At 53.1% G+C, this 141,263-nt stretch overlaps 1 protein-coding gene and 1 long non-coding RNA gene across 6 annotated transcripts; both read right to left on the reverse strand.

The window, feature by feature from the left end:
- Positions 1–7,510: 7,510 nt before the first annotated feature.
- RXRA (retinoid X receptor alpha) lies at positions 7,511–120,602 on the reverse strand. 4 transcript variants are annotated; one of them, XM_088147232.1, is made up of 11 exons: positions 120,548–120,602; positions 43,899–44,164; positions 35,537–35,687; positions 34,839–35,018; positions 25,261–25,317; positions 20,703–20,872; positions 17,796–17,925; positions 16,206–16,338; positions 15,877–15,968; positions 13,667–13,772; positions 7,511–11,771 (listed from the first exon to the last, which is right to left on the reverse strand). In XM_088147232.1, the coding sequence occupies exons 2-11, from the start codon at positions 44,106–44,108 to the stop codon at positions 11,624–11,626; spliced, it is 1,377 nt and encodes a 458-aa protein (XP_088003358.1). In that variant the 5' UTR covers positions 44,109–44,164; positions 120,548–120,602; the 3' UTR covers positions 7,511–11,623. The 4 variants fall into 4 exon arrangements, with proteins under 4 accessions (XP_088003358.1, XP_088003359.1, XP_088003361.1 ...); XM_088147233.1 differs by lacking the exon at positions 120,548–120,602 and adding an exon at positions 120,129–120,537; XM_088147235.1 differs by lacking the exon at positions 120,548–120,602 and adding an exon at positions 119,843–120,056.
- Positions 120,603–125,862: 5,260 nt separating this feature from the next.
- Positions 125,863–137,430, reverse strand: LOC112540669 (uncharacterized). Of its 2 annotated transcripts, none has more exons than XR_015797316.1 (5): positions 137,276–137,430; positions 133,735–133,907; positions 132,259–132,322; positions 128,801–129,005; positions 125,863–127,779 (listed from the first exon to the last, which is right to left on the reverse strand). It is a non-coding gene; the product is annotated as an uncharacterized LOC112540669 (long non-coding RNA). The 2 variants fall into 2 exon arrangements; XR_015797315.1 differs by having other exon boundaries at positions 137,205–137,430.
- Between the last annotated feature and the right edge of the window lie 3,833 nt (positions 137,431–141,263).

Below are 141,263 nucleotides of genomic sequence, written 5' to 3' on the forward strand. Positions count from 1 at the left end.
AGCTGAACCAAGACATTCAGAACTTGCCCTTTATTCTAAGGTCGGCCAGTGCCTTCCCCGTCCGGGAAGTCCCGAACGGAACGAACGCACAGGGGGTGGCCGTCACCAGTTACGTAACGGTTCCCATCAAACCCGGTGAGTTGAGGGAATTAAAAAAGACCCTCCCTCGTATGCAAGAGAACGCCCATACCGCCGCCGAACATTTGGAACTTTTTCTCGGCCCGGTGGAATACTCCTGGGGGAACTGAATTACATTTTAGCCCACCTCTATACGCCAGAAGAGAGGGGCCAGATTTGGCGAGCTGCGCTCGGGGCTTGGGAGCAAAGGAATGCAAATGTCCCAAATGCCCCGGACGCAGATACTAAATTCCCTCTGGCAGACCCAAATTGGGATCCCAATAATGCTGAACATCGGGAGAACATGAGAGGAGTTTCCCCCTGTACGACTAGGGGGGTCATGGTTCCCCAACCGGGACCCACGGGGAACCCTTGGTAAACATCACGGTGGGTCCCACCGGCGAGGAACGGCAGTTCCTCGTGGACACCAGAGCCTCTCGAACATCCCAGGGATTGCGAAATCCCGGGGCGCATCGGTATCGGTGATGGGGGTGGGAGGCTCTCTGGTCAAGGCAGACGTACTGGAGGAAGTGAGACTGGAGTGGAATGGGAAGGAGGTAACTGCAGATGTGTTACTGATCCCACAGGCGAGAGTGAACTTGCTGGGAAGGGATCTCATGGGTAGTCTAGGAGTGGAGTTGTGGAATGTGGAACAGGCAGAAAGGATGTGTTTGTTGCGGGAGGCGGACGTGGAGGTTGTGAACCCTGAGGTATGGGCAGGAGAAGTTGGGGCGGGGCGGTTTCGCATAGCCCCAATTAGCATCCCCTTGAAACCAGGGGTGACGGGTTTGCGGCAAGCCCAATACCCGCTGTCCCGGGATGGGAGGCGCGGGCTGAAGCAACAACTGAGATGGACGGTGCTGCCCCAGAGGTACACCGAGAGCCCCTCTTGTTTGGACAGGCATTGGAAGAGAAACTCCAGGGGTTCCGGGCCCCTGGGGGTTCTCGGGTGCTGCAGTATGTGGATGATTTGTTGGTGTCTGGAGAGAAGGAAGTAAAGGTGAGAGAAGACTCAGTGGCTTTATTGAACTGGTTGGCTGAAGAAGGATTGAAGGTGTCAAAAGGGAAGGTCCAATTTGTGGAAAGGGAGGTCAAGTATTTAGGACATGTACTCCGGAAGGGCGAGAAGTTGATTGATCCTTCTCCCATACAGGGGATAATGCAGTTGAAGCCCCCTCATACTAAAACAGAGGTGCGGCGGTTTCTGGGTCTAGTAGGATATTGCAGGCTATGGATAGATGAGTACATGAGCAAGGCTCAGTTTCTGTATGAGAAGTTGAAAGGATCATCTGACAGGGTAGAATGGACAGACAGGGACACAGAGAAGTGGGGGGGAATTACGAAGGAGCCTGGTGACGGCCCCGGCTCTACCGAACTTGCCCCCCCCCCTTTCACCTATACGTTACAGCCCATGGGGGAACTGCCATTGGAGTGCTGACTCAGAGACGGGCTGGGAAATATCAACCAGTGGCCTTCCTGAGCAAAGCCCTAGAACCGGTGGTGAGGGGATGGCCGACTTGTGTGCAGGCAGTGGCTGCCGCTGCTGTACTAGTGACAGAAGGGAAAAAACTCACTTTTGGGAGCCCCGTGATTGTCCATTCACCCCATCAGATCTTAAGTGTGCTTAGTCAGCAGGCGGCTGCTTGGATGACAGAAGGGAGGATGTTGAAATATGAGACAGTTCTCCGGATAAGTCCTGATGTGGTGGTAGGAACAGACAGGAATTTGAACCCAGCGGAGTTTCTTGCGGGGGAGTGGAAAGAATGGGAGCCGGCAGAGCACGAGTGCTCCACCCTGTTGCAGCTGCAAACAAAGACCCGGGAGGACCTGCAGGAGGTCCCGCTGGAGGAGGGTGAGGTCTGGTTTGTGGATGGGTCTAGCCGAGTAGAGCAGGGACAAAGGAAGTCAGGATATGCGATAGTGACGGCGGAGGGAGAGACAATAGAGAAGGGGGCACTACCAGGGGATTGGTCGGCTCAGCTGTGTGAAGTGCACGCTTTGAAACGGGCACTAGAGTTGGGAAAGGGAGTGTCCCTCACCGTCTACACAGACTCGCGATATGCCTGGGGAGTAGTGCACATTTTCGGGAAAATTTGGCTGGAACGGGGTTTACTCACAGCTGCTGGAAAGGGAAGGTTGCAGGGAGGAAGCAGGTCATTGGGTTACAATTGAGGGGACCCCAGTAGTGAGCCGTGCTGACATGAGGGGGATGGTGGAGAAACTGCACGAAGGGTCTCACGGGGGTGCAGGCTTTGGTAGACACTGTAAAGCTGTGGGAAGGGCCAACGGGGTGTTGAAGCAACATCTCACCAAACTGGGATTGGAAACAGGGCTACCTTGGACAAAGACACTTCCGGTTGCCCTGCTTCGAATGCGGACAGCCCCTCGCAAGGATGTGGGGGTCTCCCCATTCAAGCTGATGATGGGAAGACCTTTCCTGGCTCCAATGGGAGAGCCTATCCCCGAGCTAAAGGATGCCTTCCTGAGAAAGTATCTCTTGGTACTGTCACAATCTCTCTTGTCTCTAAGAAAACAGGGACTCCTCGCTCAACGGCCCCCCTTGCTGAAAGACCAACACCCCCACAAGCCAGAGGATTGGGTCCTGATAAAGACGTGGAAGGATGAGAAGCTGAAATCATCTTGGGAGGGACCATACCAAGTTCTCCTGACAACTGAATCAGCGGTTCGGACCTGACAGGGGGGTTGGACCCACTACCATCGGGTTAAGCAAGCTCCCGACCCCCGACCATGGACTGCCCAACCGGGAGACAGACTCAAAGTAAAACTTAAAAGGAACTGAACTAAGGCAGGGAGGAGATGACCAACATAAAGGCGTAGAATTGGCACAGACAGCTTTGATCACTGGGGATGATCCCCGTGGGAGGGGGGGGATGTTCTATCATTTTGGGTCTTCTCCCATACCAAGACCCTGGACTAATCAAAGGCAAATGGCTCTAAATCTCTTGGGGATAACCAATGCAACTCAATGTGTATATTTCAACAATACCCAGAACCGTACCACCTATTGCCCTCAAAAGGTCCTGCTTTCACTTGTGGAGGGGTCTATAATATCCCTTACGCCTCAACCCCTCTATACCTACCTAAAGGTTTCTTTTTGTTATGTGGACATGAAGCTTACACCTATGTTCCAGCCTATAGTTCAGGGGGCCCTTGTGCCATAGGGCGCCTGACCTCTCTATATGCCCTGCCTCCAATACAAGCGCACCCATCAAAAGAAAAAGAAAAAGGGAGCTGCCATCTGATTGTGAGAGTGATGTGACACTCTTGTCCGAAACAGAAGCCATGGCTCTGGCCCTCTCCTTAGTAGGGGTTCCTGCACTAAGCGGAAGAACTTACCTGGACCTAAGGAAGGTGGCCTGCCTCCTGGCTAAAAGTGTCAACCTTACATCCTCTCTCATTGCAGCCCTCACTGAAGAAGTCACTGAGATCAGGAGGGCGGTCATTCAAAATCGGATAGCTATAGACTATCTCCTATTAAGGGCAGGACAAGGCTGTGAATCTTTTCAAGGTCTTTGTTGCTTTAACCTAACCAACAATAAGAATTATGTTGAAGCAAAACTAGCCAAGTTGAAGACCTTAGCCTCTCGCATATCCGAGGATCCAGAGGGATGGAATTGGTCGTGGCTCACTAGTTGGTTACCTAACTTTGCTTGGTTAAAACAACTTTTTGTACTAGCCATTGGTTTCATTGCCTTACTGGTCCTAGTATGTTGCTTAATGCAATGTCTCCCTGCTTGTGGGAATTACCTGTCCCAGTGTGTGAAGCCCCGGGTCCGGGACGAGGGAGCAATCCTGTTAGCCAGGTTTGAGGCCCAACAGAGGCGTGAAAAGAAAAAGGGGGGATTGTGAGAAGGCAGGGAGAAGTGAGGGCCTCAAACGAACCATGTTTGCTAGGGGAGAGCGCTGTGCACCATGGGGCAGCCTTGGGGGGGTGGCAGGAGGGAGGATGGGCAGAAGGCACACTCGCACCAGAGTGGAGAGGGACGGCAGGAGGGAGGAAAGACTGCAGGCAAAAGGCACGTTCGCACCAGAGTGGAGAGGGACGGCAGGAGGGAGGAAAGACTGCAGGCAAGAGGCACGTTCGCACCAGAGTGAAGAGAAACGGCAGGGGGCGGCTGTCGGGTCAAGTGGGGATTGGAATGTGTATTGCGCTGATTGGATTCGGAAAGTGGAATGTCTGCGGTTTTGCGGTTAATTAGCGGCGCTCCGGGGCGGTAAAAAAGGTGAGATTGTGAGCCAAGCCCTCGTAGGAGGGGGAGGACAGATAGGGGGTATAAAAACCTGTCAGACCTTGCTTCGGGGTTCCTCCATTGCTGCGGGAGGGACCCACCTTTGCAAACGTGCCCAATAAAAACTTCTGTCTACTGGATAACCGAACCCGTGTCTGTCGTTTTCTGACAGTGGTGAGGAGATGTTCTGGTCTTTTCTTTTCCTTTCTTTTGTCTCTCTTGAATAGTGTGTAGATGTTGTTTGTCTCTACGTGCCTGTTGATGGCTGCCTTGTCTGAATACCAGGCTTCCAAGAGCTCCCTTGCATTTTTGGATTTAGCTTGGTCTAAGATGCTGAGGGGGGATGCAGTGGCGCAGCGGCTTAATGACGCTGAAAGTTGCTGGCCAGAAATGGTCGATGCTTCAGCAGTTCGAGTCCCGCCTTCGCGTTAGCAGGGTGAGCTCCTGTTTCCTCCCCAGTTCCTGTAAACCCAACAGTTCGAAAACTCATGTGAGTAGATAAATGGGGACTCTCACTCTGGTGGGAGGAAAAATGCTGGCGGCGCCTTGCAAAAAGGAGTCGGGAGCAGTTGCCGGTAAGCGCGAAAAACCGTGCGCGCCCGAAAAGGGCGCAAAGCAACGGAAACCCCGCCTCCTGCGCTCGCCAGCTGGGCTCTGCCCTAGGAAGGAGGCTCTGGCAAACCACTTCCGAAACACCTTGCCCTGAAAACTGCAAGGACTCGTCCAGGCAGTCACTGCAGAGTCGGTAACGACAGCGCAGATTAAAAAAAAAAAAGATGCTGAGAGTTTCCCAGCTGAAACTATGGTTAAGTCTGTCCACGTGTTGTGAGATTAAGGAGTTTTCATCATGTCTTCTGACTGCTAGTTGGTGTTCATGGATGCGCTCTGCAAGCCTTCTGCTTGTCTGTCTGTCCTACATAGTGGGTGTTACAGTCCATACACTGCATGTTGTAGATGACTCCTGTTTTTCTTCTTTGGAGGGCTTTAGCTGGTTTGTGTGCTATGGAGATGCCATGTGGTTGTAATAGTCTGTTGGTAGTTTCTGAGATGTTTCTGATGTATGGCAGTGTGATCCTTTTCATAGCTTGTGTTGGTTGTGTTGCAGTAGGTTGAGTGGTCAGCTCAATAAAGTTGCGTGGATATCCGTTTTGTTGGAAAAAGTTGTATAGGTGGTCTTTTTCCTTTTTCTGCTGTTCTGGATTGCTGCAGTGCATTTGTGCTCACTTGAATGATGTTCTTACACAGCTCCTCTTGTGGGAGGCTGGGTTGTTACTTTGGTAATGGAGTACTTGGTTAGTGTGGGTTGTCTTCCAATAAACTTGGGTTTCTAATTTGCTGTTGTTTCCTTTGCTGATGAGGATCTCCAGGAAGGGGAGCGTGTTGTTGTTTTCTTCCTCTCTGGTGAATTTTATTCCTTTGAAGATGTTGTTGATGGTTTCATGTGTCTTCTCTAGTTGTTCCTTTTTAATTATGACAAACATACCGGATCCATACTTTGGGTTGTTCTGTGTGGCAGTGGTCAGCTTCTTAGGCCAAGCTAAATCCAAAAACACTAGGGAATTCCTGGAAGCCTGGTATTCAGACAAGGCAGCCATCAACAGGCACGTAGAGATAAACAACATCTACACACTATTCAAGAGAGACAAAAGAAAGGAAAAGAAAAGACCAGAACATCTCCTCACCACCAATCATCACCCAGATAAGCAGAGATTACCACCAGACATACAATCAAGCAGTAAACAATACCCTAATCAAGGAACTACCAGAGGGAAAAAATAAAACAAAACCCTCACCCCCACCAACACTGGCAGGGCATGCCACTATATAAAAACAGAGAGCAAACCCCATTCCATTCTAGCACTGAAGATGTTACCTAGCCAGGTAACGAAACGTTTTCAAGAAAACAGCGAAGCTCAGAGAACCCCAAGGACTCCACAGCTCAACCCTGAGCTACCCATATTCGCTTCTATTGGTGCCATGCTATGAAATAGTATTAAAAGTATTAGGTGTTCTTACTCGTATGGGGAGGGCCTGGGGTTTCTCTGCCCCATGGCGGAAGCAAAAATAATCCTTGCTTAGCATATTCTTGCTTGAGAAGCATGAACTCTTGATGTCCAGCAGCACGGTGCCCAGGTGGTTCTCCTTCCTGACTGGCAGGAGGGAACCTTTTCCTCTGCTCTTCAGAAATGCCTGAGGCCCACTGGTTGCCCACCCAAGGGAGCATTGGGCTCAACCAGCAGTGATCTTGAGCCAGGTGGTCTGGAAAGCTCCCCAGCCTACTGCAAGATGGCCAGGTTCTAAGAGGTCCGAAGAGCAGGAGGGGACCCTGAATGGAGAAGCTCAGAAGAGGAACATGGGGTCTGCCCTCTCAGTCTAAATGCCATCAAGAAATATGTAATCCGTTGGTCAAGGATTTCAGGGAGGGGAAACACAGTAGCACCCGGTTCTCTGCCTTCCCAGATTCACCCTCCTTGGGCAGGGGCCTCTGAGATCAGAGTGATATGCTGAGCCCCTTGTAAGCCCCCCAAATACCCCATCAGTCTAATCCAAATGTCTGTTTGGGGTGTAAGCAAAACCCCTCTTGGTCTTCCCAGGGGCCCCCTGCAACACCGGTGTTCCTGGTCCTCTCCTTTCTCCAAAGGTCTTCAAGCAGAGGCTTTAATGGCAATTCCTGGTGGCCCCTTCCAACCCTTTGATTCTGTGGACATGGGTTGCCACCCGCAGCCGTGTTTCTGTAGAATAATCCATGTGCACAACTGAGTATTATGAAGAGCTGCCTGAGGTCCCGTGAAAGAAAAATCTGTGGGGAGGCCAGTATTCTACTGGGCTCCCTCCTTCTCCATCAGTCGAAACAAGGGTCCAACAGTCATCCCTTGACTGGAGAACAGCAGAGCCATCCGCTCTCTTTTGCCCAGGCAACTTCCACAAAAAGCAAAATGACAGCAGGGACTTGAATCATCATCATCGTCCACACCGTTTTCAGATAAACATTCCTTTTTCCTGCTATAAAAACATTCTTGGACTTCACGTCTAATGAGCAAAAAGTAACCGAAACATGGCTGCAGTTGCAATGAAGCCGAGGGGCAAATTAAAGCGAGTGCAGAACATACAAAATATCCTTGCAAAACAAAAGAGAAATAGAATTCTATTGAATTTTTAAATGTTCATATATTTTCTTTTACTTTTTTTTTTTAAACAATCCCAATACATTTCTTCAAAATACTGGCATTTCCAGCAGATTTTTTTTATTTACTTTATTTTTTAGTGAACAATAATATACGGTAGTGATTTCACAGTAGAGTAGATCTGCAAGATAATGCTGCAAAAGGAGAGGCTTGGAGGGGTCGCAACCAGAGGTTGTATTCTGTGTTTCCGGGTGGGGAGGGACATAAATCCATTCATTGAAAAGAAAGATTTCTGAGATTTGGGATAAAGTTATTTCAACACCATACAAAGCTTGTCCTTTTCTTCATACAGGTGTGCTTAAGGCTGAACATATTCATGAGAGATTTAGAACAAATCCTATAAAAGCGGTCTCCCCCCCCCAACAAAAATTATCTAAGCATATGTAAGGGATAAAATTACATTTGTACAAAAATAGATATTTTATTGACACTTAGATATTTTGCTCACCTTCTCTCTCCTTAAATTTTCTTTCACCATTTCTGTAACCCTTTTTCATGGTTTAAGCTACATGCTCCAGAGCGAAGGCAACTGTTTCCCTAAATGTCGGGAATTGCTAAAGCTATTGTTCAGTCCACCTGCTTCTCCCCCGCTCCAAGCATCTTAAAATAGATGCAACGTTTCCCTCTTCTTGGGTTACAAAGATCCAGTTTTGTTTACCACCAATTCAGGGGGAAGGTAAAGTACTTGCTTTCATAAAGCAAATAAAACACGAAGAGAAATGAGAGATTGAGAAAAGAAAAGCACAAGGTAACCCTAAAGGTGGGCGTAATATTATGTATATGTGAATGAGGATATTTATACAGTGTATATATCTACACTACATACATGTATACACACACATATGTATCAACGGAGACGCATCGCGCCGCCTCGGCTACCAGCCGCTCTGCTGAAGGACCTGCTGTGCCCGGGGGGCGGCGACGGCCCCACTGAGCTGCCCGCCCCCCCCCCATCAGAAACTCCGGAAGGGAAAGGTGGCAGTCTCCAGGGACGCCCCACACGGGCCTCCTAAGGGGAGATCCGCATCTTGGACTCCGCTTTCGCCCGCATCCCCACCGGAGCCCCCCCTCAGTAGGTCTAGCCCTTTGACGGCCGGCTCCACGACGCAGGAGGCTTTTCCCGCTTCCGAAAATTGCACCCGCTTCCTCGTCGATCAGGTCTCTCTGCCCGGCTTGCGCGCGCGGATGGCGCAGGCGGCTGCGTTCTGCGCCACGAATGAAATGAAATCCTCCCCCACTTGGCAGGGTGGCAAATGGCGGGTGGGGGGGAGGTGGAGGAGGGAGAAGAAAATCGGCAAAATCGGAACGTGGCGCGGGGGGGCGCCCGCGTCACTCGCCGCGAGGCTGCTGGGGCCTGGCCTGGGGGCGAATCCAGCGCTCTTGGGGCGCTGCGAGCTGCCCTTCATCCACTTCGCCGCTCCCCTCGCTGGGAGAGGGCCCTCCTCGGACGCTCCCGCTGCAGCTCCCGGGTCAGAAGGCAGCCTCGCGGGGCGTCGTGGCAGCAGCCCAGGGCCGGGCAGCGACGCCGAGCGGTCGCTGGTCTCAAGCGCTCCACCCGTCGAGGTGGCGAGTGTTCCAGAAAGGCGAGAAAAGCCCTCCTTTCTCCAGCCCCGTCCTTAAGTGGGTTTAGTTGGGAGAGAAGGCTGCAGAGAAAGAAACGGGCGTCGCGCGCGGGAACCTTCCTTTGCCCTCCCGAGCAACCCCCACCCGGCGCCTCAGACCACGATTCTCGCGCGAAAGCAGCATCGGTCGCCCAACGGAACGGGGCAGGTGGAACAACGCAGCAGACCGTGGAACGCGCGCAGTCGGGAACCAGCCTCAACTGGCGGATCGGGAGGGGGATCTCCTGCCCCCCCCGACCGCCCTCTAAGGCACTGGGAGTCCCGGAGACGCGCGCTCTGCCCCTCGGTTCCCCCGCGGCAGCAGCCTCGGGGCGCAGGCCGAGCTCCGCTGCTGGTCTCGGGAAGAAGCGGGCGCGCTGCCGGGCGAGCGGGGCAGGGCGCTTGGGCGAGGCGTTCTGCAGCCCCCGCCGCCCCCTCGCTTCGCGCCCCATGCCGCTTCCGGAAATCCCCGCGAGGGCACGAGCCCCGGCGCTTCCCTCCCGCCAAGGGGCCAGGAAGGGCGCCCGGGCACCGACGGGACGCGGCGCCCGCTCTCAAGCGCTTGCACCGCCGAGGCGGGTTAAGCCCAGAGGCCGGGGGCTCGCGGCGCTCACCCGCGCGGCCCCAGACGCCCCCGAGGGAGCCGCCCGGGCTCAACCGACCGAGGGGAGTCGCTCTCCTGCGCAGTCAACCAACTCCTTCGCGGGCCTCTCTCGAGAGAAGGAAGCGGGCAGGGGAGCTGCGGGCGCCGGAGCAGAGCCGCGCTGGGAGCGAGGCGCCCGCGGGATTCGGCTCCGGTGGCCTCCAAGGGGCCGGGAGGACCCCAAGCGCAAATGAAACGTGTCTTCAACGATGCTGAGCCGCAGGGAATAAAGACCTTCTTCCCCCGCTTTGTCCAGCCCAGCCTTTGGGACCCCCCCAGGCTGTAGCCTCCCCCCTTTTCTTTGAAGGACGCTGCAGGGGCCGGGCTGGGCTCGAGTTTCCCTTCTGCTTCTTAGTTAGGAATTGCAAAAAAGCCCTGGGGGCCAAGGAGCCTGCCCCATCTGCTCCTAGGGCTAGGCAGTCTCTGAGGGAGCCCCCCCCCCTGCAGAAGAGGTCCTGCTGTTGCCATCCACATCCAAGCCAAACCGCGCCCCCTCTGCATCTGGAAGGAGCAACCGGGCTAGGTTGTGCCTGTGCAGGGAAGCTCCACCGAACCAGCACTAAAGCGACAGCCATGGGCCACGTCTGACCCGAACCCCAAGGGCCCACAGAAGTGTTTGGCATGGCAAACACGGGCGTTACAAGAGGGAAGAGCAGTGCAAAGGAAGCGACAATGTCTCAGGCATTTAAACTGGAAAGTGCCTAACCCTGTCCCAGATGAAGCAGCTTTTGGTGCCTTCTTTTGGGGGGGGGGGGGTGAACTGAAAAGGCATGCTTTTATTCCCAAAAGGGTTCTTTTTCAGAGTGGGGAGCCTGCCTTTCTATGCGTGTCCCTCTTCTAAGCACAGCAGGATTCATGCAGAGGCGACGGGCATCTCCTCCGTCATGGGACCGCCAGTTGTAGCCAGTCCCTCCCCTCTGCAGAAGAAGGGGGCTCCAGCGAGGGCAGGCTCTGCCTTGATGCCCAGCCCTGGAGGCCCTGCACCAGGGCATTCCAGCCCCAGAGACAGCCCATCTCTCTGTACCCTGCCATTGGAGCTCGCAAAGCATCCTGCTGGGGAAGCCGCTGCCCGCCAAGATCCAGAAAACCAGCATCACAACTCCCGTGAGCCCAAAATCACTTTTCCCCGGCCCGACTCACCCAGCCAAGCCCAAGGCCTCTCTCCCTCCGGATAAAAATGGAGCAGCTCCCAGAAGCCCCAATTCCTGAGCTGCTCTGTGCAAGGAGCTGGCGGGGGGACACTTTATCCAGCAGCTGGGGTCGGCCAAAGGGAGGCGAAGGCTGGCTCGCAGCCCTGCCTGCCTGACTTGAAGAGGCAGCCTTGGGGCCGGCTCGTGCCCAGGAAATGCCATCTCTGGAGGCAAACTGGTGGAGCTGACCCCCTCCCTGCTTCTATAGGTCACCTGTCAGCGACACATGGCTTCATTTCCCACAATCCCTTGTTCTAATTAAAGGTGGCTTTACAGAATCCTGAAACTCTTCAGGGGAGTTGGCATAAATTCACCCTCCTGCACCCCAGACAGACCCTGGGGGAAAACCAAAGCCTCAACGGCGGGGGGGAGGTCCCCAGGGCAAGCAGGCAGTGACTGCTGTTTGAGCAATTCTCCATCTGCAAAAGCTGGTCGTCCTCAGACGCAAGCTGGTTGCGGAAGCAGCAAAGGGCCAAGTCAGCCGTGCCACCATACCCCAGGCAGGGCGGAGGGGTGGGGGGACAGGCAGCGTCTCTTGCACCAAAGGGGAGGTGGCCGCAGGATGGGTCAGGGCAGAGGTCCAGGTGGCAGGCAGCCTGCTGGGCCGAGGAAAGCGGCTGGCACGGCCAAGCCTCCTTTAAGTCATCTGGTGTGGCGCTTCCAGCATCTCCATCAAGAAGGTGTCGATCGGTGTGTCCCCTATTAGTTTGAAGAAAAAGAGGTGCTCCAAGCATTTCAAGCCAATGGACCGGAGGGCAGGAAGGCGAAGCAGCAGCTTGGCGAACCTAGAAAAGGAAGAGGGCACATCAAAACGGCTCCGATCCGTTCAGAAAGCAACTTTTCATCTCCACACCAGCTGAGGATCTGCTGAAGGGCCTCCCACGAAGTAAGTCTCCTTTCACACACACCAGAAGAAGGCCAAGTGACCTTCTTCTTCTCTGGGAATTAATGGGTTGTTTTCTTAATTTTACTGCTGGCTTTTTAATGTTAAGATCAGCTGTACTGGCATCTCAGTTACCTCTTTCCGAATGGGTTGCCTATCCGGCTAGAGGAGGGCTGAAAGGGGGCTGTGTTCTTGTGGTTGAGAGCCTGGTGGAACCCCAGCCCTGGTTTTAGCGTGTAGAATGAACCAGGCTGCCTGGTAAGTCGTGATGTGGTTGACTGGTCTGGGCACAGCATTGTGTGTGTACACGGACCTTTGATTTGTGAACCTGGGTGCAGGGCTTAGCGTGTGGGGCAAGTCCAGACCACGCATTTGGTTTCATGTATATCATCTGAGGTCAATATTAGCAGAAGGTCTTTTAATGGTAATGGATAGCTGGCTGTGCAAGCTATTGATTCCAGTGTGCATGAGAGGCAGCGTGCCCTTCACTGAAAACCCTTGCAAAAAAGTTGGCCTCCAGCTTCCAGTCCTCACTGCTGCTTCCTTCGATTCAGGAAATGCTGCCCCCCCACACACACACACAGACCCTCGCCTCGGGGAGGCTGCATCCGCTTTCAAACAGCCCCTCTTGTACTCTCGGTCTCACCCTGCCCCTTTGGTCTTCCCTTCAAGCCCCTCCATGAAGGGTCTCGAGGCCTCCCCAGGGAAGGCTGAGGGCTGCTGTACCCTCCCATGGGGGGGCGGCTGTGTCCCAACTTGCAGTTCCTTCAGATGCTGAGCTGGCAAGTACGGTGGGAGCTGGCCAGGAAAATACGAATCAAGCAGTGCCACTCTCTCCCTCCTCCCCTATAATCCAAATGCTTTACGTTTAAACTAAAACAGATGACAGATGTACAGAAACATTTTAACTATGAAATAACCAGCTTGAAGGATAACAGGAAGCCGGGTGGCGGGGGAACATTCAGGAGCGGGCCGGGGCGGGGGCACCAATGGTCACGTCGCCATGGTGCTGCCAGGGGGGAGCAGGGGGGAGCGGGCTGCTTCAGCTTGGACGCTTTCCTGTGGCCTCGTCACCGGCGGGATGAACAGCCATCGACAGCCATCACTCCACAGCAAGCCACGCTGGGTCCATTCTGGTTAAAAGTAACTGGCACTGGGAGACCGTCTTCTTCCCAGGTTCTGGCACCCTCGTGGGGAAAGCTCCAAGAGTTCCCAGAGCAAAGCCGTTCCCAAATAGGAAATTTAACTCTCTGCTGCGGGGGGTTGGGGAGATTTTTTCCTTCTCTGGCTGTGCACAGTTTTCCCTCCCCAACCACAAGGTTCATATAGAAATCGGGACCACCAGTAACGCTCATGTTATTGGGAGGAGTAACATCTCGGCCAGTGGAGTCAACTGTGCTCTCTACGGCAGGTCTACCTTGGGAAGCAGCCAGCCCCGAGAGCTGCGATGGGATCCTGGCCCCAGTCCAGCCTGCAACTGTTAATTACCATTATGTTACTCCAATTTCAGCATGCAGAGGGAATTTGGGGGGAATTCTGGTAAAGTAAGACCACCCACGAAAGCCAAACGCCTTGCAGGACTCAGGAAATTCCCGCGCCCCTGCCTAGGTTGATCCTGGAGGCGGGCCAGAGCGCATCCTGAGAGGAATTCAGGGAGCTGCTGCCGCCTCAGCAAAGCTCCAGCCATCTTCCAGCTCAAAAGGATATTTTGCACCTGGGTCTCTGTTTACAAGAAGGCAGTTTAAAGGCCACCCGAAGCGAGAAACAGGGAAGCCCCAGCCTTCAGCAGAGACTCACCTCCCTGGCTGCTCAGGGTATTTCTGTTTGCAGTAGGCCTCAAGTGACGCATAGACCTTTTCACGCAGAGCCTCAACTTCAGCAGGGTTAGAAAGCCCCTTTGAATCTGCAAGAGAAGGAAGGCCCTTTAAGCTGAAAATCTTTCAAAACCTCCCAAGGATGTCAGGAACATTTGAAGGGAACAGTAGGCTTTCTAGCAACAGGAACTGAAGGCTATAAGGAGCAACTCGTATTGTGCGTTGAGATGACAGCAGCCCCAGCGGGCACAGAGTACCAATTTTATGCTGTCCAAGAGAGTTCAGTAATTTGGAACTTGACATGAAAGCCAACCCGGGATTGCACAAAGGAACATCAAAATGACCTTGATGGAATTTGGTTCTACATCAGCCCTTTCCTCAGCACATTTCTTCGTGATTTGTCAAGATTTCATAACCTGACAAATCCAATTACTCTAAATAAATTCTGATGTTTTATTTACCCTCTTTGATTTATCTAATGTGACTCTCTCACCTTATAAAAAACTTTCCTCCAGTAAGATTTTTCCTTACAAAACACTCTCATCTTACAAAAAGTTTACCATCTAGTAAGATTTTTCCCAAAAGCTTATGAAGATCCAAGGAGCTGAACATTCAGGACTCTCTGCCAAAGTAGTTCTTCTGCAGTAATGACCTATGTTTTGGTAAGTCACCTGGTCTTAACGTGCTGTGATGGCAACTCTTTGTGGGTTGCCACAATCCAGAGGGTTTCTACTGTCTGAAGCTGAACCCAGAACAAAAAGAGCAGGCATGGCGTTCAAGTGATAAATGCATCTAGCCTTGAAGCAGAGGAAAGCACTACATCACTTCCCTCAGCATGGGATTCTGGCACTATCAGCCACAGTGATGCAGAACACCCCTCTTTGATAGATGTTCCATAAGCCCCTTTAGACTACCAAAGCTTAACTGCAGAGCCAAAAAGAAGCCGCAGCCAAAGGAATCCAAATTAGAGCACCCCCAGCAGATGGCTGTCCAGACTCCACTTGAAACTATCTCATGATGGGAAGTCCATCACTTCTCCAGGTTACTGGTCCCACTGCCTAACTGCCCTTACTCTTAGGAAACTTTCCAGCTGGAGTTTGCCTCCCTGTAATCTAAATCTAGGGTTCTGGGTCCTGCCCTTGAGAACAACAGAGAAATCTGGACCTCCTTCCATGTGACATCCTTTTAGATATTGGAAGAATGCTATCTTCCCCCCTCTGTCTTCACTCTGCAAAGCTACAGCTGTTCAGCTCCTTCAGTTGTTCCTTGATAAGACCTAGTTTCCAGCTCTACTACAATTGCTAGTAACAGCACACATAACTTGCTGACATTAATCTCTTTAGGGCCAAGGTAAGCTTCTGCAAGATTGAGGAGTATTTCCAACAGGAAAGTTTTTCACATCTCTTAAAAATGTTGATGTTTTGAAAGACTTCTAGGCTGCAATCCTGGGAAGAATTGTTCCTCCTCCTCTAACTCCACCTCTACGCTTTGGAGAGAGTCGTATTCGTAGGCTTCCTCTGAAGTTGGAGAAGAGTTTGGACTTTCCACAAGGTTGGAAATCTGAAGTCAGAAAGCCCCAAAGGCTTTCTGCATACCTTCAGAAGGTTGTTGATTTCTATTGTTTCCACTTTAATGAGTCAAGAGACAATGATGGCTCAGCCTGCCTTTGGCCAACTTAAGTAGAGCCACCAGTCTTTCAAAGGAGAGACACCTTACCATTTAAACCTTTTGAAAAAATCATGAACTTTAGCCTTTATCCCTGCTTGGGTGATTTAGGGAATGACAAGGGGCAACCTGAAACACTCCCACCTTGCCTTTATCCATCTTGAAGATGTGGGGCCAACCAGGCTGCCTTTGAAAAGAATCACTTATCGTGCATTAAGCCTTTATCCATCTTGAAGATGTGGGGCCAACCAGGCTGCCTTTGAAAAGAATCACTTATCGTGCATTAATTCTCATTTTCTTTCAGCCACCTCCCTCCAGGTAGAAAGGCTGGATGCAAGCATTTTAAACAAGGAAAGCCATTCCTGGCTGATGTTCAGCTACAATTTCAAGGGCTTGGGAAGTTCTCCATGCTCTGGGATCAGCTTCATGTAGAGGTGAGGGAGCTGACTGCCAAAGGGAAGGTCTTCCCTCTGTTTGGCCTCCACCCAACCTCCCTTTCCTTCCTAAAGGAGGAGAGAGCAGAGTTACCCGGGTTGAAAAGGACGATAGCTCGCAGGCACCCCAACTCGGTCTTGTCCATCTGCATGTCTCGCATCTTCGACACAAGTTCTGTCAGTACTCTGCACATACACAAGAACAAAGGAATCTTGAGTAAGCCGGCTTTATTTTTAACCCAAAGTAAGCTTCCCTAATCTAAAACCTTTCGCTTGGTGGCTGTTAGCAGCTTCAGTATTTAATGGAATCTCTGGAACCGCCAGGGTAGGAAATCGTGTCGTTCTTTACAGTGATGACCCAGCTTGGGACTTCCGGGTGCAGGAGAGAAATGGGCAAGGCACACGTGTGCCGCTGCTCCTCACCTGTCGAAGATGGCCCCGACACCTGCGCTGTGAGCACTGTTCCTATGGACGTGGAGGCCTGTTGCAAGGAGGATCCCATCCTTCACTGCAATGGATCGGTGGGAGAAGGAGGCGATCAGCAATTCATTCCAGCCTGGGGAGAGCCAAGTGGCAGAGAAGTTGGACAAAGCCTTGCAAGAGGATGACCATGGCACCCCAGAGCTTCATTTCAGGGTTAGATGCCTTGAAAATTAATTAACTTGCCACTATGCACAGTGAAATTAAATAACAAATGAATTCCTCCATGAGATCAAGTAAGTGGGAGAAAGCACTAAGAGTGAATACTTAAATAGTTAAATGCTCAGAAAGTCTGGGAGACTGGAAGAGCCAGGTCAAGACCCCACGGATGCCACCCTTGTCTTTTCCACAGTGGGAAGCAGGGCTCCCAGCTGAAAGGGGCTCAGTAAATCAGAGTTTCTTCAGGCTAAACTATCCTGCATTCAAGCAGAGTTGTTTTCAAAGGGATGCCGGGGTGGGCTTCATGGGAATGGAGGCTTTGGGTGCAGCGACCAAACAGTGGGAAGCTTGGGGGAGGGCTCTCCCTGCTGCTCCTGCAAACTCTTCAAAAGGCTCCCCAACTGTGGATTTGCCCGTCTGAGGTCCCTCGCCCGAGTCCCCAGCCTGCCTGAGTTTTCCACGCCAGTGATTCTGGCTGTGTGAATGCAGCAACTGCAGGCTGTTTCCCAGCCCAGTCAGCAGCCAGAACGGTGATAAACAAGCAAGCAGGCAGAAGCCAGTGACCTGGGCAAAGGCGCTCTCTGCCTTCCAGGGAGAGGCCGGCTGTGGGCACCAAGGTGGCTGGGCTCGGGCCTGCTTTCCAGATCACCCCAGCCTTGACCTGGGGGCTTCCCCATCCACACACAGCTCTCTCGCGCAACCAGGCTCTTTGCTCCTGTCTCCCGCAGCCACCCCCATTCCAGCTCTTCTCGCTTGCCGCAGCCAGTTTCTCCTTACAATCCGAGTCTAAAGAAAGTCTCTGGATGTGTCCTTCAGCATCAGCACCAATTAAGTGTGCAGAGGAAATAAACAGCCCTTCAAGAGTAATAAACATATTTTGGGACAAGCTTCCATGGTTGTAGTCCACAAGCACTTTGAACTCTCAGAATGATCTCCAGAGGTGTGAGCCGGGATCTCCTTGCCAGGATACACCAGGGACCAACTGAGAAGTGTTTGGGAAGCTCAGCTGGCAGTTCCTTCTAGCCCCACGCGGTGGGAGGACAGGCTGTCTCCTACTCAGCCACCCCATGAGAGATTGGGCCAGGCTGCCTCGGAAGGCTTGCCCCACCTCCCTCAGTCCAGATTCCAGTCTTTGACTCCATCATAGAAATGAAAGGGGCTCAGGGGGCCCGGCCTCAATTCCCCTTCCCTCCTCCTGCTTCTCCTTCCGAGTGTGGCAGGACCCGGAAACGCCTCTGGATGCAGAACCCAAGGGGTTCCCCGCTTGCCACATCCCCCTTTCGCGCACAGCACCTGCCGTCCAGATGTGACTGTTGGGCCACCTGGCTGTGCTCCCATGTTTTGATGGAGCCCTGGGTCCAGCTCCCTACTCACCGGCTCGGAGCAGGATAACCTGGTCGTCCAGTGGGAGCTCCGAAAAATGGGGAATCCTCTTGGCCCACTCCACCAGCGTGAACAGCTGCTTGTCTGCTGCTTGGCAAATGTTGGTGACCGGGTCATTGGGCTGCCAAGAGAAGAGACCCCAGCACGTTAGAGGAGCCAAGGTCCCACTGCCCTCACCATCCCCTGTAGGTCCCCCTCCTTAGCCGAAAGCAAGGCTAGCCCCCTGCAACCTCTCCCACCCTACTCGCACCAAAGGGGGCAGGCAGCAATCTCCTCTGCCCCCTGCAATACAAGTGGGGAAGTCTGGCAGCCTAGACTCTTGGCAGGCACTGACATTCTCCTAGTCTTCCTCTTTGCAGGCTGTGACAGGAGCGCCAAACTCAGCTGCTGCTTTCGGGGTGGGGTGCCTATCACGGTCTCTTGGGAACAGGGGTCTGCGGGAGGTGAGATTCCAGGAAGATGGTTCTTCCCAGCCTTTCTTCTGCCACTTCTCGCCACCGTAATCCTTTCACCTCTGGCAAGAACATTAAGGACCTCCCCACATCCCAACCTGGCCTCCCTCAAGAGGAAGCAACAGAGGCCTTCTGAGCAGGGAGGCGGGAGCCCAGAGCTGAAGCAGCCTCCTCTGTCCCACCTGCCTCCAGGGGTGCCGCCATCATTCCCAGGCAAGGGGTTTCCTTCCAGCCAAGCAGCCCAGAGCTGCTGCTCTGAAGCCAGACAACTGCCCAAAGGGAATCGTTCTGTGTCCGAGGTGCTGCACCAAACTCATGGGGGCCACAGACTGGAGAAGGCAGGAAAAGTCAGACGAAGAGGAGGAGGAGAAGGACGCGCAGCCTCTTACGGAGAAAGGTTCCTGCCCCAAAGAACGCCCTTTGGCCAAGTTGTTAACCTTCTTAACTAAATGAATTTGCAGGCTCAGAGGACCCCCGAGTTCCCAGGCGCTGGGATCGAAGGCTGTGGTGCCCGGGCCCCGATGGAAGATCTCCCAACAGCGCAAATACCACAAATGGGGAACTAGGCTCACGGCTCCACTCCTACCCAGAGCCCCCTCGATCTCTCGCCCTCCCATTGGTGCTGCAAGCGTTGGACGGTCCTGGAGCAGAGACAGGCATCGAGCTCTCGTGCCTCTCGTTCTTAAGGGAACTGCTGCAGAGAGTCATGGCAGCTGCCCAGATCCCCAAGGCTGCAGTCCCCCCATCCCTGCCCCCCCCCCGCTCCTTCCACCAGCTGGACTGTCTGCCATCAAGGGGAGCCAAGCAGAAATTCCCCAGCTGAGAGGCTCCCGATGCCCCTGGTCAAGGGTCTCTTCCTGAAGGCAGCCCCCCTCCTTAGCTAACTGGTGGGGCCGAGAGGTTGAAGGCCAGACTCTCCAGCTAGGGAGGCGGGTGGCTAATCTTCCAGAAAAACTAGGTAATACCATCAGGGGTGGCCAAGGGAGGTCCTGCCCAGCCTATGTGCCTCTTCCCAACCTGGGATCTCCAGGCAGGTGGACTTCAGGGCCACTGTTCTCAGCTCCCCCATCCTCTAGCCTGAACCCGGCACCCAGTGCCTCTCGCTCCAGCCAGCCCCACTAGGCCAGTGACCCACAGCTCTGGAGCGCCAGGTCAGGAGGTGCTCCCAGCAAGCCTCAGCACCAGGCGACCGCTCAGCAGGGACTGAGTCTTTTTTCTGGGTCTATGGAATCAGAGGCAGCCGCTGGCCCGGAAGGCTTCCTGCAGTGCGAAGGGGCTCCCAGATTCCCTTCTCAGCGACCCACCCTTCTTCACGTTTCCCTCCATGAGTGTGCACTGAGAGAGGCGCACCCCAGGCCCATCCCCTTGCCCAGCTGCCAACTGACTGTGGGTGCCACATTGTGCCTTTCCTCCCAGCCAGGCAGATGCCCTGAACCTGGCAAGATGCCGCCTTCAGCATGCTAGAAGGAGAGGCCAGGCCACAGGCTGATTTCAGCGCTGCTTCCTCCCCTTCCCTCAAGAGTCTGACGCAGCTCTTGCTCGTCTCCCAAGGTATTTTTAAACTGGGCGGCTGTTGCGTCCCAGGCGCCGGGAGAAGCAGCCGGCTTTCTGTTGCCTTGCCAAGCAAACCTGCTGGCCCGGGGCTGCCGCCTGGGCTGCGAGAGGCCTCTGGAAAGGCACGGGCAGGCTGGAGGTGGGCCAAGGCTCCTGTTGGCAGGACTGGCTGAGAATCTGTAGATGGCAGAAAAAGCTTCATGTCTTCCTCCCCTACAACGCCTGCTTCTCACCCAAGAGAGACTATTTAGAAACGTCCTCAATAAAGAGGAGAAATTGGGAGAATGATCCCAATTCTGGGGGAAGGGCTTGCTGGGGGAGGAGGTGTCCACGGCTTCTGGGTGAACAGCCCTCACGGCATGTGTTGTGCGGCCCCATCCTTCCTCTGGCCGCCCACACTCTACCTGCCTTCCTGCACTTTAGTTCCACTCCGACATTCAGGGGGAACCGCCCCAGTTGCAGCGCTACCACCGCTCCTGGGGTGGGGTCCTTCTCCAGAGACTCTGCAGGGTAACTCCGGCCCTGGAGAAACCTGGAGAAACCACCTACCAGGTTCTTTGCCCATGACTTTGAGGAGGATTTGGAAAGGCTGTTTTGCCTCCTGAAGAACCGCGATGCTCCTCCTCAAACATTCCTATTCTCTGATGGGAACTGGATGAGAATAGCTGAACTCTTCCTGGCCATTCCTTCACTCCACGCCCTACCCCAAAAAGGGAAAGGAAGGCTCTGCTTGGAGGAAGAAGAGAGCTACAGCCAACAAAGGGGATGCTGAATTGTGGGTCCTGAGCCCAGATTTCAAGAGTTGCCTACCACCTCATAATCTGGCCAATCCTGGTTTTAGGAAATCACCTCTGTACACGTTGGCAGAGAAGAGGCGGGGCTCCTTCCTTACCGAATTTGGAGTCAGGCCCATGTTGGCTTCAATGTAGGTCTCTGTCTTGGGTTCCACAGCCAGTTCAGCTTCAAGGATCTTCTCCACCGGCATATCCTCGTTAGCACTGCTGGTAGACTCAACCTCGTTCTCGTTGCGATCTTTGCCTCGTTGCCGCTCCTCCTGGACAGCTGGAAGTGCCAAGGGGGGGGGTCAATCTGTGACCTTTGGATGCCGAAAGCTTTCGTAGCAGGGGGGCTTGGGAATGAGGTAAGCACCCTGTGGTCTATCTGCAGCACCCCCAGCACCCCATCTGCAACTTTCAGAGGCAATTCTGGCAGAGTTAATTTACTGTAAAGGTAGTCCTCGTTTAGTGACCACAACTGGGACTGGCAACTCAGCTGTTAAGCAAAGCAGTTGGTAAGTGAAACCGCGACTGGGCTTATGATCTTACTTCAGCTTTCCTTTGCAGTTGCTAAATGAAGACTACCCGTACGCTTCTTTATGTCGGGGTGGGGAATGGAAAGGGATAAATAATGGTTGTCTTGAGGCTTATGGGGGCTTAAGGCACACTACAGCCTTAAAAACCTTCTGCCAGCCCAAACTGGGCTGACTTTCCTCGCTATTTTGTGATTTTAAGGGGCAAAATGGGCAAGGCTTAACATGCCCGTTTTACCCAGAAGCTTCCTCCGTGCACAATTAAGCTGGGCTGGAAAATGCATCCTGGCCAAACCCTCATGCCCCCCAGGCAGGACCTAAAGGCAAAGCGCGGCCCCCAAGCCCCAGAGGCTGCCCTCCCATTTTGTAGAATAGCATGAACACCCAGCACGGTAGGTCTGTGGTTTTGTGCTTCGGGGAACTCTGACTTTCTCCAGCACGTTTGGGAAATCAGGCCACTGCATTAAACTGAGGTGGGCCCAGCAGGCTGTGAGAACACCAGGACTGTCCTTTTTGACCCTGCATGTGCTGAGCCCCCAAAACCACAGGTTGACAGCTGTTCAAAACATTGTGAGGCTGTGGTATGTTTCCATTTGGAATTAATGCGTTTGCTTCTGATGGTGGAGGAAACGCCCACCTGTGCGATTTTTGCCCTGGATTTGCTCCTGCCCTCTGACCCATCAATTTGGTTCATTAAAATATACATAGGCCAAACACACCGAAGTTAAACAATACGTTACACAGCAGCCAATAAAACCTATTCATCCCTGCACTAGACACACTGGGGAAACAATCAACTCCCAAAACTTCTCATTGTCACAGCAATGGTACAAAATTTGACTAGAATTCCAGAGACTTGCTGATCTTGGTTGTTTAGTAGGTAGCTCACAATTGCCCTAGAAAAGCGGTCTGAATAATTAGTACGTAATTAGAGGGGAGATTAACTAACCCATCAAGCACATTCCTTTCAAGGAAATCAAGTCCCTTCCAGATCTGGTCAAGGGCTCCCCCAGGAGATCAGAGGAGGGCTAATTCCTGAGTCACGCGGAGTCTAGTCACACACACCCCCATGCAACAGAAACGCAGCTTACTTTCAGATTGCCCCCCTCCTCTCTGCTAACCAGGCGGAACAGGAAACCACCGTTCTTTGCTTTATCCTCTTCCACCCTGACTCTGCCCCCACCCCAAATTATGATAAGGTCGGAGTTGTTTCCCTTGCACCAAGTCACTTAATGAAGGCTGTTTCTATATCTTTCTTCGGGCATGTTTTCTGTCATGACCAGGACATGGTGGCAGATTTACATCCTGATGAGAAACGGGACAGAATTTTGCCTTCCCAGAATTTTCAGAAGGTTGAAGAGTTACTTCTTTTCTTTAAAAGGCAAGTGCGGGGGGGGGGGGCAATGTCTGCAAAATCTTGCTGACCAGGCTCCTGCACCCGGTCCAAGCAGCTCCTGGGGAGAGGAGAAGATGCGCCACGGGGACGTCCAGGGGCACTTGGGCAGCTCTGGAGTCCCCCAGGGCAAAAAGAGGCCAAATGCCCTCTGGGGCAGAAGCCCAGGGTCCTCCATGCATGCCCCACGGGGGGAGCACTCCCGTACCCACTTCCCTCCCTCGGAGGTCTGGGATTGAGGGGGGGGGGAGGCAGAATGTCCCCAAGCTGCAAGGACCCCCAGACAACTATTCCGCTGCTTGCAGGCACAGCGCTCCCCAGCCCAAACAGCTGTGGCATCGAGAGTATTTTTCCTGGTGAGACACAGTAGCATCTTTTCTTTTGTTTTTCACTTGCTGTATTTGTAAGAAATGTTTTTTCTAAAGCAGACTACAAAACAACAGTGGCCAGTGTCAGGGTGTACAGACAGCACTCTCCTTTCTCATGTCTTTGGCCACCATGCGACAAAGAAAACGAACGCACACCTGTTCTCCGCCTGCCGCAGGTGCCCGGCATCCAATCCCCCCCAGCCAAGCCCTGCAGCACCCGAGTTTCCATGCTGGGGAAACCCTCACCCTCACCCTGGGGAAAGTTGCCCACGTCACGAGACACGCGGCCAAGGACAGCAGCTTCCTGTCCGACAAAGGACATCTCACCGGCAAGGAGGGGAACAGGATGGCTGGTGGGGGGCTGGAGGGCTGGAAGTCAGGCCCCTCCTTGCTTGAAACCACAAAGGAAGATGCAGAGGAGCAACCACCCGCCTGCCCCCCCCTTACGTTAGCCATTCATTCACTTTGACGGCAGTGACCCCACGGGTTTTGCCAAACCTGCCTGACTTTCTTGGTGCCACCCATTCCTCGTTCGCCCTTCTGCCCACCCTCCTGAGTGGCACATGGTTGGTTTCCTTTGGGGGACCCGATTCTCTCTGTATGACGCTCACTGCTGAGGCGCAAAGAAGAGCCAAAGCCCAGTCCAGAACTTCATATCCATCAACGTTTTTGGGAAACTGCTGCCTCGGGACGCTGCTGCCGACCCCTTCAGTGTGGGTCAGCCAGTGGCCCGCCTGCCCTCTGCCCGAGAGCAGCCTTCCTTGCAACACGCAGCGGGAGCCCACGTCAGCGGACCTGGCCGGGCTGCTCTTGCAGCTGAAGGCGGCCTGTCTAGCGTGGCCCGCGAAGGCCCTCCCTGCTCCCTCTCACTTCCAGGATGGACGGTCCCCCTGCACTGCCACCTTTCGTCATCGCAGCCTCCCCAGGAGCTGGAAATGGGGCCCTCCCCAAGGGCTCTGAAGGCTGTGGCAGCGAGACCAGCTTCTCATCTCCTTTTCCCTCATGAGTCCTAGCTTGAAGGGGTCTTAGAGGTCGGGTAGCCCACCCCCCTGCTCAGCATCTCCAGCAGATGACCAGTCAGCTCTTCTAGTGAGGGACAGCCAACCACGTCACGCTGCGCCTGTTGCTCCCCGGGAGCAGGGAGCCCTGGCTGGTCCTTGCAAGGAAGAAGATGGTTGTGCTCGCCTGGCTAGAGAGCCCTGGTTTACAGACAACGCCTCACACAGATCTGTAGGTGGGCCAGGCAGAACCTCAGCCCAACACACAGGGTCCCCAGCAGACCACCACTCATGAGGCCTCAGCCCAGTCCAAGACTTTGGCCCTGAAAGGGAGTAGCTTCCGTCAAATTGGGCTCGACCCCGAGTGCACCTCAGCCCACCCCGGACACCAGGTAGGAAGGCCTTAAGCAGAAATGAAGATGAGTGGACATTGCCCACCACCTGTTCCCAGCCCTGCTGTAATTCTGAGCTACGCTGCCTTTGCACATGGAGGCTCTAGTTAGCGCATGGCCAACAGAACAACCTGCCAGCTTGTTCTCAGGAACTGCAGAGCCATACCTATTGGGTTAAAGAATTTAATTCAACTGTCCCCAATTCCACAGTTCCCAAACCCTCAGGGGTGCCATGGAATATTTTACTACTTAATAAATGGGACTGTTACTGAGCTTGTGGCGGCACTCAGGGCACCGCAGCACAGAGTTCGGAAACGGCCGGGGGCACCGTGAACCAAGGACTTCTACCCGAATCCTTCCGCTCCAGCAGCATGTTGCATTAGCAATGCAAGCACCAGCTTAAAGGGTCTCCTGTCCAGAACGCTGCACTGGGAAACATGGGCCGTGCGGTTCCATAATGCAGACTCTGAGCCACAGAAACCACCCTCTGCAGCCTGCCTGAATTACGCCTTTAACCCTAGGAGGCTGCCTGGAGTTGCTTGGATGATCCTGAGTGCACTGGAGTTTGCACGATGCTGTGTGGAACTGGCCCCACAGAGACGCACGAGCCACAGAAGCCCTCGGGGTGACTGTGGGCCGGTCCCGCTCTCCCTTTGGGCACCGGCTGTTTCTCGCTCTGCTTATTTCTCTGCCTCTTCAGTTTCCCCTGGGGCAGACAAAGGCGCCTCCAAACCTGGACGAAGGGGCGCCTCTTCCTGACCCTTTGGTCCCTCCACGAGGGGCCCTCGGCCGGGGAGGCTCTGCAGCGCTTACTTCCTCCTCTCTTTGGAGAAGAGAACCTGCTTCCGCAAAGGCCTGGGTGGAGCCGGCGAGAAGGACGCCGGATTCTGGGAGGCCCTGGCCTCTCCATTCCGCCTTCACAACCCTTCGGGGGACACCAACACATCTTGCTGCTTAGCAGCCGGTCCAAGAACATTGAAATGGGAGTACCTGGTTGCTCCTGCCTTCCAGGGAGTCTTGTGGGCCGGGATGGATGGTGCTCCATCCCTGTAATAGAGTAGAAATTTTGAAATGAAACACGGTTAGAGGAAACGCTGCTGCTGCTGCTCCTCCGCGCTCCGATTCTTAAGTCGCTGCCCTCGGCTCTGGCAGCACCACCGAAAGACACGGCGCTTGGACATTTCACTGAGCTGGCCAGAAAGGCGCCCTTCTCTCTTGCTCACCTCACATCAAGGCTTTGTGACCACGTGGCGCCGGGCCATTTCGAGCCCCTTTTCCTCTCCCTCTCTCTTCACCCCTGCTACACTCAAGCCTTTGCGGAGGGGGGGATGAGAAGAGGCAGGAAGAGGCCATTTCTCTCACGAGCCGCTGGAGGAGAGCCCACGGAGCCTGGGGGGGCATTATTTGCAGTACATTCCCATCAAGCAAACCAGGAACACTAACAGCCAGGACCTGAACCCGCTCCCTTCCCCACCCCGCTCTCTCCGTCCGTGCGGTGTCGCGTCTTCCTTTAAACTAAAATTCGGATTGCAGAGAATAAGCGTGTGCCACCTTGATTTTATTACCTTGCAAACATTTTGGGGAGCCTGCCGGGCTGAGTGGATAAAAACACTTTCAATAAATACTGGATATTTCTGGGGTCTGCATCTTCTTAGGATGGGATGGGGAGGGGCTGGCTGAGATGACCAGACCTAAACGCCTCCTAGCCAGGACCCTCTCTCTGCCCACCCCACCCCGCCCCACCCCGGATACCACAACCCCAGACCGAAATGAGAAGTTATTTGGGAAATGTGGGGGGCAGGCACAATGCCCCTTGCATCCCTAATCTGGCGCAGTAGGGTTGGAGGGTTGGAGCAGGAAAATTCACAGGGGAAACATCACGCAGCTCAGGGTTCTCCATCATGCTGCCTTTGCTTCAGATTAAATAAAACTCGTTTTTTCAGAATAAGGGCCAGTTTTGGCACAGCCAAAGAAATGCTCACGGCAGGTGGATTGTGTCCAGAGCTGGCAGGAGACTTCTGCCACCCAAGATGGCAGTGCATGATACAAAGAGCACCCCACCAGAATTTCTTCTCGTGGTGCAAAAGAGGCTGGGGATCATGTCAAACACATTACTAGAACAAGAGTGCAATCTTATTCTTGTGCGTGAAAGGCGTCGTAGGTGCATCTCAGCAGCCTGCTTGCTTCTAAAATCAGACCATTTCTAGTCCTTCCCGACTTTTCAGATTGAGAAACAGTCTCTCTGTGGATTCTCTGTTTCACAGATGTCTACCACATGCAAGCCACAACCATTTCCTGGACTCAGAATGCGCATGACTGTCGTCTGCAGAGCGGAGTCTACTGTCACCGTTCACACACATTTCGGATGAGAAGGACCTGAGTTCTCATCTCAGCTTCAGGACCCTTCTGCTGCTCCGGACGGCAGTCTTCCTCAATCAGGGACATTTCATGCTTCTGGGTTGTTTGCTCTGAGAAAGGCTCTGGTAGTTTATAAAGATCAGAAACTGTACCCTAGGACGAATCAGAACTTTTTTGCCCAGCTAAAAATCTATACTCAAGTCAACAGATGGGACGGGTTTTTTCTATTATTTTCTCACGGCTGTTCAGCCTTTGCTGAACCCACTATGGCACATTCAGTCTTGTCTTAGCAGGAATGGCAAGAAAGAAGAAAGCTGGATTTTCAACAGTGGAGAGGGTTGAAATATTGCCCAGAAGGGCAATGGTGATCCAAAGCGATGCCAGGGCTCTACAAATGAGAAGAAAGCCCGTGTGCAGCCTTGGAGCTGCCAGAGAACAGTGACGAAAGAAAGCACACACACACCCCGCCCTTCTTGCGAGCAGAAGCGAAGTCAGCACGTTTGGGCAAAGTGAGTTGAAAGGGGCAGCTGTTACACCTGATTAACTACAGCACAGGAAAAGGGGGGGGCTGGGATGGAAGATGAGAGAAGGAGTATCCGTGGAGTTTGTGGTGCTCCCTGAACTTGGTGTTTGCTTGCAGACGTTTCATTACCCAGTTAGGCAACATGATCGGTGCGCTGATCACTCGTCCACAAGCAAACAACTAAGCACCAAGGACTCCACAATTCAACCCTGAGTTACACACACTCCCTTCCATTGAAGAATATCTGGCAGAGGCCTGGGGGTTCAGAACCCCCCATCATTCTTAGATGCCTAAGCCTCGTTCGAAATCTATAGAGTCCTTGAGAGTTGGGTGGCATACAAGTTTAAATTATTATTATTATTATTATTATTATTATTATTATTATTATTCACAACTTGATCATTCTTATGAGTTAATCCATTTTTGCAGTAGGCAGACAGAGAAAAGAAGTTACATTAATGGTTTACTTTAATGGTTTTTGAAGGAAGTACGGAGGAAAACTCCAGGGGCATCAATCACTCTTACGGGCCTTTACAGAGGGGACAGCAGCCTGTAGTCCTCCAGGCACTCTTGTGTCATTCCTGGGGCCTCCTTTCCACAAGTCACTTAGCCCAATTAAAGGCGAGCTGCTGCATTTCTACAATTGGTTAAACCTGGTTACTTTCAACCTGAGTCGGTTCTTTTGTAGCTTAGTGTGCTGCATGAATCCAGCCCACTTGATTCAGGTTGTTGTGCAAATGCAGCAAATGATTAACTAAGTAACCAGGATAAATGTGTTAATTTCAGTTTCTCCCAGGTATCTGGGCAAGAAAATTCTACTGAAGCAAATAATGCTCCGACTGCAAATCGGGAGGCAGCTGGGGGAGGGCAGGAGATGACCTCTGCCTTGAGAGGCACCCTTCTCGCTGAGGTTCCCAGGTGGGCGTCTTTCCCAGGACCCCCAAGCTCTTCCCCCTTTCAGCTTTCTAACTGTTGGTGGCACATCAGGAGCAAGGACTCTCCAGCTGTCTTGGAGAGCTGGAATGTTATGCAAGTAAGACAAACATATTTCTACCAAGATAGGTGGAGTTTCCAAGATGGGCGGGAGGGAGGAAGGAAGGAATCTGGAGAAGTTAAATCTGTGGGCACAAGTAGGCAGATTGAAAAGAAATCTCCAGAAAGACAGACAACTGCTATTTCTCTGGTCACACATTAACCACCAAGTTGTTTGCTCTGACCCACCCTGCTGACGACATTTTCCTTCACAGAGGAAGGAGGAAGAAAGCGCAAGGGGGGATCAGCAATCCTTGAGGACAGGGGAAATTTAATGCCCCCCCCCATAATTTTTTTTCTGTTAGGTACCTTCACCTCATCTCCCAGCCTGCAGCAAAGACAGCTTCAAGTCACCCTTCCAGTTCTAACGCAGTTTCCTTTCCTATCCTTACACCATTTTTGCCACAGACACAGCCTAGGATGCTCCGTCAATGCCACGGCCAGGACCGGCCTTTTGCCCAGCTGCCCCAAGCTGCTGCGGATGGGACCCCTCCCCTCCGGTCATCGACCGGGCTGCAGGGGAGACTGGACCCCTGGCCTCCACGGAGGCTTCTGCCCACACAGTGCCTCAGCAGCATTTCTCAAAGCCCTTGCCAGGTCTTCTTAGATCCATGGGATCCTTGTTAACGCAGATTCAGCACTCTCTAGAAACAGCACTAGGCCCTTCTGGAAACGCGGGAGCAGGGTGCCCCCTGGAAGGGTGACTCAAACCAGGAAAGACGCCAGGTTTGGCCAGCAGCGTGTTGCGTGGCTGTCTCCCTCCCGCTCTTCTAGCGCCCCTCCGAAGCCCTCCTCTGACGGCCTGTCGCCAGGCTCCGTCTCCCGGCCACCCCTTGGAGCTGAGAGGAGGGCAGAAAGCAGGAAGAGGCAAATAAAGGAGGGCTGCCAAGGTGGGGCAGAAACAACAGTGGCCACTGTTAGAAAAGCTGATGCCCAGAAGAAACGGCGGTTATCAGACAAAGTGAAGGAGGGCAAGAGGAAGTATGTTCAGCCTAGATGGAAAAGGAATCGGTACGTCAGATGCTCAGGGAAGGTAGCCAAGGAACGATAGAAAACAAAGCAGAAAGCCTCTGCTCCAGGGTGGGGAGGGGCGGGCTTCTCTGAGGACAGGATAAGTGTTCCCGAGGGAAATTAAGAAGGACTGGTGAAGGAATAGAATGCAAGCCTGGGCATCTTAGGGATCTGATCAGGGAGTGTCTATTGACCTTGAATGAGTTCAGATCTCCAGGGCTCCACGCAGGGTACGGAACAGCCTGGGCCAAATCTCTGGGAAGCCCCACAGAACATAAGCATCGGACACTGGAAGGGACCCCCGCCCCTGCCCAACCACCAAATCCAGGGAACAGCAGACCAGTCGGCCTGGCCTCAACGCTTGGGGTTTGGAAAGCGGCAGTGAGGATGATGATGGGGAACTAGAAGATAAGTCTTCTGAGAAGGGAACTGGGTAACCTTGAGAAAAGATGACTTAAGGGGGAGATAGGACAGTGCTTTCAGTTATGGCAGTGGTGGATATGAGCAGGCATAATGGTGGCATCGCCACATCTTCTGTGTAGCAGCGTGGCTTCCATGGAGAACTGTCCAAGGGAGATCTTTCAAGTTGTTGAGCAGATGGCCGTGTCTTCTGCGGCTCTGGCTGGCTCTCAGATTGCATCGGAGCCAAACTGTGAGCAATTTGGGTGCTGCTGCACGAACCGCTTGGGCCGGGACCCATTCCTACGATGCCTCCCACATGGTCCAATAAGATTCATCTGAGACAGTTCTGGAACTGGTTTTCCTGAGGAGGTGGAGAAGCATCTTGAATCTGTGTGCTGGATCCCTCCCTGGCTTAGCTGGCACGGCCCTCTAAAAACTTTGCCCCCAAGAAAAGTATTAAAATGCTCTTACCAACCCTCGGCAGGGCAGAGTTTCCTGCCCCCTTAAAAAGGCAACAGAGCTGCTCTTGCTCACGAAACTATCTTTGGACCCAGCTGAATTCACAACAGTGTCCAGTAACCCATATTTAGCCAGGTTGGTGGAAAAGGCAACAGCATAGCAACTCCAGGAGCTCTTGGATGAAACACACTGTCTTCACCCTTTTCAACCTGGATTTAGACCTGGATATGGCCAAGTGGCCCCCTCAACAGGTGCTCAGTACCAGGAGAGAGACAGGTTAGGGACATGCAGTTCTACTTCCTTCTGGCCGCCGCAGGTGGGGGGCCTCCGAATGACTCCAGGCCGAAAGGAAGAACAATGTGGGAATATGACTGATTCTGAACTGGGAAGAAAGGCCTGTTCTGGGGGGGCGGGTCACACCACCCTTACAGAGCAGGTGGCAGCCTGGGGCACCTCTTGGACCTGCAGGATCCGGGCCCTGTGGCAAGGAGGGCCTTTAGCGGCTTTGGCCGAGAAGCCACTGGTTCCCGCCTGGAGGAGAAAGACCCAGTTTGGGCGACGTGGGCACCAGTGACTGCAGGGTGGGAAGACTGGATGGAGTGTAGGATCACCCCTCCTGCCCTACCTGCCTGGCACGTTTTGCAGGTCCTGCTGTGAACAGAGTCATCCTCTATGGCTGCTTCTGCTTTCCCTGGGCAGGTCCAGTTCTGGAACAAGCTGTCCCTTTGCTAGAACTGGGAGGACACTCCGAGCCCAGCTACTTATCCAAGCCTTTTAACTGCATAGCATTTAACTGATTTAAAATCCAGTGCTTTATTCTTTTAAACTTTGCTGCAATTGTACCTCTGGCGTTCTAATTAGATAGCTATAAGCACCCTGATCCGTTAAAAGAGGTTCGTGGCTTACAGCCACTTAAATAATTCATCAAAATGAACACCAGAAGGAGCGTCAAGCAAGGGAAGGTGAAGACCTGTTCTCTGCGCCACCCCCCACCCCCCATGCCAAGTGGCAAGAAAAGCTTCAGAGGGCAAGAGCTGTTTGTGAGAGCGAGAGGAGACCCCGGGAGGGCGGGCTCCAGAGGAGGCTGGCAGCCATCTGCCAGGGGCGCCCAAGGTTGGATTCCTGCCCGGAGGAGGCAGGGGCACTGCATGGCGCCAGGGCTAAAGCCGAGCCCAAGGCAGGAAGCGCCAACGTGGAAGCCAAGGGCTGCCTCCTGCGCCAGATCCCACACGTTGTTGAAAAGAAGGCCACCAAGCAGAGAGCGGTGCCATTCCCCTGCACTCCCCTTCCAAACAAAGGGGGAGGAAGGCAAGTGCCCCCCCCCCCCCAAAATTCAGTCCATCCTTCCATGGGGCCATCATGATCAACTGCCCTGTGAATTTTGTTTTTGAACGGCTGGCTGCATTTTCATTTATGGTTATTTCTACTTCTTGTGAGCCACAATTGTTAACCTGAAAAGAGGGACACAAAAAATTGCCATCAATGAATGAAGAGCATCTTGGCCACGGGATGGTACTATTTTCCTAAGTCTGATGCCTGGAAAGGCTGGTAAGGAGGGTCCTATCCAGAAGATGGAACCTCCACTTCCTGAGGCAGACTATCTTGAAGAGGGGTTGCCAGAGAACAGCAGAAGGGGGAGGCATTTCTCTCCCACCCTGCTCGGGAGCTGCCAAGAGGTTTCTCGCTTCCTCCTCCTGAAACCAGGAACCTGCCTGGGTCTTTGGTCCAGAAGCGAACCCAGTCTACACCCCAAGTCCACCTGCAGATGGCCGGCCTACCTGCCCACACCTTCAAGGAAGGGACTGCCGGGCTCACCGCCCACCTCCTTACCTGCAGAAGCTGCTTGCCAGCCTGTGCCCCCATGCGGCCTGAGGGAATGCCATCCCCACGAGCAGCCCAAGCAGCTGCCTCAGAGGCGGGCAGAAGTTCCAGAGAAGCTGGCTCCCTCGCCCCTATTCCGGCCCTCTCCCTGGGTTCAGGAGCTTGGCAGAGCGCCCAGAAGCATCAGTTCTGTGGGCCTGGCAGCCTGGGCGAGCGCCTTCTGCAGAGCCAGCCACAGAGCAGACCTCGCTGGGGCCACGCTGAGTGTCCCGATCAAAGCCGGGGGCAGGCAACGCTCTTCCCGAGGAGGCCAGAGGGAAAGCTGGCGCCCCTCCCTTCCACACCTCAGCAGCTGCGGCTTGCAAGCTAAGGAGAGGCGTACTTAGATGGGAGACCACCATGGAATCCCAGAGCACAGGCTGGAAGTCAACCTCCTCCTGGAGGAAGCAAGAGGAAGCTGTTTGCCTTCCAAAGCCAAATTGCCCTCAGTGATGCCCATGTGGTGCCAGGCGTCAGGCTGGACTGAAGAAGCCTCACTTGTCCTGTGGATTTTCCTGGCTTCTTCCCAATGCCCCAACTGGGCATCCCTTCTGCCCTCACGGGGGCTGCTCCTCATCAACCTGCCGGGCATTTTCTGCCCTCTGGAAGATGCTGCTTTATTAGAGGAAGGTGAGGGGAGACCCTTAAACTATGATTTGAAGCACTGGACAAGCCAAGGAAGGACACTCCCAGGTGACACTTGAGAGCCTGCGGAACGCACTGCCACAGGAAGCCCACTAACTTAGACAGGCGGAGAAGTCACAGAAGACCAGCGGGCAAAAACCGCACAGCTGCTGGGCGGGGAGGCTACTGAGGTCGGGTTCCTCCTACCACCTGCCTTACAGCTGCCCCCTTCTGACCTGCCCCCTCCAAGCCCCCTTCTTCCCTGCCCTTCCTCCAGCTCCTGCAGGAAGAGCGGGCCTGAGCTTTCCATTCATGGCCCAAAGCCCAGGGCCCAATGAGGGTTCCGCTGCCACCCTCCCCTCTGGCCTTTCTGCAGAGGCCAAGATGTCTGTGGCCGTAGCCAGGTCACCCTGACAGCCATGAAGGTGGCTGGGCTGGGAGAGAGGGAGACAGGGCTTGGGTCCCCCGGTGGAGGGAGAGAGGGGACAGGGCCTCCCCAACCCCACAGAAGCCCTCCTCCTCTGCCTTGTCTATCGCACATGGAGATGATTAACTGGTGCCCTTGGTCAGTAATTATTCCCAGCAGCTCCTCTGAGCTTGTATCCCAGCTTTCTACCAAGGCAACAGAACAGCACGCATTTTGTCTTCACTACAACCCTGCAAGGAGGTACACGGGGGGGGGACACACCCACTAAACACACTCCCTGAGTTTCATAGCCAACCAACTTGGATTTGAATGATGCAAAACGTCTCCACTGAAGAGCAATCCTTTTTCCACCACTGAACTCTTTGGGGAGGATAAAGAAGATGACAGTATTTTAAAAGACAAGTTAAAAATTACTCAGTCAATTGGCAAAAAGCCTGTAGGACCTGCAAACATCACTGCCTTGCCTTAATGGGCCAAAAGAATAACCTTGAGGAACAGGAGGAAGAGCCACAATGAAGACAACGGTCAGATGAAAGAAATCTGAGTCCGGGACAGAAATGTAATCCAGGAAAGCAAGGGAGGGAAAGGGAAAGCACATTCAGACTTGCAAGATTCTGTTACTCTAACCTTATAATAAAGGAAGTATTAGCACACATGACTTTGGTTTCCTACTCTGGTCTACCATGAAGGGCTGACATGTCCAACACCCGGCACCCATCTGAATGTTCTCCTGGAGATTTCCCACCCCTGCGTCCCAGCCAGCCATTCTGGAGAAGGCCACAACTGGAGAAAGAGGAGGACCTTCTCATGGAGGGGGAGCAGGCACGCCTGTGCAGGGAACCAGACCACCCCAAGCCCACCCAGAAGATCCACAGGGCTGGTGATGAGAACTGGCGTGCTGAAATTACTGCTACGTGCACTTTCCTGGAAGAGAACGCAACCAAGGCCCAGCCTTCTTCTAAACCCACCTAAGAGAGCTCCTTCCTTGGTGGCTTTCAAGGACACGAGGAGGAGAAAGGACACACAGCAGCGGTGTCGGCGCCAAAGTTACTTCCTAAGAACACCAAGGGTGTGAAATCCACTCCGTAATGTTCCCTGAGCAGACTATACAAAACAGTCCTAAATGGACTTTTTTTTAACCATAAGCCTCTAGTCCTTATGATCATATCCAAGTCTTGGAAAGAGAGCGTTGCCATCTCATGCCCGAGGGACACCAAAATACAATGTCCAGTGGTCACGGCATGGATGCTGATGCAAAATGGACAGCGTGGAATCATGGAAAAATGCAAAGTTGTGAGGATTAAAAAAAAAAGGAATGCGAACTGCTATGCTCTAAACCGGCAACGCCTCTGTTTGGCAAAACGTTGGTTTACTACTTGAGCAGTTTCCTCTTCTTTCCTGAGAGGGCAGCGGTTCCTCACTGACCTGGGTCAACCACTGCAGTTCTCAGACCTGACCTGCATGTTACCGAGAACGAAGCGGCAGGCCTGGGACTCGCCTCCATCAAGCTAGACCCCGACATCGAAGGAATGAGGCGTGCGTGTAAGCGAGGAGCAAGGCCGTGCGCTCGGCCCAAGGAAGGGAGCTTCAGCTGATTCCGCAGGGCCAACAGATAAATTCTGAATGCTCAAGTGCATTCGAAATATCGCTGTTGTCCAGTGGAGAGGAGGTTGGTCTAGGCCAGTGTTTCTCAACCTTACCAACTTTAAGATGGGTGGACTTCAACTCCAGAATTCCCCAGCCAGCCCTCTGGGTCTAGACCCTTCCAGCCCTGCCATCCTGTGATTCCATCTTATTTGACCACCAGAAGGACACTGACTATGCAGGACAGCATTCAGAGCGATGACCGGCCTGAACTCTTTCCGGCCTTACCTTCCCTCTTCATGCCCATTGCCAGGCATTTCTGGTACCGGCAGTACTGGCACCGGTTCCGCTGGCGCTTGTCGATAAGACAGTCTTTATTGTCCCGGCAAGTGTAAGTCAGGTCCTTCCGCACCGTCCGCTTGAAGAACCCCTTGCAGCCCTCGCAGCTGTACACCCCATAATGTTTACCTGGGCAGGGAGAGAAGATGGGGGGCCGGTAGGAAGGAGGTGGGCACGGGGACGCCCAGGCCCTGCTTGGCACCACAAACCCAACGGGGTGGGACCGGAGTGGCAACGCAATCTGGATTGTGGGTCTGAGCCTAAACTCCGGCCTTCAAAGAGATCGGTTCTATTTCACTTCAGCATCTTGATGCCCTCGACGCAGGGGCAGGAAGGGTCACCATATTCCTTTTTGAGACCAAGTCCTCTTGCCACCCAGGGGAGGCACTCGGCCAAAGGTTAATGGGGCATGAGCTACCTCAGCTCAGAATGATGGTGCCAGAATCCGGACAGAGAGATTCAGCTGCCAGATCCTGAAGGCCCACAGAACGCTGTGAGCGTGGGGCGTTTCATGCGAGAGGGAGGAGAGCCCTTAGTTAGCAAGCACGAAGACGTCTCGTGCCCACTCGTGAGAAGTTCCAGAACTGCAATCAGAAACTAACTGGGAGCAGAGACTTTGCCACAGCGGCAATTCCAGCTGGCGTTACCTGAGGATCTGTCTCCACAGATGGCACAGATGTGCTTGGTGAAGGAGGCCATGGCGGATGACGGGTGCACGGGCACCTTGAGAACCCCGTTGAGGCCCAGGGGAGGCTTGACGTCTTCGGTGCTGCTCACCGGGTTCAGGGGGGAATTGAGCTGGGAGGAAACAGAGACAAGAAAGGGAGGTCTGCAGTTAGAAACCCTGCCCAGCACCCGCCATGGAGGGCAGTGCCATGGGCGGTCAGGGCAAACGTGCACAGCTTGATCCAGTAACAAGGCAGGACCACAGAGTGCAGCCAGCAAACAAAGGCTTCTGGGGTGGGCAAGGACCTGCACCATGGCTGAGCAATCACCCCAAGCAACCCCACCCGAGGCCCCCAGGTCTCCCTGCTGCCCAACAGTCCTCGTTCTCTCTTAGCACCCCCAAGGGCTGGGGGGGTCGATTCAAGCCTTCCCTTGTTCGTGGTGAACAAGCTTTGCTAATGCAAGTGAGACGGGCAGAGATGCTGCGTGCCAATTCTGGGTTTACTCTGTTTCCCATTTTTTACCTACTTCCACACCAGTTTGCAACATACACATTTTCAACTGCATTCTTTTAATACATGTTTGCATCTCCTCTTTCAAAAATAGTTTGAGAGAGGTTTCCCCAATCTAATGTGGCTCTGTGAGCTTTTTTCATTTGCAAACCACCCTGTTTCCTCTAGAAAAATGCCGCCATCAGCACAATCCTATCTCCTGGCTTGCATGCATGTTTGGGAAGTGAGAATCGGGTCTTCCCGCCACAAAAGAAGAACGGAATGCCTCCGTCTCCCAGACTGCGCCAGCCCCACGTGCCAGGCCCGTGACCTGCCCAGGCTGAGGGGGAGACCTTCTGATTGGGCCTCCTGGATGCTGAAAGACCAGGACCACCCCCCATCACACGAAACCAACACAGCAGGCAAATTCAAATAAAGCTGCTTATAGATTTCCCTGTTTTGAATAGACTTGCATTACAAAATTCTTTATTTCTTTTAGCCACGTATTACACTTCTTAGTGAAAAAACCAGTTTATGGATGTTTTATTGTGTTTTATCCATTTCTCTATACAATCCGGCCTTCGGTCAAAATTCCCAAGGCGGCTTATCTTGTCCTTCCTCCACTGGCCTCTGTCGCCCCATTTGTGCAGAGCTCTGGCGAGGTGGGTCCGACTCAGAGATGGTATCTGCCTGAAGAGCCCCACCATTGAGCTCTGGAGCCCGCTGGGGTTCTAGGCCTGGGTTTCCACCCCTCCCAAGCTGCTCATGAGGCCCAATCCCCCAGCTGGCAATGCAGGCCAGTGAGACTCTGGATGCTAGCCCAGTTGGATTTGGGCCTGAAACCCAAAATCTTTTTGGGGCTCCTGGCCAGGGATTTCTGGTGTGGGCCCAGGAGCAGCCGCACGGCACGAGGGTGGGTGTGCACGGCGTGTCAGCTACAGACCCAGCCGCTGCATTCACGCAGCAGCCAGGCTTGGTTGGCTGCACTGCCACTGCACGTTGGGGGAAGGTACCCTGGACGCAAGGAGGGCAGGCCGTTCCTCTCTTGGCGGACCCTCCCAAACCACAGAGCCCAAACTCCCTTACGAACTGTCAGATATGGGGGGATCCGGCATAAAAGCTCGCAAACAAGAAACAGTAAGAGAGGAGCAGGCGGCCCTCGGGCGGCTCGGCCAGGCTAACTGGAGATGGAGAAGCCGCATCAGGCAGCGGCGGACTTCCTGCAGGGCTTGGGACTGAACCTGCAGCCCAGCGCAGCCTGCCCGGGAGCCCGCAGCCCAACACGCGGCTGCCCTCGGGACGGGCAAGCAGATAGTGGGAAGGTTGCCCCCCGGCCACCTCCGCTGCTCCCGGCCCACGCGCGGGAGGCGCCGGCGAACACAGCCGGAGGCGGAGGAGCGCGGCCCGAGACCCCCGCTCCGCAGGAAGCCGCTCAGCCCCAAACGCTCCTCGCGCAGCTCGCGTCCCGGGGAGCGCAAGCGGAGGGCGCAGGGCAGGGCAGCGGGGCTCGTCTGCTGGGGCGCTGCCACCGCAGGGGCCACGCAGGGGCCTGGCCCCTCACGGGAGGCCCGAGGGCTGGGCGGGCCTGGGACCGCGGGCTCCGGAGGGGCGCCGCCTTCCCCTGGGCGGCTCAAACACGCGGGGACCGAGCGCGCCCCCCCGGCTGCTGGGCGGCCTCCTTGGGCAGAGCCGGGAATCCCCGGCGGAGGCGTCGCTGTTCTTCCTACGCCCGCTTCCTCCCGGGAGCCGAAGCCGCCGGGCGCAAAATTCCCCGCTCGGCTCGGCTGCCGATTCCTTCTCCTCGCTCGGGGGCGAAACGGGGGCATCCCTCTCCCCCTTCCCATTCGCTGGAGATCAGGCGGGAAGTGGGGGCAAGCAGCAGCGGCTATTCGGGTTTCCAAAGAACATTATTCAACCTTTTCGCAACCTTAACATCGATCTAGATGTAATGCGGCGGGCGGGCGGGCAGAGAACCAGCCTCATTCCCTTCAAGTGTCACGAAACACCCAATATATTACATTTTAACAGCAATATTCTAAGATATTACATTGCCACCAAAGCCAAAAAACAATTGTCTCATTCACCCCAGCGTGCATTTGTTAAACCTGCAACACAGGACCCCCCCCCCATTAAAACCAGGGTGGGCTCCCTGCCCTTTGCATGCCAACCCCAGGGAGCCTCTGGGGTGAAGAGCTTCTGGCCTGGGGGGCACCTGGCCAGTGATTGGAGCCCAGCTCTTACCCTCCCCGCATCTTTCACCCTGGGCAACCTCCACTCTGCTTTTCTGGGGAAGGGGCGAAGGGGGCTTGGAAGACATCCTCCCCTGGAAGAGAAAGAGTCAAGAAGGGGATTAGGGGCTGCCCCCCCCGAGTTGCTGAAACCTCCAGCAGCTGCTGACTCAGAGCCTCCGGAGGGGATGCCCCCCATCCCATCCCCCAGGGGTTCCCCTTTTGGCCGGGCCTGGAAGCCTCGGCGCCGTGTGGGCTTCCTTCCTCCCCATCAGGCGCCGGCAGCCTTCCTCTTCCATTTGTGCAGCGCCAGGGTGCCCAGGGTGAGGACCTGCCCTTCCCTGTGGGTGGACCTCAGTGCCCATAGGTCCCAGCCACCATGGCCCTAGGAATCAGGCCCCAGAGGCCATCCAGCCCCGCTGCTGCTCAGCACACAGGTCCAAATGAAAACAGCCCGAGAGATGGGGGTCAGACTCCATTTGGGCACACACACAGACACACACGCAGCGCTCGGGGTCACTGGTTCCAGTGCCAGCTGCTCTTACTCTCAAGAAACCTCTTAGGGGAGCGAAAACTCCAATCCCCTCATGAGGAAGCAGCAACACCTCAGCCCCTCTGCCCTCCAGCAGCAAAATCCTTCCCACCACCCGCCTCCAAAAGAGGTACACAAGGAAAGATGGGGAGACCCCCTCCTTGGGCTATGGGGCTCTTTCACTCGGGGCCCCCTGGTCCTCGGGGGTGGGGTTCGAGTCAAGGACCTGGTACTGCGGGCAACGAGGAACCAGGCCCACCTCTTCTCCAGGGGGCCGGAAGGGCCTTCACGCAAGGCAGCGTCCACGCCGTGCGATGACGGCAGAGGCTGGCCGTTGCCCCTCCCCCCCCGTCTTTATAGGGAAAGCCAAGGGGGGGTTGTGCTGCAGGACCTTGTGCAGGGGCAGTCCATGGGCTGCCCCATCTCGGGAAAAGCCTTCTCTCAAGCCTTCCTGTTGAAGCCCGGGGGGGGAGGGCACGGGGGCTGGGGGAGTCTGCCTTTCTGGCAGATACTCCCCCCGCCACCTCCCCGGACGAGGCTTTCTGGGACTGATGCAAGGTGTCGATGGATCTCTCTCGGGCGGACAGCAGGCAGCCACCCCACTCTAGAAGGCGGGGAGGGGCTGGAGGGCCGTGACGTCCAGAGCTGCGGCCACCTAGCAGCACCTCGCAACAGACATTCTGTGCGTTCTGCCTTTGCTCTCTCAAGGCTTCCATTGTGCGGAGGAATCAGCTCCGCCAGCGTCTCCTGAACATTCCTCTGCGGGTTGTCCTCAAACTGGCCATTTCTGACTTAGATTTGTTTCATTTTTCATTGTTCTTTCTGCATTTTATCTGAACTGAAGACTTCTACCTAACCTACTTGAGGAGGCGAACTGTTTATCCGAAAGGAAACCCCAGAGCAAGGAAAAAAGAAGGTCTTTCTGCAGAAGGGCAGAAAAGGAGTCCCCAGCAGGGCACAGAGGAAGAGGACTTGGCTCGCCTTTTGCTCTCCATCCACAGGGGAAGAAGCAAAGAAGCTGCCCAGTGAAATAAGGCTGAGAAGGAATCCCCACCCCGCACCCCTGCCCAGGATTCTTGTCTTGTTCAAGTGGGACCATCGCTGGAAGGGTTTCAGAGCATGCTGAGACCCAACTTTTATATGCATCCCTAATATGCAGGATGATTGTGGATTTATACGTAAGTGCATGAACGGGATGCTGCGCCCCAACAGACAGGCCTCACTGGAAGGAACAGACTCTCCAGGGATGGTGCCAGTCCATCTGGCTGCCCATGCGTCTGTGCGTCCTCTGGGGCACTCAGCAACTCTCCCTTCCCTGACCCCATCTGGTGCCTCTGAGCCTAGCCCGCTTCTGGCCTCTGGCTCTTGTTGGAGGGAATTACCTAGAACCTGCTTGTATAGCTGGGCACCAATTCTCTTTCTTTCTTTCTTTCTTTCTTTCTTTCTTTCTTTCTTTCTTTCTTTCTTTCTTTCTTTCTTTCTTTCTTTCTTTCTTTCTTTCTTTCTCTTTCTTTCTTTCTTTCTCTTTCTTTCTTTCTTTCTTTCTTTCTTTCTTTCTCTCTCTCTCTCTCTCTCTCTCTCTCCTATACTCCTCCTCCTCCTTCTCCTATCATACTCCTATACTCCTCCTTCTCCTTCTCCTATCATCATCATCATCATCATCATCATCATCATCATCATCATCATCGCTGTACCTCCCCCCCATGCAGCATCACCAGAGAGGCCTCAGCAAAGCGGGTAGTGAGGGAGCCATGATGGTCCCTCCAACTCCGCTGCTCAAAGGTTGAGGTTCTGACATGACATGAAGGGTGCCAAATGCAAGAGAAGGCGCGGCTGTGCACTTGGAGTGAATGGGCAATAGGGGGTGATGGGTTGTGAATCAGCTCAAATTCCCCAGCTTTGCAGCAAAGATTGAATGACTTTTTTCCCCACATCAATAAGCAATTCAGTCCTCAGAACTCCTATCTAGACTGTAAAAGAATTTGCGCTGACTGCTACATCCAGGGACCGTGCGCATGTTTGTAAGAACAATGCCCCATGCACTTAGGCTGATTCTCAGCAGGGCAATCTTCGAGCTCTAGTGCTGCTTAGATATGCTTGAAGCCGAGCAGGAAGCATCTGGGTAGCAGCAATCCAGAAGACCAGAGACTCTCCCTACAGTCAGCAAAATCCCGCAAGATCATATGAATTGCAAAGGAAAAGGATCATGGCCTCAGAGGTGCACTTTATAGGCAACCACTTTCTTAGCATAAAAAACAGGCCAGGAAATTTTGCCAGAAAACACAGGGCACAGCTCTGATCAGATTGCCCCAAATGGTACCATGTGCTGAGGCCCATTTAAGCCCCCGTCCCAGGGGAGTATAGAGCTGCAGCAGCCTCCCCCGCGCAGCCCTCTGCGTCTGAGCGTCCACCTGGCACAAGAGCTGCAGCTGAAGCGGATGGCGAGTGACCCTGACCTGACGCCTTCCATCAGTGCAACTGCTGCTCCATGATGGGGCACGCGCTGCATTGACCCTGCAGCCTGGTAGGCCTGGGGAGGGGAGGGAGAGCCTCTCCTCTGGAGAGGTGCCAACCCCCGTCTCCCCCTCCCAGGGCCTTCCAGCTGAGGGCAGAGGAGGAAGAGAAGGAGAAGGGATTGGCTGGCCCTGTGTTCCCCTCCTCCAGGAAGTCCGCTTCACCTGGCCAGGAGCCCATGCCTCCCTCCCTGGGAGCTGTCAGGATATGGAGAGCCCGGCCCTCACCCCCCACCCCCCACTTGTGCATTTCCAGTCTTTGCATTGCGGACCAGATCTAAAGATGGGCTGAAGGCAGGCCCTTTCTCGGGAAACGCAGAGGGGAGGTGGATGAAAGCAGCCCTCTCTCTCCCCACATCTTGTGCTGGGGTGCAGAGCATCTGACCACCTATGGGTGAGGGGGCCACCCCTGATGGGTGGGTGCCTATGGGCACCCCGCTCTCGCTCCCCCTCTTGACCTCACAGACCCCTGGGGATGGCTGACTTTCGCAGGACCCCGGGTTCCTGGGCCCCTCCCGCTTTGACGCCCCTCCATTGACGGTCGGGCTGCCCTCCGCATCTTGCGCCCCCTCAGCTGCTCCGAGAAAGGAAGCAAAACCTGTTGCAAACCAAGAGCCGCAGCACGTTCCAGCCAGTCACTGGGCTTCCCTGGTCCCCAACCATTGGCTGGACTCCCGTGATGTCACAGCAGGCTCAGAAGCTTTCCAAGCAGAGCACGCGGGTGTTTCAACCCCCGAGTTGCCCGGCATCCACACTTGTCTGGAATCCATGGGCTGTTGCTGAAGGGGCCAGAGTTTAAGGACCACCCCCATTTCTCTCTCCCGAGCCACGATGGCATTTGAGGGTGGACGAAGGTGGATGGGCTGCAAGGGCTGAATGCAGCAACCGCGAAAGACACGCCTGCCCCTGACCTCCACGCAGGGAAAGCGTTTTGTGCATGCTCAGAAGCCACCTGCCCTCAGCCAACAGTGCTTCTCTACAAACTCTGTGGGCTGAAGGATGCCCGTCTGCCAGAGTATCTTGGCCAAAGGCTCTCGGCTGCGAACCGAGCTTCTTCTGTTCCCTTTGTGATGCAGAAGTTGCAAGGGGGAGCCTTCCTGCACGCAAAGGTAACAGGGGAACCCCTACACTTCGTGCCCTGCAGCTCTTTCCTGCCCCAGTTCCCCAAAGGGCAATTCAGGCACTGCGCATCCCAGGAGGGCACCTCCCTCGGAGCCTGGAGGGGTTCCCCTTTCCAGAAGGGCAGAGAAGATAGTGCGGGGGGGAGGGTGGCAATGTAGGACAGCAGCCGGGCTAATCCCAAAGGCCTCTTTGCAGCCAGTGGAGACTCCGCCCGGCAGGGAGCTGGGCACGAAGCCTGCGGGAAGCCGAGTGCTGCACGCCTGGAGGCTCACCCCCCGCAGTCATCCTAAGCCCCAGGGCCAGCCAGGCCGCCTCCTCTGCCTTTGCCACCAATCAGGCTGATGAGCAACGCAAAGGCCTGGCAGGTGCCCAGGTCCCTGGGAGCAGCCGGAACCAGTCAAGTGAGCAGCAGCAACCTTGGCAGGCGGGGGACCGTGTCTTCCCGGCCTCCCCCGCCTCGCCTCGCCTCGCCAGGCCACCCCACCCCTCTTCCCCTGGATGAATGAGCGACGGGGAGCCCGGCCACGGCGCCAGTAACAGGTGGCAGACCAGCTCAGCTCTCGCTATTTTTATCCGGAGGACCAGTCTCCGTGGCGGGACAGCTTCTCCCCTGGAAAGCATCACCGTCGGGTCCATCCAGCCTGTGGCCTCCCAAGAAGGACGACCACCACGCGGGAGGGAACAGCCACGCGGCCTTCCTGGGCAGCACACACCCCTTGGGCCTGGCAGCTTTGGGGCCCCTTCCTTGCTCAGGAGGAGGACGAGCCCCCTGGATCGCACCAAGGCGGTCCTGATCCGGCACTGGCTGCTTCCAAGCAGCATGAAAGCAGGAAGGGTGGGGGGAGGCAAAGGGTCCGCATGCTTGGGCTCCCCAAAGGCAGTTACACATGCGGCCCTCCATTCACTGAGCATCGTTCATCACCTTTTAGCAACCACACATCTCTCGCTTCTCTCTGAAGAAGCAACCTGCTGTGCAGCAGAGGGGACCCCTTTCAGGCAGCGCCTGCAGCGAAGGCCTCCAGACAATGAGGCCTTCTCTTCAGTGGGGGTGCAAGGGGAGAGAGACCACCCGACACGATGCTTAATGTGGCACTTATGGGAGAAAGTAGGCCCTGAAAAGTCACAGGGTGTGTCCACAGCATTTCTTCCATCGGGTAATAAAAAAGAGCGAACATACATATTTATTCTTATGCAACGAACAGCACATGCAGCTCTGCATGTCTTTCTAAGAACCACACAGCTAAAATCTACCCCAAGAAGACAGAGAATGGCTCGCCCACCTGCCAAGGCATGAAGGTAAGCAGGAACTAAGGTGGCAGGATGCAACCTGGAGCGAAAAGACGGGGTGCTGAACAACTCCCCCCCCAGTGGCCTTCCAGAACAGAATTGGCCCTTCCAGGAGAGCCCCCTCTCCAAACCCCAAAGGCACCCCCCGGTTCAGACGGCTGGTGACTCACCTGGGGGCTGCCAGTTCCAAATCCAAGGCCGGGGGTGGACGGTCCAGACATTGCGTGCGGCCCCATCGGGGAGCTGATGACGGAGAAGGGTGGCCCCATGCCATTGATGGGCGAGCTTAAAGTGCTGATGGGCGAATGAAGCTGGCCGGGTGACCCCAAGGAGCCCCCAATGCTAGGCCCCATAGATGGATGGAGGGCAGGTGCAGTCATAGGGGCCCGGCTCGTCGGAGAACTTAAGGAGTTGGAATTCACTTGGGCAGAAAAATCTGTCAAGCAAAAGAAAGAAACCGAGTTGAGGCAGGTGGGGCATGTGCCAGCCTTCCAATCCCAGACACCCTCATCTCAAAACGGAAGGGAAAAGGAGTCCGTTGCACGTCACATCAACATATTTTTAAAATGGGGGGTGGGGGGGGGAATGCTCATCCCACCCATGTTTGGGCACAGTGACGTCACAGGCCACAACAGGCTTCATAATCAATAGCGCCATAAAAAACCCTTTCAACACAAGCCAGAGAAACTCTCCTGAGCTTTCTGTTGGTTGTAAGGCTGGTGTTTACATTTTCTCTGCGAATTTCCACATTGAGACAATTGAAAAATTGTCATAAACCATAAGTTCAAAAGTTTGACCGGAACAGTGGCTCAAATACCAGGCTGCTCTGTATTTCCTGATCTCTGTCCCTGGGAAACCCCCCTTCCCAAATTTTACCTTCGGGGTACATTTTGAGAGATTTCATTGATGTTCTTGGCTATCGTGGCCCAATGCAGTAACAACTGTGGAAATATTCACACAACAGGTAAAGCTCCAGCAGGAGCCAAGTGTTTTGTGCAAGCCCAGCCCAGCTGTGAAGCCTGAAAGTGGGTCATTTGGTAACCAAGTTAAGCCCAAGTTAGAATCCCAGCCATCTTCATTCATAGCACACAGTCCTTACTAAGACTTTTAAGTCAGCTCAGTCTATGATGGCGATACTGACAGGGAGACGTGCATCTGGACGGGGTGCCTGGGTGGAGGCTGATTCCCCCTCCCATCTTCACCCCACCCCAGCCAAAAGCTGCTGGGTGCCTTTCAGAGGCTCCACACAACCAGATCTGGTCTCTGGCTTAATATTCTCCTGAGCAAGGAGAACATTCAGCTCTGGCAGCCTGGTGGTGGGTGAAGGGGAGGCGAAGGAGTGAGGTTGGGGCGATCATAGAGGGCTTGGGGGATAGACTAGATGATCTTCCAGGCACCTTCCAATCTTCACATTCTACAAACCTCTGAACAACCACTGGATGACAACCGAGGGTTACTGGAAACCCTAAAGCTTTGCTGCCATCTGGTGCTCCTCCAGACCTTTGCGGTCTGAATCTAGTGGCCCGAGGTGAGGGGTTGGGTTGGATCCTTGAGACGAAAATAAGGCTCTACGACAAGGCCCTCCTACTGACTCACCCCTGACTATTAAGTAGCTATTCCTCTACTTAAGGTCCATCAAAGTGGCCTGTATATAAAATAAAAACCACCTAACTTAACAAACACTCAAGGTTCAACGTCCACACTTCAAAACTGCAAGTGCTAAATCAAACACTGGAAAGAGATACAAACCCCAAAACTCAGTTTGTGGAAAAACAAAGCACGTGCTGCCCCGAGGCCCTCAGCTGGCCTTCCTCTAGAAATAACACCGCACTTTTCTCCTCCAATGGCCTCAGCAAATCACACACACACACACACACATACACACACACACAGAAGAAAGAAGCACCTGGGCATCGGGTGCTCGGACAGAGAGCTCCCAGGATCTGGCCTCGGTCCAAGTCCTGGCTCAGCTGCAAAGGCAAGGGAAAACGCGGGCGGGGTGGGGTGGGGTGGGGGCTGGCAATCCACATCCTCTCCTGGCCTCAAAGGTGAGTCAGGAGGCATAAAGAATGCCCCCCCAGATGAGCCTGCAAATACACAGCCCCCCCATGCCCTGGGGGCCTGACATTTTCTCTGCCTGAAGTTGCTTTGCGCCCACTGGAGACTCCTGCAACGCATCTGGGGGATGACCGGGGAGACGACCAGGGGGGAGGCCAGCTCTCTTGATGTGGCCCACATCGCCGAGATCAGTCCAGAGCAGGGAGCGCGCCTCACACACCCCACCCCACCCTCCTTGCACTGACACCCACGTGTCAGCCATGCTGCAGGGACATCAGCAGCATACGATGGTGTGGAAATGGCTAAAATATAGATCACGTTGAAGAGCAGGTCCCCTTCTGGCGTGGGGGGACTGTGGCCATGATCCCTTGGGTCATCTCTGACATGCTGCAAGAATCTCCCTCTGCAGCTGCAAATGGGATGAGCGTCCTATAAAATGGGGTGAAAGTCACTTTAATGTAGATCTGAAGGCACATCCAAAACTCACTATTTTCAGTATTTTAAAAGTGTGGATACAGTAACCAAGCAAATGAGTTCTTGCTTTGGAAATATCTACTTTTTGCAGCCAACATTACACTGTGGAGTGTGTGAAATTATCTAATGGAACATTTTGAATCCTGCCTTTCCAAAAGTCATAGTGTGCAAAATCAAAACCAAACTAAACCACCACCATGTAAACGTTTTTCTAAAACACTTTGGGGAAAAACAGTCCAAGCCTTGCTGCCACCATGTCCAACCTTCATCTGTGCATGGAGCAGGGCCTGCTCTTTTGGGGGCCAGGTGGCCAGCAGAACCTTTGCTAGGTAGCCAGGCCCAAGGACCGGCAGCCAGGGTGGCAGATGTTCCTTTGGAACTGCTGGCAAAGCTCCTTTGTCGCAACAGCTGCAGCTACGCAAATGGGTGGTCAGCACCGGAGTCTCCACCTCCACCACAGCACAGCCCACCCAGTTGAGAACCGGGTCCTGGGTCAGACAATTTGCCTAATCAGTTTGCGGGGAGGGGGAGGCATAGTGCGTTGTGCAAATGCACTACCCCTGTCAGTGCCCGGCTGATGGGCTACCTCTGCTGCCCACCGGCCACACTGAACAAGCACAAGACGCACTGAAGGGGGGCAGTGACCAAGCTCTGCCCAGTCAGTCCTTTGAGAAAACAAGGTCGGGTTGCAGAGCAGCTGAGAATGCAAAACCCCCTGCCAGGCCCTGGCACTCTGAGGGACTCCTCCAACTTGCCCGGCTGCCCTGTGCAAGCCACGCCCGCTGCTGCCTGCCTGGCCAACGGGAGGGGCTGCTGACAGGACGCAGCCTGGCCATCCTTTCCTGGGGCAAGGGCTCGAGGGCCACAGGGCAGCACATTCGTGTGCTCGGGTGCTGCCCGGCCCAGTGGTAAGAGCAGCAGTTGCCTGGATTAAGCAGGGACCCGGAAGAGACGTCTGGATTCACCTCCTTATGGATCCAGCTGCTGCCACTGCCTGCGGCCAGCTGAGCTTTGGGTTCCCCTCACTCTGTCACAGCCCAGCCACAGTCCCCATATGCTGCCGCCCTCCTGACGTGCTGGGCATGGGAATCTGGCGGCCAACTGGGACCAAGTGACAGAGACCCATCACGCTTGCTGGGTGGGTCTTCCTGGCTTCAGTCCCCCCCGCCCCAATGCTTGGCTAGACCCCCTTTGTGGCAATGAAGGCTGGAGGCTGAAAATGGACGCTGCCCTTGTGCTGCTTTCATTCCTTATCCTCCGACAGGATTTCCTGGCTCTGCAGCCCTGAAAACAGAACCAGCACCCAGCCCACAGAGTAAATAACGGGTGGCTGCTGCAGTTCCCCTCACAGACGAGGCGAGGTGGCAGCGGTTGGGCAGGTCCCTCAGGAACTCGGCCTTCTGAAATTGGGCGCTGGCGCTTGGCAGCCCCTCCAGGCCCATCCCCCCCAGCCTCTCTTACTCATCCTGTTTACATGTTCTGCACAGACACACGTCCAAGGGCCGGGACATTTTTGCTGGAGCCGCGCTCTTGAGAGCGGGGGGGGGGGGGAGTATCAACTGGGCAAAGAGGGGAAAATCCGCCTGGAACCACCACGGGTGCAGACACAGCCTTGGCTCTGCTCCTCTCGCAAGTGCAGGAAAAAGGCTTGCAAAATAGGGGCTCAATGCGCCCACAGATGTGGAAGGGCTGGCTTTATTTGAGGTAGTTGAGAGTTAAGCTTCAAAGAACGCCAATGAATTAACTCAAACGCTAAAAAAAATTACATGCAACCAGATATCACTTATCTTCATGGTATAGACAACATAGAGCACCGTAGAAAGGATCTCGTGGAGTCAAGAGGTGGAAAGGGGCAACCCAGAACTCCATCTTTCGAATGAGAGGAGTAAAAAATAACAACAACCCTTTGAGGAAAGCTGATCCAAGAATGGGGGGACCTCCAGAAGAGTGCGCGCTGTTGCTGACCGTACGGGTAAAATAAACCACCACCAGTTTTCCTCTTTCCTAGGAGCAGGGCCTGGAACACCTGAAAATGCCAACGGCAGACAATTCAGCCCAGCGGAAAGTTCTTCACTCCAGGAGTAGCCAAGAGACCAGCTTCACCCCCAAGCGATGCAGCGCCCACCCCAGCTGCAACGCTTTAAAGGGAAAGCGGCTGATCCCCGCAGGAGCTGCTGTAAGGACGCCTTGATGGAGCCTCCACATCTAGAGGCACTGGGCTACCACAGAAAGCCCGCTGCTAGGAGGCAGAGGTACGGGGGTGCTTCGGGAGGCCTCCATTCCGGCCCTCCCCTGAATCCGACAGCACCAGCCTCCTCCCAGCAGGCCGGCCCCACCTCAGCTACCGAAGGGCTACACAGGAGGCTGCCCCCCACCCCAAAAGCAAACGACACCACGATGAAGTCCCAATAGTTCGTCCTTGTTTCTGTTTTAAGAAAGCAAGTTTCTAGTCCTTGTGGCTCTGCCTGGGCTGGAAAGGTAGCAATTAATGCCTGCTAAAGGAGCGACAGAGTTCCCACCGCCACCAAAACGCTATCCCTCTTACTAATAACTAGAAATGTCCTATTAAAGGGGGCGTTCTTAAAAAGAAAAAAGAGCTCCATAATCTGATCACTTATGTCACATTTGGCTTTTCTCGGAAGAAGAATATGGACTTCTCCACGTCCCGTCAAGAGGCAGAACAAATGCTGGTACCTGAAGAAGAAAATATTACCAGGAACCCCAGAGACCTGTATCAATTTGATCAAATAAGTAAATAAATAAACAAAATTCAGAGAGGCCGTGATCAGGCACATGGATGCGGAATATGCTTGTGGGGGAGTGACCCGTTTCATAAACTCAGAAACACGCCAACAGAGAATTCTCTCTCTCTTCAAATTCAGCTACTTCCTTCGTGCATTTCTAACCCTTTGGGCATTTCCACCTGAGCTCAAAATCTGCACCCGCCTTAGTTCCACCACCAGCAGTGCCCTGTCCAGAGAAAGGAATTCATCAGCAAGTCAGAGAGGTTGCCCGCTGCCGCCGTGCCCCCTTCCCGGCCACATTTCCCCTTCCTCCAGGCAACCCCTGCAGAATTCGTCAAGCAGCTTCAGGCCGGCCACCCACGATCCTCAGAGGGGGCTTGCTGAGTCTCTGAAAGAGGTTCTGTGCCTGCCTATTTCCAAGTTCAGGAACTCATGCAGAAACTCTTAAGAGAGCTTCTCTCCTCATTTTGAAAAGTAAATATTTTTTCAGCTGTGAAAAGAAAGGGCTTCTCTAATTTTAGTAAAGGAAAAAACTAGTTTAGCCAAATTTTGAAAAAGTTAGGAATGTACTAATCTGTGTATGTCAACCCAGGCATTTTATCCACCTTGACAAGCAATTTACATCTCTTGTGTTCTGCCCTTGCTAATTATTTTATTCATATTCTACTGCCATGTTTTCATTTTAATGTTTCTTTTGCATTTTTACAGTTTATGGTTTCTTTTTCTGTATACCAGAGAATACAGAATATTTTTAGAGAATTGCTCTAAAAATAATAATTTTTATTATAAACAAGTGGCATTGGAAGTCTTCCATGGGTTTACCGAAAGGAGGGCCGGGCAATGGGAAAAGCTCTGGTATTAATCAGCACTCTAATTTTATTCCACAGCCAGTTTTTAAGACATCAGCCAAACTGCCAGCTGTTTGCATCTGGTTTGACCTTGAGAAAGTTGGTGGGGCTGAGCCTCCAGCCCAGGGTTAGAGTTCAGGGGAAGAAGAATGAAGGGGAACTTCTCTCTTGCAGTACAGAGCCACAAAGGCTTGGGGGTCCTTTTCCGACACCCCATTTCCGCCCGGAGAAAAGCACCGAGGCATCACAGGCCCAGCAAGGAAGGGCAGAAGCCAGTTCTGTTGGTTAGAAGATGGCAATCTCTGTCAGATTGGGGATTTATTTTCATGCCCTCCCTACAGAATAAACGTTCATAGCAGAAGCAAGCGAGTCCTGTCTCAGCAGGTATGTTTCAGACTGCACACCCAGGTGTGCACACCCACCCCACCAAGTAAAACTTGCATTCGCCCACCTGCTTTCTTCCAGCCTCAAGGCAAGGGGAACCCTTCCCAGTGGTTCAACAGGAGGGCAAATATGGGGAGGATGCAAAGCCCAGAGCCTCCTTCACCACCGGAATGCGATGCACACCTGGATTCCCAGGGGGCGGGAGCTTGGCCTTCCCCTGACCTGACCCCTTCATGGGCATCCTGGGGGTTGCACCCAGGCCCTTGGCTGGTCTCCTGTCCCCAAGCCATGCTCAGCCCCCACCCCGACCCCAGCCCAGGTTGCACCAGGGAGGGGCAAAAGGCAAGCAAGCGACCTTTGCAGCGGCTGAAGAGAACGGGACCCGAACCCGAGGGTCGCAAGTGTGCCTCGTCCCGTGGGTAATTTAATCGGGGCACAGCTGATGGGCTTCCCCAAGGGGCTTAATGGGCTTAGGGAGTCCGTAGGTTTTCCAGCTTGCACACCGAGCCACAAAAACAAGCAAGCAATCCAAGCCGCGCTAACCAGGCGGTAGAAGCTCAGCTAACGCACCTGCTTAATGACGGGGGTGTTTTGGCCTGCGCAGGAGTGGATCCGCTTTGCGCCAGAGGAGGTGGTGGGAAAGCAGAACGGCCGCATCGTCCAACCACCTTCCCTGCAAAAAGGTGGATGAGTCTTAAAGGGGGCCTGTCCTGACCTCACGTCACCTCCCCTCAATATGGGGCCTCAGACAGGAAAGCCATCACGGAGACACTCGCAGCCTCGGAAGCGTAAAAATCAGCACCGCTAGCAAAGCTTGGCCATCCGGTTTAAAGGCGGGCACTTCCTTCCTATGCCAAGGAGATCCACCCGGCACACGCGTGTTCAGCAGATCCCATGTAAACAGCAAACAGACATTCTGACAAAGGCCACGAGGAACAGAAGTCCAAATGGAAAGCAGCACCAACTGCGTATTTTCTAGCTGGGGCGCGCTGAGTCCAGGCGCTGGCGTGCCCCCTTTTAGCAAGACCAGGGTCCCGTTCCTGCTGTTCCACCTGCCCCTCTCCCGAGGGAGAGCCCTGGACAGCCCAGGCGGCTTCTGCTCCTGACAGGTGCCCACGGCCTGCCTCAGCAGCCGAGACCCCAAAGAAGCCGCCGCAGGAGCAGCCCGGCCTTTCTCCCCAGAGGTGGGGCTCCAAACGGAGCAGCTTCATCGTTGTTCCTCAATGGTAAAAACTAGTTTGTGACATGATTCCTCTTCCCAACAGCAGCTTACATTTTGGGTGACTTTATTTCATAAATTAAGCATGGAAGGCCAGGGATCAAGCCCTAGTTCAGGGAACGATGAAGCCCCACAACTGGAAGGGATCTTGAGGTCATCCAGCCCAAGGCCTGGTCGATGCAGGACTCCAGACTGAAGCATCCCACAGATGGGCCTCCGCTCTGGGCCACCGGCTCCACTTTCCCATTGCTTGACATTATTTTCTAACATTCAAATCAAGTTTACGTTCCTGTCAGCGAAACCCTTATTCCAGCATTGCAGCCCAGGGCCAGAGAGCAGATCCCAACATTTTCGGTGTGGTGCTTTCTCAGCCTTCTCTTCACACAACTAAGCAGTCCCAGTTCTTTCAACCTCTCTTTATGGGCCTTGTAGTCCCTTGATCATCCTTGCTGAGCCTCCCTCCTAGCACAGGAGTCTGCAGGCTCTCCAAGAACCCCGCACGGTTCCTTCTGCTAGTGGGCAGCCTAACCTTCAAAGCTGGCTTGTTCAGGATTGCATCTAACCAGCATTCCTGGCTTCCCTTCCTCTGAAGAAGGCAGAATCTGAAGCATGATTTTTGCTGGGTTTTGAGGGAGACCCAAGGCTAAGCCAGCCCAGCTCTGGAAGTTTCCCAGGGTCTTCAGAAGACAAGTAGGAACGACCCCCCCCCCCGCACACGGAAGTGGGCTTCTTGAGAGCAGCAAGTTGGGATTCTTCATAATTTTGCTTTCCTGTTTCATGTGAACCACCTGACTATGCTGAGCCCCAAACTGTCTTTTTTTTTTGCCCTGTAAATGGGGATAAAAGCTAATGATAAAATGAAGGAAGGTAAAATTAAGAGATGCCAAGAAACTCAGTTGTGACTCTTCTTCAAGTCAACTTTACAGAAGCGTCGGCAACAGCAACAAATACAGTAAGGAAAGGAGCTGAACCTCCAACCACAGTGCTGTCCAGGTGGCAACTGTGTAGCTACCACCCCTGCAGGGCCCCCTGAAAACGGCCTTGTCTCTGGGGACCTCCACCACACCAGGACGGCGAGAAGTCCCCAGACTCGGTCTGAGCCAGCCCGGCCTGCGGGTTTCGGCCATGGAATTGCAAGCAACGGCGTTTTAATGCCCCCCCTGCCCAACTGGAAATGGTATAATTGCCCGTGGGGAGGTGCTGAACTTTGATCAAAGAGAAAAATGGGAAAGGGTTCAGCAAATTGAGCGGTTCGCAGTCGGAATAAAGTACAAGGTCTGTTTGCTGAGGCTGAAAACAGGCAGAGGCGGGAGCCTTTCTGGGGAGGCTTTTTAAAATTCAGCGTGAGGGTGAGAGAGGAGGGTGCTGTAGGAACGCAAACCCCAAGGTGGCCCTGCAATGTTGCCACCTTCGACGCCTTCATTATTCTGTGGGAGCCCCAAACAACTGGAGGCGGACGGACGGAGGCCAGGATCGCGCCTGCGGGAAGGCGCACTTTCCGAGGACGTTCTCCTCTCCCTGCTTCGTGAGGACGATCCACGCTCGCTGGAGCGTAGATGAGGCTGGTGGGAAAACCCTCGCTGGGCCCACGCCTGGCCCTGCAGTTCCCCCCACTTGGCGCATCTGTCGCCAGCACCTGCGACCGTGACAGCAGCCCCTTCCTCCAGGCTGGCGCGAAATCCTGAGAGAAGTCGGGCTGCTTCAACGCAGAGCCACGTTCTGCTGGGCTCACCATCAAGCGCTTCCTCTGAAGCACACAGAGCGCTCCGAGCTGTCTTTTTCAGGATGAAAGCTTCGTATGGCATTCATGCATTCAACAGATAGAGCTGCCCATCACAGCCAGGGACTCTAGGCAGCATACCGTGGGTTAAAACCCAAAAACAGTAACACGATTTACAAAAAATGAACATCCAGAAACAATACTAGGACTCAGGCCCAGGGTTAGCTCTACCCACTATTCCACTCTCTCCCTTGTCCTAAATCTCCAGCAGTTGCCGAGGATGGCCACCCCAGGGCAAAGCACTCCCCATCCAGGAGCAGGTCAGATTCTGTGTCCACTCTCTGGACCTGCAGCCCCTTGGCCCTGTGCCAATCTCTGGGTTGCTGCTTTCCAGCTGCGCGATCTTGCGCCCAACCTGTCCTGCACTTCCTCAGCGGCGTTTGGGGGTTTCTCTCCAACCTGCCTGAACATCAAGGCTTCAGGGGCTGCTAAACCAGAACTCACACCCATTCCAACCAAAGGGAGCTGTAACTGAATTTATCGGCCCCTTTTTTGTAGAGCCCCAGGAGGCATCTAGAGAATATTTCCTTTTCATTCCCTCCCGTTTCGTTCCCGGTTTGCTCACACTGCGAATGAACCCCTGGTTCCCTAATGTTTCAAATCAACACCCAGTAATTTTTTGGTGATCTTCCCTACATATTCAACTTTCCCCAACATTTTTTGCCTTTTTCGCGGACACAATTGTGGCACTTGGATTCAGGGACAAGAAATGACAAAACATAAAGCGATTGAGAATAATAAAGCATTCCCATCGGCTTCCCTCCCTGCAGAGATGGATTAGAAAGTCCCAAGGCTGGAAGGCACCCGGCACCCCCACCCTGCAGGAAGCCAGACTGAAGAGCCACGGACAGAAGGCTGCCCAGCCTCTGCGGAACACATCCAGCCAAGGAAAGCCCCCGCCTCGCCACTGCTCCCCCGTCCAGCTGCTCTTCCTGTTGGAACGGGGTTTCTCGACTCCAGTGGCATCGGCCTTCCGGTCACTTGAACTCCTTCGCTGGGTCTCGCCCTCGGGAAGGCGGGAGAGCTGCACTCCTGCTCCTCTCTCGAGGCTCAGCTCCCCTCTCTCTCTGCCCCTTTCAACCTCAGCTCTGAGGGGAGACCTCAAGAGGGAGAGAAGCTGCGTCGCCTGTTTTGGGAAGGGATGCAGGCAGGGGGAGCAGAGACCAAACGCTGAAATCTCCAAACCCAGTTTAACCTTGGCCAGCACACAGACCGAACCCAGCTTCCGCCCGCTCCTCTCGCAGCATCCCTTTCGAATCTACTCTGCTGCAAAACTGCCCCCCATCACAAAATGCTAACTTGGCGCATGGGAGCAACAGCCTTTACTTCCAGGAGCCCTTCACAAGGACAGCGAAGGTATTGGGGCAATCTCAGAATTCACTCCTTTTGCCGTACCCACTAACATTGTTCAGCCCCAATGTCTGAAACCACCAAGCAAAAAATCAGGAACTCCGGTTCAATTTCACCAAAGATTCGTTTGAGGGATTCCAACAAGCTACTTCATCTGAGCTCCCACCCCATTTATAGTGTCAGAATAACCATCAAAGAAACCACATCAGTCCGTAATCAATTATCAGGCAATGCTTTTTCCTAACGCAGCTCGCTGATCGCAGAATGGGGCTGCCTCCTGAGATCTTAGAGAGATGGCGTAAAAGGCTTTTGTTGTGGGCGGGGCAGGGACACCCTGAAGCCTGCAGATGCCAGACGCTTCGGGCAGACAGAGGAGGAGCTGCAGGTCTCCTTGGAAGAGAAGCTGAAGGTCTGAAGAACAGGAATGGGACCAGTGGCAATGGCTGGTCTGCCCATCCCTGAAAACAGAGGATCCATTAAGCAGGTAGCATTGTCTCCAGCTTCGGAGAAACACACAAGCTGCTGGGTAGGCAGAAACAGGCATCCAGACCAGGGCCGTTGTTGGGCTGGCAATCTACTCCAGCAGTGCACAATCTCCCAAAGTGGCCCAGATCAGAACCCAACCTGGAGTGGGCATTTCAAGAGGCGAGCCGGGTTCCTGAAGTATCTGAAAAGCTTATGCTACTCATTTTTATTCTTAAAAGATACCAAAAACACCTGACATTTTTGGCCCACTCACTTCTTGCGCCCACGATCCACTCTATCAGAAGATCACCATAACACCTTAATCATCACCACTGATAAACCTGGGAACTTCTGAGCTACCACATTTACCATTAGACTATATCCCAGGTGGGCACAGATCTGACCATACAAATATTTTATTTCTCCTCTTGCTCTACCCCAGCTGCATTCCATTCCACGTGAGAAAAATTATGCCTTATTTCCTTCCCAGCTGTTTGTACATTTTCCTCCTTTCCCTCCTCTCTGCCCTTCCATTTTATGCAAGGAAGCTGGCTTGGAACAGATTGGACCGCCACCCCTGAACCAGAAGGATGTTTTGTTCTACCCTTCCCCTCTTGGCTCCTGGCCTAATTAGGAAGGAGCAAGGCCCTTTAATCACGGAGGCGAGGTTGGTGGTCTCAAGGCAATGTCCAGGGAGTTAGCAAAAACCGAGCAAAGAGATTCCTTGACCTGGATTTTCCTCAAGTCCCTCCCATGGGAACCAGCAGCCCAACATTAACTCTCTTCGAGCTGCAGAAATTCTTGCCGCGCTTAAGTCACGCGCTTTGCGTTTTGCTCCAGAGCACATCAGCGCTCTGAGCCTCCAGCGAGGGTCAGCAGCCTTTTTCCAGCCAGGGCACATTAGGTCTCGAAAAGGATGAAGGCAGGCAGAGCCACTGTGGCTGCAGGGAAGCGGTCTAAATGGGAAAAGGTTAACCCCAGGATCAGGAATGAAAGAGCTCGGATTCACAATATTTATCCAGAGAAGGGTTAAGGTCACAGCGCAAGAATTCCAGCAAGGCTTCTGCTTTCAAGTATGGCAGCGAAGCTCCTGTCCGTCCCATGGTGCTTGTGATGCAGGGGGCTGGAAGCGGGCCTCTTTGGGAAGGGGGCTGCCTGCCTCTCCCCCCGATCTGAAAACTGTCAACCCCTTTTTTTAAATCCAGGTGCGAAGAAGTCCTCCCAGGAGAGGGGAGAATCACAGGTAGAACTTAATGCGGCAAACTTGTCCCACCAGCGCAGCAACTGTCGTGCAGGAAGCAAGTCCCTCAGTTCCGACGTCTGAGTGAGGATGTGACCACACAAGGGTTGGTTTGGGGGCATCACTGTTTGTTATTTAAAAGTATACACCATCAACTTGTGACAGCCTACAATAAAAGTTGAAACGCCTAGAGACGTCTAAGCAAAAAAAAAAAAAAACCCCTCATCACAGCTAGTTCTATAATGCTAAGTACCAACACAACATTAGACACCCACAGCAGTGCACACCCACCAAATGACATTCTGACACAAATAAATCATGACACACATCACTATCTCCATCAGACCACAATTTGCTAACATTAAGGACGGGCTACAGATGCTGCCAGACAGAACCACAAGGGGAGAAGCAAGATCTAAACTACTATTTTACCCCAAAACTCAAACCACTTTGTCACCAAGTGGGACTTCTAAAACGAACAAGGGGAAATACTGAAGTTGCACAGATGAGTTCCAAAATATTTCTGAAACTCTTTCAGATAACCTGCATCTGTTCCAAGCCATTATGCGACTGATTGCCAGGGCCGATGGAGGACTTTTCTGAACCCCGAAGTTGCCCGCTCCCCCCAAAGGATTTGCAGCTGAAGCAGGAAGAGGCCTCCCTCTGCAGAAAAGGAAAACGCAATGGCCAGCCCTTGTCCTAGCATTCAAAAGCTTCCTGCCGCTTCATTCTGGGAGGCAGAACTTCCTAGACCCCAAAAGGGGAGTGGGGGAATAGACGCAAGGCCCTTCTTCCTCTTCTGTGCATGCTGAGAAGCCTCTTCCTCCCCCCACCCCACCCCCGTTTGCCACTTTTCTGCCTGGTTCCCCTTTGCAGCCTTCACAGCACTTGGGCAAAATGATCTTTGGTGGCATGGAAGAGAGACTCCCTGGCAGAGGAATTCCAGCTCTAACCCAGGAAGACAGCTTTTTTTCCTTTGAGGGGGAGATCCTTTCACTGGCTATGGGCATTTTGGCCAAGGGGAGCAGAAAGTCCTTGGACCCAGCAGACCCCAAGTTTCCCTGGTGGGTCCCCAATGCCCCTTTTCTGCTGCAGCCTCAGGAACGCAGAGCCTGGAGGAGCAACGCCAGAGGCTTCCTGGGGTGGTATTTACAGAGAGGCGGCACTCTGGTCAAACACCAGACCTGATGCCCCAACGGTCCAGGTCCCTCCTCGTGCTTGGCCCTCCTCCGCATCAGTTAAGCCCAAGCTGCATTTCGGCCACAGGCAAACAGGAATGCCAGGCAGAAGTAGGGGCCTGGTGGAGGAGACCCAGGGGAGGGGAACGCTGCTCTTGCGCTCACTCGCTCTGCCGCGAGTGGGAAATTCACGTCTTGCCTGTATTAAAACGTACAGTCGTGTTTAGACTGCAGGCTTGTGCTTGTTTATTAATGAATGTTTATTAGTTTGTGCATCAGCCACAAAGTTCAAGGTGGCAAAAACAAAATGGACATAAAATACAGAAGTTACAACAATTAATTTAAAACATACTACCTCTACCAGAAACGGCAGCCACCGATTTAAAGCCGGATTCTGCAAAGGCATTTGCTAAAAAGCCACCGCCTCCTGCACTGGGACGGCTGTGCTCCTGGGTGGCGGGAGCACGCAAGCCCACCCGCAGAAGACCCTGTGCCCAGAAACCTGCCTGCGACAGGCTCCTGGGCCATCCGCTTTGGGGAGGGGGCAGAGTCCAGAACAGAGCAGGGGGCGTCGTGTGGCTCCCCTGGAGCTCTCTGTCCTCACCCTTGGCTTTGCTGCAGATGAAGCGAGCCACATGGGCGCATTGGCCCCGTTGCAGAAGGCCCTGGCAGCTTTCTTCGTTTCTCCTGTTCAACACTTCTCTGTCACCGCCCCACATCTTCCTCAGTGCGTATCAATGGGGCACGTCCTTAGCAGCTCTGTGAGGATATTTCAGGGCGCTGGGCACAGGCACACGATCACTCTTGGCCTCGCAGCTATACCAACGTGCACACCCTGTTGCCAAGAATTGGGGATTCAGGAACTGGGGGGGCTCTTTGACTTTCCAACAGTCACTTGAATGGCCCGTGGCAGAGCCTCCCTCGCCACCCTTACAGCCTCATTGTCAAAAGGGGCCAAAGCTGTTGAGGCAGATGCAGGGGAGGAAGTGCCAAGGCCAGCCCCCACCTAGGGCCCCCCCGGCTAAGCTGAAGGGCCTGTTGCCATGCCCTCCCACCCTCTGCATGGGCCCTGCTTCCCTCTGGGACCCCCCTCCAGAGCATCCTCAACACAGTCTTATCGTCACCATCACCGCCATAATGGTCCCAACTGTTATTCCTCTGAGGTGAGATCACCTCCTGTGACACATCCATATCGTCTACCTGGCACTCTCAACGAGCAGGCGCAGAGCGCGGGGGCAGAGCGTCGACCCATCTCCACCACTTTTTCTGCGAAACCCAGAGCCAGAAAGGCAGGCGGTTCTCGTCCCCTTTCCGGGGCAGCCACCCCGAAGCCTCAGCTCCTGGTGCCAGAACGGAGCCTCGGGGTTGGGAGGGAGCGGCGGCTATTTTCAGCCCGGGGGGGGGAGGAAGGGGGCCCTTCTTTTGCACCACCTGCGTCCCGGTGCCTGTTTTCCCCCACAGCACAAGGGGCTTGCCAAGGCCACTCCACAGAAAGGGCAGCAGAGCGCCAAGCCCTGAAGACGCCAAGCGGGCCACGTGGACGGGCATTTGGGCCGAGGCTGCCAGAAGAGGGAACTATTGGAAATCGGGGGGGGGGGGGCATTAAAGCACAGGCGGAGGGAGAGGGAGGGAGGGAGGGAGGAAGAGGAGACAACCAGAATAAAGTCACCCAGTCTGCATTTTGTCCAGCCAGAAGCCACAAACACCACGGTCCTCCTGCACTCTGCCGGCTGCATCGGGAGCCGGGGCTTCCACCGTAGCTAAAAACACAGAACCACCTTCGCCGCGAGCTGGTCTCACCTTTCTCAAGCGGTCTCACCTGGTGGTCTCCACCACATCTTGTGCGGTCGGTTCCTCTCACGGCCCTACTTTTATCCAGCCCCAGCCGTCCCGCTCTAGGCCCGATCTCAAATCACAAGAAAGTCAGCCGAGAACAGAAAATCTTGGTCCTGGTTTCACTTCTAGAGCCGGGGAGAGCATTTCTCCTGCCTTCTGCCACTTCCCTTTCCGTTTGACGAAGTGGCATTTCTTTTTTTAACTCCTTTCCGAAGTTAAGAGAATCTGAGTGAGGTTCCCCTCAGTTGGTGGCAGGGTGGCCAAGGGCTGGGCGTATGTGCGTATTCACTGGCCTTTCCCTCAGTCGCCTACACGGGAATCCTGCTGTTTCTTGGTTAGGGTTTTATCGTGCCTTTTCTCGAGATCAAGACAGCTGACATGGGGAGGGACACGAACTCCCTCCACTTCATCCAGAAACCACCACCCTGTAAGGTAGACTAGGCTTTTCTTCCAAGTTGCCATTCCTGCCTTCCACAAAAGTCAAAGAAGAGCATGAAGAAAATGGCCCCCCTTTTCTCCGCTGCATCTCCTGTACAGGCCGCAGAGAAGACAGCGAGGATGGAGGGGGGTTGGTCATGAAGAACCGCCAGGCCCAAATCCAATCAAGCTCCCAAGTGCTGCAATCCAGGCACCCCGAACCCCCCCCCCCCCCGCTCCCTTCCACCCTCTCCATGAGCTGTGCACGTTTTGGAAGAAATGCTCTGGAGAAAGGACGCAGCTGCTTTAAAGAGCTGTTACGCTCACACTCCACCCCCCCCCACAAAGCTTCCTTCCAGGGTATTTCTTGAGGACGCACAGCCTCCAAGGGCAGCAGGGCAGAGGCAGGCAGAGCGCTAGAAGCACGCTGGAAGGTCCCTGATGGGCTGGGTGCTTAGAGTTTTGGGGTTGCAAACATTTCATTACCACACAAGGTCACATCCCTGGCCACAAGGTGTGAGGAAGTGAGCTGGCTGGTTGGCAAAGGCGCATGTGCCTCTCAGTTTTGTCACTTATGTGCACACTTAAGTGGGGGAGTTCTGTGTGTGACAGTTAATTTGCATATGAATGAAATCTTTGGTTGTATCTATGGATAGGCACACGGAGGGGGTTCAAGTCTGCACTGTGTTGACTGTGGCTTGTCTGGAATGCCAGCCTTCCAAGAATTCTCGATCCAGCTTGTTCTAAAACGCCTGCCCTTTCCCGCTCAAGGTTCTGCTTGTGGGTGTCCATGTGGAGAGAGGCTAACAATGCAGCATGCCATCTTCTGACTTAGGGTCTCAGGCAAATGCCCGTCTGACGCAGGAAGCTTCCAGGAAGCTGTACGGAAGACCCACAGACGCATTCGCCTTGCTCAGCCACTGGTGCCAAGAGGCCCACGGCCTCCAAGCTGGGCAAACAGAGGCAGACTCCCCCTGAAAGCCAGAAAAACATCCTAGCAGTATGAGCAGCCAGGCAGTCGGACCAGCAAGAGGAGAGGAGGGTCTCCTGTCTGGACCCCTGCTCGAGAAGGTTGGCGGGGATGGCTCAGGGGCTCCTTCCGGCTGAAAGATTTAGCCGCCCTCAGGAGGTTCTTGGTGGATCATGAATGGGGGAGGGAGGGAGGGAGGGATCTGGGTCTCTCTCTGGCGGGGCTGCTGAGAGCTCTCTGGGGGCCGGTGGCTCTCCCCTTGACTGGGCAGTGGGTTTGGCAGAACTGATCTGTTTGATCGGGGATAAAACTAAGTACTTTTATAAAAGACTGGAAACCCTTCATGGACTTTTTGCTGAAAATGGAGAAAAAGAGTTGGTGACTTTTGCATCTGTAGATTAAAAAGGATTGAATATGGGATAGAGGGCAACTATGTAATGTAATCTTAGAGGGGGAGGAGGAATAATACATTTGTTTATAAATGCTGCAATGAAGATCGGAAGTTGCTTCTTTCACGATCTTTTCCTTTTTTTCTTTGTATTGCCTTTCACACTTTTTTCTTTTATTTCCTCCTGTTTCTCAACTTTTTGTTATATATGTTTTCATATTTGTCTTTTATTCCTGTAAAAATCTTCAATAAAAATTATATTTAAAAAAAACAGAGAGAGAAAAAGCCCCCCCCCCCCCCCGCCACAACCAGGCACCTTCACTTGGCTGTCCAGGCACCGGGACCCCAGAATGTGCGCGCCTCCTTCTCCAAAGGCCAGGAGAACGTTCTTCAGCGCTCACTTAGAAATTCCAGTTGCACCAAAATACAGCTTCTCTCTTGGGAAGTGGGATAGTTTGCAAGCTCACATCACCCACACCCACACCCACACACCAGTGTCTGCTTAGAGATCTCTCTTTGGGCGCCTGGAAAAAGAGGGAGGCTGGTCTGCGCCTAAGCAAGTGAACCTCCTTATGAGGGGTATCTCAGAAAGGGAGCTCAGGGGTTTCTGCTTCCAGAGACCCTCTCCCCCCCGCCCCAAAGGACTCCCACCTGGCTTTCCCCGCACCCCACACAAATCCATTGCAGCTCTACCTAATGAGCTTGGTCGCTAGACCTGTTCTGAGATGCCTGGATTTTTTCTTCTTTCCTCTTTTCCCCAAACCTAATTGCAAGCTTTGACAATGATGCCTCATGCTTAATTGCACAAGCGTGTGCTGTTACGCCACCACCACGTCCCACCGCCTGCAGGAGCGGGCACAGAGCGCTCCAGTCGCCAGGGAAGAGCCGCTGGGAGAACAGCCTTCCCTGCTCCGGGTGGGAGAGGGCCCACAAGCAGGGAGGGGGCAAACCCAGGAAAGGTGCGGCTTAGAGCAATTTCCTTACTGGGTGGGGGGGAGAGGAATAAACGTAGTTCTAACTGGCTGAGCTCACACAAAAACACTGAACCCAGTCAGACCCTGAGGCTGCCTTTGCAAAACCTGCCAAACATGGTTCATGTTCATTTTGATCCGCTCTTTTTCTAACTGTTGTGTTTGCTTTGCTTACGGTTCACTCTCTTAGGAACATTTAGAAAGCAGGCACAGGGGTCGGCCTTTAGTGTTCCAAGCATTTCGGGTGTCCTTAGAAATAAGACTATCTCAGGTTTTAAAAAATGAATATTACTGTGTATGTGGCATCTTGCATAAAGGACAAAAACGCATAGGTAAGGCACACGTGCTACACCATGAGGCAGTTGTGGTTGTTCACATCCTGCAAGGAACTTCTAATTGAGATGTTCACTCCAAAGCTCCGGGGGGGGGGAGCTCCAGCTGCCACTGCCCTGAGACGGGGGGTCCCGGAAGAGGGAAGACTGGAGCTGCTGGGCCCGCAAGTACTGTGTGTTCCTAGCCACGGAGACCTTGTCAGGAAGGGGAAAGGGCTGGGCTGAGCGGGGGCAGGAAAAGCCACACTGTTCATTCACAGTGAGGGGCTGCAATTTTGGCCTGGGGAGCAAATAAGGATCCTAGTCTGCATGCAAACACCAATTTGTCTGGTGAAAGAACCGGGATGCGCAAGGAGAAACGGGAGGACGGCGGGCAGAGCTGACCCTCCCGATGCTGAAAGCCGAGCTGGTTTCCTGCTGTCTCTCTCTGCGAAAGAACAGCCCGTCCGGCTGCCTCGGGATCCTGCAGTTTGATTCTCTGGAGCAGCTCTAAGGATCTCGCCACCTTTCCTGGAAAAGGAGGAGGGGTGGATGCCATTTCCGCAAGGATGAGCCAGGAAAGGGAAAGGCGCGCAAATTGGGAAGCGTCCGCCAGGCCGCACCAAGTTGCATGTCCTCCTGGCTCCACAACCTTCCTGTTAATTGGCACGACTGAGAGCCACCCGCCCGCTTAGGGCCAGGCCCCAGACTGAAGCCTCTGCCACCAGGAAAAGGGGACCGACACCTCTTTCCGTCAGGGGCTTCGCTGCTCGGTTAGGAAGGTTCCCCCACCCTTAAATGGCAACTGGTGCTCCTGCAACAGAACTCCTTATTCCCCCTCAGGAGCAGCAGAGATCAAGGGTGGCCCCCTTCTGAGAAATGGCGAGGAACGGAAGGCTGTCCTTCTAAGAGCTTCGTGCCAGGATAGAGGCGAGGTTGAGCTGCATTCCCGACCTCGGTGCAGAAGGGCAGGCAGGGCCCATCCCCGACTTTCCTAGTCCTGCGCAATCCATAGTCCCTGCAGGAGTTGTGGAATGACAAGCCCCCCCTCCCCCACTGATCCAGAGCCCTCAAGTCCCTTGCCAAGGATGGGCATCCCAACCTCTGCCTGACCCCCATCCCCAGGCCTCCAGAGGGTTTCGGAGCATAACTGTGCCACCCTCAGGGCGGGGTGTGTGTGCCAGTCTTAGACACCTGCCCAACAGGCTTGCCTTCAGTCCAAGCGCAGAAACCCTGGTTCTGCCTGCAGGATGGGCTCAGGACTTGCAACAGGCCCTTTTGGCATGCTGTAGAAACCTAGAAACCCTAATCTTCTAACAGTTTTTCAGTGACTTTTACGTCCTCATTTCTCTCACCTCTCTTTCCTTCATTCCATATGTATCAGCCCACTGCCTGGCCCCCCTAGCTGACAGTTGGGGGCGATGCTGTGTTGGTTTGCAAGGTGCCCCTAGATTACAGATCCTTCCTTGCACAGAAGAGGAAGAGCACGTTTGGGGCAAAACTGGGCTTTGTGCCAAAATCAGCAGGCACTGCCCGTGCCACAGGAGTCACAAAGGCTGGTCACCCAGTCTACACTTTCTCTACCTTGCTAGAAGATGTCATATGAACTATCAGAATAATCTTGAATTTTATTTCGGCCTCAGAACTAGCTCTCCACCCAATTTTGTGCATCCGGGAGAGTTTCTTGAATGGGAATCTGGGGTTGTCCCCCCCACCATCTTGCTAAGCCCTCAGTCCAGCGAGCTGAAGTCCAGCATCAGCTGAGCAAAGATCAAGGTAGTAACCAGCACCCAGGACAGCAGCGAAGTTTGGGTTCACACAACATGTCAAGCCCTAAACACGAGTTAACAAATCAAGAACGTGAATCAGGTAATCCATGATGCCCAAACCAATTATGCCTTAAGCTGACGACACGCTTCATACAACGTGCAAAGACATGGCTCAGTTCCCACAGCATGCTGAACCACAAACTACCCAACCATATTTTAAACCTACGTATGTGTAAATCCAGCCAAAAAGCTGTGAAGAGCTCTTGGAAAGTTGGTTGGGGCAACCATATCTTGGCCGCAGGACTCTGAATACCCATTAGATGGCAGCAAGGGGAAGCAGGAAACTAACGCCTGGCTGCCACCTAGTGGTTTTCAGAGGAAGTCAGTGGGTTGCAGCGAGAGCCCCAAGGCAGGTGGGCGAGCGGCAACGGGGTTAACACTGCCTGCCCAGCACATCCCTCTCTCCAAGGAGACAGATGAAGCCCACCCCCAGCAGGGGTCCAATGCAGGCCTCCCGCCACGACCCACGCTCTTGGCAGCAGCTCGGGGAGGGCAAGGGAGGCAGAGACAGAGGCAGGCCAAGCAGGCGGCCCCTCTCTCTTCCGGCCTCCCCAGTGCCCCACCACCAAGAGTCCGGAGGCCCACGCAGCCGCCCTGGCAGCAGCCTCAAGCCCCGTGAAAACTGAACTTGCTGGTTCCTGTCATTTTTTACATCTGTGCTCAGGAGAGCGCAGAGCGGCTTGCAGGGAAACTGATTGGAAGCTGACCCCGAACAAGGGGAAGCTCCTGCTGCTTCATCCCTACCCCCCCAACCCCCTCCCAAATGCTAAGACAAAGGAGGAGAGGAGGATATTAAGCATTATGGCTCAGCGGAGCCTCCATTTTCAGGAGCACTGGAACTTTCAGTTCAGATACAGAAGCAGTGGCCAGAGAAGGGTTCTTGCTTGGAGCTTTCAGGAAGTATGTTGCCGGAAACTGAAATGTTAATACATTACAATTATTATGGATGAAATGCTTGTAATTGCCTCATGTCTAACCTGCATCTACAAAACCCCCGGTCTTCCCCACCGCCCCCAGTGAAGCCCCACATCGCTGTAGCCCCTCCTCTGTGCCTCTGGAGAGGTCAGCTGCAGCTCGCCAAAGCTCCTGTTCCCAGACCCCTCCTGATCTGGGGCTCGAAGGAGAAGGGAGGCTCTTTGCTCAGGGACAAAAGGAGGGTTTATTTTGAGTGTTTATGAAGCATCCGGTTGTCCAGGCTTATTCCTGTATTCAAGACCACCAACAAAAGGAAACAGTAACCAAACTGAATTTAGAATCGAAGTTCAGCACATCAGGCCCTTGCAGGAAACATGGCCCGTCTGCTCCCGAATCCCCAACCACTAAGAAAAGGGCAAACGTTTTCCATCTGCAGGCTAACAGATCCAGGTTGATCCACGTGCAAACTAGCTTGCTTTAGTTGAGTTGATTACAGTCACAGACCAGAACAACTTAAACATTAATCTATTGTAGATGCTCTTTGCAGAAAATATTCCTGCCTGTGAGTGTCAAAAAGGTTTGCCTTTCTCTTTTGGGCTTTCAGCTCCAGAAAAGTGACATTCAGAGGAAGCCCAAAACACAACTGTGCGCACCAACCTTTCCCTCACCTGCCGTCTAACCACGCTCCCCCCAAATCACCACGCACAGCTGCACCGAAGGCCTTTCCGTCGCCCAATGCAGCGCCGCCCTTTTACGCCAAGGGCTGGGATGCAGCCCTTCTGACCGGATAGATCTCACGCAACTGTCTCAGGAGCTCAGAACAGCAACGCCTTATCTCGGCAAGGGGGAGGAAGAAGGGGGCGGTTGGGCATCCTGCTGACAAGATGCAAGATCGAGGGACAGGCGGGATGGGGCACGAGCTGTGGCAAATGCTCCGGTCCTGGGAATAGCAGAATTGAGGAACAGAATCTTGAACGCAGAAGCAGAAGCTATCAGAGGCTTTCATGGTGATAAACAAGGGGCTTGTCTCAAGGTATGCATTTCGGCAAAGGAGGCGACCGTGTGGTTAAGTCTTGTGCAACACTGCCTAATGCGCCATAAAACTGGCAGCATTTCAGGAGCAGCAGAAACCATCTCATCAGTTTGCCTTCTTGGAAATAGGTGACCTTTGACTGGCCACATCCTCCCCTGCGACGTGTTCTGATGTGCCTCCAAATACTCTTAAAAGTCCAAATCTGCCCCTCCGCTAAAACGACTGGGACTCCAGGGTTACAGATTTCAAAAATATGCTTCAGAAATACGTTAAAAATGTTACACACACAGAAAAAGAAAACCAGATTACAGGCGACATTGTTTGCCATTGAAACTCACAGTGCCACCACGTGCCCTCAAATAGGTGTGCTTGTAAAGACAAGGCGCCTGCTCGTGCTTGTGGGGAAGAGGGACCCTCCCCTCAGAGTGACCCTCCCCCTTTGTTCAGAGCGAGAAAAGAAGCGCCTGGGGGGCTGGGGGGCTCCACCAGCGACGGCACGCTCACCCGATTGGGCTCTTTCAGGCCAAACTCAGAGAGACACGGGCAGATGGTAACATCCCAAGGGCAACTGGGTGGAAAACCAAATACATGTTTATACGATAAAATGTTTATAGAGTGAGATTAAATGCATCCGGACTGCACAATGTTATCCTAACCAGCTGAATCAGGGGGAGGGGGACATTTCAAAGCCAATTTCATGCCAAGAGAATAGCGGCATCTTTTGAGAAAACATCAGGGTGGAGAAGTTAGATCTTCAGAACTGACTTAAAAGCCCGTCTGGAAAGAGCCAAGCGCTTCCTAAAGAAGCATGCCTTGGGCACTGGGTATCCACGAGAGGCCCTCTCTCTGAACTAGCATCACGGATGCAAGACAGGCCTCTGGCACTGACCGAGAAGGGCCGGGATGGAGACGGGAGAAGATCAGCCTTCAGCGTCCTGCCCGCAAGTTCTTGAGACCTCTCTAGGCCAGCGTGGCCTCAGCCAGGCTTTGGACCAAGCAGGCCAGCTCTTAACTGGGGGCTGTCTGGAAATTTCGGGGCAGAGGATTAGACCGAGAGGCCCAAAAAAACAGTTGCAGAATTTGCAACCACGAGCTGCACGGCTGAGCTTGGCTTCAGAGTGACTATGCTTACAGTACCAGAAATGCACCAAATTCATGCAGCACCTGCTCCTCTTACCCCACGCCAATGGATGTCTGGCACCAGCCGACATTCCACCCATCTTCCAAGGCAGCCCCATTTAGAGGGCCCTGCAGCAGTCTAACCCCGGTGCTACTCTGAGCTACCACTGAGACCGCGCCTGCCCTCTCCAGACGTGGCTGAAGTGGCCTTTCCCGTCTGAACGGCCAGAGCGCATGCCTAGAAACATCCACCGCCCGTGCCACCACAGATGGCAAGCAAAGCCGATTGAAACCAGGAAATGCAACTGCAGCCCTGGGGTGCCCGCAACGGGCTGGTGACTGGTCTGGCTGTTAAAAGCCAGCCCGTTTTAGTACACTCTGTGAAGAAGAACAGGTTAAGTCATCACAGGGTCTACCTGTTGGAGCAGAGCCCGCCATGTGAACTGCAGTTATTGAGCCAAGCCGGTTGTGCAAACCCAGCCACTAGACAGCCCACCTCAAGGAGGCTTTGAGGGAAAGAAGGTCAAACACTATATAAATTGATTTTTTTTTTCCAGGAATGGAGACGGCGACGGGAGGGCTAGGAAGAGGCCAACATCTGGTCCAGTGCTTCCCTTGGCTGCATGAAACCATTTAGGGGAAAATTCTGAAGTTTTTGGCCACACTGCTGGGGGGGAGGAAGAAAGAGAGAGGCTGCTCCCATTTCAGCCTACCTTTCAGATCTTTCCTCCCTGCCACTGGTGGTCTTCCAAGAACAGGAAGCAGCAGCCCTCCCCAGGCCTCTGAGCCCCCCCAAATGACTCTAAGCCAGTTTCCAGCTTGTGTGAAAGAAACCCCTTAGCTGCAACTAGCCACATCCTTCCTGGGGGGACCTTGCTCAAGTTGACCCAACAGTGTCTCTTAGGAGGCCCCGGGAGCTGGCTGGTCTTCCAGGAATGGACACCCTGAGACCTTGCGGCCAGTGGAACAACCCAACTCCCTTTGAAGCGACGCAACAGCAAGCCCCTCGCAAGCACCCCAAAGAGGCAGGGTGGGCAGGAAACAGGGATCTAGTCGGACTCTTCCGATTTCCTCTCTGCAGGGTCAATGGAGAGAAGGTGGCTGGGGGCATTCGCAGCCCTCCCTAGGCAAACTCAGTAACCCAGGGCAGAAGGAAAGGAGTCTGTGGGGCTGGAAAGGCAGCCATGGGACTCTTCAGAGTTTCAGAACTGGGGACTTCTCTGGACGCCCATCAGACCTGGCAGACCATCTCTCCCTGAAACACGCACCTCAAAGACTTAGCCAGCAGCCCCACCCGCACCTAACAGGGTTCACGCCACATGCTAAACCCTAAATCTAGGTTACCAAACCACAGTAGCTGTGTTCACATGACATAACAATTCAAGGGGTAGCCAGGTTCACCCACCTGCTGAGATAATGGCTGAGTTCCCAAAACACCCTGGACCAAGACCTGCCCAACTAGGCTTGTGGTGTGAATTTAGCCAGTGCCAGGAGAGAGAGGCATGAGATGTATTCCTGGAAAGCTCATGTTGCACAGACTCTGGGGAACATTTTACAAGAACTGCCTAAGATCCCATTTTCTTAAAAACAGAGAATAAAGTTCAGTTTCCCAGCTCTTGTACTGTGAAAAGATGCTTACGCGTGTGTGTGGGAAACTGTTTCTCAAACCTCAGAAGTCAAGGAGGGGGCCTCTTCCCCTCCCCACGAAGAGCAGAGCCAGATTCAGGCACAGGAGGGAAAAACAACACAACCCACTCACGCTCTTTCCTTGGCACAAAATCTGGATTCCTCAGGCACCAAATTATACTTGGAAGACAGATCGCATCCTGCATTTTCTTCCTTTTATGACAGCTCTGGTTTTCCCGAACCTCAGGTCCCAGAAGTTGGTAGCTGGTGCTGGAGGAAAGATCTCCTAAATTGTGCCACGGTTGTGGGCATTTCTCCCCTGCTGGTTCCTCTCCATCTGTTCACTCTGCACACTTCATTCTGTGTTGTCTCTGCTGTATTTTTCATGCAAGCGTGTGAGCGTTCTTTTTGCTTTAAGTCTGTTTCATAAACTGCCGTGAGCAATTTTTGAACTAGCACAACAGGATATCAAAACTCATATCAATAATTAACATTACTAGAAATGTTCTACGATTCTCTGATCTTTTTGGATTTTCCCAGAAAATAAAAACTTCCCTGCCAAATTCGTAAAAACCTTACTAAGAACCAAACCAACGGTTCTAAAACTCCAAGAAAGTGCGTTGTCGGCTGCAAGCGACTGGGCCGACGCTGCAGAACCCCGTTCTCTGAGTAGCAGCAGCAGCAGCAGCAGCAGCTCCTTCGCGAATAGCTCCTTTCCCTCCTTCTCTTGGCACTGCGGCGACCTGTCAGGTAAGAGGGGCGCTGCACTCACCGTCAGTCTCTAACCGAAGCAGACACCAGGCTCCAGTCCCTGTGGGTGGGCCTGCCCTCCATCTCTGGAAGGGTCTGCTGCCCCCCCTTCTTTCTCACGCCCTTCCAGTTTAGCACTGGCCTCTGGCACCAGGCTTGTTGACTTTGCAGAACGATGTCCAGGTCACAGGCAGCGTGTTTGTTTGTCCTGCTAATGCTCTCCATGTGTCAGGAGAGATCGGCAACCACTTAAAGGAAAGCGGCGTCACTCGTGGTCTGCCATGCTGAACGTGGCCCCCAGCTCTGCAAGGGTGCTCAGTACTGAGCTACGTGTACTAAAAGAGATCTGGAACTGGGTGAATCTCCGGGCACCCACCTGTGAGGCGCCCTATTTGGATTTCCCTCCACACCATCCTTTCCTAAGCTCCAGTGGTGAAGCTGCTCTTCAGACATGGCTGCAAACATCTGGACAACCACCAGATGCCTGCAGAGGTACAGAAAATGCTTATGCTGTGTTTCATTCGGATCTGGGGGTCCTCGGGGGGACGCAGTGCACTTTCAATGCGGGGGCGAAGCTCCACCCTGGGATTGGGGCGGAATTCATTCCAACCCAACAGGGCTTCTTGGGGGTGGCAACCAGGAGCTCAAATCCAAGGAAACGGAAGGCCAAGGTGCTGTGGGGCTCTCCAGATGAAGCAGCAAAGGAGAGAGAGGAGAACACCATCCCCCGTTTGGTCAGCCTACAACCTCCTTCCGCCTCTTGCCAGGCTGACAAGAAGAGAAAGCCAACAGGATAAAGGTCTTCCGTACTTTTCTCAGCCTCTCAAGAGCCACTTTGTCAGAGCTGAGAAGACCCTGAATCATCAGCATAAAACCACTTGACCAAGCTCTAAAGCTGGAGGGGAAACGCAATTTTCTCTCTCCGACTGGTCTGGTAAATGAGTGGCCAGGAGCTTCAAGCAACAGCCGTTTCACCCGTGAAGCTGCAGCAAACTTCGGAGAAGCCACAAGCGTGCATTTCCAGGATCTCTCGATGATCGCGTGCGTCTCCAGGCGCACAGAGCCAACATCAGCCCAGTGCAGCTGTGCCAGGCGAAAACACACCAGCTGCGCCTGTCCTTGCAGAAGGAAGAGGACCACAATGTGCAAGGAGGAGCATCATGCCACCAAAGTGTCCTCTAATTGCTGGAGAAGAGCCTGAAGCTGCATCGCTCTCCCGCCCGCCCACCCCCCATCCTCGTCACCGGCTGTGCCTGAAGCTGGGAAGCCAAGGGTAACTGGGAGCACCTTAATTTCTGAAACTCCTTTGCCTTGTCCAGCTCCCTCATCAACAGTGTTAGGCCCTAGCAAAAATCTTCATCCTTTGAGCAAGCTTTGTGAAGGTGATTAGTGCCATCCCAGAATGCATCTCTTAAGAGCTCAAGAGGTTTCTGAATTCGTATATTTCATTTTCACTACTATTGGTGTTGTTCTGAGGTTGGGTTAATCCCACCCCCCACCTGCCACACTGCTGGCTCTCTTGTATCGCCTTAGGGTGGCAGGCCCACGCTTGCATACAGACAAGACTCTCATAAGCACAAGAAATGCCAGGACAATGACGCCAACGTGGGAACCAGATCCTGCAACAAACCAAGAAGTCCACTTTGCCCCCACATCTACACCAACACCTCACACACAGAGTTAGAGGTGCCTTCGCGTGCCCTTCCTCCAAAGTGCCATCATCTGCCAGCGATGCCCCTCTGGATCTATGCAGAACAAAAGGGACAGGCTTTGTGCGAAAGAATTAAGGCCGCCAGTTTGTCATCAGGACTCAAAACAAGGCAAAGCAAGCTCAGAGCATTTCAACCTCCAGGACTCTCCATTGCGGGTCTCAAAGTCACCACTTTGGGAAAAAGAAAGGTCGCCAGTAGAGGTGAGCAGGGGACAGGTGAGCTCACATACACCTCCAAAGGTTTCAGGCAATCTCAGAAGGTCTCGGCAAACACAGTGGGTTTTAACACTTGACAACTGATAATGGTGGCAACTGATTACAAGTGCTTGTAATCTGTCTCACAGGTCACCTGCACCTGCATAACCAACCCACCTTCCCCCCATCTCTCCCCACCTCACCCCAATTTAAATCCTCCCTCTGCCCGTGCACTGGATGAGCTGCGGGATGCTTTTTCGCACCATCTGTGACTCAGAAAAGGTGCTATTAGATTCCTCCTGACGTTTTGCCACCACAGACGGCTCCCCTATAACGCCTTAGCCCTGAAGCTGCCACCAATAGTGCCAAGGAGGCTGGGCACAAGGCTTAAATGCTTCTTCCCAGGAGCAGCCCCAGACACCCAAGGCCTTCACAGCGGTCCAGACCGGAGACCCTAAAAAGGCAGGAGGGGACGGGACACGGGCCTCTAGGGTCGTCCCACGGCCAGCAAAGCAAACGAGGCCAAAGCATCTGCTTAATTGGGCAACTCTGAAATTTGGACAAGCGCTACTGATCTTACATGGTAGACGTAGGCCCCACCTTTCTGCACACACCAGCCTTCAAAAAATAAGCACAAAAAGGGACAGCAAAATTTGGGATGCTGCCCGACAGATTCTAAGTGGAGGAAGAAAGCGAGCTAACCCAACCCTCTCTGCAGCTCCAGTGTGTTTAAGAGCCTCCCATCCTTGAGTATTCACGCAAGCAGGTGCCCCCAAGGTCTCCCTGGAGCAAAACTCCGGAGCAGCAGAGGAGCCAATCCCCAAGAAAGGCTGCTGGCCCCATCACGGATCATCTGCTTTTCCCACTCTCCGGAGGCTCTGACCGAGCGGGAACTGCCAAGTTCATTCAAAGACAGGATTTACGCAGCACACTAAACTGAGCTTGTCGTGCTAAGCAACAAACAGTCCATGTTATACCCACAAAATAAACAACTAATACCAACGTGCCACTCCCTGTGCATTTGCCTGGCCATTTGCAAAAACCCAAAACAAAATCTGAGGCTGCTAAGAAGGGAGTTGCGAAGCTGTTGTTCTCCCATCGCTTTAACGGCCCCTCTGAGCTGGGATGTACAAGGAGAGCATAGGTGGCATTCGGGCATTTTTGCAGCCAGGAGCTTTCCCCAATGGCCGTATCCATGGCTGCACATCGCTGCAGTGGCTGAACTGGTGGTGGAGAGATATTGGGGGGGCACTGAGACTGGAGGGGGGGCAAAAGCTCCCACCAAAGAGAAACGGTCCATGGACTCAGCTGCAGCCCCACTGCCAAGAAACACCCCCCAACGTGAGCTCCCAGAAGCCACAGTGGGCCAGAAAGGAAGACACCCTAAAAGAAGGCCCCTGCCAAAACCAGCTCTCTGATAATCGGGCTGTTTGCGTTCTCTAGCTGGGGATTACTGAGTTCACTTTGGAGTTCCTCTTTTTAAAATATTATTTTTGTTATGAAGCTAGTAATTATTCTAGTTGCCCTGTTTGCTACTCTGCGTGGGTACTTTCTGCTTACTCGGAAACGTTTGGAGCACAAGTTGGTGGAAGGCAAGGCGCGACACAAGGCCCAGCCCCACTGGGGGCTCGCTGGGTAGGGAGGCCCCCCTCGCTGGCGGAGCTCCGGGAGGCGCAATCCAACCTGTCGGGGGGAGGGGAATTAGACAGAGATTTAGCTGGAAACAGACCCCGACAGGCCTGCTGATTGCTCTATTTTTGCTCTCTGGGTCTGGCATAATGACCAGAGGCCATGCCTGCTTGCTGGGGCAGTTACTTGAGAAGGGCAGAGAGGATTGGCAGCCTCTGCTTACGCAGAGAAAGACACAGTATTTGGGGAAACCCACGGGATCGGGTGGAAAGAGGGGCATCCTGGTGGCAGCGGGGCCACCAAGAGGAGCCACCCTGCCCCTCCCCGTCCCGGTGCGGGAACTGCAGCCTTGCCAGGAGGGGCCGCACCCTTTGGACTCCCTGGCCTTGCCAAGCAGAAACCAGCTCCCTAGAGCGGCTGGACTCTGCTCCCCCAGGCAGGACAAGCCGACTGCTCTTCAAGAGGGACGGGCACAGGAACAGGCACGGACAGCCACCCAACGAAGCCCATCCAGTTCATGGCCAGCAAAGCTGCTCTCAGCAGGAGACCACGCGAAGACCCAGACCCCCTGCTCAGGGGTCCCCAAGCACAGGGCAGTGTGTCCCATTCGCTCACTTGAGTGATGTAGTTACGCAGCGTGTCACTTGTGGCACAAATTTCAGCCAGGCACTCACATGCTATGCAACTCCTTGGGAGGAGGGGGGTCCCAGGGTCTGGGCTCTCTATGTACCCTTAAATTCCCCCTGGTCTGGCAGAGGGGCCTCAAGGGGTCTCTCCCAGTGGCATTAAAAAAGGCCGTGAGGTTCAGGAGAAGGGCCAGAGGGGACCCCAGCCACCCGGCCAGGAGAGCGCCTGGGGCAAAAGCCAGCCCAGTGGGCCAAGGGCTGCAGCTTCAGCTTGGGGCTCGTAAGGAAAAGGATTGAAATGAACCCTGCCGATCTGACAACTGCCTTGCATGGGAGTGTAACTGTGTAACGCAGCCATTTAATCACACCACTCTGCTTGTCTTGCTGCCAAAGGGCACGGGGGGGGGGGGGGAGTTGCAGAAAAGAACGAGAAGGTGCCCAGCCTCACTGCAGAGTCGCAGGATGGTTGCATCAGGAAGCCTTCCTCTGCTGGAATTGCCCTTCTGCTGCAGCTGAGACCGAATGGACCCCGAAGGGAGAAACTCCCCCGCGCTGGAGTTGCAGGGTGGGGAACACCAAGTTATCTAGGGCGTGAGGGGAGTGGAAGTGTGGGTCATCCAATGGGGGTGAATCAGGACAGAGAAAGGGCTTGTGTGTGTAACCCTCCAAGAAGGGAATTTGCTACCCAAAGAGGGGCAGCAGAAGGGAGTGGGCCAGATGACCACCTGGCCCAGAAAGCGCCCCTTCTCTGGCTGATAACAGGAAGAGCAGGTTGGGCCACAGTCCTTGACGCCAACCTTGTTCTGTGTTGGGAATCCTGAATCATCCAGTGCCGAGTCCCAAGAAACGCCAGTGGAGGCCCACAGGCAGAGACCACCCCTGGGCAGCCCACCTGCCCACAGGCTGCCAGTTCCCGTCTGCAAGAAAAAGGAATCTGATCTGACAAAACTTCCCCGGGACAGAGGCACAGAAAGCAGGAAGGTGCTTCGCTGCTGGTTTCTGCCCACTCACAGCCTGCCAGGGCCTACGGGCCACCTGCGTCCCAAGCCCCAGCGCTGCCCGGCTCTCCTCAGCAGCCCAGAAGGGCAAAGCATCTGCACTGGATGCGGGGAAGTGCCCTTTGGGGACACAATCCAAGGCCAGACTGGACCAGGGACTGGAAACGTGACCCCAACTATCATCTGCGCCCCAAGGAGTCAGTTCACCCCACCCTGCAGCCTTCCTCACTGCCTCGGTGCAGAGGCAAATTCAGCAACATCTGGTTAACATGAGCCGCCACAGATTAGCCACGAATGCCAGGCTTCAAAAGTTGCATCCCAGAAGGAGGGTGACTTTGGCCAATGCCAGGCCCCAACGCCTGTCACAGAGGCCGTCGTCTCTTGCGCACAGAACTCCCCAACCGATACAGACTGAAAGAAGAAGAAATCCTCTCTTTTGGTGTGCCAGTGGGGCTGGGGGGATCCAGGCCACTAAAAGCCAAAGATTCATGTGGAACTGCAGGTTGCACCCACACCGCACACTTGACCCAGTTTCTGAATTAAGCCGTGTTCTGGGTTCACAAAATACACAGAATCATAGACTTGCCAATCATCCCGCACGCTAAGGCACAGAAAATAAACATACAAACCTAGGCTAATGCTAACCCCTGATCAGCAGGCTAGGGCGTGAAAGACGGTCTAACGGCGCCACCCAATCCTGCCCCTCGTGGGCCAGGTCAGTTCTGGGCACCACACCTGGAGGAGGATTCCAAGATCCTGAACCAGCTCCAGAGGGGGATAAGAAGGAACGTAATCAGAGCCTGGAGGAAACCAGCAGCTTTGTCCCGAGAAGGAAGCGGAAGCGGAAGCGGAAGCGGAAGCGGAAGGGAAGGGAAGGGAAGGGAAGGGAAGGGAAGGGAAGGGAAGGGAAGGGAAGGGAAGGCGAGCGAAGGGGGCCGCCGCAACATTCGCACAGGGAAGGGGCCATGGCCTGCTCTGTGCCATCTCGGGGGCAGACCCAGAATAATGGGTGTGAATTCCAGGAGGAGGATCCCGGTTAGGTCTTTAGAAAACCTTCCAACCAGGAAGAGCAGCTGGACAAGGAAACGATGAGGCAGAGCTGGACGGCCATCTGGATGGAGCTGGGGGAGGGGTTGACGGCCTGGAGCCCCTCCAATGGAGGATTCTTGCGCACCATCTTGGGCCAGCACCTGCCATGCTGTGAGGTGCCCTGGCACTGAACTAGCCCCGAGGGGAAGGGGGGATCCCTTGCGCTAACTACGATTCAGGGTAGGTGGGGAGAGAGGATGAGGTGCCCCTCCCTATCACGGTTACTGCTGTAATTGTGGTGGTGGGCTGGCTGGGCTCACACAGATCAACCAAGCCCAGCAGGCAGGGCCCAAACAGATCCACCACCTCCAGGCCCATTCCCACAACACGCTCAGACAAGGGCTGCGTCCCCACAACACAGCAAGCCACGAGCCACCCACCCCACTTCCCCAGTCCGGCCTGCTGTGTGAGTTCAGCCACTTTGCAGGCGTCCTTCCTCTTTCTAGCCCTCCTCCTTAGCAAAACCGTGACAAAAAAGCTGTGTGCCTTAGAACATCTGTGCGCAGCGGGTGCCTTTCTGCTTTTTAGGCTCTGTTGCGCTGAAGCAGGCAGGCGCTCGCCCAAACCAGCCAAGATGCCCTGAGCAGCTCACGGGGGCAGCAATGCACAGGAGCAGCCCGTTCGCTGTCGGCCCGCATGTGGACACGCGCTCCGGGAAGTCTTGCAGAAGAGACCCCTCATCTGTTGGCAGAACCGAGGGGCGCCAGGAGGGGGAGGCCCCACCGCCTCTGCACCAAGGCCAGCCCCACGATAACCACTTCCAGATGCCAGTGACGAAGCGAGAGAAGCAGCATTTCTGGCTGAGGAGGCCGGAAGTGGTTTTAGGGAGCGGGGCACTCCTGAACGGGGGGCAGCTGTTGGCTCAGGGCAGGAAGGGCAACCCAGCCCGCTGGCCATCTTCCCCGCAGCAAAGGCACCCCAGCCCAAAGCACGGGGGGGGGGGGTCCTCTGGAGAAGCCTTCCCAGGGCCCCAGGCTCTGATCCGGATCCGTTCTCCGCCAGCCTCTCTGGGAAGCAGTCACCGTGCCCGGCAGGTCCCCTTCCTGTTGCTGGAGAGGGGATGCCCACCCTCCAAGCCTGCCTGTGGCCTTGGGGAGTCCTTCGGCAAATCCAATGGGCCAAACCCTAGATAAAGCGTCCCCCAAGTGAATATCTGCAGAAGAGGAAGATTAATGCGCTTCCCTGCCTTGCTCTGGCTCCCTAATCGAGTCAGCAGGTGGGGTGTGCAAAGGGCGGGGGGGAGGAAGCCCAGGAGCCCTTGCAGCGTGCAGAGGGGCCTACAAGAAGGGAGACCCCGGGAGGACCCCACGCAAAGGCTTCCTTTTTCCCATTACGCTGCATACCCCCCCTCAAAGGCACCAAGGCTTTTAAGGGTTGGGGGAGGCAGAAGACACTTGTAAAACTTCAGAACAGCAAGACCCTAGCCCGCAAATTCTCTTTTTGGGGAAGAACAAACTTTACATTCATCCACCCATCGAGTTGCTGCAGCCAAACCCCTCCAATCAGTTCAGGGGACCCCGGAGAAATCCCGCTTAAGACTTGGGAGAGGCGGCTGAGCTACTTAACTTCACTTTTTACATCCAGCCCGACTCTTCTCACTTTCCCTGTGCTTAAACATGAACCGCTATACCACACAGCATTTGTCCCAGCGTGGCCATCCCTATTATTAATATGCTTGCAAAGTTTCCTTGAATAAAGGTCTTGTGCGCCTTGTGAAAACTGGCAGCCGGTCTCCTGAGACCCCCGAAGACCCCCTCACGCTCCCCTCTCAGCACAAGGGAAGGGAATGCTGCGCCCGGAGAGCTCGCTCACTCACATCCCCACACACAAAATGAAAGGGGACCCACTCTGTTTCAACAACCGGGCACCAGCTGGAAACTGCCCAGCCTGGTAAAAAGGCCACCAAATCCAGTTGGATTTTAGCCTGCCTGGCTAATTAATTGCCCTGGGCCCCAAGGGACCTCATGGTCAAGAGACCTGGTCCAGCCCCACCCACTGTACGAAGCGAGTGCGAAGGGCCGTCAGGGAAGTTTCAAGTACAGGGTCTGGCCAGAGCCCCACAGGCAAAGAAGAACCCGAGACCGGGGCAGATCGCTCACTAATAACCGTGAGGGCTGAAAGAGGCTAAGGCAGCAGAGCCACGAGAAGGAAGGATCTTTGCTGAAACGAGAAAGGGACGAGAGCAAAGACCTCTGTTTCCCCTACTGGCCATAGGGGCTAGAAACTTGATTTTGCAATGACCATGGCTCAGGACCACAGCTTCCACTTGTCATAGCCACTTCTGGATTGGGAAAAGAGATACGTGGGTGCAGAGGAGCATCTCTACTATACAGCATGGCGTCATCTAGGTAAAGGGTAAGAAAGAAGGTGAAGAGTCTGTCCAAGATCACATGCCAAGAAACCCAGAGCAGCCTGTCCCAGCTTTGTAGTAGCAACATGGGCTTTTCTGCCAACATCCCCCAAGAGTTATGGTTGGGATCATGCAAAAAACGCCTGTCTGGGGGCACACGTCAGCCCAGGCAGCCAAGCCTGCAGACAAAGTCCTTCACGCAGAGGCTGCCAGGCTGGCTGCTGAATGTGGCAAACTGAGCCCCAGAGCGCAACCGGGTCTCGTTTGCTCATGAGAATTCGGAATTAAGGCCCAGCTGCACGACGAGATTTAGCCTCTGCTCTTCCTGAAGACCAACCAAAGCTGAACTCGTCATTTTAAAATTCACCGTTTCTACCCCTAGAATAACCCGAACAATTCTGCCCCGTCTTCCACAGGGCAGCCCTTCTGGTTCTAGCAATTTCCTTTCCCGGGAGCCTCTTCTCCAGGTTAAACATGCCCAGGGCCTCCACCGCTAGTATTTCCTTCCCAGCCCCTTGACTCTGGGCGCACTCCAGTTTTCAGAGTCCTTCCCAAATTGGGCACACTGTCTCAGGTGTGGCAATGCAGGACAGGGGGGTACTCCAGGGTCACCTGCGAGGCTGGGCAGAGCTGAGGAGGAGGATGGGGCTGACCTCCAAGGGAAGACCAAGGGGGAGCTGGATCCAGGGAGGGGCCGGCAGGAGGCTGTGCAGCCTGGTCCCCTGGTTCCCACTCCCCTCCTGGCAGCTCTTGCCCACTGGGCTTAGGGTGCGCTTTGAGACAGTGTTGACTCCTGGCGACTGCCTGGGCTAGGCCCTGCAGTTTCCTTGGCAAGGTTTTTCAGAAGGGGTTTGCCTTGGCCTGCTTCTTCCCTGGCCTGAGAGAGAGGGACTGGCCCAAGGTCACCCTGCTGGCTTCGTGCCTAGGTGGGACTAGAACTCACAGCCTGCCGGTTTCTAGCCTGGTGCCCTGACCATGACATTGAACAATACCCCAATCAAGGAACTACCAAGGAGAAAACCACCACCACCACCACCCCCACTGGCAGGGCAAGCTACTGTATAACAGCAGGGAGCAGACCCCACCCTCCCTCGCACCAAGATGTTCCCTAGTCGGGTCACGAAATGCCTGCGAGCAACAGCCAAGCTCAGAGGGCCCCACGGACTCCACGGTTCCACCCTGAGCTACAGAGATGCTCTTCTGCTGGGACCAGAGAACACAGTCGCACGGGTGGCTGGCAATGAGCCGGGCCTGCTAGCAGAAGAGCCTTTCCCAAACCGGCCAATCCAGATGCGGAGGGACCTCAAGTCCCATGATTCCCAGCTCCCCTGGGCAGCACCCTTGCAAGGAAGCCTCTGCAGATGCCTCCTGCCCAAAAGGGGTCCTGCAGCTCCCTCTGAAGACCTGAAGCGGAGCCCAAAAGGGTTGAATTTGTGGACTCAGCGTGTTGGGAAGGGACCTCAGGGGTCACCTGTCCAGTCCCCTCCTGAGGGTCCGGTCTGAGTCAGAGAGACCCTGATGTGAATGGGCCTTGAACACGGCCCGCACCCAGTTTGCAGATATTCCTGGAGTTTGGGGATTCCCTCAAGGGAAGAAAAGGCCCCCCTCAAGACAGGTATTCAACCCTTCGTATTCTACCAAAATCACCCGGAACCCAAAGCCAGGGGGCTGGGGCAGCTGCTCCTCCCTGTTTCCTCCCTCCCACTACTGGCTCGCATGCTCCCTTGCACCCCAGCCAAATGTCACTGGGCACAGCCAGCAGAGCAGCAGCTCCGAGGTTGCGACGAGCCACAACCAGCCCCAAGAAAGGGGCGGCTTTCCAGGCAGCCCCACCCTGCCTTCTTTGGGGCGTTTCCTCCATTCTGAGGAGCCCCCTTCCGAGGGCCAGCCAAGGCAGGCCCTGCTTAGCTTCCGAGATCCACTGGGGTCACCTCAGGGCTGCGTCTCCAGAAGCTGCAGGAGGAGCGGCGAAAGGCCTCCCTGCTCCTCCCTGATTGTCAACACAGAGACTGCGAGACGGGGGCAGAGATTTTTCCTTCTCTTCCTCCTCCTCCCCTTACTGATGGAGCAAGGTGTGTTGCGGCAATCGCTGAAAGCGCTTGGCAGATGCCCGTACGAGCCACTGCTCTGGCACCCTCACGCACAGACACAGGCGCTCTTCTGGCATCTCAGGTCCACAGCGAAAGAGAGCAGCTGAGACCAAAGCAGCACCGAATTAAAAAGATCAGAAAGCCAGAAAGCCTGCCGCCAACACAGAAGAGGCCAGCAGGCTGGCAAATGAGGGCCTGTCTCCCTCCGAGGCTATGATCTGTGGCGTTAATACTCGCCGGTGAAACAGTGAGCAGGCCTGAGCGACCGCGGCAGGAGCAATCACTTCCTCGCGGGCCGGCTACAGGCCAAATTGGCTGAAGGCTGATGGACTGGAAGCTCAGGGCATGAGGCAACAGAGAGGAGAGCAGGTTGTTCCTATCTGGGCCTCCACATGCCCCGGCGGAGCTGATGCCCTGCCTGGTTTTAGCAACAGGGTCACCCCGCCCCTGAGAAGCAGCACCAGACGGCACGTCAGGGCACCTTTTGCCTTGAACAATCCTGCCGAATGGTTGCCTGGTTTGGCAGAAGCGCAGCCAATCACAACATGACCAGGTTTGCACCCACCAGTGGGTCAGAATGGTGGAAAATTGTGCCAGCCGAAGCACGAGAGCTAAACTGAAAACAACTGCTCAGTTTCCCATCCAGGCGGGCACTTTGTGCCAAGGCGCCGCCGATTCCCAGCCTCCCTGGAAAAAGCCGCTGGGAGGGCCGAGATGCTCCTGGAAGGCTGCTGAAACTTCGCCAGTCAGGAACGGATCCCCGGATCCCCCCCACAAGTTCCCAAATTGCTTACTGGCCATACCTGCGGCTATTTTCAAAAAAGGCTTAAAATACCACCAGTATCCTCCTCAAAGGGGCCCTCACAGCTTCAAGGACAGGAATAGCTGGCAAGCCTTGCCAGGGAGAGCAGGCTTCTCTTTCAGACCAGCAGCCCGAGCCCACCCCCGGCGCCCTCTCCTCGACTTAGGCCGATCAAGAACCATCGTGAGATCAGCAAACACAAACCCTTGGAGTGACCCGTTAGAACAAAACACGGTTTATTCTGACTCTTTTGCCTGGGGAGGATGGAAAGCCGTCCCCCAGAGAAAGAGCACCCAGAAGGTGGGACTTTGACCCTCGGCGGATTCCATGCGATGCAGGAGGGGGGACGCTGGTGGTCCGGAAGCAGACCAGACAGAGCCACGGAGGAAAGGGAGAGCGGCTGGGGAGCCCGCACGGCGTGGCGGCATGCTCTGGAGGCAAGCACAAGGGCGGACCGTGGACTTCAGCTGCTGCTTCCGTGGCTTCTCGTGGCAGGCTACGGAAGCTGGATTCCCGTTTCACGGGGAATGCCGGGGGAGGCTGGATGTGCCTTCCCTGAAGGTGCTTCCAATGGATGGGGGGGAGTGGGGCGGACCCCAGGCCTTCAGGGCCCCTTCCCGCTGGAGGATTCTGCAACGCTGGGGAGCCGGCAAAGGCTGTTTGTGGTCCAAAACTGGACTGGGAGTTTTCTGAATAAACACATCTCTGCAGCGTTTGCTGTTTACACAACCTACGAGGGCCACTGTCATTTAGCCAGCTTCCCTCTGGCTGGGCGTCAGGAGCAAGCGAATGCCCGGCTCCTCCCAGGCAGCACAAGGGGCAGAAGCGGAAAGGCCACTTCTCCCACAAAGAGGGCGCCCAGATCGGGCTCAGGGAATGCCAGTCCCCCTCCTCCCAACAAGCCTCCCTCTGCCAGTGGAGGGCCGGGCCGGCCAGGGAGGGAGCCAGGGCCAAGCTAGAGGGAGCGAAGCAAGCCTGCACATCGCCCAGGGATCCAGCCGGATTCATTTGGCACTGACTGACTGGGAGGCCCAGGCAGTGTCCCCAACCCTGGGGGATCAGGAGCTGGAAACTTGCCTCTCTCAATCAAACAGGTACTCAGAAAGGCAGATCCCATATCACCTGGGTTCACATTTGACTTGGGTTGTGAATCAACTCATTTTCTTGGTTCATATAATGCAACAATCCATAAACTGACCGTCTAAATGGTGTTCATACAACATGCTTAGCCACAAAAAAACGAACCAAGGTTAAGATTAGCCAAAGCCCACAACAGTCTTGTGGAATGTGTGAACTCATCAACTAAAAGGATCAAAATGTAAAATCTCAATGATCACAAAATATGGTTTAAGAATATCCCTCCCGTGACTCACTTAGCCAAAAAAACCCCAAACAAACCAGTAGCAAAAAGGATCATTTTTATCCAAAATCTCCAAAGAGGGAAAAGGACCTGTCTGACTTGGCTTCCATGCCAGAAATAACGTGGAAACGTAGCACTGTTCAGCTGCACATTTGCCCCAAATTCAGGAGTTGCCACACGGTGCAATTTTGACCCTTTTTGACCCACTCAAGAGTGGATCTCAGGAGGAAAATGGAGATGAAAGGAAAAAAGCAGAGAGAGGCACGAGGCTGAAAGCAGAACGACCATGGCAGGAGGAAAAGGGATGATGAAGAAGAAAACAGACAAATCTCCCAACCGAATGAACAGAAGGTGGGCTGAGAAGAAAAAGAAGCAGAAGCAGGAAGGAAGAAAAAGGAAAATGGAACAGAGGGAAAGGAATTCTGTCACAGGAGCCTGTGGAGTTCTGCTAATAGGGAGAATGAAAAAGGATGCTTGTTGGGGCAATGAAGTGAGAGCTGTGGATAAGAAAAAATGCATGCAAGAGGTTTTGATTGCTGCAAAAATTAGGGTGAAAGGCGCTGTCTGATAGGTAGACAGAAAGAGACACCGCACAGAACGCAGACAAAGAAAGCGGGGAACAACTACATTGCAAAGAGGGCAAATGCAGAGAAATTCTGATGGAAATGTAAAATGTTAAGTAAGAGGATGAAGATGGGTAAGGCCAGCAGAGTGAACAAAATTAAAGTAAAAATGAAGAAAGTATTTGAGATGCAAAGGGAGCATGTGCTGGAAGGAGGTTTTGTGATATGTCGAAGAGTGGAATCAAAATTAGTGTTATTAATGTTAGAGCCCAAAAATACTGGATGGAAAGAAAATCATAAATGTCGTAAGAATGTTGAAAATGGTAAGGCTGCAGGTGCCAAGAAATGCTAAAATAGGGATGGGAGTTGTTCATGGAGTGGTTGTGAGGCTCATTTACTGTGTGTAGGAAGGCTGCACCTCCCCTCTACACAGGGAAAGCAGCCACAGTGAATGCAAAAACCAAGCGGGGATTTATTTGTTAGGTGTCCCTGGGAAGGAGTTTACCATAATTCTGACTGGGAGTACAAGAAACGACAATGGGCAAAATTTGGGAAGTGTAGCGTGGCTTTACATCAGGCAGAGTGTGTGCAGATTGCTGTCTGAATGTGAGAGAGTTTGTTTTTCTGCACATTTATTAGAGAAAGTGTATAATAAAATGAATTAGTTTGAATTTCTTGTTTGTTTTTGACCCGGGAGTAAGAGAAGGCTTGGTTACATCCCCCTGGTTGTTTAATGTATTCACTGATAAATCAGGAGGAGGACCTGTGGTGACAGCAAAGGCGTTCGGGTTGGGGATTTGATGTGCACTTTTATTTGCAGATGATGTAACGCTGGTGGCTGAGAAACTGAATGAAGTCAGCGAGCGCTAGATTAGACCGTACGGTTCAACGAGGAGTTATGGACCTTAGTCGAACGTTGTGCAGATGGAAAAACCGAGAAATGTTAAAACGTTAAATGCTGGAGAAAAGTAGCGGATGGTCTGTAGGGAAGGACGAATGTTTCAGAAAAAGAACCAGGATGACTCCAGATAAGACCGTTCTTCTGCCCGCTTGGTGAGAACCGGGTCTGTCTGGGGAAGCACGAAAGCTGCCGGAAGGCAGTGGGAACCGGCAGCTTGGAACGGGCGGGTTATCAAACAGGAAGCGGCAAGGTCGAAGGGGAACGGGGCTGAAACGCAGAAGCGAGTGGGCAGTATGAAGAGAGTCTGTTTTTAGGGGGCTGGGCATACTGAGAGACAAACAGATGAGCCAAGAGCAAACGGGTTGTGAAGGAAGGGCACAGGGAGAAGCAATGGTTGGATGGATTGGTCAAGATGCCCGAAGAGAGAGAAGTTTAAAGAAGAAAAGGCGATGCACAGAGCAACATATGCACGGTAGAAGGAAAAATGGTTTGCAAAGAGCACAGAAAGGCGTGGAGAGGGACAGTCCTAGTCCTAGTGTAAACATGCTTTAAGCACATGTCTTTTTATTGCTGCCCTAGTGGCTTTCACTCGCTCCTCCTTACTCCTTTTCGGCCATTTGCATAACTGCTCACCCCCAAAGGGAGAAGCGTTTGGGGGAGTCCCAGCTTTTATTGCCAGCCTCTAAGGAAACCAAGTCCTTAGGAGCATCAGCAAACAGAGCAAAACGTGCAAGGCTGGATTCTGCCCAATCACGGACTGAAAACCACGCTGGCCGCCGTTTCATGTTTTCGAGCCCAGCTATGATGGCCAGAGAAGCTCTGATGACTGTAGTTGATTGGGCTATTGTTATTATTGGTTAACCAAGCCTGCTGATGATCTCCCATTGCTGCGCGTCTGCCTTGCCTGCCTGCATATATCGCAGTTCTCGCAGGCTCCCAGGACTGTGCCCTTCTCATGGGTTCCATAAAGGAAGCCACAGACCCATCACTCCCAGCTCTGCTGTCTGGGCCCTGTCCATCTAGACCGGCGAGAAGGAGAGGTGGACGCCACCCCAGGAGTGCTCTGTGGGGAACTTCACCAGCCCAGAGTGCTCTTGCGTGGCTGCTGAAGGGAGAGGCCGGCCAGCTGGGCCTCCAAGGGCCGCGACTTGGCCGTGGGGCTCCTGCTCTTCCACCACGAAAAGGGGGAGCGGATCCCCAATTAGCACGTTAAGCATAGTGGCCTAGGGAGAGCAGCAGCCGAGGGGCACGGGCCAGGGGAGGGGTGGCAGAAGGAGCTGTGTCTGACACCCACCCCCAGTCCAGCCACCAGCTGCTCAGGGTGGCACCTTAAAAGGGGGGTCGCAGGAAGGCGGCTCCCCACCTTCCTGGTGTTCCCCCCTTGCAAATGGCTGTGGAGCATCATCATGAATGCTCTACGGTGTGCAGCAGCCCACGTGCTCTCCAAAGGGCACACACTGTGGCAAGGGCTTGCAGGGTGCAGCGTGGGGGCACAGAGCCACAGAGGGGTCCAGGGGGGCAAGGAAGCCCTTGCTCTCCAGCTTCCCAAGGAGAGGAGAAGTGTGAGTCCCCTCCAGGAAATTAACTCCTTTCCTCCAGTGGAAGGGGGCCAAAGAAATGGGGCTCCCCTTTCTCAGCCATTCCTGTTGCAAGGAGACAGCCGTACCCTCCTTCTCGGCCCTCCTGGTTCTGCACTCTGGTCTCCGGCCCTGCCTGGAGGCGGTAAGGAACCACCTCCTTCGAGGCAGCAGCCAGAAACCCAAACCTCCACGCTGGCATATGCCAGCAGCTGCAAACACTGCCCGTTTGGGCTTCATCTATCTAGTCTGCACAGCAGCTTCATCTCTGCTGCCACCCCGACAAAGGCTTCCTTCCTGCTACATGCGTGTGCATGTGCATGTGCGCGCCAGGGGCTCTCTGACAGGAGCTGAGTGAGAACCCGAGCAGAGCTCTCACCGCAGATACAGGCCGTGAGGACCGCACTGCGAGCCCAACTCACCTGGGAGAGGCGGAGGGGGTCCTGCTCACCTGCCCACCCCCTCTGAATGGAAGGCCCAGGTCCCTGCTCTCCTGTCACACTCCTCCTTAGGCCTCCATCCACAGGTTTGGGGCCTTCCTTTTAGGAAGGCATTGGTACGTACTGGCCCCCAAGGTACACTGGGCCTGCACCGGGAGGCTCCATTTGCCTTAGCAGAGCTGGTAAGTGCTGTTGGAGGGAATCCTGCGCTGGGCTTACAGAACAAGGACAGGCTCACGGGCTCCGTCCCGCCACTACACCGGAACCAGATCAGCTGGCCCTCTGCTTTCCGCCTTTAAGACCAGGGATGCTTCCCCAGGAATGGCCGGACCCCAGGGCCTGAGTCACACCAGCCTCCGAGGCAGCTGCCAGAGGGCTGTGTGAAACCGGGCAATACCTCTGGGTCCACCCAGACCTACCTTTGCACAACAGGCTTGCCCGGGTTTGCCCCAAAGCCTTGCCCAACAGGGCACCCTGACAGCCCATGCCAAGCCACTGAGAGCTAACCAAGGTGGGCGTGTCTTTAACTGGCCTGACCAAGGCTGTCCTTCTCTTAAAGATGGCATCAAGGCAGTCAGTCTCCCCGTCCTTGGCTTCTATTCTCGTCCTAAGGCACGGGGCATTTGGGGAGGGGGGCGGCCCAGGTGGAAAGGACATCTCTGTGGCCCTGAAGGCAAAGAGTCTGCCTATGAGACCCTCCAGCAACTGATGCCTCCTTGGGACAGACGGGCAGGCGGCGTTGCCCCCCAGGATCCTAGCTCCTCCTGGCTGGCACCATCAACCGTTGCCCCCTGCAGAGGCAGGAGCCCAAGAACCACGGGGCAGGTTCCCGCGTGTGATCCAGAGGCCGCTTCTTCAAAGCAGACCCCTTCAGAAGTCTTGGCCAACTTCAGAAGTCAACCCCAACTTCCCAGATGGAGAGCCTAACCCTGGCATGCCTTCTAAGGACCACGAGCAGCAAAGACAGACCAACGGCAACACGACCCCCCCACCCCCGCTGGCCTATGGAGGAAGGGGAGAACCAGCACTGCAAAACTAGGACATCAGCAAAAACCTTTGCAAGAAGCCGATGACAGTCACACCCCAGTCAGCTTCTGCAATTCACGCTGCTTTTTATAAGGCTTGATGTTAAAAAAGGAAGGGGGGGTCAGAGAGCAGCCCGGGCACAACATGCACCACAGCAGAGGGAGACTCGAGGACCCCTTTGCAGGCGAGTGAGACAAACCCCCAAGAGGCTGCATCGACAAAGAGGCCGCAACCGCCTTTCTCCGCCCCTCCTGGAGTTCTTGGGGGGGTCCTTTCTCCAAGCAGCTCATGGTCCTTTTTTAAAAATGCAAGAGAGCGGGCTGCTGGCCCTGCATGTCGCCTTTATTTGATCCTCTCTGGAACTTCACGCGAGGATCCCTCCATGGCCCCAACTGCCAGCGAGCCATCCCATCCTCGTTTTGATGGTTAAAAATTCATTAACGAGGGCAGAGCGGTATTATGCTGTTGCCTTAATTAAAGAGGGACACGGAACAGCATTTTAAATAGCAGTGTCATTTTTCTAATCGACACAGCTGCGTAATAAAAGAAAAAAATATTTAACCAGAACTTGAAACCAAGCCCTCCCTACCACCAGCAGCAAGGTTCATTTGAGTTTAAATATTTAATATCCTCATGCAATATTGATGGCTGGGAGAAAAAGAGATGATGTTTCTCAAGTCCTGGAGCAGGTGCCTCCCTGAATGTGCTCCGAGGAGGAACCCGACCGAAAGGCAGACGGGCAGCCTTGGCAGAGCTTCTTCCCAAAAACCGGGCAGGGGGATCCACTGGGAAAACATCCAGAATATTGTCTCTGCAGCCAAACAGGGCGACCCATTTCTGACGGCTTCCCTTCTGCCTCTCAAGGGACCAGGCCATGTGCTGCGGGTGGTCAGCATTTCGGTTTCCCAGTCAGGGGGAGGCAGTGGTTCCCGGTTCCATCCCGGCTGCTCCAGGGTTTGAAAAGTCTGTTTTGCGCCTTCTCTGTGCCCGTGTCCTTTCAAGGCAGTCTTGACTCCTGGCAAGTCCACGTGCTTTTCTTGGCCATGCTTTTTCCGAAGTGGCTTGCTCTGCCTCCTTCCTGGGACTGGCCCAAGGTCACCCCGCTGGCTTCGTGAATCAAGCCAGACCGTGGGGCTCCCTGCTCCTGGTCCAGCATCTGAACTACTCGACCACCCTGGCTCCATTTTGCACTTTGCCGAGACCCAAGTCATAAAGCCTACCCCATCCTGACAGTGCATCACCACGTGGCCATGGCAAGCAGCAGACTCTAAGGAGAGGGGCACCGCGTTCCCACCACCGCTGGCCGTCCCGCCCCATCAGCAGGTCGCAAGGACTCCAAACCTTGTTCGTTACTTGGTGGTCCGAATAAAGATGCCCAGGGCACAGGGCAGGTGTTGGGGTGGCACTGATCCTACTGTTTGGTCAGTATTTAAGGTGCCCCAAGATTCTTTTCAGTTCTTACAGTTCTGCTACTGTTTTCCATTATCATCCCGTATAGGTAGTCCTCACTTAACAACCATTCGTTTAGCGACCATTCAAAGTTACCATGGTGCTGAACAAAGGAACTTACAACCGGTCCTCGCACTTACAACTGTCGCAGCAGCCCCATGGTCATGTGATCACAATCTGGGCACTTGGCAAGCAGCTTGCACTTATGACGGTTGCAGTGTCCCAGGGTCACACGACCGCTATTTGCAACTTTCCCAGCCAGCTTCCGGCAAGCAAAAGCAGTGGAGAACCACATGCAACTCGCTTAACAACCACCCAGCTTAACAACGAATTTTCCAGTCCCTATTGTGGTCATTAAGCAAAGACTATCTGGTATTTTGCACTGGAAAACCTTTCCTTTGTACTTTGGAAGGTTTTGTGCATTTAGCAACGTTCCTAGGGCTGAGAGAGAGGAATTGGCTCAAGGCAGGACTAGAACTCAGGGCCTCCCAGCTTCTAGCCTGGTGCCTTAACCACTAGACCAGACTGGCTCTCTAAATATATGCCTTCCTCATACCCAGAATTAATTTCTGAGAATCTCACCGAAATGCAGCAGGCAGGCACTCAGCTCAGGGACCATGGGATGCCTCTTTGCGAGAGGCGCACATGTTTGCAGCCAATGGGGGCCCTGCCTGTTGCTGCTCCTGGGGCAACGGAGAGGGGCCGGGGCAGGCCGGAGGGCTTTGACGGTGCTCCTGGCAGCAGAGCTACAACTGGACCCCCTCCTCCCTGCGAGGAGAAGCCCCTCCAAAGCCCTCCAGCTGCAGCGCCTACCAGCGTGACTCTCCCAGATCGTGGCCATCCTGCCTCTGGCATTTTTGTCTCCCCAAACCAAACGCCTTTTTGTTCTTAAACTTCTTTTAAAGTTCTTAAACTCTGCGACTTTGCTGCCCCTGCTTTCAGTTTGGATAGCCTTGTGGGGGGAGGTTACTGCCTTTCTTAAGCTGCTCGGATCGCAATCAAACGGCTGAACAGAAATTGTCTTGCACATCAGTCAGTTAGGGATGGACAGGCAGTACCTTTCGGAGCAGCGTCTACGTCCAGACGAACAGGCACTTACTTCATTCATACTGAACTTCTCGGAAAGTGAGAGAGAGAGAGAGAGAGAGAGAGAGAGATGGAAGCAGGAAGTCTCTGCTTTAAAACTAGGAGGAACCACAACCGTGTGCTCCTCCCTACCCAAGTTCCCCACCTATAAAAGATTTTACTGCCACATTCAGCTGGTGCAATACCATGATTCACAGCAGGGTATAATCTGATATTTGGAAAGCTTATGTGCAGATCTCTGTTTCTGAAAACACTTTCATAGATTTTATTGATACTGAACTTTTAATTTGTATAGCTTTAAAAATAAAGCTATACAACTAGTAAGACTAGTATTACAAATGAAATTACTATTATTATAAATGTATATGCCGCCCAACTCTCAGCGACTCTGGAGGGTTGTATACTGATCTACAAATCCCATCACGCTCTATTTCATCCGTGACTCCTTCAATCTTTCAGATCCTAATATTTAATTAAAAAAAATAAGCTTTCACAATATTTTTATCCAACCTGTACATAATTTGTTAGCTTGGCCTAATTTCATTTTACTTAACCTGCTTTCTGATGACGTTTTTACTTTTTCACTAAAGAAAGGCCCTACTGTTTGCTATTCTGGGGGTTTTCCCACGAGTTGGTAATTTTCTTACTGCCCCAGCCCCGAGCAGCAAGGAGGTAGGAGTTTCATGGAACTGCCCAGCCCATCACCTGTGCAGACGTTGCGTGGTTTACCTGCCATGCTCCCGTCCTGCCTTTCCACTCCCTCCCTGCTCTTCCTAAAGCAATTCCTCCCCGGTTCTCAGGCTTCCAGTCCAGCTGACCAGACACTGACACCGCGGAGCCTTCCTGGAAGTTGATTCCCAAATCTGTTTGTCCTGTGGCAATTAACCTCCTCCATGGTTCCTCCGCTCTCCTGAAAATCTCACCTCTGATTCCACCCAACCTGGGTAAGAGGCATTTGGGAGATGCTCGGGAATTGTCCGTACACAACCCGCCAATCGATCTCAGTTCATCATTGCTCAATAGGTCATTAACCACAAGTTTTCCTTAGAGGAATGGATTGAAAGGGAAGATGCAAAATACAAGGTAACGTGATCTCTTCCTAAGGAGTGCCTGCTGATTCCACTAGTTATTACTTGTTTCTAAAAGGCTGCTTTCTGCCCTGGCCTCCAGGGAATTCGGAGAGTCCTGAGAAGTTGAGGCTTGCAAAAGGAGAATGTACACACAGTCAAAAACAGAAACATTCATCACCTGGATGGGAAAGGCAACTTTGGGAAGCTGGGCTGCGTCCAAGAAGTGGGAGAGGCTCGAGCAAAAACAGAATTTATCCCCCCACCCCCATAAATTCATGTCTAATAAATCACATCAACACATCAAAGTTCTGCCTCCTTCAGCAGCCAGCTAGAATGAAAGTCCCAGCAAACAGGATTGCACATTTTTGCACGTATATGGACACCACAGCTCATATGTTTCCTTAAAACATAAGACAAACCTGCATTATGTTTTTAAAGCAAACACACCCAACCCATCTATCACCGAGTGGGATACAAGGAAGATGAAAAAAGGTGCGGTTAAGAAGGTAAACAGATCAAATTCAAAATATTTATGTTAATAATATAAAGTTCATCCACAAGCTTAACATTCATTCCATCCAGAGTCTTTTCCTTGTACTACCTTTCTTCTCACCTGAGCCTAAACCTGAGTTGCACAATTAGGTTTGCACACTTCGAGTGTACAGCTGCTGGTCTTTCACTGACTCTATTGACTAGTGAGCCAGAGAGAAACTGCTTCCTTTTTTTAAGGCACCTGACAATGACTTTGGTTGGCAAATCACACCGCCACTGATTCTCGGTGTCAAAGTAAGGGGCCGCACCAAAGCACAGACAGACAATGACTGGCCGGAGTTAAATGGGCTTGTGTAGTTTGGGGTTCACAGTGTTGGGGGAAGGTGGCCCTCATCTGAGCAAGCGGACATCTGTCTAACCATCCCACAGTTCTTCTGTCTGGGAGTCCCGTGGCCTGCGGAGGTAGTAACTGGTTCTCGGCCAGGGGAAGCGCATGCATTTGTCTGAACGTGTATGTCCTCCTGTTCTTTGAAGTGCATGCAGGCCTGCCCAACTGCCCCCTGCCACTGCCTGCTCACTCCCCCAGATTGTGGCCACACAGAACTGAGAAGAACCGATGCCAGCCCAGGAAGACCTCCGGTGCGGCATCCTTTCCAGCCACCCTTGGACATTTCTCCTCCTCTGCCTCTCCGGGTTTAAGGCTCCCACGCCTGCCGCCTGCCTAGACTGCCAGTAGAACCACCGACCCCTCAGTGCCCATCACAGGATCCAGGCTGTGGCCTAATCCTTGGTGCCCGTTTGGGGCTCTGGGATGGTTTATCCAGAGGAAGTGGAGCGAAGGAGATGGGGGGGGGTCTCCTGCTCCTTCGCAATCCAGGAGAGAGTTAGAATGAAAAGGGAGCAGGAGCAGGAGGGGGAGGAGGAGAGGGAGGAAATGGGGGGCACAGCTGACTGCAGGTTGAGGAAGAGGAGGAGGTGGAGAGAAGGGTCTGCAGATACAAAGCAGTCCAGGTGTCAAGTAAAGTTTACCCCAGTGTAAAACTGCACCACTTATCAAAACAGCAGCACACAACGCAGAAGGGAAAAAGGGGACTTTTCCAATTCTCTACCTGACCGGGGTGGGGGGGTGGGGAGTTGCCTGGACTTGGTCTTTGGCTGCTTGGCCCTCTGGACAATGCCACGGCCACGCTGAGGGTGAGCTGCCCTCCCACTGTGGCTCCAGCAGAGCTTGGCACGAGAGGCCAATGGAGGCTGAAGCCAGCCAGGGCTGCTCGCTGGGCTAAGAAACCGGCACATTCCCACAACCTTCCCGATTCTGCAGTGTTAGCTCTAAGCCCTCCCCCCGTCCCCATCCCCGTGGCCAGTTCTTCTAAGGCCAACGTTTGCCAAGTAAGAAACGGACTGATTTCTACAGCACTTTGTAGGCCACCTTGTCTGGCAATGCTGAGGGCTTCTCCCTCCTGTCCCGCTGCCACCCCCCAAGATGGGACAAGTGCCCGCACCTAGCCAACACTGTGGAGCCCCAGTGGCACTTCACGCATGGTCCACACAGCAGTCCTCCAACAAGCCACAAAGCAAAATGCATCTTATTTCTGAATTGATGTCTACAAAACAATATTGTGAAATATTGTACATAATGTCCACCTCCAGGCTGGCTGGAGCTTTGTCTATGTCCTAAAACATACATAACCTGTTCGCGTGGGGCTACTTTTCTTTACAAAATAAGGGTAAAGGCTATACCTGGAGTTTAACAAAGTTAGAAATGGGACTAATGCATTAACCACACACACACGACATACATACATACATACACAAGCACACACTTAAAGTCATTTGGAGTGACTCCCCAGGACCAGTGACAACCTGGAGATTTTTTTTGTCCATTCTCAAATCAAGCTCAAGGCAAAATGCCTTGAACATAAGCACAAGCCACAATTTGCTTGGCATAAACAACAATACCCAGTGGGCAAAAGCAGAACCAATTCTCAGCTGAGAAAGTTGTGGTTTCTACCAATTCCACTGCATGCAAGACTCTGCCTTCCACACTGAGCACACTACCCAACATCAGTTTATTCAAGGCCTACTCAGGACACAGGCATGACAGGATGGAAATCATCCTACAACAGGGATGTCAACAGTGAGCTTGGAAGGAAAAAGCTGAGTATGTCCGGGGGAGAAGAGATGTTGACTCTGTGTGAGTGAGAGAGGCTGACTTCTGCGCTCATGAACGCGGGAAGTGGGTGATAAGGGCGGAGGGAGGGAGGCCGCTGTTCCAGTTACAGGTTAAGGGCCCCCCGCTGGGACTCTAGCATGGCCCATCAGCTGAACACTGGCAAAGTTTATCTTAGTCATCTTACAAGAGCTAATTTCTATAAGGCCAATTCAGTGAATGACGCACCAGTGTAAGAGTAGGCAAACAACAGGAAAAGAGAATGGCACATGGCGTAGGTACGACAACCCAGATTCCTGCTCTCCTGCCTCAAAAGACGTCAGCTGGGCCCCCTTCCTTTACCTGGGTCTCACTCTGGATCTAAAGAATGGAAACCCCACTGGAAGTTGATTCTCAGCCTGTTTGACCACAACAGTCTGGGGCTTCAGGTCACTGGATGATGGATCTCCACTTCTACTGAGAAGACAGGACCAAAATGAACTTGCTTCCTGCCGCATGGGAAGAAATTCCCTTCAATCCCAAAAACTGATTGCAGATGTTTGGAATTATCGCTTTACATCTTGGAGTCACATAACAAAAACCAGTACAACTGACAAACAAAAACATGCAAGCAGGAACAATGGGCAAAAACCAGCAAGGTGAATTTGAATAGGGACAAATGCAAAGTCCTACATTCGGGCAGGAAAAATCAAAGGCATGGGGTTGGGGCAACAGAATAAGCTGAACTTGAGCCAACAGGGAAATTGAGCCAACAGCCAAATGGAGCTGCAAAAAAACCTCGGCGGTCTCAAACTGCATCAACAGAAGTATTGTAGAGAACATAGGGAATGGCCTTGAAGGACAGGAGGAAGAGCAGCTACCAGACAGATAAGCGGGGCTTGAGCCTGGGCCAAGAAAGTAACTTGAGGAAACGTCTCAGTTCACATGAAGATAAAATAAGCAAGGGGGGAGCGCATTCAAACTTGCAAGATCCAGTTGGCTGCTTATCTCTGTAGCATATTGGCCATAACCCTATCTTCAGATTGGATTTCTGGGACTTCTGCTGATTCAACCTCTAGATGCTCACCTACATCATCTTTGGGAGGTCTGCTAGATCATTCTGTTTGAAGAGAAGGTGGCTCCACACACCAGGTTGGACAAGCAACTATTCAGGAGCCGTTCCCAGTCAATTTACGTTGACTGGACTGACTGGTTCCCAAGATAAGCCCTCCAACCAGATAGTCTGGTGTCCATCATAAACTGTACTCTGGTTGCTTCTTGAGCAGCATCCCAAAAGAAGCAACTTGAGATAAGCAACAATACAGAGATTGAGCCAGCTTCTCTGGAAGTCCCCCCAGAAGGTGAGGTACAAGAAGTCATTGAAGGAATCAAGATTGCCAATACAGGTAGCTCTCAAGTTACAATGGTAATTGGGACTGGAATTTCCCTCGCTAAGCAATGCGGTCATAAAGCGCGATGTCACATGACCGCATTGCTTAGCAATGCCAATCCCGGCACTCCTTGTTGCCGTCGTTAACCAAATGTCATCGGTTATCAGGCGAGGACCCACCCCGCTCAAAGCCACTCCTGGCTTGGTACCTCAGTAAGGTACGGGACTGACTCCTCTTCAACTCCCTCCACCTGCTTAATCTCCCTCCCATCTCTGCCCTTTCGGCCGCCTTGCGTTCTGCCGCCTCAGCTGGCCTTGCCACTCTGCGCTCTGCTCGCCCTGCCACCCTGCGCTCACTGGCCCTGCTGTCCCCAGCTGACCTTCTCCAGCTGCTGATGAGGCATGCCTGGCCTGGCCCTATGTGAGGCAGCTGCTGACTGCACCAGGTCTTCTTCCTGAGGCCTCGCAATGCTTTGGAGAGCTTCTGAGGCCTTCTGAAGCACCACAAGAACAGCATGCGCAATTTGGAGAATGGCGAGCACAGCCTTCTTGCAAGGTTTTAGAAGGCCCCAGAAGTGTTCCAAAGCATCGTGTGAACTGGGTGTGCTATTTGGTGCAAGCAGCCTCAGGAAGAAGGCCTGGCACAGCCAGCAGCTGCCTCGCAGAGGACCAGGCCGGGCACACCTCATCAGCAGTGGGAATAAGATGGCGAAGGCCAGCTGGGTGCAGCAGGGCCTGCGGAGCATGGGATGGCAGGGCAGCTGGGGCTTTGCACTGAGGTGCTGGGATGTCTGGCCGCGGCGTGGGGCTTGAGGCAGCTCTCCTCAGTGATAGCAGCGGAGCAGTGGAGTTGAAGTAGAGGCCTGAGGATGGTGGTGGCCAGCTGAGATGGGGGGGAGTTAGGCACCGCCAAGGAGTGCCGCTGTGCAGGATGACCAAAGGGGCGGAGATGGGGGGGGAGATAGGCAGGTGGGGGGAGTTGAAGCGCCCCTGCAGTCATAAGTGCGGGCGGGCTGCCAAGTGCCCGAATTTTGATCACATAACTGTGGGAACCTGGCATAAGTACCATCCATTCAGCACCGCTGTAACTTCACTGAGTGAGTGGTCATAACTCAAGGACTACCTGTACACCCACAGAAGTGAGTGATTGAGGCTATCATTGTAACTTGGAAACAAACCAGCTTTATGTTTGTCAGATACGGTGCCGCAACAATTTCTCTGATTGGCCATATGGGTTCACTGCACACTTCAATCACAGGAAGAGTGTAGTATTTGGACAAAGACTGCAAGCTTTTGACCATGTTCCTGACAAATCTATGGTCTTGCAAAGTATTGTGAGTTGTAGAGTACATGCTGCTCTGTCTTTGGAAGTGATTCTCATTAGTAGAATGTCTAGATACCTGTGCATAGCCCAAGTCTTCAGATGTCCACTAATCACCTGGGGTGAACATGGTGGGGGCCAACATCAGACCAAAGCATATGGTCTTGAACTGAAATAGATTGTCATAACTGAACCTGAGAAATATTCAGAAAGCTGGTCTGGGGGGAATGTGAAGACAGGCTTCTGATTAGGTTCATTTACATCAAATTGTCTACTAGTATTGCCTGTGCTATTGATCTAAAATCCCCACCTTGAACATTTTCTATTTGACGAACCCTGTTCAGAATTGCTCTCCAGTCCCTGTTCTTCATGGGGACAGTGAAGAAGGCAGATAATGCTCCTGAGAAGACGCTTCCCCAACGTGGTCTAGGCGAAGCAGCTCTCGAGGACTGGCCAAGGGAGGACCACAGTGCTGTTCCCTGGATGAAAGGGAGGGATTTCTTCTCTTATGAAAGGGGTCCAAGGGTTTACTTCTTGTCCTACTCTCCTCCATTTTATATGCTGCAGACAAGGCCTGACGTTTATTCTTGCTCTCAACCAGCACTGGCACCAGGACCTCATTAAACAGTTTCCCTTCCAGGAAGAGAAAGCAAAACGCACACCGGTCTCTCGGAAGTAGCTGGCTTTTGCCCACTTCCTCTTCTCAAATTACTCTATGGACTCAGCATTTTTCAATCTTTGTTCCTCCCGCTCTTGCCCCCCCCGCCCCCGTTTTCCCTCTCCACAGCTGACCCTGACGTCAACATGAACGAGACCATGCAGAGTCACCCGTCCAAGCAGAACTATTCCCCCTGCTACTACTCCTCGTCCCATATCCTGCACTGGTAACAGGCTGGAGTTGGGTAGGGCCAAGCACCCAGTGCCAGCACCCACAGGTGGGCTGACCCTCCCCCATGCAGAACAGTCACTGCGGGGGAGGAGGAAATGCCGGCTGCGCTGTTGTAAGATGGAGAGTTCTCTCTTCTTCTTTTCCTCCCAAATTTGGGGGCAAAACATCAGCTTCTCCTAAGAGAAACTTCAGGGTGCAACTCCCACAATGGAAAGATTGTGCATCACCACTTGGCAAACATTTCTTTATTAGTGTATTTATTTATTATTATTTATTTATTAGTGTATCGAAGGCTTTCACGGCCGGAATACGATGGCTGGTGTGGGTCTTCCGGGCTGTGTGGCCGTGTTCTGGAAGTTTTGTTTCCTAACGTTTCGCCAGCACCTGTGACCGGCATCTTCAGAGGGCAGGAGCACAGACAGAACTGGGCACAGAGAGAACTGCTCCTGTCTGTGCTCCTGCCCTCTGAAGATGCCGGTCACAGGTGCTGGCGAAACGTTAGGAAACAAAACTTCCAGAACACGGCCACACAGCCCGGAAGACCCACACCAGCCATTTATTTATTAGATTTATAAGGCTGTCCAACTCAAACTGTGTCACTCTGGCTGGCATACAACAAAAAGCAAACAATACCCCCCCCAAAAAACCCACCACGTACCATTAATATATAAACATAAAATACAAAATATAAAAAATGGCGACCAAGCACCATAACAAAACAACAAGGGGGGGGGCTGCTCACTCAACTGGTCCCTATTGCTGGGGGGAAGAGCCAGGTCTTAACGGCTTTCTTAAGGTGGGCAGAGTTGGGACCTGCCGTATATGGGAGGGGGAGACTGTTCCAGACAACCCAGATAAGGCAGGCTTCCTGGGTCCCATAAGATACAAGATTTAAGAGAGGAACCTGGGAGGAGCACGTGGGGAGGGCAGATGTTCTTCGGACAAGGCAGTCCCCCAAGTAAAATGAGAAGGTGAGCATCTGTCCCACCCGTGGTTCCACCAGACATTAAATCCACACAAATTGCACACGTTGTGGCGAGAGAGGCCAGGAGCCGCCTCAGCACCTGGACGGCCTGCGCACGCCGGCTTTCCACCTGAAGGCCTTAATGCTGCTTGAAGTTAGAGAACATCGTCCCCAACTAGGCTGGCTGCTCTCCTAGCTGGGGATAACGGGGGTTGTAGGACCAGATTCATCTGGCAGGTACAACTTTGGGAAAGGCTGTGTTAAGGGAAAACAGAAGAGATTTGAGATTTTGGAATGTAAGCCGCAATCAAACACGATGTGATTTTTTGTTCATTTGCTGTTAGTCTGATGCATTCCTAGCAATTAGTAGTTCATCCTGGGAATTTAATCAAATAAATATTAAGAATATTAGGTGTTTATATAAAACACTGCACATAAAACACACTATACTGTGCAGCGGCTCAGACTGACCCAGCGTGCGATCTGTGCCCGTTTATGCACCACTCCTGAACTGAGGGGCTCCGCACTGCTAAGAGTGGTGGATTTGGCTCCCCGTTTCCTGCCCCCGGACAGCGGTACCAATCGCCACTGTTAATCCTCCACAAGCAGGCTTGCCTTGCGACTGGTCCATGATCACCCCTCAGAGGCCCCTCCAAATTCCCACATCAACTACTTCCACTCTTGTCCTCCAGACAATCCTTCTTTCCTGCTAGCTCACACCGCCCTGCCGTGCTGCACGCTCTTCTGGAGGACCTGTTCTGGAGCAGCCCTCCCTCAGACGTAGGACCATCAAGGCATCTTTTCCGACATCGGCCTGGAGCATGGCTGCTCCCAGGGTCGCCCCTGCAGATATGACCCACAGGATGGGCGCTATTTTTCAGGGAACTTTCCCCACCTCTCAGTGCAAAGCATTTTCCAAGACTACCAGGTTTCCCGGGGAGCGGTTGGAAAACAACCCCTCCAAGGAACAAGCAGATGCAACTGGCCAGGGTAACCTGGCATGTCCAGTTGAAGATGCCCACCTCTCCCCCAAGTAGGAAGGATTGTTGAAATGTCCTCCTAAGGACCACTCCCCAAGCCCAGGGGTGCGGCACAAGGGGTTCTTACTGACAGGGACGATAAATGGTTTTATTGTCCAACTGTCAGGCCTGGAAAAGTCCACAGAGACCATTTTCTCTTAACTGCTCAAGAGGGAACCAGGGTCTACAGAGGACAAGGCAGCTCAAGCCAGTTGGACATGAAGCTCAGGACTCAACGCCAATGCTGGTGGTGCCACGCAAGGCCCGGGGCCCTTTCTCATCCTCATCCTTCCTTGCAGTTGGCTCCGGCTCCCGAGAAGAAATGGGGCTGACCTTGGCTGGATCTCCGACAGACGATTTTTTAAAGAAATCCCTAAGGGTTGGTAGTATCTGACTTGGTTAATATCGCCGGTGCAGGAAAGGGTGATCACACCTACATGAAGAGACCAGGAGCCCCAAAATCAGAATCAACGTGGCAGAAGGCTGGGGAGGAGAGAAGGTGGGTTTCAACCCTCTGCCAGAAAACAAGGACGGCAGGCCAGGCAGAGCCATGAGGAACCAGCAGGATGGATCTGGCATCCCCAGGTCAGGGGGTGCTTCAGAAAAAGGGCTGAATTGCAGAATCTTGTCTTTCTAGCAGAATCGTGGGTTTTTTAGAAAGTAACCGATCGGCAGTGGCCATTCATCCAACTGACTATCATGCGCTGATGTGCTGATGCGCTGCTTGTGAGCTTGCAGGCCACTGGAGACAAAACAGAACTGGCACTTCAGTGTGTTCTGAGAGATCAGCCACTGTGTGACCCAGGCCACTATCTTAAGCCAGATTATGGTTTATATGAGTGCAGCGTGTTGTACAAACTGTGATTTGCAAACTCTCTTGGGTGGCTGGGCTGAAGTGTGAAGCGCCATACTTGGACGCCAACTGCATCCCTCGGCTGTGCCCCCTCCTCCATTTCACAAGGCGCCACCGGCTGCCCCACAAGGGAAATCCTCCCTCCCGCTCCGTGCTGAAAAGGCCCCTCTTATCAAGGGCCGTTTTGATGGAAAATGGTCAGCCAGCCCCGATAAGAAGGAAGAGCTCCGCGTGCTCCGGCGCGCATTATCTTGGCCTCCCATCCTGGAGCCTGTCATCCCCGTCCGCCGAACGAACGGGGCTGGGGCTGGCCGATTAGGCCACGCTGACAGACTCGAGGTCTCCCGCCTGCAGCTGCTCCCCAGGGCCCAGCAGAGCAAGCGCGATCCCGCTCCTGCTCAGGGCCCCTCCTGGCTCCCTCCTCCTCCTTCTTGCGCCTCCGCCTCCTCCAGAGGATTCGGGGCCCTTCTGCTCCCCCAGCATCTCTGCAAACAAGGCTGGCCCTGCCAACTTACAGGAAGGGGCGAATCCAGGCAGATCTGGAAGGAAACCCGGATATGCTGCTGGCAACAGCTCCTTGGGGGCTGATGCAGTTTCCGATTCTGTGGCAAAAACGGGAGTGTGGGGGCCTACAACCCCACAGACCCACAGCAGATTCACTATTATTGAACAGCTTCAACAGAACAACGCAGCGCTGCATGTCAGGGGTTGCCAAGAAGAGCGGGGCCAGGAAGCGCTTCCTTTCCAACGCTTCCTTCTCTCTCTCGCCTTCCCTTTCTACCAGGCTACCAGATCTGGGCTCCAACAGTCCAGGCGCCGATCAGATGGCAGCAAAAAGCGAGGTGCTTCCGTATCTCTCTGCTGCCCCCCCAAGGGCCACTCAGATTTCCACAACCAGATATGGTAACCTAAACCAGGGAAGACATCTGAAAAATGTAACCACATCCTCCTATGCCTGCTGCGCGCCTTAAAAAAACGCCAATGTGGGGAAACGCAGTTTGAGGGACGGATGTCTGTGCAACAGCGACTGGAACCTGGAGCTGCTTCTTTACAGTCAAAGGGAATAAGCTGCTACCGGGAGGCTGAGGGGGAAGAGGGGGAAGGCCGCTGGGACCTGGCCTGCAGGAAGCCTCCTGGCCTTCTTAAAGGGGAAGGGAGAATATGCCTCATGCAGAATCAAGGAAACTCTCTGGACATTTGCAAAGCCTAATCCTGGGGACCCACCAGCCACCCTGAAGTGTGGTGAAGCACAACTGGGAACCCAAACAATACATTCAACCAAGTCCAACTGGTCTGCTGTCCAAATCAGCTCACTTCCGACTTTCCCCATGGACAGCGATGGAAAGAGTGAGTCTGGAAAGGGCCACTCTTCCCTGCAATATGGAGCGACCTGGCAAGCAGGCCACCATATAAGCTGAACCAATCAATACCTGGAAGTTTGGGCTCTCGTCTCCTTTTTTACAGAGGACCAACAGCACCAGCCTCTCAGGGAAGAGGACAAAGAGGAAGACCGGGAGGAAGCATAAGGAAGGATCAAGGAAATTTTCCCAGTGCCCTTGGAAAAGCTATAGGAGTTTAAGGGTCTGGCAAGCATTTGACCACCCAGTCACCAATCCAAGCTCTTAACATCACGTTTACTCAAAAGTAAATCCAACTGGGTACAACAGTACAACCCATAGGCGTGTATAGATTGCAGCCCAACACAATGTGTACAGGGTACATGTGAACAGATTAAAAAATAGAGACCCTCCCCCATAATCTTTCACAGCCTTAACCACAGAGAATTAAGATAGCTGTTCCTAGGAAAACAGTTGGCAGAAATCTCTTGACAAGGATTTTTCTTTCCAGACCTACAAATTTATCTCAGCATTTCAACTTAAGCAACTTATTTATTTATCAAACTTTTAATGCCACAAAATCATAATCAACTGCATCATAAAACTAACCACATTTCTTAAGGAGAAGCATTGCACATTCTTATCTTGCTGTCCAAAGTTTGAGGAACTCCAGAGTTACCTGATCAGTTTCCATCCTCAAAGACCTGGGGAGGGGCATCAGCTAAATGCAGAAGAAGGCAACGGCCAGCTATCTATACCAAAACCGACACTATGTTCAAGCATCACCAGGAGTCAAGCTTTACTCAAGAAGTCTTCACATTTATCAACTTCCCAACAGGACTAGTGACATTTCTCAGAGGAGCTTCTTGGAATATCTTCAAATGATTTTCTTGAGCAAGAACCTCAAAACTCATCTTGAGATTTTGCTCAAAACCGATTGGCAACTTAAACTGAGGCTTGATCAAAAGAGGATTATCTTGGGGACTTTTGTCAATACAGACAAGGAATTCCAGGCAATTTGCCCTTATCAGGTCATCGATGGGTCAACAGGCATCTCCAGGGAACTCAATCCTCGGCCTACCTCTGTTTCAACCCCGCTCTTGACATGACGGATCACTTTCCAGAGAAAACTGCAAACAGCCTGACTTAATTTCCACTGGCTGCTTCTACCTGGATTAGAGGTCGGCCTGCAATGAACAGCCCTTCAGGCAATTCTGCCAGGGTGAGGGGGCAGGAAACATGGGCCAACTTTAGGGCACAGAAGTTGCTTCTGTTCTACCCCAACAATGTGGCAGACTGTACCTTCATGGGAAGCCACCGATAAACAAAATAAATGTGCAAGGATGGAGGATGTAACAAGAGCCCATGAAGGGGCACAGTTGACCTATTCAACTCTCCTCTTGGTTGCACAAACTGTATCCTTTCCACTAAAATGTTCTCTGCCACAAATCCTGTAGTCCACAAGTCTCCTCCTCTGCCAGGCCCTCCCTCTCCATCCTCTCACTCAGCCCACCTCACGTGGTAGGAGACACATCACATTCCTATGAGATTCCTGGCCTGCAGGCTTTCCACGACTGTACAGTTGTTGACTTTGGATGACCCCCGTGAGGCAGGTCTGGCGAGAGAGCCAAGAGGAGGCTGCTGCCGGTCTGTGCCCTCGTGCTCCCCTCCCACCGTTTTAAACTGCAGTGACCAAAGGTTAACCACCCTGTCACAGGATCTCTTCTTTACTCCCTTGACCCCCGACCCCCCCAACACAATTCTGCCACTTAATGGACCACAGTGAGGATGTGGAGAGATCACCTTCCAATCCCCAGGCAAGCATGGTGCGTGTCGGTCTTGAGTTACGCTGCTGCCTCCACACTTAACCTGCCCCAGAAGGTTGATCCGAGGCCGACGCAAAGCATCGGAGGAAACAGCCAGGAGGAAAGCTGCCTTTCGTGGCACAAACGCCTTTCCTGAAATAGAGGCCCAAGGGAGTGTTCATAAATAATGCCAATTAATTAGTGCTTGCTCTCCAAGCACTTTGCCAAGGAACTAATTAGTCCCCTGAAAAGTTAAGTAAGCTGATCTCGTTGACGTAGCTTTGTGAGGATGAGAGTGGAATCCAAAAGGTGTCTTCACCTGGTTTCAGGACCCATGGTCCGCCACTGTGGCAAAATTCTCTTTTTGCCCACGTTGGTCCTGACAAGGTCCAAATCACATGAGTCACCAACACACAGTGAGAAACCAAAGCTTCAGATAAAGAGCTCTGTAAGTCAAAACACAAGTGCCAAGGAAGAGGCTGCTCACTGCCTCTCTGAAAGAGTCAGTGCTCTGACCATGCCTGCTTTCAATCACTTCTCTCTTCCCAATATGCAGAGGAAGCAAAGCAGCCTTTGTGTGCAACAGATGACCCAAGGTTAGAAGCACAGGAGTACAGATGTCCTAACAGTTCAGTACATCTTTACAAAGACAGGAGCGCTTTCCACAGGAGCACCTTCAAGTCGATTTTGGACTCCTGGCAGCTGCCTGGACTAGTCCCTGCAGTTTTCTTGGCAAGGGTTTTCTGAAGTGGTTTGCCAGTTCTTTCTTCCCAGGGCTGAGAGAAGCAACTGCCCCAAGGTCATCCGGCTGGCTTTGTGCCTAAAGCAGACTAGATTTATCTGCCCTCATCTACAGAGCCCTCCATTAAAACTAGCTCAGGGACACTGATCCCAAACGCCCTTGTGTTACAACATGAGATATGAAGGGCCTGTTTGGTAACAGAAGGGCAAAGAGAGGTTGTCTGAATGCAGATTCAACCTGGAAGCTAGTTCCCAAAGTCCGAGAAGCAATGAAGGAGGAACTGCCCAGGCAACCCCAGCACGTGCAGGGCTACGCAGAACCCCCAGTCTGGCTCCACGGGGGATCCAGTGGGTCCCTTCTGATGCCATCTCAGGGCCTCCCTTGTATGTGGAAGGGCAGTCCTCGCACCACACCCAGAAAGGAAGGATGGGAGGACAGAATCCGCCCCAAGTGATCTGACCTCCTCAAAGCACGAGACAGGAAGTCATTTGGTTGCACATCTTCTGCACCAAGGGGTGGGGAGGACGAGAACAAAAGGCAATCGACAAGAGTTTGTTCTGTCTCGCAGGAAACCAGGACAGAAGAACACACTTGCCACTTAAAACACTGGTGAAACGTGAGCCTTTGTGGAAGCAAAGAGCAAGCGGCCAAGTCTGCCTTCCCTCTGCCCAAACAGCTGCCACAACTGCTGTGGCCCTTGGGTGTGGACTTTGTGGAAGAAGAGGGGTTGCCAGGCAGAGTGTCCAACGCCTCCCCAGGTTTTCTTTTACTGGAAAGGTCACTGAGAACAGGGATCTCTGATTTAAATGGCCTGCTTGGCAGGGAGGTGTAAGAATTCAAGTGCATTTGCAATAAAAGGTTCCATCTGAATTGGATGAGTAGCTCTGTCCAGGTTTCACACCTTTGAGACTGCACCAGTGCAATAAAACTGGGACAGCACATTTAGAATTCTCTGCTGGAACTTGAAACACAAGCCTTAATCCATGCTTCCCTTAAAAGCTAGTCCAACACTTGTCATACGAAGTCTAAATAAGGCCTCTCAAACCACTGGGGATCACCCCAGAGATACCCTGTCCTCCCCCAGCCTTCCCAGGCCCTCCCGCTCGCCACCTCCTTCATCCTCAGATCTGCCCTGTCCACCACCACCTTCCTTGCTTCTCTCAAAGCAGTGCGTCAACTGCTGCGAAGGATCCATCTGTTTTTGCCCAGCCTGTGACTCCAACACGCATCAGCGTCTTGGAATGCTGCAGTGTCCCTTCACAGACAGGCAGCTGATCCATGCGCTAAAACAGGTCTTCAAACATCTCCTCTGCAACAGAGTTTGGAATGTCCTGGGGTGGGGCACAAGCAACAAGGCAACATTCGGCACAGCAAGGACACCCGTCAGCAGCCAAGAGAAGAACACGGCGGCCCAGGGCCGTCTAACAACACAGGAACAAACATGGGGAGGAGTCCAAAGGGCACAGAAGAGCGTCCAGCAGCCCAGCCAGGATCAGCTTATGGAGCCCTTTCCTACCGCTGGTTAGGGTAGCCTCAGACAGGCTTGCCTTTCTAAACCAAATCTGAAGCCCACCCTCAAAATGCAGGTTCTGAGCTTAAGAAGTTGCATCGCAAGGAAGCCAAAACACAGTTTCCGGCTGACAGCCGAGGCGAGAATGGGACGCCTCACCCCCTCCAGCAGCAGCCGGAGCAAGCTGCAATGACGCCAGCATGATGATACTCATGCAATGATGTGATCCTGCAATGCTGCAATCGTGTATTTGCATCAGACCTTTGCAGGACAACATCATCACACGGTTTGTCATTTGCCCTCAGCCAAACCTCACAGATGGAAAAACAGCCACCGGCGCCCACGGCCACAAAGCCGCTGTTCAGCTGAGCCTGAAGCAGCAGCCAGTGGCTGCAAACTGGGACTCTGAAGGCAGGGCTGGATGAGCAGTGGAGAAGCTGCAGGTTAGAGAATGGGGAGGGGCCTTAGCCCTGAAGCCCACCAACTACCAGCTTTGCCTACACAGGACCCCAGAAACCATGCAGGGATCTTGCCACTCAGTGCTGATCCTGCTGCAGTGGGGAATCAAAGCTCTGTAGTCCATGTTCCTGGGCAGGGCTTGAAAAGCCTCCATCTGAATTGCTCAGCATGGACGACTCTGTCCATGTTGGTCTGACTTGGCACAAGGAGCTTTCAGAGTTTCTCTTCATTTGGCACTCAGCAACTGACCGGGCTCCTACACAGCAGAACCCATAGCTGATGATCGCAACAGACATTGCACAAGCTACTCTTTGCATAGTCTCACATTTACACTCAAGGGCATGAGAACTGGAAACCTAAAGAGTCATTTGAATGGTGAATTTGAATGCCCCAAAGGGCACACAGCAACAAATCCAAGTGTTACATGATCCAGGATCTTGACAAGCTGGAACAATGGACAGAAACCAATAAGAGGAATTTTAGTGGGGACAAATTAAAAGCCCTTCATTCAGGTAGAAAGAAATTAAAGACATAAGTATAGGATGGGGGAAAATCCTACTGGGATTTTGTACATGTGAGAAGAATCCTACCCATCTTGGTGGGTGTTTTGATGGATCACAAGCAGAGTGTCAGGCAGCAATGTGATGCAGCTGTAGAAAAAGCTAATGCAATTTCTAGACTACATCAACAGAACTACTATGCCAAGAACCAGAGGAGTTCTTGTTTCTCTCTATTCTGAACTGGTCAGATCATTCCTAGAATATTGCATCCAGTTGTGGGCATCAGATTTCAGGAAGGAGAGAGGAGAGAGATGATAAAGAAGGAGGAACTTCTGAGGAACAGCTGGATGCATTTAGCCTGGAGAAGTAAATACTGGAGAGATGAAGCTGCTGACTTCTAGAGCTTGAAGGTTGCCATGTTGAAGATGGGGCAGAACTATTCACCGTTCTTCCAGAAGACAGGACAAGAGACGACGGGTTTACATTACAAGGAAGGAGATTACTGTTGGACATCAAGAACATTTTCCTAATGGTAAGAAATGTTTAAGACAGCCAGTGTGGTGTAGTGGTCAAGGCACTGGGCTAGAAACCGGGAGACCGTGAGCTCTCGTCCCGCCTCGGGTACGAAGCCAACTGGATGACTTTGGCCGGTCCTTCTCCTCAGCCCTGAGAAGGAGAAGGCAAAAGCAAACCCACTTCCGAAAAACCTCGCCAAGAAGGCTGCAGGGACCAGTCCAGGCAGTCGCCAGGAGTCAAGACAGACTTGGAGGCACAAAAAAGAAAATAAAGAAACGTTCCTGAAACAAACAGCTGCCTTGGCAATCTTCACCTGTGATTTTAAACAGAGGCTACACGGGCACCGACCAGGGATGCTGTGGGGAGGGGGATCCTTGCACTACAGAAAGGGCTGGAGTGGATGATCCTCAAGGTCCCTTCCATTCTGATTCTACAAACAGAGCAATCCCGCTGGCCAGTTTCCAAGTAGCAAAACAGAAGCCAGCTGTCCAACAGAGCTGACGAAGAACAGGCAGAACGGGCACAGCCTCCAAGGGGGGGGCGAAGGCTGATCGGCCCTGGCTGAGGTGAAAACAGCAAGGAGACCCTCGAGCCAAGCCTGACTTCCAAGTTGCTTTCTCAGCAGCCCTGTGGAAATGGCTTGCCTCGTCCTCCTCCAATCCTCCCTGCAGCTGGGCGATTCCCTGGGAGCCCTCTCCAAGCATCAACCTGCTTAGCTTTCCAGCCCAAGGATAACCTGAATGGCAGTGCAACGTTTCTGACTCTTCTGGGCCTTCTCAGAAATGCTGTCCATGTCCAACAAAAAACAACAACAAAATTAGGAGTATTACTTACTTACAACTGATTTAAAATACTTTTTATCCCCACCAGCTCCCTTCCCCCCCCCCCACTTCCTCAGCTTCACCCTTGCCATGAAAAAGAAACCATGCCCATACCTTTGCAGGCTCCTCCACATGGCACTGGGCAGAGATTCCCCCAACAAATGCTGATGCCTGGGCCAACCCAGAAAGGGGCAGCCATGCCCAGCCATTCCACAGGCAGAATTCTGCTAACCAGGCGCTGGAGCGTTTGCTTTCTGCCCCGCTCAGGTACAGGGGGTACATCTGTCCCTTGGTTGCCCAGCCAGCCCACAGCATCCCTTTGGGAGATTCCCGATCCGCCTCCCTCACAAAAACTAAATGTGCTTCTCCAAAGGCCATGCTGCACAGCCTGAGGCTGCTAAAGCCCAGTGGGATTTGCCACTGACTCCTCCTTGGGTGCCAGCAGCCTCCTCGGACAAGCAATTCTGCTCTCCATCCCTCCAGTTCCCGCTTTCTGTCTGGATGAGGCACACCTGAAGGGATCTCAGCCCCTCTAATTGCATCGCAGCATTTCTCCTTCAAGAGCTGCGCACTAATTCCCGGATCCCTGGCAGCGGGATGGGGGCATCTCTTCATTTTGCATGCAAGAAGCATTCAACCACGCCAGGAAACCCACAGCCAGGGCCCTGAAATGGCAATGGCCTTCCCGCACAGGGCCTCGCTCCGCTGGCTCTCCTGCTGCAGCCATACCCTCACCCTTGGCAAAGCTCTTTGGGGCCCAAAAGGCCCACGCAGGCCCAGGAGAGGGGTAGTGCCCTCCTGGTTTGGGGCCAGCTTGGACGCCCATAGTCCAACCTCCCCCTCGAAGTAGGAAATCAGAGCCCCGCCTGAGGCCGATGGAAACCCCAGCAAGAGAAGCCCCACTTCCGGCTTCCCCGTCAAAGGCTCCTCCGCGGCTGCCTTCCCCTGACTCAGCCCAGCTCCTTGCCTCTGGCCCAGCAGCACGCACACGGCGAAGAGGTCGAGGGGCGCCATTTGGAACCCAGACGCCCCATCTGCTTTCCCAGTCCTGCCCATCTCCCCGGAGCTGGGCAGAGAGCAAAGGCCCCCTCAGGTCCAGGGTCCATGTAACCTGGCTGACCAGGGAAAAGTAAATGTGCTAAGCAGGGTCTCCAGGCAAACGCCACACGCTGAAGCCTTAAGTGATATAGGGATGCGGTAAGAAGGCAGTCGATGGCCCTGCTCTCTGTATCTTTCACACAGAAGGAAATGCTTTATTTATTTATCCCTTGAGCTCATGGCCTATCAAAGGATTCCCCACACAGCCTCTGGCCATCTTGGGTCACCTCCTACAGAAAAAGAGGCTACCGGATGGTTGTTGCATATCTGGAGGCAAATCCATCCACCAAGTTCCAACCCAAGTGGAACCCACTCAAGGATACATCCTGGAGCGGCTTCAGATTCAGTTGGGAGGTCTGTTCCTCCTGGGGTAGCCCTCTCCCTTTCTAGGACAGCTTCTGCCTTCCAGAATTTGGCGGGGGGGGACAGTCCTGCAATGGGGCACTCCATTTATTCTTAGACCTCCTAGATCCAGCTCCTAGCATCTCCAGCAAACCCTGCCTCAGGATGGCAAGGGGCAAGCGGAGAAAAGCTTCAGAGAAATTACATGCCTACTTTGAGGAGGGCACTCTCCCTTGGGGACAAGGGGGCAACGAGGCAGCGTGAGAGGAGCCCTGTTAGGTATAGGTTGGATTGCCATAACTCAAGTCAACAAACACACAATTCTTGCACTCAGATAAATTATGCCTGAACAAGTGATTCATGTGTTAGCATTTATTCACCCATGCCCAGACTAATCCAGGTTCCCACTACTGGAGAATCCCAGAGGCCCCAATCCAGCAGCAGACACTCCTGCAGAGAGTCCGAAGAGGCTCTTCTGGGCTCTGGGATGGTTTGGGGTCTTTGGAACTGTGATCCAGGATGCCTACGCTCCTCCAAGCCTGCAGAAGACATGTCCTCCTTCCTCATTTAGGCCAATTATCCAGCGTGCTTTGTCCATTTGTAAGTGCAAATCCCTCCCATTCCCGCACAGATTTCCTCGGACAACAGCCAGGAAGGGTCACGTCTCCTCCTGGAGCAGGGCCTGGGGGCTGCACGCCTTTCTGGGCAGCTTCCGAGGGATGCCTTCATTCCCCGCCCCCCGGAACTCTTCATTAGCTCTGCTCTAATGAGGTCTCTGCAGGGCCCGGAGGCCATTCCGCTCCCCAAAGAGGGAAGGAGAGCGATAAGGGCTAATGAGCAGATAAGTCCACAGATGGTCTGGGCAAGTACACCGGGTTCAAAGCAAGAAGAAACCAAGCGTCACAGAAGGCCCCTCCAACCCGGGCGTAGGGCAAACCCAGGCAGAGGAGGCGTCTCCGTCGTTCTCAGCAGAGACGATTAGTCCAAAGCCCAAGGAAGGGCTCTCCTCCTCTTCCTGGCCACGCCACGTTCCTGCCTGGCTTTATTGGTCGGGAACCCGGTCGTTTTAGGAAGGTGACGTCTCTTCCAGGAGCCTGGCCAAGGAGGTCGTCCAGAGGACTAGAAAAGCCGCAGAGCAGGAAATTCAGCTTTCTGAGAACTTCAAGCAGTTGTTGCTGCTTAAAAGACAAGACATGCTTCTGGCCCTCGTGGATAAGCCTGACAGCAGCTGGGCCACAGCTGCAGCCAGAGGAACTTGGTGCCTGTGACCTTAAGCAGCCGTACCGCGTCAGAGCTATGGCTCCCTGGGGACACCCTTCTCCAGAAACCACGGTGCTGAAGCAGTTGGACCCAGAAGCGACAGCCACCACGGATGTGATCACAGCACTTCCATTCCACCATGGTAGTTTGTACCTCATCTGCGGAGCTTTCCCCTCTGCAAGCATGGCTGTGTGCCATGAAAAGGACCAGGGTGCTCACGTTGGCAGTGGGCCTCAGGTGCTACAGATCCCTTCAGGGTGGATGCTCAGCCATGTCTGCTTATCTACATAACATCCCTTCCCTCCAAAACCTGCATGTTTCCCAGATGACAAAACCAGGAGCAGTGGGGGTATTGGAGCTCTGGCCCCCTCCTCACCTTTTCCCTCTTCTTTCTTGGAGCCCCCCCCCAGCTTTCCAAGGTGTGCAAGGCTCCAAAGGATGAAAGGCTGCAGCCTCCCCCCGATGCACAGCCAGCTCCTCCTTGCAAAGTCAGGCAGAGACTCTCACCAGAGACCCAATAACTGTTCTCCAAGCTCACTAATAAAATGGTGGGCTGGGAAAGGAAACAGCTGGTGGATCTCCCAGCCCAGACGAAGGCAAGGAAAAGACAGAGTTACGGAGCTCTATCGGCCCCTCCATCCAAAGGCATTTTCCAAGGGGAGACCTCTGTTTAATAACTTGCCTAACTGCTCCCCAGAGGAGGGGGAGGCCCTCTGCCAAGAACTGCCAGGCAAGCCACTGTAATACTCTGGAAGATGAAAAGGTTCTGAGTTGGTTCTAGGGAAAAGATTGGCAGCAACGGCCCCAAGGAGCATTACACGCTCACGCCTCCTTAGGCGTCTTCATTGTACCTTGTACCTTTGCAAACTGGAGACGCTAGTCCTCATGGCCCCAGAGAAAAGTCTGAAAATTCGGATGGTCTGTAAACACGACTATCGCCCTTTGCCCCACGCCGTCCATTCAAGCTTTATTGCAAGACTCCAAGCTGCAACTTCAACTGAAGAACGAGCAGCCTTGTGGGAGGGCTGTGTAGACAAACATTATCCACTGTTACTCTACTTACAATAAAAAAAGCCAATGAGGGTGGCATTTGTTGGCAGAGCACAACCAAGATCTGTAGCGGAAAAGAGGAAAGGAAGAAGCCAGCACTGAACCCATCTGCACATTCCATTACATGTTGCACTCAGCACACCAGGTGGCATAACATAAATACTAATATCTGAATGTTTTAAAACAAGGTACCCCTGCCAACTGCCAGTCTCAGTGCCCATCTCCCCAGCATCAGGCATGCACCCCCAAGGAAAAAGGCGGGCATCTCTGTACACAGGGCACAGGGGAGGGATTTGGGGGGCATCTCAGGAGAGGGAGCAACCAGAGACACCCACTGCAGCCTCCCTCTTCTGCCAGATGGGCCCAGCACCACCTCCTTGTGAGCACCCTGAGCCCAGGGCAACAGATGGGGAGCAAACTTGCAAAGACTGGCCGTGTCTCTCTCAGCATCGAACAAAATTCCAACACTTGGAGCAAAATCAGAGCAAACAAGGAGAAACAAAAGTCCTCAGGATCCTCCCACCTCCTCCCTGTGCCACATTTTATCAACAGCAATTCCATTTTTAAGCAGGGGTGGGGGGAGGGGAGAAAGAAAAATACTGGCACAGCTCCATTTTTCTTTTCTGGAGCACAAAGGAAGGAGACAGTAGCCATTTTCCCTCCCAAGCTTATCCAATTCCATCGTTTCTGCACCATTTCATGCTCGTCCCACAAGGGAACCACTGCTTTTTAGCTCCTGGGATGACTTCCCATCGGAGCCCAGTGCACCTGCCCAGAGCACAAGGCGAGCCCAAACCGCTTCTGTCTTCCAACAGATTTCTCCCTTTCTGGACCAAGCTGAGGTGTCTTTTAAAAGTGTCCCATTTAAACCACTAGGGACACAATGGGAAGAAACAAGATGAACGGAAGCAAAGTCAACCCAACAAGAAATAGAGAAAAGGTATTTGTGTGACGTGGTTGGAAGCAAAGGGGGTTCCTAATCACAGGATGGAAGGGTGGGAAGGACCCTGCAGATCTAGTCCAGCCCCTGCTCAGTGCAGGAACTTGCTATCACAGCATCCCCAACAATGATAGCATTCTCAGTTTCAGCAACGCAGTCTATCCCGTTTCTACATAACAACCCTTCACGCACCTCAAGACAACTCCTGTGTCTCCCCAGAACCTTCCCTTCTCCAGGTTCAACACCTCCAGTTGTTCCTCCTAAGTTTTTCCTGCCAGCCCTTCATCATTTTGGTTGCTCCGGTTCATCAGGTCCTTCTTAAACTGTTGAACCCAATGTAAAATTCTAACCATAGTCTCACCAGCACAGAACAGAGAAAGAGGGTAACTTCCCTTGATCCAGATCTCCACTCTTGTTGAGGCAGTCAAAGATGGCTTCTATGTACAGCTGCATCACCCTGCTGGCTCCTGATCCTTTCTGCTTGTAGTTCTGTCCAGTATGGTTCCCTCCCATCCTAAACATCCTTTGACTTTTCTTATCCAAATGTAGGACTTTGCATTTGCCCATATTGAAATTCACCCTGTTGGTTTCTGCCCACTGTTCCAGTTTGTCAAGATCCTCCTGAATCTAAGGTGTTTGTGTCCCTCTATTGCTGTGTAATATACAGATTTGATCATCATGTTCTCACCCCTTATCCAAATCATTTATTAAGTATGTTAAAAGACACAAGACCTAGAATGTTTTGCGATATGCCATAGGTCACTTCTTCCCTATTTGACACATTCTTTGAATTGTTCAGACAGCTTTCTATATATCTAATGATAGCATAATCCATCCCTTATTTGTCCATCACCTATACCAGAATCTCACAGGAGACTTTTTCAAATGCTTTGCTGAAATCAAGGTATACTATGTCAACTGCATTCCCACGGTCAACTAAACTGGTCGCTGTATCAAAGGAGATCAGGTTAATTTTGCATGATTTCTTCTTGATAAACCCGTGCTGGCTCCTGCCAACCAGTACATTCTTATCTAAATACTCATGAACCAACTGCTTAATAATTTGTTCTACACTTTTGCCTGGTATCAGCATCAAGCTGACTAGTTTGTAGCTGTCTTCATTTTGAACAGAGACACAACATCTGCCCTTCTTCTATTGTCCTCTAAAGACCACAGAAAGAGGTTTAAAGATGACATCCACAAGTTTCTTCAAGACTCTGGGATGCAACTGGAGTGTTGCTGGACATAAACTTGCTTAAGTCACAATTCTTCTTAATTATCTTGGTCTGACCCTCCTTTTGTCAAATTGTTCTGCTTAGGTTCATTTGAACACAGTTTTGCTTTGGGGAGAAGATTGAAGCAAAGTGAGAGTTGAGAAGTCTGCCCTCTCCCCATTACCTATCATTGTCCTAGCATCTTCTCCCAGCAGCGGGCCCAGCCCTTCCCTTTGTTTCCTTTTTTCAGTAGAAGAAAAGGCCATTTGGGTTCCCTTGTGAGCTTAAGTTCTTCTTGCACTGTAGGTTTTCTAACTTTCTTTCTGCAAATATTAGCTACCTCCTGGGACATCTCCTGGATTATGACACACATCCTGCACTTCCCACACACATCCCTTTTAGCTCAGCTGAAAGTGCCCTATACATACCCAACTCTTTCCTAAGCTGCCCCATATCTTTTTTTCTCACTGGGATGGTGTGCAGTTGGCATTTCAGTGCCTTATTTTTGAGAAGTGATCAACCCTCACACACTCCTTTTGTTCTGTCCATGGGAACCTCCCAATACTTCTCTTAAACTAGCTCTCCTGAAATCAAGCATGCATGTTCCAAAGTTTCTTTGTGTGCCCTTCCAAAGGCTGGAAGACTTTTAAGTCTTCATCCAGCACTCCTCTGTCGGTTAGGATCAGGTCTAGGAGAGCTGATCCCTTTGGCCCGTTTTCCAACTGTCTGGAAAATGAAAAAGCTGGCAAGACCACTGAGGAATCTGGGGGACCTTTTAATCTTGCCCAAGCTGCTTTTCCAGCAGATGCCCATCAATGGTATGTCCACATTGTGCAATCTGTTCCACAGACCATGATCCAGGGCTTTTGCCTACTTGGTGCTCCATGAAGATCAGATCAGGGTGCTTTCCTGTCCCTTGGTAGCAAGCAGATAGCCTCTTCACAAGAGTTTTGTTGAAAATACAGAAAACTGTAGCTCTGTAGTATCAAGAACAGGTTCTGTTTCCCAAGAACCAAAGAGCTCCTTTGTTTTGAAACCATTTTTAACCCTAAGCAGCTAAATTACACTGGAAAGTGAATGTGGACTTTCTCTGGGGGTGGGGAACAACTGCATTGTCACCTCCTCCTCCTTTCCATGTTCAATCCTGACATTCGAGGCTTCACGCTTGGTGCAGAACTGTAGACACAGAAACGTGCCAAATGCACGCACTCAAGCTCAAACCGCACGGCTCAGCAGACAGGCAGATGTGCTGAGGCTTCCCTCCATCTCCACAGCCCCACCAATCTGATCTGAAATCCAAAGTCAAAAAGGTGCCTGGATTGCAAGGACTTCGAAAGAGCCAGCACATTGTGGGGGTCACATTGTCCTCCCTTCTACCACTACCATTCAGATCCACATTTGGCCACAAAGCTGCCTGGTTCAGTCCCTTCCTCTGAACCTGGCAGACTTGCTGTGAAGATACTGTGGATTTTTAGTGCAACTTGATATGACTATGACCCACTAAGTCTTTTGATTACAGCGGGTAGAAATTGGACAAATAAACAAAAAGTGAGATCTGGAAGGAAGAACAGAATGACAAATCTAACTAAAGAGAAAGAAGTCAAGTGCAGGTTTTCTTGTAGCTCCTTAATTTTCCCTGTAGGAGTAGAATAATACACTACAGAAAATGTTAACAAATGCACGAATAAGATTTCTGAGTAATGTCACATAACATCCTTGTTGTATAGGTAGAGGTCAAGGAAACCCATTTGTCTCTTATTTTAAAGCAGAAAATTCACACCATCCAGGCTAAGCAAAAGCAGGGTGGCAGGAGGGCTGGAAGGAAAGGGGTCCTGAACTAATGACCCTGAGGGAAAGAGGGGGCAGAAGGGGAGGGGTACTCCATGTGTGCAATCAGTTCCAACCACACAGAGAATACAGTGCTAAAGTCAGGGATGACCCCACAATTCAGCCCACTAAGACGTCCACCTGAGGGGACTTGCAAGGCAGAGATCAGAAGCAGCCTGCCCAATTGCGAAGGGGCTAGAGGATGTGGTCCAGCCCCCCAACAAGGGAGGGCCGGCTTATGTGAGCTTTTCCCCCAAATCCACTTCCTTCCTGATCAGCTCTTCCAGTTCCTTGTGAAGAACAGGAGCTAAAATGCCCCTTGAAAGCAGAACACCCCCATGGATGCCAAGCACTGAACATCTGTGGGAGCAGGGAGGGCTCCCCAGCACCTCTCCCCACCAAGGCAGTGGCAGTGGGGTTGTCCCAAAGGAGGATGTGTTGGGGGGTCATCACCCTGGTCCAGAAATAAGAGCCCTGTTCTGAGGTGTCTCTGCTTCAAAACAGCACAGGGAGAAAGGCAAGGAATGGAAAGGGCAGACCGCAGACCGGTCCGGAGATAAGCTGCTCCTAAAAGAGAGGACTAAAAAGTTTTGGCAACACTGCCAAGTTGTCCAGACTCAGGGGTCCTGTGGAGAGCAGGTGGAAGGAGCAAGGCAAAACAGACAAACCCAGCCTGGGCTTGGTCTCCTTGAAGCCCGTCTGGGCTTTGCTCCTTGGCCTTTCCCACACAGTCTATAAGCCGTCTGAAAGGTATTGCGAAGGATGGGAACAGCCAAGAGGTTTCCTTTCATGGACCAAAGGCCAGCCGGCCCTTCATCCTGGTTCACAGGAGGTCCAAATTTGAAACTGCTAAGCTGAGAGGGGAAAGGAAGCTCGACTTCGAAGCAGGACAGAACTAATAAAGTAGTAACTAATAAACTGATAACAGTAATAAAGAAGACTGATGTTGCGTGCGCACACACAGCACACACCCCAATCCTTGCAGCCTGAAAACCCGAAGCAGCAGCTGCTCTTTTCTCATCTTTGACTTTCCCCAAGTCTGCCAGCTGAGGCATTTGAGGCAAGGGTGCTGGTCAGGAAAGCTGGAGGCACGCACGCATGCACCACTTCCTCCAAATTACTTGTGGGCTGGATTCGCACACTTTGTGGAGCCAGCGGCTGTATGTTTGCAACACGCTCAACTTCCTAAGCTTTAATCTTGGTTCATTCTTTGTGGCTTCTTGTGCTGCATATCAACCTGCGTGGCTCACCGTGCTGCGCACACCCAGAAATGGGTGAATTATTTCAAGAGCATTTTCAGCATGTTAACTGAGCCCAGGCTGGGTGTCCCAGAACAAACCTGCTCAGCTTTCAGAAGATCCCAGCTTCTGGAAGAAAGTCTGCCCGCCGGTCAGCGGGGCTGGATCCAGTCCAGCCTCCTGCAGCACAGGCACGTCCCTCACCTGCCCAGTCAGGCCAAGTCTTCTGGAGCAGCCTTGGGCACACACACACCCCTGCCTCACACACACACACAAACACACAAGTCCCCAAGGAGGGCAGCTCCAGAGCAAGCAGATACGCACCAGGCTGCTCCCTGGAATAAGTGGCAGGAGACCCAGGTCCCGATTGACATTCTCACAGCAGCAGTCAGAATTCTGCACCTGACCCACCAGAGAGCTCTCCTGGCTGCATTCACACCATATCCTGAGTCCCAAGCTAATCAAACAGGCCGGGTTTGCGCAAGAAGCTAAGCCATCCTAAATAATAATCCAGGTTAAAGGTGACCAAGATTCGCCTATGGTCACTCGCACCGGCGAAGTCGGGTCACCGGGAGCCGCAACAAATGCCCTCCGCTCCGGCTTGCATTCTCTCCCGGGCGGCTGCCTTGCTTGGCGTCCGGCTCCTGCCTCGCTTTTCACCGCGCACCGCGGCCAAGCCAGGCGCTGGCCGAGGGGCGCCGCGGATCTAGCGCTTTCGGGGCCGCGGGCAGTCGCCGGGCGCCCCGAGCGATGAGGGCGGGCGAGCCCCGCGGAGGCCACGTCAGTCCCCGAAGGCGCCGCGGGCCCCTCCGCTTCCCTTCCCCGCCCCTCCCCGCCTCGCCCCCTTTCTGGCCTTGGGAAGCCGCGGTCGGCGCGGCGCGGCCGGAAAGCATCTGCGCGGGCCCGCCGCTGGACCCCTCCCGCAATGGAGGAAGGCCCCGCCCCGCCCCCCAACGGCCAACAGCTCACTCCAGCGCCCCCCCGCGCCATTCGTCCTCCTCAAGTTTCTGGCTCCCAGAGAGGGGGTGGGAAGCGGGCAGGAGCCACAAAGCCCCGCTCGGGCCTGGAAGGAAGCTCAGGAGGGCTCTTCCCCAAGCCAGCCCTGGCCTCACTGGCAGACTCCGGTTGGGTGAAGCCAGCCCTCAGAGGGCCCCCTCCCACCCGAGATGGTTTCTCTCCAGCTGGAAAGAGACCCCAGCTCCTCCAGCAGGCGTCTAAATAAGGTCCAGCCTCCAGGAAGAAGAGGTGCTTTGGGGGGGGACATGCTAGACTCCCCCCATGGCTCTCCCACTGGGCTCAGCCAAGAGTCTAAACCCGGCTTAATACAGCTGCTGTGTTCCCCCCACACGCTATTGCCAACTGAATCAACCAGATGATGCCTTAATGGGATAATGCAGGTCACCCCCTGCACTAAAACAATGGCCAGGTTCCCACAATGTGTGGAACCACACGCTGCCAACTGTGCCTTGGCCACACAAAGAGGGAGTGAGCAAACCCCTGGCACCCTGTGCGCAAAGATGCCAACTTGGCTGGGAGGCTGGACTCTCTCTCCTGGGAGTGGGGAAGGAGCACCAGCTGGCTTCAGTGCAAGACAAACAGACCCATCGCTGTTTACATATAAAAGGGAAGGGGGCTTCCTTATTCTTAGCAATCACCAATGTCTGTTTAAAAAAGAAAAATGAGCCAGATGAACCTAGGACACATCTTCCACGTTGAAGCAACATTTTAGTAATTCATTGTGTAACTAGAGCACTGACATTGGATGCCCAGCTGTGCAGGAGGGAAGGGAGGCTGACCATTCCCCACTCTGGAGTCTTTAACCCAATTCCCATTTCTCTCAGCTGCCTCCAGCGCGAAGATCTCTGAGCAAATGCTAATGCTGAGGAGCAGAGCAACTCCACAGCCAGGCAGGCAGATGCTCCCTACCCAGCATTCCGTGGGGCAGCCAAGTTAGGAGTGTCAGTCTGTGCCAACAGCTCCTTCCTGAGTGGCTGTAAGGTATGTGACATTCCTTGACATGGTCAGGGGCTCACAGCAGGGGGTCAATCTCACTCAAGACTGTGGGCAGGACAGCTGCAGGGGGGGGAAAGTCAAAACTACTTCATTAGAATTACACTTTAATGAAAGCTAAATACCATTACTATGTTGTGCCCAACTGTCACACCAAAAATTATCATCCAGGGGCAATTCTGGAGTGTTGGACCCCGGCATTGGGCACCTGCACAGAAGAGGTTCAGCAACCAACCTGGCGAGTTCCCATTCGCATCACCTGGATTAGAAATTCACACCAATGGGATGGTCACCCCAAGATGCCGGCTTAAATCCCACATCAGCCTCACAGAGGTGCGGGTCATCAGTCGCGATGTAAACCAAATGCCAGCATGCGCCCTAAGTGGCATCTCTCCAAACCAAGCCACAGGGCACATCCACACCGTGCACTTTCCAGGGCTCATTTCACTCTGGCTTCACTTGTCACACTGAATCATACCTAATCACACAGCTTGTGATTAGGAGGAAACGCAGCCGATTACTTCATGGCAAACTAGGGAGAACGAACACGGCCATCCCCTGCGAACATCAGCCACAGAACTATGGGGTTTCACCACAAAGCCTGTCTTTCACTCCCCCATCCGAACCGCCCTCTTGCTTTCAAAAGAGCAGGACCGACAGCGCAGGAGCGACGCGATTTGAACCTAATGAGTTGTTTACATGCCACGGTAAGCCCCAACCCCCCACTCCGAAGAGCCGCTGCTTCGCACCCACAACATAAATAACGCGCCTGGCGATGGCTCTCAGTTGTCAACAACACCTCAACGAGGCTCCGGCCTTTCCGCCCGGAGTTTTGGGGGCAGAGTTCGCGAAGGAGCTGGAAAGAGCAACGCAGGCCAGTCCAGCAGCCGAGCTGCTCTGCCGCGGCCTCTCCAGGCGAGGGGGGCACTGCCCTCCCGTCATCGCCGCCGCCGAGGCCCCGCTTCCCCCGGCAGGCTCGGTTGGGGACTGAGACCCACCACACGCCCCTCGCCAGCGCAGACCCTGATGGACAGGCCAGCCCGCCTGCCGGAGGAAGGCCCGCGCTCTGCCCCGAGGTGCGCGCTTGGAGGCGGGGGCCGCACCCCCCGGGGACTCAGGGGACGCCCGGCCCGCTTCGGGAAAAGGGGCTCCGCGAGGCTCCGCGACGCCGAAAGCTGCGGCCGCTCCGGGAACAGAGCGGGGGAGGCGCGGGGCCGGGCCGCGAAGGCAGGAGCTCGAGCGCTGCAAGTTTGGCGCGGGGGCGCCGGCGGCGGGGCGACTCTCCCGAAGGTCTCGGCGGCGCCCCCGAGCAGCCCGGGGGAACCCCGCCGGGCCAGAAGGGAAGGCTTGCGCGCCCCCCAGCCGCGCACCAGGACGCCAGGAAGCTCTGGCTGCTCCCTGCCGCGGGGCCACGTCGGCCTCGCCTTGCTGGGCGCCCGGACGGCTCCCCACCTCCCTTCCCGGCTTCCCCGGGCCGGAGTTGCAGCGTCCTCAGACTTGCCTCGCCGCCGCTCCTGGCGAACTCGGACCCGACTCCGCTCGGCGGCGAGGCCTGGCGCTCGGCTGACGCTCTCGAGCCGCGCGGAGAAGCGCTCCGGGCTCGCGCGACTGGCAGAGGCGGCCGCCGTCGCCGCCGCCCCCCCGCGCGCCCGGGCCTGCTCGGGGGGCGAAAGAGGGAGTCGCCCCCCCGCGCCGTCGCCCGCTCGCCGCCCCCAGCGCGCGGGGGCCCCATTTGTTCGGAGCCTCCCCCCGCTTTCTTGAGAAAGGAGAAGCGAGCAGAAACTCACCCAACGGGAGGAAATGTTTGGTGTCCATGTTCGCGATTTAACTCATGCCCAGCGCCTCGGCGTGGAGATCGGCGGCGGGAAAGAGTCGGGGCGGGGGGAGAAATGCCCCCCCGTGCGGAGCCCTCCGAGAGAGTCGCCCGCAGAGCCGGGGGCGAAGGGGAGGCGGATCCCGGGGCGGCCGGCTGAAGGGACCTTCCGCGTCTCTCTGCGTCGCGCTGGCGGATCGGGAGGGGGGGCTCGGGCTCTCCTCCCCCCTCCCCGCCGCCGCGGCTCTGGAGCCTCGCTCCCTCCCTCTCCCTCTCCCTCCTTGGAGGAAAACACGCGTTTCGAAACGCCGCCGGAGGCAGAACCGAGAGGAGCCAAGCCAGTCCCACGGGGTGTGCGCAACGCCGAGGCGAAGGGAGTTGTTACAAACTCACCCAACAATGTAACTAAAGTACTTGTGTCGGTGTCTGTGCGCGCGCCCCGCGAGCTCGCTGTGTGTGTGTGTGTGTGTGTGTGTGTGTGTACGCGCGCGCGCGCGCGCGCCCGCTTGTCTGTCGCTCTCTCTCTCCCAGCCCCGGGAGCTGCAGTTGCAAAGGGGCCCGGCCAAGGGGGAGCCCGACAGCCGACCGGCCCGCAGCGACGGGGATTGCGTCGGGCCGTTCTCGGGGCGAGGGCTCCAGGCGGTCCTCGGCCTGCCCCCCCCGCCCGGGCCTCCCGCGCGCCGAGAGGACCGGCTTTCCAGGACCGGCTCCGACGTCTCCGGAGCGAGTGGGCGGCGGCCTCGGGTCCCAGCCGGAGAATGGGGCTTCGTGCGGGACGTGGAGCGGCGTAGAAGCCGCCGGGGTCCCGCGCCCTGGCTGTCCGCAGCCGGCCTGGACGAGCTATGGAAGGGGGGGCGGCGGCGGGTCCCGCTCGGAGGGAAGCGGAGTTGCCCGAAGAGGCCGGGCCCTCTGGGCGCCCTTGGCTCTCTCTGGGGGAGGCAAAATAGGGGAAGGGTCTCCTCGGCGCGGCGGGAGCTTGTGGAAGGAGCCTCCTCCCTCCGCTGTTGCCCTGGCCAGCCGCCCGCGCCAGGCTAGGCAGGAGGGCATCGTCGGTCCTGCGGCGGTGGCCGGTGCGTGACCGCTCTCCTCGCCCGAAAAGTGCAGCCGCGGACGGGCCTGTCGGCTGCTGCCAGGCGCGAGCGACGTCAGGCCGCCCGCAGCCCCCGAGCCAGCAGTTCCCCCAGCCTGGGCTTGGCTTCACTCGGCATTCCCTCCACAAACAAAACGCGCGCGCGCACAAACACACGCCGGGGCCGAGAGCTGAGGCGGATGGGCGCCCGAGCCGAGCCGGCCATTGGCTGCCCCGGGCGGACGGCTGGAGCTCGGTCCCACCCAGGATTATTCCGAGCGGGGGAGCAGCCGCCTCTTGCCCGGGCCTCCAATCACAGCAGCGGGGCGGGCCCAGCAGCGCGCACATCCACGGTGTTTTGTGCTTCGCTGTGGGGGCGATTGCGGCGCCGAGCCCAGCGCGCACGACAGCGCAGCAGAAGCCCACAGAGCCGGGAGCAGGGAGTAGCTGGCAAGGCAGCAACGGGACCCGTCCAAGCTAGCCACCTGCCAAGCGAGCGCCCTGTATGGGCAAGCAGCGTAGTGCGAAGGGGATGACACATTTATACGAAGATCTGTGAAAAACTTTGCAAGGATCCAGACATCCTCAAGGTTCCCCATGGGATGGCCGTTGAGAGCATCCTAGGAGTTGAAGTCCACTCTTCTGTCCGGCACCCAGGCTGGAAGAGGAATAGCCTGGTCAGGCAGGAGGGCACCCCCTTGCCCATTCTAAGGGCTAGGCCAGTGATGGCAAACCAATGACAAATGTGTCAAAGGTGACACGCCACGAGGTTTTGGGTGACACACCAGCATTCACCAACACCCGACTCTTCTCCCTGTTTGAGTTGCCAAAGAAACTGAGTTTGTTTTATTAGTATTTCATTTTTGTAATTATTTGTCATTTCTTTATATAATACATAGCACCACATATGGTTGGACTATTTTTTTTTAAATAAATGAATATGTAAACAATTGTTTCTCTTTTGTTCGGGGGCAGGGTGAAATCCCAACAGGGTCAAGTTAGGCATTTTCCAAATTTTTGACATGCTGAGCCCAAAAGATTCACCATCACTGAGCTAGGCCTTTATAGCTAATTTGTTGTTGTTCAGTCGTTAAGTCGTGTCCGACTCTTCGTGACCCCATGAACCGCATCGCACCAGGCCTTCCTGTCCTTCACTGCCTCCCTGAGTTTGCTCAGTTTCATGCTCATTGCTTCAGTGATGCTCTCTAACCATCTCATCCTCTGCCGTCCTCTTCCCCTTTTGCCTTCAGTCTTTCCCAGCATCAGGGTCTTCTCCAAAGAGTCCTCTCTTCGCATTAGGTGGCCAAAGTATCTGAGCTTGAGCTTCATTATCAGTCCTTCCAATGAGCAATCAGGGTTGATTTCCTTTAAGATTGACTGGTTTGACCTCCTAGCAGTCCAGGGGACTCTTAAGAGTCTTCTCCAGCACCACAGTTCAAAGGCATCAATTCTTCAGCGCTCAGCCTTCTTTATGGTCCAGCTCTCACAGCCATACATTACTACTGGAAAAACCATATTATAGCTAATAGCCAGCCATAATCACTTTGGATCAGACTCCAAAGCCACAGCAGAGCCACCAAAGAATATGTCTTACACTGAAAAACAGAACGTGTCTGTCAGCAGCCTGGCTTCTGCATTCTGCACCAGTTGTAGCTTCTGTGATGTCTTCAAGGACTGCCCCATCTAAGAGGTGTTGTAGTGATCTAACCATGTAGCAGTGAGGATTGTGTCACTGTCACCAGATTATCATGGTCCAGAAAGGGCCAGCACACCACCAAAGAGATGCATAAGTGAATATTATTCGCATAGTGATGAAACCTCACTCCAAACCAGCAGATGACCTCCCAGGGCAATTTCTATAGATGTTAAACAACATAGGGGGGTCCTCAGCTGCTTCCTATTAGAACAACCAAGGGGCCGCACTGCTGCACCCCAACTAACTGGAACCGCCCATTCACTCAAGGAAAAGCAGAACACTCATAAAGGGACACCCCAAGTCTTTCAGGTTGAGGCCCTGAATATCCAGGATACCATGGCTGATGGTACTGGATGCTACATGGAGATCCACAAAGACCAGGACAGGTGCTCTCCCCCCATCCTGACAAGATTATCTAGCAGAGTGACCAATACTGTTTGTTTTCCAGACATGAACTCTGACTGGAAGGGAGGGAGCCAGTTAATCTGCTTCATGTAGGTTCCTCTATAGCTGACACTCCACCTCCTTCTCCAGAATCCTACCCCCAAACAGGGAGGTTGGAGATTGGGCAGAACTTGCCTAACATGACTGGACTGAGGGATCATCTTGGCAATACCACTGGAAGAACTTCAGAAGGTGTGGGCAAGAGGCTTGCTTAAGTCCTGATAACCACTTGTCTGCTCAACTTGGGCCCTTTATGGCTTTTCAAATCCAGCGAGGAGGTAATGCCTGGCTGAATCCAGGAGTCCCCAACAAGTCATTGAGAAAAGGAGTGGTCTCTGGCTTTTCAAAGGAAAGCATAACGCAAGGGCTTCTGAAAGAGGCCAGCAATTAGAGGTTGGTGGCAAACACTCCTTTCCTGGCCAGAGCCCTCTGGGGAGTGGTGGCTGGCCAGGTCCAGTCACTCTTGAATGAAACCAATCATCCTCAGGCTTGCATTTTAGACAGTCTGTCTTGGCTTTCCAGAGAGAGACAGGAAGGCCACCCTTCCGGGTCTTCTCTGGCTCCAAAGAGTCATTCCCCAAGCCGTTCCGGAGAGGGTCTCCGGCCTGGGAATTGGAGGCACCGCTTTTGAGCAGTTCTGCTTTTCTTTGGAGGACCAATGCCAGAAGCTGCTGCCAGGCATGTTACTGAACCACTTGGCCATTGATCTTGTTTTCCACATTCTGGTGTGTCATGAATTGTGGAAAGTCCACAGACCTGATATATCTTCCCTTCAGCAAAGCCTTTAACAAAGTGCCAATGACACACAGACTTAGCAAGCTGATTAGGGGTGGGATGGGTGGCTTAGGTAGGATGGATTAGGTAGGAGCATATACCTGGCTCAAAAACCCTACTCCACACTCATCATAAGACTGATTCCCAAAAAGACAGAGACTACATTACACAGCTTACAGGTCTTGTTAAAATGCGACAGGGAAGTTGCCCTCCCAGAAGAAGATGATGTCAAACCAGATCGGTGTTGCTGCCAAGAAAGCAACTTGGGTGTGCCTGTGGAACCACTGGGACTGCAACTGACTCAAGGGAATGTTTGGGAACCCACTCATCCCATTGAGGCATCCTCTGGTGCAATTGATCTGGGCACAGCATGTTACATTGGCACAGCAGTTAGGTGGCCTGGTGAGCCTGGACCCAGGAAGGCAGACTGTTCCCCAAGAACGGTGTCTGAATAATGGTGTTGCATTTGAATCCCACGTTGCTGGGGCTCGGATCAGCTCTTGACCAGAAGAACCATTTATTCACTGTAGCTGACATGCTAGTTGCAACTTCCTGCCCGGGCAACCGTATGCTGTACGTGGGGCTGCCTTTGAAAGGAGACCTGACCTACAACAAGCTAGAGATTATTACAAGTGGTGGGATGTGCCTGCAGACCCATAAAGGTTCTGGTTTTAGCTTGAAGCCTTCTCCCAAAGTCTAGCTCCCCACCAGCAGCCATGGAGGAGCCCACCAGGGAGACTCGCCTGTAGGGTTTTTTGCACACTAAATGAAACTTTTTTTTGTTATACAACAGTTTCGTTCCCTTGGGCTTTCTAAGCGAATCTGCGCTCCAGGTCCACTGTGGGGTCTCACTGTTTTAATGTCTTTCATTTGAGGCTCAGCTCTGCCCCATTAAAAATGGTTTTATGCTTTTATTTTACCTTACATTTGTATGTTTTTTTCCATTTTCTATTACTGTACTTTTGAAATTGTATGTTTTATTTCCCACTTCTGTCTCCAAATATCTCTTGAAGTGTTGCTTAAGCAGCTATTGTTGCTTAGAGGTTATTGTTGTAGGGTCCTTATTTCCCCCTCCTCTCTGTAAAACGACATTTTAAAAAATCCTATGCATTTCTGTTTGTTCTCTCTTCCTTTTGACTGTCCTCCGCATTAGGTGTAACGTGTAACCGACAGCCAGTCTTTGACCTAAGTACCCCCTCTGAGCACCTGCCTCCCATCCTTAAACTGCCCAAAGAAGATGCTTTGGTATTCCACAAATCTTCCACCACCGTTGGAAGGATCACTGTCCGGCAGCATGGCAGATCAGCCCCCTTTCTGCCTGTGGAGAAGATACCAACCCACCAGACCGCTTTCTACATTTCCTCATGGAAACATGTTCACACACACATACAAACCAAGACTACTACCATACTTCAGCTCTAGGGCACCCAAAACCCCGGCTACTGTTTTAGAAGGCTTCTGGGGGCAGCCGTATTTTTGCCAAACACCCGGTCCTTCCCCTCCATAATTCAAACACAGTTGAAACAGGGCTCCTTCTGCCACGGTTATCCTGCAAGTACTTTTCTTTTACATGTTGGTGACTTTTGAGCCACATAAAATCACATGTTTCTGGATTCATGCATCAGAAACCATTCCAAGTCAGAACGCTTCAGAAAACCTCCTTATCCCTCTATCGCTACACTAAAAATATGCCACATTAGAAATGCTCCCCTCCATAATGAGTAAATGAACTGAAGCCTTTATTTGTGTCAGGTCATACAACGTGCAAAACTCAAGTTAACAAAGCCCAACATGAGTTTACTGGCAATACCAAAACAAATGCTCCATTGGATAGTCTAAGGAAATCTGGATTCCACCTGCTAAAATGATGCCTGTGTTCCCACCACAACCTGAATCTCAAACTATCCGTGTCCTCTTTAGCCTAGTCCATTAGGCTGTGTAAATGCAGCCACAGAGCTTACTGGAATCTGGTTTAACTATCAAGGAGCTGAGAAAAGGTTCGTTTGGTGAGGACCTAACAAAATGTAAGTTTTGAAGGGAACATGGATCTTCCCCCAGCAGCATAGAAATAGCCAAAATAATTAATAGCACCAAATGCTTGAACGGGTACTTTTTCTCACAGTGAGAGCCAAGAGCACCAGAAACGTTCTGTCTTTTCCACACCAATACAACAGATGACATTTCGGATCTGATGCAGTCTGATTGTCATGGACCCCACTTAATTCATGTAGTTTTTTGTTCTTCTAATGAGAGTTGGTGATGCTCATGCAGAGCCACATCTGGAAAGCAAAAGCTCAGAATGAGGGAGGATAGCCATGGATGGGTGTCTTTAGCAATGTTTAAGTTAAAAAGGTAAGAAAAAAATCAGTATAGCAGCTGTTCAATGAATGGAGGAAGAAGTTAGTGGGTAGGGAAAAAAGACAGGACAATCCAACTCCTATTTTGGTTCTGATATCTTCATTAAAAATGATGTGTTCCACCAGGAGATTGTGAGGAAGAGAATTGGTTTGAGATCGATATGAACATGGACAGGGATTGCCTCTTTTTTTATATAATGGTTTTAAATCTGAATTTTATTTTTGAGAAATCCTGGTGAAGTGCCAGTGGCTGGGGGAGAGCAAACATTGTCCCCATCTTCTAAAGGGGGAAAGAGAAAGATTCAGCAAACTGTAGACCAATCAGTCTGAAGTCTGAGAAAATTCTAGAGGAAATCATAAACACATCAGTCTGTAATCGCCTTGGAAACAATGTGGTAATTATCAGAACTCAGCATGGATTTGTCAAGAACAGATCTTGCCGGGCTCATATTTTTGACAGGCTGACTTTCTTAATAAATTGTGGGAATGCTGTAAGCATAGTATACCTTTGCTGAAGCAAAGTATTTGAGAAAGTACCCCATGATATGCTGATTAGCAGGCTAGGTAAGTGTGGTTTGGATGTATTAAAATTAAATGGAGATATACAGTAGCTGGCTCAAAAATTATAGTAAAGGCATGTTCATCAATGGTTCTTCATCAAATTGAAGAGAGGTATCAGATGGCACCAGAGATCAGTCCTAGATCCTCTACTCTTAGATGAAGAGGTGGGTGGACTGCTAATCAGATTTGCTGATGGTACAAAATTGGGTGGGATAGCAGTTTCATAGCAGACAGAAATAAAAATCTAAATAATCTTGATAGGTTAGAAAATGGGCTGAAGGTAACTGAGTGAAATCTAACAGAGACAACGCAGAGGTCTTTACTTAGGAAACACAGTGAGGATGGGGGATACCTGGCTTAGTGATGGTATTTGCAAAAAAGATCCTGGAATAGCAGTTGATTGCAAGCTGAGTAAGAGCCATCAGTATCAGATGGCTGCAAAGAAGGCAAATGTGACCTTAGGCTGCATCAACAGAAAATAACTTCCAAGCAATCATTCCAAATCTATTCTGCTTTGGTCAGATGCCACACTAAGTACTATGTCCGTTTCTGAACACTACACTTTAAGAAAGATTCAGAGAAATTGGAACAAGTTCAGACAAAGGCAATGAAGATGATCAGGGGACTAGAAAAAGTCTTTTTCCTCTGAAAAAGGATGGAAGGAGCTGCATATGTTGAGTCTTGAGAAGACTGAGGTGGGGCCGTGAAAGTAGTCTTCAGATATCTGAAATGACATAACAGAGAAGAAGGTTAAGACCTTCTCATTCTCGTTCCAGAGTGCAGGACACAAAATATGGATTTAAGTTCCAGGATGGCAGATACCAATTGAATAAGAGCAGTTGGAGGGTGAAACTGTGACCCAGAGGTTGGTGGGCTCAAGCAGCACAGAGGCAGCCATCTATCAGGGAGGCCTCAATGGACCCAGGAGCCTCCAGGGCCATTGCAGCTCTCGGATACAGCTGAAGACACTCAGATACACAGCACTAAGCTTAGTTACAACACCTACACAAGACACCCTGCTTGCAGAAGCCACCTTCTACAGCAAATTTCTGCTTCTGTTTTTCTGAGTTCTTTCATCCATAGAAGACACTGTTTCCTCCTTTGGTTTACTAATCAGGATCGTATTTCACTGCCATATTCTTTAAGGAAAGCTTTAAAATGGAAGAGCTTGAATCTTTTTTTTTCATACATAAACAAAAGTAAGGACATAAAACAGCTCTAAAAATTATCAACAGTAGGGAAGATGTGTGGTGAGGGGAGACCTGAACATTTATCCCATGAATGAAATAATTCCCCAGATCAGATTGCTTCTAAGTCATCTTCCTTGCTTTTTTGTGAAAAAAGAAGGAGTTCAAAAGCTGATTGATCACACACACCAGCAGTTCATTGTCCAGGTGTTCTTTGTCCTTTGTAGTTTCATAATTGGGGACCATCAACAGTTCATGATAACTCTCACAAGCTGGGGGTACAGCTAAGCAGAACAGAGGCATACTTACCACCAATGACCAGTCTCAACTCACATGAGGAATCCTGTAGATTTTAACAACAGGAGGACAGGTCCAAACCATGGGAATTAGTCTTCTAACTTCTGAACTATACTCCCAAAATTAGGACGGTTGCATTCAACCCTTGTTAAAGTCCAATACACCAATGGAATTGTCTGTTTCATTATGAAGCTAATGTATGTTCAGCTTAAAAGAAATTCATTCCACATTTTGCAAGGTGACAACCTGGGTTAGCCTTACCTGGTGGAAGCAGTGAGCTCAGAGGCCAAGCAGGTTGGGCCTATTAGCACTTGGATGGGAAACCTCTAGGAAATTCAGGGCAGTGGCGATTCCGGAAGGAGCCAATGGCAAACTTCGTCTTTAGGACTGCCAAGAAAATGAATGGGTGTGTCCATAAAGTCACCAGGAATCAAGCTTAACTTGGAGGAGGTTACCTTTTAATCACCTGATTGGAAATGGAGATAATCACTACCAATGTCTGCATAAATAATTAGCGTAAATCTCATAAACTTCCTTCAGCTCACCAGTTTAGGAACTCAGAAGTTTTCCCCAAACTCTGACAACTGGAATCAGGACCAAAGGGCCCCAAAACAAATGCTTCAGTTTAATAATAAGAGGGGCCCCCAAATGCCCCCCTTAAGTAAATCAGCCTCTGTGTTATGTAATAAAACGTAAGTTTTAAAACAGCTAAATTGGTCCATAGTAATAATGTTGTGAGGAGATCCAGTTTGGTGTCGTGGTTAAGGTAGTGGGCTAGGAACCAGGAGACCCTGAGTTTTGGTCCTGCCTTAGGCACGAAGCCAGCTGGGTGACCTTGGGCCAGTCCCTCTCTCTCAGCCCTAGGAAGAAGGCAATGGCAAGCCACTTCTGAAATTTTGCCAAGAGAACTGCAGGGACTAGTCCAGGCACTCACCAGGAGTCAGCAATGACTTGGAGACACCAATAAATAAATAATGTTGTGAAAGGTAGAAGTTACTCTTTTTTTTAAAAAAAAAAGCAGTTTTCCTATCTGTGTTTAAGCTGTAATGATCTAGGTATAAGCCTTCCTAAGGTTAAACAATCAATGTTAAGTTTATGACCTAATATTTTGCATAGATATCTTGTGGCACTGAGTACAGTTATTGAAACTGATCCCAGAACAAATGAATATTTGTCCAATATTTGCTGAGGTTTCACTGGAGACTAGCCTTTGATGAAGCAGGCTAGGAAGAGTATTGACGCTTTTGAACTTTGGTGTGGGACAAGGCTCTGAGAATACCATGGACAGCCCAGTAAACAAACCGATGGATCATCGAACGCATCAACGCAGAGGTCTCCCTCGAGGCACAAATGACCAGGCTCAGATTATCCTACTTTGGACACATTATGCGAAGACTCAGCTCTCTGGAGAAGGCTCCGATGCTGGGAAAGGTGGAGGGAAAGAGAAGACCAGCAGCAAGGTGGGTGGACTCGGTTACAGTGGCGATGAGTGCAGCATTGGGAGACCTGAAGGACCAGGTTGACCATAGATCATCCATCTATCTATGTGGTTGCTAAGAATCAACACCAACTGGTTGGCACATAATCAATCAATCAATCACTGGAGGCAGATAACAGCGTTCAAATTAAGACCAAAGAGGACTGAATTCTAAAGTTCCTAATTTCAACCAATACCAAAGTTTAAAAAATGCCTGATGATATTTTTGAAAGTTTGGAAAATTAAATCCACTTTTCACAGAGGGGACAGTAATTTATATAGTGAAAATCTTGAGGAATACCCTGCCAGATAAAGTTATTTAATATGCTATAAATTTACCTGAAATATTATGAAAGAATAAAGCTAGGAAGACCTTCTAAAATATAAATCAAACTTGCTCTTAAAATCATATTAGCCACATTTATCTTCCCCAGATACTCCTAGAGTATCTATAAAAACCTTCATTTTTTGTCAAAATCAGAGATAAGTTCAGAATTACCCACTGAGAAAACTTTCTAGGAATTCTTGTATCAAGAGACACAAGGAATCAGAACATAGCTTCAAACCCCTAATCATAAAGTAGTCAAAACTGAGTTCTTGAATCCTACCAAGATCGAATGGCTGTGGGTATTTGAACCACCCAGATCAGAGCTCATTCCATTGGTTAGCTTGGATGGGTTGGTCTTCCCCATTCAAGGATGGCGCACAATTCGGGTGTACAGTTTGGGGGTCTTCCTGCACTCACAACTCCTGCTTGATGAGTGTGTGTCAGCTGTGGCCAAGAAGAAAAGTTGCACCCTTTCCTAGATTGGGGGACCCTTCAGACAGTCACTCATGCCCTGGACATCTCACGGCTTGACTACTGCAACATGTTCGATATGGGGCTGCCCTCAAGACCATACTGAAGCCTCAGCTGGTCCAGAATGGGGTATATGTGATGGGCATGCCTCAGGATGCCCACGTAACACCTCTGCTTTGCCAGCTGCACGGGTTGTCAGTGTGCTTCCAGGTGCAAATCAAGATGCTGGTTGCTACCTATAAAGCCCTACATGGCATAGGGCCTGGTTACTTGAAGGACTGCCTACCTCCCATAACATCTACCCAGCCAATCTGATCTGGCAGGGCTGGCGCGCTCCGGGTTCCTTCAATTAAACAATGCCATCTACTGGGACCCCAGAAGTGCACCTTCTCTGTCGCAGCACCTGCTCTCTGGAATGAGGTTCCCCCTGAGGTTCGAATGAGCCCCACCCTGCTGGTGTTTCGAAGGGCCCCGAAGATGTGGCTCTTTGCCCGGGCCTTTGGCAAGGGTGACCGAAGCCCCCTTTTCTTCTTCTTCTTTCTTCCCATCTGGGTTTGTTATTCTGCCATCTCTACTTTTGTTTTTGTCATTTTTATTGTCTTGTTTTTATCTTTTAATCATTTGTAAACCACCAAGAGTTGCTGGGAGTTGGGCGGCATATAAATTAAATTAAATTCTTAAACAAAATAAATTAAATTAATTCTTGAGATCCAATGGCATCCAATCCGTTTTCTCCCATTATATTGTAACCAGACAGATGATCAAAATGAGATTAGGAACGGGCATTTGTCCACTGGCAGAAGAACCTTGCCCTCTGCTTCTCCTGTTGTGGTCCCTTTCATGTTCTCAGGGTTTCTGATAGCATAAGGAAGAGATCCTCAGGCCAGATGAAAAAGAAAAGGTAACCCTGAGATGTCCCGCTGCATAACTTCATCCAGACGATGATGATGCACTGAAAATTGTACATGATTTAGGGACTAAATGAAAAAGCAGGTAGGGAAACAGAGAAGCCAGCTACACAATTTTGGGGAAATCAACACCTGCTTCAGAAACTTCCAGGTAACCAGGGCAAAGGCAAGTCCACTATTTCAGAATTGAATGTTATCAGAACCTTAATGGTCTTGTATAAATCCAGACTGAGTTGTGATCTATAATAATCGGAAGAAGAACCTGTGATCTTGTGGCCAAGACTTCAGCCAAGGCTGGCTGAAATATCAGGCTGTCCAGATATCAAAGAAATATGTTGGGAACAGATAACAGGATCTTTATCTTGTTCAAGAATGACAATAATACTGGCTTCATTGAAACTAAGAGGTCAGGGTTCACTTAACACTCTCCTCCATTAAAAGAATAGATAAGAGCCCAACATATAGTTTGATATCAATCAGCTGGAGGGAAGCCATCGGGGCCATTCCTCAGGTTTGTAGATTGAACTGTACTCACAATTTTTGAAGAGAAGTGAAGTTAGTAATCTGCTGGGTTGCAATAGACGTGATGGTCTCACATTCTGCAGAAAATGATGTTTTGTTGATGTGAGTAAAATTTTAAAAACTGGTAATTAACTGATCTAGATTCCATATGGATTTCTACAGGCCTAGTTTTGTTCAGTGTTGGCACAACAGTCCTTGTAAACTTCAGATTTAGAAGAAATCAAAGGTCAATAATGCCCATAAGGTAAATGGGAGATGTAAAGAATTAACAGTTGTTTAAGGCTTAACCTTAATACAGTTATGCTATCTGACGAATGCCTTTATGAAAATCAGTCCCCGTTGATACAAAAGCAGCACTATCTCCTGTTCAAGGTCTCTTTGAACCTTTTTGTCACATAAAGCTATTGCATTCACAGCAACACGCTCTGAAATGATGGTGATGCTTCTGTCCCATAATTAGCCTTAGCTAAATGAGCAGGAACAAGGTTTCAGAGAAGGAGGCCGCCTGCGGAAGAAACGAAAGTGTCTTCCCGCTGGGAAGGGTGAAGCCCCTCTGGAGGCAGCCACAGCTTCTTGGGTGCAACCGGGCAGCACTGCTTTCTCTGAGAGGCTCTTGGTCTTCCGGGCAACTCGCCAGCCAGGGGCATTCCCAGATGGCCACCTGCCATCCCAGGAGGCCAGACCGGGGCTGACCTGGAAAACCAGATGACTGGGTCTCCCAGGTTTCATCTCTGCAAAATGTTCCACATAACCCTGGGGAGGAGATTGAGTAATGTTACGGTAAGGGGGTTGCTAGCCGTTTGTTCACTGGTCAGTCCAGTTTGACCCATCTCCTTTTAGGGAACGGAAGGGCTTAGCCTTCCTATTGCCACCCTCTCTTTTCCAGCTGCCTTCCAGAGCAACCCGCCTTGGCCCGAGCTCCCTGTGGATTGGATGGGAAGACCATGTTCTCAACTGGGGTCCCTTTTCCTGGGAACGGCTGTAAATCTCTCCCCACTGTGTGCACAAACACGTCCTTAATTAACAGGTGACATGGAGAGGGAGAAGCAACCACAGGAAATGGCTGACGTGCAGACCCACAAGGGCCACATGTATGAGAGTGAAGGTAAAACGAATACCTTTTTGTGCTGACAAACATGATACATAAGTCTCTGACTGAATGGACCGCCTTGTCAGCAGTGCATCTCCATCTCCTCCTCCTCCTCCTCCTCCTCCTCCTCCTCCTCCTCCTCCTCCTCCTCCTCCTCCTCTTCCTCCTCCTCCTCCTCCTCCTCTCTCTCTCTCTCTCTCTTTCTCTCTCTCTCTCTCCGATAGTCAAGCAATGGGAGCAGGCCCTTTGAAGGAACCATGAGGAGCAACAGTTTCCTCACTATCTTCTCAGGGACACAACAGGAGGTACTTCTCTAGCAGAGGAAGAACACAAATGCTTTGGTTTCCTCCCAGAGCAGCCATAGATTACCTCTTCCTCCCTCAGGGGAAATGGACTCACCAATTCAAGAGTGGAAAGTCTTCTGTGAATTGGTTTAATCCTCAACTATTTGAAGCGAAAGGCCTTCAGTTCATTTTGTGGTGCTGATTCCACATGTGTGCCACAGGAAGAAGGAAGAACTGCCTTTGTCTCTCTTCATCTGCCTTTGTTAGGCGACTCCATTGGACTTTAGCCTGCGGGAGAAGAACAGAAGAGCATTTTCTCCAGCCGTTCCTAATTTTATAACCCCAGACATCTTGACTCTCCCTCCCTCCACCTGCCTTGCCCTTTTCTGCACCTTCTCCAACATTTCTATATTCTTTTTGCACCAAGGAAATCAAATCGGAATAGTCTTATTTCAGGAGGCATATTTTCATATGGAAAATTGATAATTATTGATAATGTGATAATATTGATCATTCAATGTTTCTATTCCTTTCATCATCTGGATCTCTGGAATGGATTTTGTCTTTTTCACAGAAGCCACTGCAGGCAAGCTCAACATTTGCATGAGGCCCAAATCTCTCTGGTCAGTCAACACCAGCTCAGGCTCCATCGGCAGATATCTGAAATCTTTCGTTCCAAACCAGCTGCAAGACTTTTGCCCGCTGGACTTTTGCTCAGGTAGAGTCAGTCAGGTTTGGTTTCATTCATTTCTCATTGGCCCAGCCTGAAGTGTGTCCGACCTCATTTCTGCATCATTTGGGTTTTTTTCCCCTCAGCCAGCACAAACTTTGAAGTGCACCTTTGTTTACTTTTCTCCAAATACAATGATTTCCTAAGAAAATCCTGCAAAATCCATGGGGTACGAATATTTTAAAAAAACAAACAGGTGAGTCCTTTTAGCTCAGCTTTAAGGGCATGGAAACTAGGTAAGTTTATATGAAAATGCAAACAGAATTAATTTCTTCACCTTTCCTAGCCACTGTTCAACCACAGAAATGTGAACAATCATGATGACTCATGGTGGTCAAATATTTAAATTAAAGCTGTCCTTTAAAAGAAAGGTGAAATGAACCATCATCCCCTTCCAGCTTTGGAAAAAATGCGCTGCAGTTTATCCAAAGTTATGATGAAGATGATGATGGCTCATCTGAGGTGGAGGGAGGTCTCAGTGAGCCACTTGCCCCGCTTCTGGGCTCCATGGCTGGCACCCCCGGCCCCAGCCCTCCCCCAGCCAGGCCTGGTGTCCTCCCAAGCATCCACACACAGACTGCAAGTTCCCCGAGGGCGGGACTGATTTTTTTTCACTTAGGAGAGCCCCAGATACTGGTGAAGCTGTGTCTCCAAATCAGAGAGGCCATTTTGCTCCTGGGTTCCTCCCCACTTCGCATCAAGGCTCCTCCATCCCCAGGTTTAGCCCCAGATGTGCTCCTTTTGCATCCTGGGTTCGATTCCAGCACTGCTTCTTTCCACTGGTCGTTGTTTTTCTTTCAGACTGGCCTCTGTTGGAGCCCAGCTCAACATGGTTGCTTTTTTTCTTTTCTATAATTGTTTAATTGCATCTTTCCTCTGAAATGGACCTTTTAAATTATTAGGTAGCGTTTGAACACCTAGTGCGGTGCAGTAGTTAGAGTACTGGAGGTGGACTAAGATTCCACCCCCGAAGACATGATGCCTCTGGCTCCTGGGGCAACCACCATCCTTCGCTAGTTCTCACCACAGTACGGTTGTGGCAGTAAAAGAGGTGGGTAGAGAAACACACCTTGGAGAAAGGCTGGATAGAAATGCAACTTGCAGGCAAAGGATGCTATGAACTGGGCTCCCCAATCAACCGGCCCTCGTCCTCCGGCTGTAGTCACTCAGTCAGTGATGCCTCTGGAGGTTCTCCACCAATGAATGGATCCCTGCTTTGTTCTCTTCTAGGCTTCCTTGCCCCACTTCCCCCACTCTCTCGGCCAATGTTGATCTTGGATCGCCTTGTAAAACTGACCCCGGGAGCCCTTGCAACACTCAGCAGCCAGCCAGCCAGCCAGCCATCTGAAACCTTGGCCTTGATCCACTGGGAGTCTGCAGGGAGGGGAGAGGTCCAACTACTCCAGAGGGAACCAGGTCAGCCAGACACGGGGCTGAGATGGTCCTTCAGCCTGACCGCAGCAGAAGATACTCCTTGGGGTGCAGAATAAGGGGCCAGCTCTGTGCAGCTGGGCTAGGCCATGAAGTTAGCGTGTGGAAAGGCTACAGATTGTTTTAAAGTTTAGATAAATAGCAGATGTTATTCAAAATGGCAGGTGTCATTCAACGTGAGCAAGTGTAAGGGGATCCACACGGGTGCCAAAAATCCTAACTATTCATGCTAACTAATGGGATCAGAGCTGATGAGGAAAGAGATCTTGGAGTAATGGGAAATGGTTCAATGAAGGGATCGACCGAGCGAGCATCTGCTGTAAAAAAGGCCCACAGCACGTTAGGGATAATAAGAAACAGTGTTGAAAACAGAGATGCCAATACCATAATGCCCTGATATAAATCAATGGTGCAACCGCATCTGGAGCATTGCGTGCAGCTCGGGTCGCAGCACCTCAAAAAGGAGATCATGGAGCTGGAGAAGGTTCAGAGGAGGACAACGAAGCTGATCGAGGGGCTGGAGCAGCTTCTCTAGGAGCAAAGGGTGTGGCATTGGGGGCTTTTGAGTCTAGAAAGGGGGCAGATGAGAGGGGACATGACTGAGGTGTGCAAAATTATGCACGGCATGAATAAATTGGGCAGAGAAGCTGTTTTCCCCTTCCCAAAATACTAGAACCAGAGGTCACCCAATGAATTTGAATCATGGAAGAATCTGGACAAACAAAAGGACATACTTCTGTGCAATGCATAATGAAACTTTGGAATTCGTGGCCCCGAGATGTGGTGCTGGCTACCAGCTTGGCTGGCTTCAGAGAAGGGTTGCACCAATTAATGGGGATTAAAGGCTGTCAGCCTCGAGGGCAGTGGGACTGCCCAGAAGGTCGTCTGCTGGGAGACTTGTGGGCTTCCCTGGGCAGTTGGTTGGCCCCTGTGAAAACAGACTGCTAGACTAGATGGGCCGGGGGTCCCGTCCAGCAGGGCACGGCTTACATTCTTACATAGTCACCTTACAGTTGGACTACTGCAATGCACTCTACATGGGGCTGCCCTTGAAGATCACTCAGAAGCTACAGTTGATCCAGGAAGCATCAGTGCAGGCCGTGATGGGCATGCCTTGATATGCCCATGTGACAGCTCTGCTCCATGAGCTGCACTGGTTGCCGGTGGACTTCTGGCTGCAATCCAAGGTACTGGTTATCATCAGTGAAAGTTTCGTCCTTCAATTTCCCCTTGGCACAGAAACAGGGAAGGAACATTGGCAGCCTTCCTAGCCAAGGCAGCATTTGCAAATGGTGCCACCCCTTGGGGTCTTCTGGAAATTGACGAAGCAGGATATAAGAATGGGCAGTTTTCATGGATGGACTAGACCACCGTTTTGGCAGACCAGGGTGTCAGTGAGCAAGAGGCAAAACCTCCAGATTTACCTCTTCTCTGAGACAGGGAAAGAAATACCAGCTTTTGCGCAGCTGAACCTGTTGCAAAGAACTCTGCAGACCTTGGACGGTGCGGAATTTGACATCAAGGGGAAGAATGGGAGTGGCCATCCTTATCAAAGAGCCTCCTTCACTGAGACACCGGCTGCTGTCTTTCGGTTTTTGTCCAAACAGTTGAGCTGAGCTCCATAGGCAGCGGCTGTCCATGCCCATTAAAGAAAAAATCTATACAAGAAAACAGCATAGGGTTAACTTTTCACATGCTCAAGCCTTCCAAATGCCCTTCCATTTCCTGCCTGGTGACAAGACTGGAAGGCCTCTGAATAGGTGAATAGGAGAAAATGGTATTTCTGTATCTCGCGTGAAACTAATTCCCATGTGCAGTAGAAGCGATTCCTTTTCTTTTCCCCCATCCCGCTGTTATTCCTCTTGACTGATGGCGCTTCAGCTATTGATGCTGACATTCTGTGAAGGGCCAGACTTGGCTCTTGCGAGCTTTCTGAGCTGGGAGGCGTGAGCCACAGCCAGGGAGACCACGGTGGTGCGGTGGCAGCCCCCCTCCCTCCCCAAGATAGCATTTTCGTCTGGCTTCCTGGCTCGCGTTTAAGGACCAGGAAGCCCTGCCTCTGTGGTCTGGGGACCTGCAAGGTCGCCCTGGTCCTGCCTCTGGAGTCTTCAGGATCTCAGCCCCGGATCCGGGCTGTTCGAAAAATATGCCAAGGGTAGCTGAGGCCCAAGGAGAACAGGAAAACCCTAACCTGAAGATAGTCTGCTTATTAAGTGGGAAGGTTGTTCCTCCACAGACTCACCTGAGATATAGGCAAGCTGAATCCCTCCCCCAAAAGAGGGGCAGTGGCTGATCCACACAGTTCCATTTTAACTTAAGTTTTTAAAATGTCCAGATGTCCTTTCTATTCGAAATAGAAAACCTGCTGCTCCCCAAAGGCTTTATTCCGCACACGGACAGCCCCGGGGCCGTGGACTGTGACATGCACTCTCCCCCCACCCCCCACCCCGCTTAAGGTTCCTGCCACGGTCGTCCTGCCGGGCAGTGTTCTGGCCATCATGCACTCCGCGGGTCCCCCAAAGGACTGAACCCACCCGCAGCTCGGAGATCATCCCGGGAATATCGCCCCTGCTCCCCCACCCCCACCCCCACCGGGCCTGCTGACCAGCTGTAGGGGACAGGATGGATGGGGTGAGGCAGGGGGGAGCCCCACTGGTGCTCCTCGTATCCTTCCAGGCCATTTCTGAACCCGGGAAACCGGGCTACGAAACAGCCCGGCTGACGGACGGGTGGAGGGGCGGAGGGCACGGTGCGCATGTGGCTTGGTGGGGAGCTAGGCGGGCACTTTAAAATCTTGCCTGGGGGGGCGCGTCTCCTGGCAACTTCAATGGGGTTTACTCAGAAGGCGCACAAGATCAGCTTGATTAAGGCAGAGGAACGGAGAGGGAGCGAGGCAAGAGAAGGCGGCCCTCGCGCCCACCTCCTGGATGCCGCCGCCGTCGCCGCCGCTTCGGCCCGCGCTCCCTTTCGCGGCGCTCGGCCGCTGCGGACGCGATTGCCCCGGACGGTCCGGAGAGCGGCTCTGGCTGGCCAAGGGCCGAGAGCAAGCGGTTTGTTCCCTCCGGTCAACGGACACGGCCGAGGTGGCTGTCCTGCCTTTGGCCGCTGCGGCTCCGCTTCGCCTCCCCAGATCGCGCGGTGGGCACTGATGGGAGTGGAAGGGAGACTTCTTAAAAGCTGGTCGGTCACATCAAACAGCACAGCCAGAAAGTGAGGCTGGCGGAGGGCTGCGGGTCCTGGAGGGAACTCTCCCCGTGGGCGCCGCAGCTGGAGGGTGAGCCCATTCCGCCTCCCCGCTTTATTTTCCGGGCCGGCGCCCGCAATTTCTCCCCCTGCCACGAGGCAACGCAAACCGCAGCCGCTCCCTAACAGGGGCCGCTCGAGGTCAAAGGCAGGTCAAGGCGGACGGGGGGGAGAAGAGGGCAGCCCTTCCCCCGCCCGGGAAAGCGGCAGAGTGACGTCAGAAGACGGCGCGCCGATTGGCCGCGGCTCGTTTCTATCCCCCCCCCCCGCCCCGATTGGGGGAAGCGAGAGCTGGCGGGGCTGTGGATGCTCCGTTTCCGCGCCCGAGCAGTCTTTCCCGGGGCCGCGGTCGCGCAGCCCTGCCGGAAGGAGCAGCTTGGGCCCGGTTGCCCTGGGGGGCCCCCCGCCCAGTCCCCCGCTTTGCCTCCCGGGCTCGAGGGCCGAGGAGCGGCGGCGGCGGCGGCGGCGTCAGCTTCCCGGGACTAAAGCAGGCAGCCGCTGCTCCGCCCCGCTCCAGGCTTGCGCGGGACGGTCCCGGGTCTCAGCCCACCCCGGAGGGTCTGCACGCTCTCCCGCCCTCGTCCTCCTTTCTGTGCGCCCTTGCCCCGAAAGCCTTGCGTTAGCAGCTTCTTGCGGGCGGGTGGGGGCTCAATTCTGCCCCCCCCCCGTGAGGCTGTGGGTTGGGCTGGCCCACAGGCCCCCTGGAGCCCTCTGTCCAGCAGGCCTTCAACTTGGGATTCCTGAACCGGATCTGCTGCTTCACCCCACACTGGAGCAGGGTCCCCAGAGGGAGGGGCTGCGGAGCAGGAAGGCCACGGAGCCACGGAGGGGGATGGGTCAAGGGTCAGGCGGTTGGAGGGCTTCTCCCACTCAGAAGGACCCCTCGAACCTCAGACCCACCAGACCTCAAGGTGGCCGGTCCAGTGAAGCAGGACCTCTTCTGTGTCACAGCCCCTTGGCCTCCCAGGATCTGGGGTTTCCCCAGGAGACAGGAAAGGACTTGCTGTGGGGAGACCCTCCAGACCAAGAACTGCCTTCGGAGAAGACTGTGCTGCGAGTCAGCCAGGATGAGTTTAGGCACGTTAAGTTAGCATTGGTCCAACACAGCCCTTTGGTCCGGGGTGTTGCATGAACCCAGAAAACAGAATAATCAGGTTAGGCCTGTTGTGTGAATGCAGCCAGAATCCATTTGAGTGCGAGGGTGACAAATGCTGTTTGGCTTCCCAAAGGATAATCACTGTACCTCTAAGAATGACCCTGGAAGGCGGAGGGTGTTGGGGACCATCTGATGCCCGCCAGAGGCTCCACGACAACGAGCCATGCTCACTGTTCTAAAACGGAACTTGATTAAAGCCTGGGTCACTCAGGTATTAACCGCAAGCAGACTTTGGAAAGAGAAAATAACCTATTTGTCCCCTGTAAATAAAACCCGAGGCCTGCCCTACACCAGTGAAACGCGGCCCTTCCTTTGCAGCCATGAGGGAGGAGGCTTTGTGAAGTCACGTGCCCTTTCTGGGCCACCAGTTATACAGATGAAACAAACCCAACCGAGACCATAAAAGAATGAAAATGAAGAAACTCAACCAGCCAAGTATAGTAAGCAGCAACTCCCCCAAAGTGTCCTTCGATGCCCCTTCTGTCCTCTGTTCCTCCTGGGGGCTCTTCGGCCGGACCGGGCAGGGCAGCGTTCATTTCCCTTCACATTGCAAAGTGACTGGAATGGCCATCCCTGCGGGGGCTCTGCATTGCACTGGACCCAGACAGCCCTTACGGATTCCCCACCAAATTTGTGGGCCAAGAACTGGGCAGGGGGACAATTTCCCAAGGGTTAGGGATCCCTGGGACACAGCGTTCCCTTCTGGGGTCTTCCTGGGATTGGAGGGCAGGCGGGAAGGCAAGAGGCCGCAAGCCAATAGCTGTGCAGCGAAAGGTGACCATCTTGCAAATGGAAGGACGTTGTCTCGCCCTAAATTCTCTTCCTTGGAAGGGATTTTGAAAGTCAGTCTGTGTCTCATCAAACCATCAGGAACAGGCAGGGGAAAAGACAGGTGGATTTCCTTGGCCACTTCTCTGGGTCTCCCGCAAGAGTCCTATCTAGGCAGTCTCATCTCCACGTGGGAGACTGGAGGCAAAGAGTGTGCCAAGAAGGCCCCCATTCAGACGCACACCCCTGCCCAGAGAGTGGTTTTCCAGAAGGCCCCTCCCACTGCTTCCGGCAGTCCCACCACCCCAGATGCTGT

This window comes from Python bivittatus, unplaced genomic scaffold (assembly GCF_059951505.1).
Source record: "Python bivittatus isolate LINGU-HERP-01145 unplaced genomic scaffold, Pbiv_v1 ctg000160_np1212, whole genome shotgun sequence".
NCBI lineage: Eukaryota > Metazoa > Chordata > Lepidosauria > Squamata > Pythonidae > Python > Python bivittatus.

Coding starts and splice junctions, on each gene's coding strand:
- RXRA (XM_088147233.1), bottom strand. CDS start 120,156: ATGGACACCAAACATTTCCTCCCGTTGG. Junction 35,688..43,898: donor TTGGAACTGGCAGCCCCCAG/GTGAGTCACCAG, acceptor GTTTCCTCCCAG/CTCAATTCCCCCCTGAACCC. Junction 16,339..17,795: donor GGTTATCCTGCTCCGAGCCG/GTGAGTAGGGAG, acceptor GGCTCTCCCCAG/GCTGGAATGAATTGCTGATC.